The following is a 144,179-nucleotide window of genomic DNA, read 5'->3' as shown; positions in this document are numbered from 1 at the left end:
GCAGAGATAAGGCTTTTAGTCAAAGGTGACACATGGCATATATAATGCAACACAAATGAAGTACCAAATACCACATTGCAAACAAACATCACCAATGATAGTAATGTCACAAATATAATCATCTCCTAGTCTCATAGAACCTATGGATAGATATAAAACCAAGCATACTACAAGACCACATGAAAGAAAGCCTGCGACTTAAGCAATCAACATTGAGAGAAAGAGGACCGACTCAACTAGACATCAAGTGAGGAAGCATCCAAAATGTACTCATCAAAACTGTACTCTAATTGTCTCCTCAATATTGATAGTAGAATTTGTGATGCTATGATTATCAAAAGTCTTAGCATCATCCTACGCTTTTCCCTTGCTTTTATCTAGTCTATCCTAGCACATTTTATGGCAATGTGGCCAAATATGACCTTGTTTCTTGCAATAAGGACATGTAAGAGATGACTTGGGTACATGGGATTTACTCTGACCTTACCCTACCCATGAGACCTAGAATTTGACTTACCTTGTTGTGTGTATTTGCCATGATAGTAATTACCATATTTGCTATCATTATGGCCTCTATTAGTAAGTGCATGAGAGGTGTGGGCTACATCAATATTCTTTCTATTTACTTCCTTAGTATAAGTAAGCCACCCTCTACATCTTTGAGCATAAAACCATATACAAAAGCATAATAAGTATGGAAATACAGAATGTATTCCAAGACTCAAGGAGAGTGACAAGCAAAAACATAGCCTTGACATTTTTCTCAAAGGTAATCCCCTATGAAGTAAGTTGACTAGAAATGGAATGAAACTCATTCAAGTGAGTGGACATATGTGTGGCTTCCTTCATATGAAGATACATGAGTTTCTTAAGCTAATATAGTTGTGAAACAAGCCTTTGTTTATCATAGAGACCACATATTTTCTCCCATAACTCCCAAGCACCACTCTTGTCTCAATGATATTAAAATAAACCTACTTTGGTAGAGATAAGATAATGGTGGACTTGCATAACTTGCCAAGATCAGCCCAAACCTCTGCATCAAACTCTTTGGGCTTTATACATTTTCATTTTAGTTGTCTATTTTTCTTCTTTTGAACCAAAAATTATCATATCTCGATCTTCCAATAATTGAAGTTGTTGCCACCCAACCTGTCTATGTTGAAATAGGCATTATTCCCATAAGTAGATGTCATTAATTGCAAAGAAAAGAGTGAATGGGCTACTATAATAATAGTAAATCAACCCAAAATTGAATGCAAGAAGTGGGCCATAATAGAATGTATGGTTGTTTGCAAAATAAATGCATTAGAATGCTCAAACCAAGTGTCTATTCTCAAATAATAGACTCAAAACTAAATGTTAGCATTTCCATCCATAAAACTATAGCAAAAGAGTTGTAATAACTATAGGTAAAAATCCAAAACAACAAGCTCTCATTGCCAAGGAAATTCGGGTAGCAATCAAGATATGTAATGCAACTAGCAATATTGTTAACCCTAGGAAGAAAAAGAAGTAAAATATGGATGCAATGGAAGAAGTAGGATGGAGAATAAGCAAGGCACAAGGGCGGCCTCAAAAATCAAGTCAAAGGCAAAAAAATCATTTTTAAATGCAAGGCGCCCTAAAAACTGTTGTAAAAGAGCACCAGGCTCCCTCCTATGCAAAATGTAAAAGGTAGGCGGCATAGACTAAAGAATAGGGCAAGTAGAATGGAAATGGAAAAGAGGACCTTGCCAAAATGGCCAGTCATGTGAAAAAGGGATAGGTGCCCAAGATCAGACCCAATTACTCTGGATAAAGGAAAGGGTGCTGACTCAAGCCAAGAGCTAATAGAGATGAAGATGGAGCTAGCTAGATTACAAAAAGATGATGAGATGACCAACACACACTCACGTCCAATGCATGTGTTGTGGTGGAAACCACCTGCCGAGTGTGAGGACCCTAAGTCCCAACCTTGCGCCAATTGTGGTAGGTTCTCGGCCACGATGCTATGCATTACAGATTTCCCAGGAGACTCTTGTACTCACAATCATACAATCAACCTTACCTAGAGAATAGGTCGCCAAACTTCTTCAGAAGGGGAGCCCCATTGGTTCTCCTAGCACCCAATGATGCTAAGCCAACCATTCCTAGGATGGAGATAAACCCTACGGGCATACCTAGACCACTTGGACCCTACGTGACCCATCCATCGAGTGACACTCCAATCTACTACATGGAGGAGCCGAACTATGAAGAGCCTTACGTGCACCCTTACATCTCGTATGATGAAGAGGGCAAAGCAGTCCTTATGGACTATTGACCAGTACTGGTGGTAGCGTTAGTTAGAGGAAAAAGTAGAGGCTTTGGAGGGCAGACCCAAGAGCCAGTTGGACTTGCTCTCATCCAAGACATGTCTCTTTGTGCTACCTTGAAAGGGAGCAAGAAAATCGATACAAGGCTAATTTGAGATGCACACTGAATGCAGAATCACACATCTCTTTGTTGATTGCCCTAGATGGAGGCCATCCTCTAATTTGGCAAATAATCCATCAACCCATTGGGGTTTTTCAGTGTTGAGACACTGGACGGGGAGGCCACGCCTATCCCATTGCATGTCATGACTTGTGCACATACCAAGTAGGCTGGCATATCATTGCTAGGGTCTATCAACTTAGACATAGCCTCAATCAGAAAGAAAAGCTGCAAAAGAAGAAAGAAGCAACCAGGCGCAAAGGTCACGCTGAAAATAGAGAGTGCTACAACACTGCCTGAAAGTGACAAACGTAGAAATAGAAACGTTAGCTCCAAGGACGACTGAGAAGGGAAGTGCAAAGGTCGCAGAGTACCCCAACCTGTAGCGCTAACTTGAAGCCATAAAAAAAGTGAAGGAGTGGGTGAAAGAAGCCCAAGAATACTTAAAAGATGTTGAGCCCATATTAGAAGACGAGATTGATGTTCTCTCAAGCATAAGCATGCCAATGTCGCCTCCATGACCAACATCGAGAGATGCAACTGCACCATAAGCAATGTTGCTTAGACAAGGCTTAAACGCTACAGGCTAGTGGATCAATCAAGGCCACTGGCTAGGAAATGCAAGGATAGGAGAGCAGCAAAGCAGCTAGCAACCTCCTCGACACTCTAGTGATCACCCTGGTGACTCTAAGCCTAGGAGATCTGCTTAGGCAGCATCGAACACAGTGGCAAGAGTTGAAACAGTGGATTGAAGGGTTAATAGAGCAAGCTGCCGTGCTGACTTACACAAGAACAACATAGAAACGCAAATACCGAGTCTAATGCTGCACTTAGTGCCAAAATCCTTACATGTCAATGCTTTTTGGGAGGGCACTCAAATGCACGCTGTCTTGTCGAGGCGATACCACAAGGAAAGGAATTGTAGACATGGTGGTAGGTGAATTGGGTAGTCAGCCTTCAACAACCCCCAAGAAAACACCACAGGATAAAGACCGAAGATCCTCCCTCAACAAAACCCACGAGATAGCACCACTCAACACATGATCAAATATTTCTAATCACTCACTCCTCACTGAGACTTCAACTCAATACTTAAGCAATTTAAACCTTCAAGCTTCGAATTACCATTTTTAGAGAGAATCTGATGTTGAAACAACCATGGCAGAGACTATGACAACACGAGCTTTTAGATTCGCCCAACTCCTATTTTTTAGGGATGGCAACCCCACGCAATAAACTACCCACAAAGCATGCTTGCCTCAATTAGTGCAAAATCAATTGTAGATCCTTTTTGTTCCTCTTTTCTCAAAGCACACATAAATACAAACCAAATACACAGCTAACCAAAGCTTTATTTCAATTCCAATACAGTTGCTACAAGCATTTCACTATTGTAGACATTCCATTATTGCAATAAAATAGAGTTTACACTAATATAGCAATGAATAGTCATGATGAATTTCATGGGAAACCAAGTTGGTGATGTAGATGCTGCTGAATTCACATGTTTCTTCATAGAGCACATAAATTGCCTCATAGAGCACTATACAGAACGGTTCATAACTTTCTAACTAGATCTCGAATCACCAAGGTTCAAAAAGGAAAGTTGTATCTCTCTTTCCAATTTAGAACTCTCTAGAAAAACTTAGAGCCAAATTCTTTGATTTGCTGTCCTCAAATAGCTCTGCACAACCTGCAGTGCTAGATTTATTGCTGCTCTATATAGCAAACACAACTTCTCTGTTTCAATAATACAAACTTGCAAATGGAGAGACACTTTCTTTGATTTCAGATTGTCATTTCAGCATACCAGTAGATACATATCAACATATCTTGCATTGATGAAGAGTTGCGGGAGCTTCAAACTTTATAAACTCTGATTCATCATTTTCCTGGCTGCAAATCCTTCAAACTTCCACTAACTTGAGTTGGTGCATTCAACATCTGCCCATAATACATATTCTCTACCACATACCCAATTTTAGAAGTAGAGATCCTTTACTTATATTCTTCTCTGCTAACAGGAAGCCTCACGCAACAACTAATATACATCACTCTCAACCCGATGAAGAACAACCCTCTGCTATCTTTCACTCATAACCATACCTCAAAATAGATCTGCATACTCTCTGCCCCATGCAATAGTAGAAGAAAACAAGACAAAAAGAAGACTCTTATTACCATCATTTGAAAACTGAGAACTTGTATCAGCCCATTAACTTCAATAGCTCTGCTATCATGCTCCATGGCTTTGATAGCTTCAGCTTCACAATCTCTTTCTTCTAAAAAGTTATTCTTCTCCTTTTGAGCGTTAAATTTCTCCTTCCCTTCAGGCTGCAAGATTCTTCTCTTCCTCCCTCCCTCCCTCCCTCCCTCCCTCCCTCCCTCCCTCCCTCCCTCTCTCTCTCTCTCTCTCTCTCTCTCTCTCTCTCTCTCTCTCTCTCTCTCTCTCTCTCTCTCTCTCTCATGCTAATTCTCTCTTGTATCGAACCCGGACCTCATTCATAAGGCAGTGGTTTATGTGGTGGAATTCATAATGATAGGTCTACTAAGCAAGCCAGAGATTCCCCTATCCTTGTTGTGCCTTGAATTTGTGATGTGGAGAAGATGGGCTAAGGGGTTAGAGATGGAGCCAATTGATCGAGGCCATTGGACATCCCAACTCAAGGACTCCTATTTATAGTGCTCAATGTATGTGCCTAGGTAAGGGTGGAGCTTTTGCTCTCTTTAGTTGCTTATGTTTTTGCATTTCTCTATTTTTCTTTTTCTCTCTATTTTCTTTGAGGCTACTCCTTGACAAGTGATCATAGGGTTTAAGCATGGCAAGTTGTGCTCTCATTAGGTAACTTTTGTTGTTAATTGAATTTGTACAGGAGATTATGGGAGGAAAGAGTGAGAGAAACAAGTGAATCAACTCTCTACATATCTTCCAACAACTTCAGGCCATCTATATATTGGCAAAATTGCCGATAAGGAATGAGCTATCCATGGCAACTTGGTCAACCCGAATTCAAAGAATAGTAGTGTCATTGATCCTCATACTTAATTGACCTTTATCAAACTAGAGGTATGAGTAGGTGAAGGTAGTTGTAGGTATTAGGAAGTTGGGTCTAAACAATTTGTGAAAGTCTTGACAATGGCAAAAAATAGTTGTACCATGTCCCCTTGACTAGAACAAGTAAGTTGATGCAAGGTCCCTACCATTTATGCTCAAAATATTTGGAAAGTTGAATCTCCAATGTCTATCAAGGTGGAATGAAGCATCATGCTACCTTGGGAAAGGAAAGCACATAAGATCCCCTCTCTCCTTTGTTGTAATCTTGCAAAAGGCAAACCATGCATGGTTATTAGTGTCTAGAATATTTCTTCTCCATGTTGATTGAACTTTGTATGCTTCCTTTATCCTAAGTGTGTATTTAGATCTCCAAGCTTCATTATCCTTGGTTGATGTGACAAATGCTTCTTTATTAATTTGGTTGAATCATCTCCCATATATATTCTTCATGATTCTATCAATCCTGGAAGTGAAAAGCCCTATCTTGAGGTCTTGGGGGATCATGATATCAAAGATGATGGGAATATTGGCCCCAAATTATGTAGTTTCAAATTCCCTAGTTGGCATTCAAATTATTATAACTCATCAAACTCTAGCATCTCTAAGGGTGTCTCATGAGGCACACGCTAGATTGAAGATGTGAAAACTTTAAGCATGTGTCTAACAACCTTTGGGTTAGGTTGTGGAAATTCTTCACTAAGATCCTCACCAGTGTGCTCTTTACTCCTGGAACCTATCTTCTTAATCAAGGTTCCACTGGTCATCAAACATTAAGAGTGGTGAAGCCATTGTAGGTTGTTCTAATGTCTCTTTAGGTCCTTATTCTACTTCTTATGGGCTTTCACTATAACTTAATGGTCCTCTTGATATTGTGACATAGCCCATGGCCTTGGATCTCCTGATCGATATATCTAGTATCTCTATAAGTTTTAATGATTTTTTTTTGACACATTCTATCTATGGTTTGGTTGTTATAATGCAGAAATTATACCAAAGAGCTACTCTAGCTTTTGCTAGCTTCCATTGTAAGCTCTCTACATCATCCCCAATATTTATAGCTTTTAAATACATGTCCCATTAAATGAACATGAAGTGGGTTGTGATCACCTCTCTTGTTCCTTCAATTGTTCTATTTTTAGAGTCAATCAATTGAGATCTAAGATTAGCATTTTGATTAATATCTTCATATTCTCTTATGTTTTCTTGGCTTAGCTTTCAAAAATTTGGTTGAATATAGCAAGGACTCCCACATGATCTCTAGTAAACCCTTGAAAACTAATAACAACTCCTCTTGAGAGTGCTATAGGTGAAGTAAGCTTGTGGTAAGCTTGGCAATCTCAACTTTCTTCTAAGATAGCTATTCTTGAAGTCTAGTATATTATCCATCAAGTGATAGTTGCTTTATTTATTATTCCTTCAATCGGCTAAGTTCTTCTTGTTGACTTTGATCTATATGCTCTTACTCCTACAAGTTGTCTTTCACAGAATTGATTTCCTAAGTTGCCTCAAGAATCTCTCTACTAGCTACTTTATTTTTATTTGCTTGATGTAGTGCTTCCTCCTTATCTAGTAACCTTTGCATCTCTTACCTTTCTTTAACCACTTTGTCTTTATCTTTTTGTAGTTTCTCATAGAGCTAATCTAGAACAATGATAGAACCTTCAATTCTTGGAACTTTGGTGTATCTACTAGTCTTAATGCTATTGTCAAATGGTCTTTTAACAATGAAGACTATAGTTATGTCTTTACTAGATCTTTTCTCTATACTTTCAATCTTTTTAGTTAGTTGATTGAGAATTATGGCTTGGCCCTATGATAGGAAATCCATGATCTCCTAAGATAGAATGCCAAGTGGATGGTATTACCTCAAGGACCTTCTCCTTTCCTTTTCTTGCACTGTTTGTGGTTCTTCTTGGGTCTTTTGTAACCATTCACATTATCACTATAAAGAGTCTTTTTCTCTTCTCATCTATTCTTCAAAAAATAGTCTAGTAGTCCTTCATAGTCCTCTATAAATGTTTGAATATCCATAGTCATATTGGAGTGATTGACCCGTGATTGCTCCTCTTGCAATAGGCAAAACTTGCTTGGCACAACCAACACAAAGAGTTGAGTACATTCCAGCTCTTTTTAGTTTTAAGCTTAGGCAGCTTCTTGTTCTCTACCTAACTTCTCTAATGCTACCCTCAATTCTCCTTCTTTTTCCCTATATATATTGTCTAGCTTCTTTCCTATGCTTTTTGTCTTGTCTTACGCTTTCTTCTTAATTTATTCCTTCCTTTTGGCCTTAATTATTCTCTTCCTTTTTTCATCCTCCATTTTCTTCCTAAGCAACTTATTCCTTCTCTTTGTTTTAAGTTATTCTAAAGAGATTGTCATTTGTTCCTCTCCAAGGTAAGGTCTTTTTTATATAGGGGATGCATTGTGAGGATTGTTAAGTTCCTTATAGATTATTTGTGTTTAAAGAGCTACAATAGAACTATTGTAGTAACTTTATTATTTGCCCCCTTCCTTTCTCTGATATGCACTCTTAGTGTTACCTAGGTATTCTTATAGCCTTGCAATCACATCATGCAGTTTTTTATCCAAAAACTATTTAGTCTTTTCTCAATCATCATTCTAGACAATATGTCCTACACATGGCTTTTAAGAATATCAAAGGAATCCTAGTCCTTTCATGTGACTATATTCTAGCATATGCTAGAGAGTAAGCCAAAAAAGCGTGGCACTTCTTAGTGTTGCAAGGTACCATGTATGTTTGCACATTAGTTTTCTTGTGTCAAGTGGTTTTTGTTACATATTTATTTATATACCAGTTAAAAGTGGCTTTTTATTTATGCACAAAAAGAATGGATTGTATAAAATACTGATTCGATTAGCTTGAGGGATTAACCAATCATAGAAGTTTGAATTCTATCAGAGGGTTGCATATACATCTAACATGTGCGAAGCATTAGACACGAGTGAAATATAAACGTAACATCCAAAATCATGTCTACTTGTCCCATTATACTAGCTATGTGTACCTCTTCTAGCATTTTGTTGAGCTGAGGATGCTATATTAATTTTCATTTTTAAGGAAAGTTTTGGATAATGGCCAACACTCTAAGAGCAACGGATGCCACATATGTCAGATCACACTAAGAAGCCTTTATGGCTCTTGTTTGCTAAACATTTATCAATATTTGACTTGGGCAATTAGATCACAAATGGTGTGCTATTTCTATTCAAACGGGCTCCATCGCTCATCATTGTCTTTTCATTCTAATTGCTTATCCATGCTTTTAACATAGAGTCTTGTAGTATACAAAGGGATTAACCTCATGCCATTTTGGGATACAACTCGCAAAAGTTTGTTCAAATTTTTATAGCGGTGATCAAAGATGTGTTGTTATTCTTCCCACATCATTGCCATACTTATTAAGACATTTTACTTTTCAGGGAGCACTTAGATGTTGGATTGCGCAAAAGACACATGCAAGAATAAGTAATGTGTCTTCAATTTTTGTAAGCCACGTTATGAAGGTTTCATCTTGTTCTTTGGCCATTCATTTTGCCATTTCCACAAATGATCATTTGATCAACTCAAGCTTTTGTCCTATGGAGGCTTTGGTGGTGAGATAAAATGTTTATATTGGAATCCTCAATTAAGCTTGCCAACTAACTTTGAGAATCTAATTTCATGGAATCACTCAACTTGTTCAATGTATATTAGTTTTTTGATAGTCATGGAGGACTATTGTGGTGGATTTGTGACTTTGTTGGAAGTAAAAGTTTGTGCTTTACCTTCCTTAGGAGGATTGCATGTTTTTTGCAACTAGTTTTACCTCTTCTTTGGAAATGTGGCTAGTATTTTTTTGGGATCCATTTCAAATAGGCTATTGCTATTGTGTTTCTTATTTGTAGTTTGGTGTGGATGCCTTTTCTATTTTACTTTTACTGGCCATGGTGGTTATAGACCCTATTTAGAGGCTCAAGGGTGTTCCATAAGTACACAATCATAGGCTTTTTAGCTACTAATTGCAAGCATGCGTGTCTCTATTTTGATTCTATTGTAATCCTAGCATGGCTTGTCATGGCTTATATTTAGTATACAATTATGCTTCACATAAGCTTAGTGAAGCCCAATATAGCTTACCCTAAGTGTTGCCAAGCCTAGTAGGGCTTTTCCCACACTTAGCATAGGCAAGCATAGCCAATCGTAGTGGTGATACTTAGCCTTAGCTTAATGAAGACTAGCCTAACATGGATTTCCTTGCCCACACTTAACATAGGCAAGTTTAGATTAGCTCCATTCTCCTTCTACTTTGCAAGGCCCTTCATGTTTTGCCATTGTCTCACCCATCAACCATTTATATCAGGGATAGTGGTATTAGTGATGAGGCTATGTATCCCTTAACCCTTTTGGTAATTTTAGAAGGGAATTCTTAGGATATCAATGATTTATTTAGGAATGCATATTCTCTAAGGTATTTTACCTTCTATACTAGCTTTATTCCCTCTTCTTTGAGCCACCTTTCCTTGCTAGTAGCATGCCTATCCCATGCTAGTCTATCTCTAATGTTTTAATTTGGTAAGATTTCTCTCTAGTTCCATCAATGGCTCATAACTATCATATTTTGGTTGAATTAGGGACATGCTCATCCATTCCCAATTGGATACATCTTGTGTGACTTGTTTGAGTTCTCTTCACTCCCATTCAGTTGATACAACTATCCCTAGTAGTAGGTTTTCATCTAGAGAGGGGGTGATGCTTCTTGGTTGAACTTCATCAACAGATGTCATTGACATGCACATGGTCCAATCTTCTCCATGTTTGGCCACAACTAGGATTTTAGAGGTGGTGCTAGCAGACATGGTTTATTCTAGTAGGCTTTAGTGGCGATCTCAAGATTTTTCAACGTGGATTCTAATGGGCTCAAATGATGGATGAACTAGATTGGATGATCTAGGTAACTAGATCCATATTTTCTGACATATTAGCCTTAAGCATGTCATAGGACTTGGGGACCCATTATAGTATGAAGCTAACTTTTCATTTGTACCTATGATGAAAAGTTTTTGGCCTTGTGGAATTTATAGATGTGGTAATTTTTCATTTCTTAGTGGCATAATTTGAAGCAATTGCCTTGTCAAACAATGGTGACTTTAGGTAACCACTTAGAGCTCCCTTGCCTTTTTCTTTTGAAATAATCTAACTAAAAGTTTTCTTTATATTTTTTTCCTCGAGTAGTTTCTTGAGCACTTTCTTACCCCTATCTATAGAGATTGTGATCGATCACATAATGCAATTCAATTGCCCTTCGCTTGAGGATATGCAATGTCTCCTTTACTAAAAGAAGTAATAACTTTGATATTAAGAAAGCTAACATGTGTTCTTTATCCATCAAGCACTTAGCTATCTACTTGAAGTTTCTTCCTAGCAAGATTTCTTTCCCAACATCTTCTTGGTGTGGAATTACAAAGAGTATGAATGGTATTCTTTGAGTTTCCACTATTAAAAAATATTTTAAACTCCCTAAGGGAGAGCATAGTTTTTCCCCATATAGATTGGATCTTGACTTTGTTTGCAAAATCTTAGGTTGTCCAATTTCAATTCATGCATTGTAAGTTAGAATGTTGAAATTGGAGCTTTCATCTATCAAAGAATCTAAGATATTCTCTCTTTTTGCAATCAATTTGACCCTAAGTTATATCATTAGCTAGTGCTGTGAGGTTCTCTCTCGAAGGCCAAAATAAACAAGGATAGGATAGTGTTACATAGGTAGGCTGTGCGATAAAAGGAATAATTTTGTGCCTTTTGGAAGGCTATATTTGGATGCTTTAGCAACTAGATTTATTATGCTTGATAAGAGAGAATTCCAAGGTTTTCTCCCATGTCTAATATGCATTTTCTTGGATCTATGGATATTTCTAGAAGGAATTCTAGGTTTTTGGCTTGGCACAAGGACTTGATTGAGTATTGAGGTTGTAGCTTTAATATCTTGGCAAAAGAAGTAGGTGTATCATCATGAAGTTGTTTGTGATAACATGGAAGTTCAAACAAATGTCATGTCCATGTGGCCAATTTTGACCGCGAGGAGCTTTATTGCCTCATGTAAACTCTTCTTGATCGATGTGGTACTAAATTGATAACCTAGGTTGAAAACTTTGGGATGCACCTTAGTTGAAGCACATGTGGACATGGGAAGCAAGGTGGCTTGCCCATATGATGGTTTGGCAATGTGGTGAGGTGGCATGGCTAGCCCAAAATAGTGTAGATGGTAACATGGAAAGCAAGTTGATCAAAGAAGAAGCTTAGATTACTTTTGGGAAAAGAATGTAGGATGGTGATGCTAAAAAAAATGGCTAGCCACACAAGAAGGCCTGAAGCTATCTACAAATATCTATAGAAGGAGTTATGGGTTTTTGGCTTGGCACAAGGACCACAATGGAGTATTGAGGCTGGAGCTTTAACATCTTAACAATAGAATTAGGTGTATAATCATGGAGGTGTTTGTGATAGCATGTAAATCCAAATATCATGTCTATGTGATTGCTTTTGACTATAGGAACCTTAGTTGCTCAATGTAAACTTTTGTTGACCAATACCACACTAGGTTGATGACCTATGTAACAACCTTGGGGTGCACCTTAGTTTGGTGCACATGGACACAAGAAGCAAGGTGGTCTTGTCCATATGCTAATTTGGTGATGTGATTATGTGGCATGGATACCTTGGATTTACCATGGATGGTGGCATGGAAAGCGAGTTGGTGGAAAAGCAAATTGGGTTACTTTTTAGAAAAGAAATCAAGATGATGATGCTACTTAAAATGATGACAAGCTACACAAGAAAGGAACTAATGATAATGTCGATGGTCTAGTGAACACAAATCTAGGCACAAAAAGCAAAGACATGGAGTTGAAGTCCTACTTTACTAAGGCTAACTATGGCCTTAAAGAGAAAGAGTGGGAAAAGGATAAGGAAAACTTTATCAAAGGCTAAAGGAAGCATGGTGTTTATGGTTCCACCCAAGGGCACATAAGGACGAGCAATGACTTGGGGTGGGGGATAACAAAGTTGAGGTGTGGCTCATGAATGCATTAGAGGCAACCATGAAGAGAAGAGAGAGAGAGCTTTTTGTAGAGATGGTGGAGATGTACTTAGAGAAAGGCTAAACAGTTGTGTTGGTGCTTGAAGGAAGGAAGATTGTAAAGATGTGGAGCTAAAGAATGTTGTATGTTCTTGTATCAAAGGGTTAGTTATACTTGTGGTGGTGTGGAGGTGGCTCATGGAGTTGATTCTTGCAAGTTGGAAGTGTCTTAGAGTTGAGACCTCTCCAAAGGTGGTTTGAGGGATTCTAGTCACTCGCTTTGCTTAGATTGAAGAAGAATGTGATGCCAATGCTCTTGGTGTGTAAGCCTAGGGTTGTGAGCTTGATTTTATTGCATGAAAAACTAAAATTTGAAGGTTGCATTATGTTAAATGTGAAGAGTTGCTTTATATTCATTGTGCCTAAAGAGAAGAATTCGCCAAAGAATTACCCTCCTAGAGTTGTAGATATCAATTTCGTTAAAGAGTAAGTTCCAACATGGACACGACCTTATATACCACATTCCACTAATCATGGCAATAAAGGTTGTGATGTTGTATCAATTTTACTTTTTAAATTTGAGGTGTTGGCATTTTTGTGTTGAGTTGGAGTTTATGTTGGGTGATTGGTTCTTGGATGGTGTTTCATATTTCTTTCCTTTTTAGTCTCACACCCTTTTGGTACCCTCGCTTAGGAGCTTTCTTAAGATCTCAATGCGATGAAGTTTAGTATGTTCTTTGGAACCAAAGATGAGGATGTTGTGCATTTGTTGAAGTCTTCAAAGTACTGTGTGTTGAAGTCCCTCTAAAAGGAAATCCTTTAATGATAGATAAGATGGAGAATATCTCCAAAGAGCCATGAGATCTAAGATTTCATGTCATGGAGGAATCTTAGAGGAGAGTAGCATGGATATCATGGAGTTGCAAGGATTATGGTAAAGATATAAGGCAACTAGGAGTAAGTTTGAATAGAGATCATGATAAATTATAATGAAATGGGCTATTTGAGCCCTAAATGCCCATATTTTCCCAAAAAAGGAGACATGTATCCAATGCATTGGAAGCTCTCAAATAGAAGAAATGACGATGACATAGAGATATTGGACATTGATTTTGAATATAAAGTATCTACTATTGTCTTAGAGGAATGAAAAACTATTCTTATGATCACATTAGAAGAGGAGGAGGACAGGGATGGTAGGGCATAAGAGATTAATGAGTTATTAAGAACAATGTCCCCTTGAACTTGGGCTTTGATGGAGACAAACCTTAGTCTAGAATTGACAAAAGAGGAGAAAAAGGCCTACAAATGTATGGTTTGTGTGTATCTTGACTTGTTCATGTTCTCTAGTCATATGTATAGCACCCCTTACTATCCTCAATGTAATGAATGGTACGATTGAAAGATTCAATAGGGAGCTTATGAGACTATCAAGATGATTGTGGAGAAGAAGAAGAGTTGGGATCTAAAGTTGCCAAGTGCCTTGTGGACTTATAAGATATTGGTGAAAAGTGGTACTAATTCTTCATCATTCCAATTGGTGTTTGGGAAAGTGGCTCTTCTGTCAGTTGAAGTTCAAGTTTATTCATTGGAGTGAGCTATTTATGAGGATGTACAATGGAAATGGGGATGATTATAAAGAGAGACTATAGCAACTACAAGCAATGCAATTGGACAAGAGTTTAGCCTTGGAACATTATGAGAAATTGTAAGAAAAACATTGTAAAATGAGGAATTAGGGATATAAGGACAAGGGGATAAGAGAAGGTAGTTTGGTGATGAGATACAACAACAAATAAGACCCTACTTCCCAATAAGAATTCCAAGTAAGATGGGAGAGACCATTCAAACTTGTGAGGAGTTATGGTAATGATACCTATCCATTGGCAAAGTTGGATGGAAAATTACATAAAGAGGAGTGAATGGATACAAATTCAAAAAGCACGAATCTTAAATAATGACAATGGTGAAAGACTATTAGATAAAGGAAGAAATTGTAAGCCAACCTTCTTTGTACAAGGAGGAAGGTTCTTTTCATCACCCAGTAAGGCTTTGCCCCAATGGACATGAATGTTCTATTGGATTGGGAGTAGCTAATTATGTGAGGCTTTTTAAAGAAGGCCAAACTAGACTAAGTATGGGTTGATGTCACATGGGTGGGCTATAAAAAGCAATGAAAGGACTCGACTTGTGGCTTTTGGCATGATAAATTTGAATGGATTTCGCAACTGTACTTCATGTGCTTTAGCACGAGAGACTTCCAAGGTTTTCTTACATGAGTAGAAGGATTTTCCTTGGAGATACCTATTAGAAGTAACCCTAGATTTTTGGCTTGCTGTAAGAACCATGATTAGGTATTCAGGTTGGAGCTTTAATATTTTGGCAATAGAAGCGAGTGTATCATCATGGAGTTGTTTATGATACCATATCATGGAAGGATGAATATCATACCTATGTGATTACTTTTGACTAAGGGAGCTTAATAGCTTGATGTAAACCCTTTGTGACCAAGGTACTAAGTTGATGACCTAGGTTGATAGCTTTGAGGTGCACCATACATCTAATAACATATCGCTTAGTGTATTGAGGGTGAATGGTTGGATTTTGCATGCTTGAGTTGGGACATGGTGTTGAGGGCTGAAATGACTTGATTTTCTGGTTGATTTTTTATGGATTTTATATCATGTTTAGTTATTTTCAAAGTGTTTGAGAGTGTTTTGGATGAGGTTGATTAGGTTTTGGAAGCTCATGATGTTTTATAGTGAAGATATGATGGTCTGACATGTTTTGGTAATGTCTTGTTAGTGTTTGATTGGTTTTGTTTGAGTTTATTGACCTTTTGTTTCGCATTGTTTTCCTTCTGTATGGAGGGTTGGAATAATGATTGATGAAGTTTGAGAGTGTTTGGAAGCTTATTGATTGATTCTTGATGGTTTTGAGTGATTTAATTTGAGCTAAGGACTTTTTGATGCCTTGTGTTAACCCTCTATTGATCGTCTATAGAGCCTTTGTCTCTATTATGTTCTATTCTATATGCCTTTGTAAGAGTGATATGGGATACAAGTGTAGCTTGAAAAAGTTTTCCAATCATGGGAAGAGATGAATATAAGTTCAAATTAGCTCAAAGAAGTGGAAGAAGTAGCTACTAAAGACTTGAAGTAAAGACTAAAGTGATAGTGACAGTAGTGAGCTATAAAGAGACACTATAGTGGCTCTAGTGACCTTTCATATCAAATATACATCTTGGGAGGGGTATCCACAACCAACGAGGGGTTATGGATGATTATTCTTAATTATATCATAGTACTATTGAGAAAGAGCATGTGTGAGAGAGAAAGAGAGTGAGAGAGTTAAATTTATGAAAAATAATGTATCTATGAGTGAGGGATTGTGAGAGAAAGCTATGGAACCCTTGAAAAAGAATACTATGTGATGATTTCCATTCAAACTGGTATCTTCTCTTGTGTCTTTGTGGTTTCTTAGTGAATTCTATGAAGAATATGAAGAGTATAATTGATTTTGTTCAAGTTAAAGCCTTGGGAGAATTGTTTCTATGAAGTTGCATCATAAAGATTTCTTGTTCCTTGTGCTCTTTTCCTTGTTGTGGTCATACCAAATATGAAAAAGATATTTGTTGATGATACAATATAGATATTCTTATAGTAGATTCTCCGTTTTCTTGGTGTTCCTCTTGGGACTCCATGTTTTTGGTGCATAGCTAAGAAAAATTTCCATCAACAAGCATTATAAGAGGCTGAAAATGAAGGTAATGGCATTGTCAAGAGGAGAAGAATTCAATGGATACTTGCAAAATTTTTTCTACCACTGAATTAATTGGAGATTCTCATTGCCAAAGCTACTTTCTACAAGAAGTTCATCCCACAATGGCAAAAACATATTACCATCATGATGCAAGCTCTATGTGGTGGATTATTTCCTCTCTCTCTATTGAAGCAACATAGATGTGTATCTTGGTGGCAAGTTGTTTGGGAACAAATCGAAGTGCAGAAATAAAGAGAATGATCGTCCATGGGAGATTTAGCATTCATTGAGAAGTTTCCAGACATCATCAAGTGTGAAATTATGAAGAAGCTTCAAGAGTCATGGTTAGTGGAGGTTCACGAGAATAGGATAGAAAAGAGTTGAAATTTGTTCATGGATGCTTAACAACAGGATATGTGGGACACATGGTGCACTGACAATCTCCTATTTGTCCAATTAGCAACCCACTGAAAGCTAGTAGACAGAGTGTTCTTCATAACATACATTGTTGAAACCATCAAAAACTAGCATTACTATGATTATGGCACCACAACGACGCTTAGAAGAATGAGTTTTGATACCTTCAGACTTGAATACCTTCCCCTCTGTAGTGGACTGAAAGTTGAATTTAGAGACATTGAAAAGAAGGAAGTAGAGGAAATTTTGGTCAGGGAGTCCTCTAGAGACTGAAGTCCTTTTGATTTTGCTCTTGGGAGTACATACAAACTGGGTAGAGCTAACTCTGTGATGAATGATGCAATTAAGAGGCAAGCACTAGAATGAGTCTAGAGGTACATGAGAAGAGAGAAGGCAAAAATCAAAGCCAAGAACAAGCTAGCCATAAAAGCCTCCTTTGATGCCCTAGCAGCACTCTTTACATAAGTGCTCGTAGCGACTCAAGGTCTCCTTCCTAGTCAAATCCATCCTAGAAATATTGATGATAGGCTAGCAAATGTAATCCTATTGCCCATCTTTAAGAGAGAGTACAATGAAGATCTAGATCTTCATGTAGCAAAGTTCATGGTAGCATGTGTAGCTAACAATGCTAGAACCCTCGAGCATTGGTTGGCAATATTCCATGTCACTTTCAAAGGCGTGGCGTTTCAATGATATGAAAGATAAGCAACATGAACTTTTGGCACATGGGACGTTGGCCTTCCTCACTAAATTCAGGCGTGAAGGTTTTGAAAAGCGGATGCGAGAGGAGTTGATGAACCTAAGTCGAACGGGTGGAAGCCTATGTCTCATGAATGGAATTCATACTAAAAAGATGGACCAATCATCATTTAGATGAAGGCATCCAAAAGGGAGTTTTCTTAGAGGCCTACAACCAAAAGTTCGCACGTTTGTGGAACTGAGAAGACCAATCAACTTGCAAGCTATAGTGGAAGGTTTAAGGCTGTATGATGAAGTCAAGCCAAGGTTGTCAATGACCTCAGAAAGAGGAGTCCTACCTTCTCCCATGCCAGAAATGGCATACCCATCAAATGCAATCCTAGGGACAATTCCCTAACCTTACCCTTAAATGCAAACAGTGATGTAGTATAGTGCACCAAATCCACACTAGTTGCAGACAATGGTATCCCAAATGATAGTTCAACCACAACAACAATAGCCTCAAACAATTCCCCCAATTGGCGACTCAACAACAGTGGAACCCTACCAACTGAAACCAACAATCTCAAGTCTCAACAAGAGCTTTGAATCAAAACTAGAATAGAGGAGCCTCTAGATCAACCCAACCAGTGGATGCAAAGATTACAAAGGCTTCCCAAAACCCTATTGCAAGTACTCCAGGAGGTGAAAATTTGAAGGACTACCTATCCAATTCAGTTCCAAGCATAAAGAAGGAGTTTATGGACATGATCACAGAACAACTACAGACACTGAAAATGAATATAACCAACATATCCACTCTTGAGGGAGTGGAAAAGACGTGATGCAGTCTAATACATGGTGTGAAAAGTGCCATCAAGCGGGATATTTAGCCGTTGAATGTACCCAAAAACCAACCATTCCTTAAGCCTTTTGTTCATACTATTTGAGGAAGAACCATATAGAGGATATTTGCTCTTTGAAGGAGATGCATGAAAGAATAAAGAAAGATGAAGAAGCAAGATTCAACTTGTTAGAGTCCAAAATGACAATGCAAGACATTGGACCAAAGTCTAGAAAGTTCGGTCCTAATTTCGGCCCAAGGAGGTTTCCCTCTCAAAGTTACAAGGACGGCAGTTTGGTGATGGCTAGATATCAAAGGTCAAGTATTACATATGTGGAGAAAAGGGACATATATCACCAAACTGTCCAAACCCTAGAAGGTTTATAGATTATAAACCCTTATGTAGTAAATGCAAAGGAGAAGGCCACACTGCAAAAGACTATCCAAGTCTAGCTCCTATAAAAGCTACTCCTGAGACTCAACAAAAAACTCAATAACTTGCTTCCACTTTGGTGGAATTAGAAGTTGCTGCAATAATGCGTGCTAAAGAAAGGAGAACATGCAGTTCCAAAAGAGAACACTCCCTCTGCTAAATCAGTGAAGTTTAATCTTCCCAAGGAGAAACAGAATAGTGCAAAGCATAACAATGTAGTACACAGCACTATAAAGCCATAGAGAGCTATATAGATAGTTGTAGAAACAGGACTAGAGGTCTAGGAGATAGAGGATGACAAAGTACCTCCTAAAGAAGAAGAGGTGCAGATGTTACCACTCCTAGAAGAAAAAGGGAAGATAAAAGTGGATGTTGCCCCATTCCCTAGCTAATTGGAAAAGCCCGATCCAATCGAAGAATATGAATTAGTTAAAGACCTAGACACCTTCAAACCTAACCTAACATTCCGATAGTTGCTGATGTTGTCTCCTAACTATTGAAAGAAATTCAAAAGCATACTGATAAGAAGAAGAGGCCTAAGGATTTCTCCTTCAATAGCAACTAAGCCTAACAAAGCCCCAGGACTTGTGAAAGAGGTGGATGTGGCTAACGCCTTCTTGGATCTTGGCACCCCAAAGATTTGTATATGGATTGAAAGATGTTTTATACTAGATGCATTGATTAATGAAAGTTCATTAGTAAACGTAATGATGGATGTGACAATGAAAGATCTAGGCTTGCAAGGAATGCATCCTCCTATATAGTGGCTTATCACACTGGTAGACCAAGGTAGAATTGAGCCTTTGGGTATTCTCCCATACATGAAGACAACCCTCGCAAGAAGAGATTATTGGCTGACATATCTGGTGGTCAAACCAAATTCCTACAAAACATCATACCCTTTGCTGTTGGGAAGACCATGGGTTTTTGAAGCAACGGCACAGACAAATTGGTTCAAAGAAACCCTAACCCTAGGCAGCGGACCCAACAAAGTGGTGTTGAAGTTTTATGGATCACAAAAAGGCAATGGATCCACTTCCATTGAAGTTGTAATAGACTCCTCCGACAAAGAAACACATGGCACATCAGGAGATCAAGAGATTATCAAACAAATCTTTCCTAAGAAAACACAGGCATAGTCCCTGATAGTGGGCACTGTAAGCCAACTGTCGAAAGAAGCAAAGTCTTTCTCAATGGATGAATACCTCCTGCCCGAACCCAAATTGATTTATGAAGTCACCACTGACAGCGAGATAAAAGCATGGATATATTGTTCTTCCTATTACATGGCCATAGCAGAGCTAGAGGCAGATGTGGAGATAGAGACAGACGTAGAAGCAGAAGTAGAGGACATAACAAACATGTTCTTCTCTTACAGAGCCCCCATAGAGGTAAATATAGAGTCTGAAAAGGACAAAGAAGACAGAGAAGAAGAAGACTATGAAAGCGAGCTAGTAGAATCTATCCTACTCGCAAAAGGCATAGATAAGGAAGAAGTTTTAGAAGCTACAAAAGTGGAAGATTTCCTATTATTAGACAAAATGACTACAGTACCATTTGGACTGGCTAATGAATCACATCAGATGCAAAACCTCTATAAGAAATGGATTAAGCAGAATAAGCCTTTCTTCAACAATGGCTCTTATCACCCAAGGTTACCCTTCTCAAGAGAAGACCATGACGATGCACCTTGCCAATAACCACTAGTCTAACAGCTCAAAATAGAACTCAGAAAGTTCATGTTATATGATGTTCTTGGATGCATCCTTGGAAGACGAGTTTTCAAGCCAAGAGGTAATTCATCCTCAAACCAATTTTGAAACAACCCTAATACCCTTTCAACTTCCCAAGGAGCAAGCTAAATCTCCACTAAAAGAGGACGTGAGTTCCAATGGAGCATCAAAAGAGGAGACTACTCCCTTAAAGGAGTTAGATTTGTATCCAAAAGTGATCCATGGGACCTTCATTCGTGAAGTGGAAGGTGAAAAGTAATCAATGTTCATGGATGCAAATGGTACCAAACGTCACCTGATCAATCGTCTAGAAGAAGAACTATCGGTCATGCATAACCTACTGAAGGGGAACTTGGATGTGTTTACATCGTCATATAAAGGTTTGAAGGGTATTGGTCTTAGAGTATGTTAACATCACATTGACCTAGAGCCTGATGCCAAGCCTGTGAGGCAAAGATAGAGGCATATGAATCCAAATTACTCTGCCCTAGTGAAAGTTGAACTATTGAAGCTCCTTGAGGTTGAGTATATCTATCCAGTGGTCAATAGTGAATGGGTTTCGCCCATCGTGGTAGTACCCAAGAATAATGGAAAGCTACGAATATGTATGGACTTTCAAAATTTGAATTCCAAGACCAAGAAGGATCATTTTCCTATTTTTTTCACAGATCAATTATTGGACACAGTGGCATGCCGTGATCTTTATTCTCTCTTGGATGGATTTAGTGGATATAATCAAGTCCAAATCGCAAAAGGATATCAATTCAAAACAACCTTCACAACAAAATGGAGAACCTATGCTTATAAAGTGATGTCATTTGGGCTCTATAATGCTCTTACGACCTTCCAATGAGTGATAATGCCCGCATTCCAAAACCATCTGCATGATTTCATTGAGGTGTACCTAGATGACTTCTATGTCTATAGCCTAATTCGTGAGCATTGGGGACACATAGAGCAGTGCTTTGATAGATGTCGAGAGTGTGAGATCTCTCTCAACCCTGACAAATGCGTCTTTGGAGTCTCTTCAAGAGTTCTTATGGGCCACATTGTCTATGCATAAGGGATAGCAACATACCTTACCAAGATTAAGAAGATTGTAGCTTTAACAATGCCAACCAACCTCAAAAAATTGAGGGAATTCCTTGGCCATGTGAGCTATTACAGAAGATTCATTGCACACTTTGCGGCAAAGGCAGCCCCCCTACATAAGCTCCTCAGAAAATATGCAAAGTTTACATAGACCATTGATTATGACAAGACATTCAACACGAAGAAGCAGTGCCTTATTGAAGCACCTGTCCTGCCTCCTATTTGAATGAAGGGGTTCCATGTGCACATTAATACATCAGTGGAAGGCCTAAGTGTACTCTTATGCCAAAAAGGCTCCTCAAAGTTGGATCAACCTATATATCATGCAAGCCGAAAGGTAACCGACAAAGAAAGAAACTACACCATGATGCAGCTTGAGTGCTTGGCAATGGTGTTTACCTTGGAGAAGTTTTGACACTACTTGCTATTGACACGCTTCAAATTCCACATGGATCATGAGGCCTTGTCCTTCTTGATGAACAAAGAAAATGTGAAGAAAAGAATGATGAGATGGCTCCTTCTATTTCAAGAGTTCAACTTTGAAGTGGTTACCAAACCCGGTCGCTCCCATGTCATGGGGCCAATCATTTGTCGCAAATCCCTCAACAATGAAGAAGAGCAGGATGATCCGGACCTCCCTGATACTTTCCTTTTTCTAGTCAAAACTATTACCCCATGGTTCACAAACATAGCCAACCTCTTGGTAACTTAACAATATCCCCCTAGTATTTCTAGCCGTGAGAAGAAGAAGTTGTTGGAATCAACCCCTTATACCTTGTTAGGCGATGCTCTATACAAGAAAGGCAAGGATGAATTACTGCACAGATGTGCTGCAGGAGATGAGATTGGAATAGTGCTAAAAGCATGCCACGACGAGCCCTGTGGTGAACACTTTGTAGAAGAAGTAACAACTAGAAAGGCCTTGCTCATTGGATATTGGTGGCCAACCCTCATAAGGATACCTATGACTACTACAAACATTGTGATGCTTGTCAACGAATGGGAAAGCCTACCAAATCTAGCGCCATGCTACTGCAACCCATCCTTCCCCTAAAATGGTTTGAGAAGTGGGGAATTAACTTCACTGGTCCCATCAATCTGCCAACCAGAAGGAAACAAAATAGATACATCTTGATCTGTATAAACTATGTTACAAAGTGGTGTGAAGCCAAAGCTCTAAAGCTGGATGATGACAACAGCATAGTCCTGTTTCTATATAAGAATATTATCACCCTTTTTGGCAGTCCCCTAGAGCTCGTAAGTGATAGAGGTATGCACTTTCTTAACAAGATGATGGAAGAATTAACAAAGCTGTACAAGATTCGCCATCGTAAGTCCACACCTACTACCCCAGAGCCAACGGCCAAATTGAAGTTACCAATTGCATTCTTTGGTCGATTCTGACAAGGACGCCGCATATTATCATGATTGGATTGATCAACTTACAAAGGCCCTTTGAGCATACAGAACTTCCCATAAGGCTACTACAGGACAAACCCCTTTCCAGTTGGTGTATGGTACAGAAGTTGTCTTCCTTGTTGAGTTAGAGCTACCCTCTTTGCACGTGGCTATCAAAGAACGCTTCGGAATGACAAGTCCTTACAATGCCATCGCTTGCACTTAGAATGTCTAGATGAGACTCGCATGATGGCCCTACAATGCATGGAGGCCACACAAGCTCTCAAAAAGGCCCATCATGACACCTTTATCAAGCAGAAGGAGTTTAAGGAAGGTGACTTAGTCTTAGCCTATGATTCCCAATTTGACAAGTTTCCAGGCAAGCTTCAACAATGATGGATGGGCCCCTATAAGGTACTTGCCGTCAACCCTAATGGCTCTATTCAAGTACTTACAGTCGATGCTTCTGATTATCCCTTCTTGATTAATGGCTATCGCCTCGAGATGTATTATCTTCCCTAGGGATCCTAACAATCACTGTCGATAGCTCCCTCACTTCTTGCACATCAATCAATATGGCTTTACCTATTGCTCTTGATAGCCCTCCTGTTGACCCTCATGAGGTGGCCTCGTTATGTTAACCCCTCACAGCCACCTTCCACCCCAATAGTGCTCCCTTTCCATCTGATCTAGCAGATGTGGCAAGGATGGTTCTAATACATGGTATTCCTTCCATTCTCCTCTTTCAAAAGAAGAAGAACAAAAAGGAAAAAAATAAACATATATCAGTCATGGAAAAAAAGGACTTCGATCCCTGTCATGCCGACCTATTCTTTGAGAAAAGGTGGAAACACCCTCAGGAGTAGAAAAAAAATAAAGGAAATTTTTTTAAAAAATCAAAACTGTTATAAGAGAAAAGGAAGAAATTCCCTATTATAATAGGCCTCGTTTCAAGAAAAGGTGGCACGCAACCTTGGACGGGTAGCTAGCTATGAAAAAGGTGGTAACACCCCGCAGTCCCAGACAATTAAATTACTAGCAGAACTCTTTCAAAAGTAATTCCAAAGCTGCCTCCCTTGATACGTTGAATCCTGAAACCGCATCAATGCTTCTAATTCATATATCAGATGATGTTTCCAACATGCAATTCAAGTACCAAACTTGTTGGCAATCTCTCTGGGTATGCCTCTTCATCAGCCAATCCAAGTGACATCATCAATCTGACGAAGTCGATCTTCATTGACAAACCTGGAGTAAAGTGAGCTTTTATCCTAATCGAATGGAGATGTGAGTATGGGCTACCCTTTGTATTCATTAACAAAGCGTGAGACATAGGGTAGGGTGAGTGACCAATCCTCGCCCTTTATATCCAATAGAGAGGTGAGATGTGTGAATGGTGTTGCATGCACGGGATGGGCCTCTCAATGCACAAAGCACAAATTGTTCCTCTGCATAGCATTACAAGGCTCCCTGGCCTTCCTCCTTGCACTGTATGCCGACACATGGTAGGATGTACTATTGCACCATCTATTGCGCATAAGACATACAACCTTTGCACATGTGGCAGTGAGGATTTAATCAATGGGATGTGAGGAACTCAGTTGTCCTTTTGTAATCCTTAACAAAGTATGAGACAAAGGGGGGGATGAGCATGATTAATTTCCCCTTCATATCATCAACTGAGAGGTGAGGATTGAGGGACGTTCCGACACTTGGAGACATGTATGTTCTCATTTCCCTATGCATACACAAGATGGGCCTCCTCCCACCACCACTAGATACCTCATTTCCCTATGCACACACAAGATGGGCCTCCTCCCACCACCACTAGATACCTCATTCTGTTTGACACACTATACGATGAGGCTCCCTGGCCTTCCTTCTTACACCTATGCCAAATGGGTTGGGATATGCACTAATATATCATCAACTATGCACATTGGCATATTCTCTCCAAACCATTCCTTTTGTCAATTTCTCAATCGGGTGTGAGCTATGAGTTTACATAATTATTCTTCGAGTGATGTGAGTCATGGGGTGAGTGACTTCTATCATTGTAACATGAGTGATGATCGAGATTGAGTATCGTATACTTTGCCACCATATCCTAACCAACGCTTCATCAACAAAGCTATCTCAACGATCTCATGATACAGCCTTGACCTATACCTTCTACTTGACATTTTTCCATTTTATTGCCCATCATTCCGTCGTACAATTTTTTCATTATTAATTTTTCATATTTTCATGTATTTTCGTGTGCATTTTTTACTCTTTTTCCATGTGAATTAAAGGGATGCAGGAGACGAGGGAGAGAAGAGCACACACAATGTAGGTGCTCTCAACAATGTTATGACTGCCTCATTGCACTTTCATATATATATATATATGAATAAAGAATATGAGCGGTCACTGTACACGGGTAGGCCCAAGGGCCTTTTACCCCAACAACCTCCCACTAAAAGGCCAATGGGCCAGGGAGTGAAAAAACAAAACAAAAGAAAAGAGACAGCGTGAGGAATCATGACATCTCACCCAATGTCCAATCTAAAAGCGAGCTGTGCAATAAGTGACGGGAACTGCCTCACAAGAAGAGTCAAGCATCCCTGAGTCCATGACATCCAGGAGATAAGTGATCCCATAGGTCTAGACAATAGAGCAATCCATGACTACTTCCCATGAAGCAAGCAACACAACTCATAAGTGCACGGCTGTAAAGCATCAGAGTGGCGCATAGCATCAACGCAACGCATAAAAGACAGTGGAGAGCATACGGACTCTCCAAGGTCAATCATCAAAAGAGGGCCAGCATCCTAGACACAAGTCAAATGGGGTCTCACGACAGTATGCAGCCTCATCAAAGCGGAAGACTAACGTACGGCTGTAGAATCAGCCATAAAATGCAATGAACACGCATCAAGAGGCATGAGAGGTGTCTGCGTCTCCTAAAAGACAGCATGACGACTACGTAGAATGTGCTAGGCATCTAAATCCCAAAACCTGTAAGCCGTAAAGTTTCCATCTCCATAACCAAGGAGTATGCATCTACATGACATAGGCTCATCTGGCATACTGATAGATGCATGGCAACCAAACATCCTCAAGTGATCATAGGAGGGTCTCATGCCACTCCATGCCTCATGCTGAGTAATAACATCCAAAGAGAAACACGACATCCGATTAACCAAGTAGACTGCCTTCATAAGGGCCTCAGCCCAAAAGCCATAAGACAACCTAGATGTGGTAAGCATAGAAGCAACCTTTGCCTGCAAAGTCAGGCACATGCCATGAGCAATCCTATAATACCGTGGGCATAAGAAATCAATGCCATATTGCTGACAAGAGATCCGTAAGCTGGGAGAGATAGTATGATTCTCATAATCCATTTGCAAGCATCTACACTTGCTACTACTAGTAGAATCCATAAACCTGTCAAGCGTAGTATCATCATCCTCAATCTGTACCAAAGGGTAAGCCCAAACACAGTGGGTAGCATGATCCATGAAGGTTACAAAATACGACGCTCCACCAAGTGACTGGGAAGGCATAGGTCCATATACTGCAACATGGACTAGATCTAGAGGAGCATGCCTCACACGATTGCCATAAGCCAAAGAGACTCTGCATGGACCATGAGTATAATGAGGGCAAGTAGCATGGTGAAGAGCAGGCAATAAGCCCATACTACATAAAGCATCCATCTCAGTATGTTGTACATGGCTAGGCGACAATGCCATAACAATGCATGTGGTATCTACGTAACTGCAACCATAGAATCTCCCACATGAGAGACATGCACTACATAATCACTGCCATATCTAGCACTCTGAGTAACCATGACGGATTTTCCATGATCCCCAAGAGAGACATAGTATATTGCACCATGCAACTGACTGACAGAGATCAGGCTCTTACTGAGCATAGGTATATGCAAGACATTACTGAGCATAAGAGAAGACCCATTTGGCAAAGCCAAGTGTATATCCCCGGTACCAATAACATGACAAGATGCCATACTGTCTAAAAGCCAATCAAACGTATAGGCCATATCACTAAGCAAGTAATCTGCAGGGTAACACGATGCCAGGAGTCTAGGCTCAGCTGCATCATCATGGGTAACTACATGCACCATACCACTATCAGCAGTGGTCTCACCTACTGTATCACTGACTCTGCTCTCATGTCTAGTGCTACGCAACCTTTTCTGCTCTCTAATCCACTTGAAGCATTTAAGCTTCACATGCCCTGTCTTTCCACAATGAAAGCAAACATAACTGTAAAACTTGTAGAAGAGGACAATTGCTCTGTAATAGCATGAGTAGGGATGTCCAATACATCCAAGGAGCTCAAAGAATCAGGGGAACTCTCATCAGAGAGAATGGGCTCATTAAGAGGACTGTCTGCATGACTAGAAGAACTGGAAGTCGTTATAGCATACTGCAAAGGGGACTCATCCAAACCAAAAGGGGAGAATACAAAGGCGTCAACCACAAATGCAAAAGCTCCCACACGGACAAGCCTAGCAAACAAAAGCATGACATATCCAACCACTGTAGCTTGTATCCATAAAAGCATAAGCATGCATCGGAGCCATAAATACAAAAGTATCCCCGAAACATAGGAGTATGCATAACTTTGCAGTGTCTCATACCAAGTATTGACATACATGTCCAGCCAAGAACGACAAGTGGCAAATAAACCTACAAGAATCAAGCTCAAATAAAAGCCCAAATATTTGTGTAAAAGCAACTAGGTAAGAGGCTCTATAAAATACATAGCAGTAGACCATGTGCATACATGGGTGGCCATAAAGATCAACTGCTCCCTGATATACATGGGGGATAGCAGTCCAAATAGCATAGATGCCATACAACAAAGAAGCAGGACGACCTTAACTGTAAATCCCAAGCACTATCCAAGTCCACTGATCAGTAAGTATCCCGCATATCAAATGCAAACGAGCAATCACAGCTCAATAGGCAACTGCCAAAACAAGGGAGCAGTTCACTTCTCAATACATGTAAGTGCATCCAAGTAATAGCCAAGATCCATAATTAGAGCATCAAATTCCATATAGCATCCAAGGTCGTAACAGAAAAAGCCAAGTTGTAACGGAAAAAGCCGAGTCAATGTCCAACTGCTCAAGGGAATGAATGTCGAGACAAGCTCAAGCAACTGCCATCCCACAGCCAAAGCATAAAGCATTCACCAAGACATCATAACCCGTAGTAGGTAGCCTAGGCATAAACCATGTCATAGATGAAATTCCAGTTGCAAAGAAGTGACAGTCAAACCTAAATCAAGCTCTAATCTTAGCTCAAAAGCATTCCGGAGCATAAACAAGATATGTAGCATAGTCCAAATACATCATGACATCATACCGAGTAGGTGGGAGCACCCCGTGACCGATAGGTATAACCCAACTGTAGCATAAATAACTTCAGCCCTGAATTTTCCAGTAGCATATAACCTCTGTAAACTGAGCAAATCAGTACTCAATCCAAGCTCAAATCCATAGGCAAAACGTAGCCATACATTCCCGTATGTATAGGCACCAATCGGGAATAATCAGGCATCGAATGCCAAGACCTGTAAGCATAAAATTGAAGTAGCAAGTGGCTGTCCTATTTTAGACAAATCTGGGACTATTCAAAACAGTCAATGGCTAAGCTAAATCAACTCCAAACGCATCTCACATAGAAGGCATAACATCCACAAGTGATTCGGTATCAATAGACATCAGTAGAAGCATCACATAAGCCATAGGCATACAAATACATGCTATCTCAGACCTAAAATCTGTTGCAAAATATTATGTCATCAGAATTTGGCAAATCCAACATCACCATCACGTTTGGAGCATGCCAAAACCCCAACTTAAACTCTTTCCTTGCCTGAATCGGGTTCCGAATGCCCGAGATATGACAAAAATAGTTATTTTTAAGCCATTTTTGCAAAAAGGAGCAAATAAAACATGAGCATGCTGTTGTACTTGAGGGGCCAAATCAAGGTAGGTAGGGGATAAGCAAGAGCCTAATGAAGGCCTACAATAGGCCTACACAAGCCTAGGACAAGTCCAAGCAAGAAGTGAAGAGAACAAGCTTCAATGATGGAAGTTATGGCTGCCTCTTCATGAAACCCTGTTGTTCATGTCAAAGAATGGTTGAGAACTAAGTGAGAAGCAAGCTCTCATACCTCATGTAGATGCTGGAGAAGGCCGGGAAGCGCTCGTGAAGGACCTGCTCTAATACCAGTTGAAAGGGATGCAGGAGACGCGGGAGAGAAAAGCACACACAATGTAGGTGCTATGAACAATGTTATGACAGCCTTATTGCACTTTCATACATATATGAATAAAGAATATGGGCGGTCACTGTACACGGGCAGGCCCAAGGGCCTTTTACCCCAACAATGAATCTACCTTAATCACCTCAAAATTCAATTGTGATTAAATATCTTATTTGGCTTGCTCTCTTGCACAATTTTTATTTTTATTTTCCATCCTATTATGGTCTACTATTTTTATTTTATTAAATTTTTAGTGAGTCTTCATGCTCCTTTTTCCTAGTTTTCCCATGTGAACATCCCTTAACGTCACTAGAACTGCATTCTGACCGAATAACCATGTCTCACAGGTTTTTCATGACATTTTAACTTTTTATAGTGCTCCATTCTGATGCACTGATTTTCTCATATTAATTTCTGACTATATTTTCGTTGGTATTTTGCCCTTTTTCCATGTGAATGCGCCCTACCACCCCTACAACTGTGTTCTACCTTAGGCATCATGTCTACCACTTTCATGTGGACATTTTTCATTTTACTTGTGATTTATTTCGATCCTCAATTCTTTCGTCTTAATTTTTATTCCCATCATGCAAATAGGCCTTTTCTCCCTATTAAAACTTTATTCTGGGTGGCAAGCTAGTCCACCATATCATCCAAAATATTTTTCCTTTTGACTATCCATCGTTTTGATCGACAAATTTGCTGGTATTCATTTCTATGTGTGTTTACCGACAGAAATTTTACATTTTCCCATGTGAACATCCTTAATTGTCCCTAGACCTCCCATTTCACTTTTCTGCCCTCTTTCTCTTATTCTTCAATATATTTTTCCTTTTTTTGGTTCGTCCATCCAGTGCTTGATTTATTTGTTATTAATTTTTATGTAATGTGTGTTTTCTCGTTTCACATGTTTTGCACAAACACCCACGTTTCAGGATTTTTCGTGCGTTGTTGCATCCATGCCGGCATCCTTTTCCTGCACGTATAACCCTTTTTTCGTGCCATACCAGTCATTGCAAATTCCCTTCCCCCCCCCCCCCCCCCCCCCCACCGGCACATTTATGCACAATGCAGAGGGGGGATTTTTCATTTTCACCTTAGAAAACCATAGTAAAAAATAAAAAAATAAAAAACAAAACCTAGACCATAACCCGCCGACCCTCAAGTCTCTTGCCCGTTCCTGTAAACCCCCCTCCACCACCATGTGGCTCCCCACCCATCCTACTACTTATCCCCCCACCCCCCCTCAAGTGATCCCCTGCCCATCTTACTACTACCCCCCCACCCAATTTCCACCCCTCCACGGTGGTCACCTGTTCACCACCTTGCTGATGCTAATTTGCTGCCCAGATCCCTTGCCTCGCCTCTACCCACACCAGCCCACTCCCTATTACCCACCCTCATGACCACCCCCTCCCATGGCCCTTACCCACCCATCACATCCCCCATGCTGCCCCGATCCCCTGCCCACCTAGAACACCTCGTCCACATGACCTACCCCCTACCCACACTATGATCCCCCTTTCCCCCTTTTCTTTTTACCCACAACAAATTTAAATTTTCAAGTACCATTTCAAAAAATAAAAATAAAAACACACCCCATCTGTATATATACATGTCCACACACACACACACACACACACACACACACACATACACATATATGTTTTTTTCAAAAAATAACCCACCCACCCACACCCTTTTCTTAAAGAACGAAAAAAAAAGAGACAAAAGGAAAATACAAAACCAATCCCCGATCCCCTTTCCCCCCTCCATTTTTTCCCCCCTTCTCTCGTCTCCTTTTTTCTTTTTCTTTTTTTTGTGCGTGATCGTCCCTTTTCCACTGCCTCGTGCGTGTGTCATCCCCTTAGGTCTTGTTCAGGTGCGGGGTTTTGGACCTCGTTGTGTGTGTCCCTGCTTACGGTTGTTTACTCACGAGGACGCGTATGCGATTTTTTACATGGGGTGGCGAGCTAGCTGTTGTTCATAGGCAACTGACATCCAATCCACTTTCTGGTACATTTTTTGAATTTTTAATCTTTTAAAATTAAAAAACACTAAAAACATGTTAAAATTTATAAAAACCCATACAAAACCATAAAGATTTCGTACAAATTTCAAATAAATATGGAAAACTTTTTTGAAATTATCGATACAATTTTACACTTTCTTTAAAAAAATGAATTTTTTTTTCAGTTGAAAATGGCAATACAAAATTAGAGAAATTTTAAAAACCTTCAATTTTAAGAAAAATTACCCAAATTTTCTTAAAAATCAAGAAAATTTCCCAAAATTTTGAGAAAATCATACTAACTTTCCTTTATATTTTTGGATCATTCACATGTGTTGAAATTATCAAAATTAATTGGGAACCAATCAATTGAATAATAAACATTTATTCAATGTATAAATTCTTAAAAATGTATTTTTCAACTCCAAAAAATGGCTTTAAATTTTTGATTTTTTTTGAAAAATCCATTGGACTTTTGCGCTTAACTTTCAACCTACATTGCTAAATGAACAAAAGAGAAAAAATATTAGTCACACATCCATATCAAAACCGATTAAGAAAGAAGACAAAAAATCATAGAAAAATCCTAAATCAACAAACAAACCAAAACACACATAGTCAAACAAAATTCAATATATTCCATGGACAAAATTGAATGACAACATGACCAAAAAATATATCACAATTTATTGAAATTATTTATTATGGTGTTTAGTTTGTTTAGCTTATACTAGCAAAAAATTTCAGCTCGTTAGATTTTCTTTTTGGATTCCCTTGTGGTTGCATCATCTCATTAGTGATTGCGCATTTAAACTGTACTTGCATCCACACCCTCCTCCAAGTACTCCGTTCCTTTCTTTATTTTCCTTTTTTCAAAACCATCATAAAATAATTATTAAAAACGAACCAATTGATCATATTTTCCACGCGTATTCGTGCTATACACACATTTTAATTAATTAAAAAGAACCAGTGATTTATGAAGCCCGCACTTCGTGCGTCAAACACAATTATTCATTTGTAATAAAATAATTCTGTCGTCACAAATGCATGCACCAAACAAAAAGTGCTCCACACACATTAATTTATAAAAATGAACTGGCATTTAGGGACCCAATGTTGAAACGCAGTTTGGGCACATTAATAAGCATCGTCAACTTAATAACTTTTTAAATGGATAAAATAAGCTGACGTTTTCTTATTAAGGTTTATCACCTAATAAAGCAACATTCACCCTTTGATAACTAACTTGTAAAATGAACCTACAATTAAATTCCCATTTCCCTTTACATTGCACGTTCCCCCTTTCAATTAAGTGTTATGTGGGGTGGATGTCGTTGCAGTCAATTGAAATCCTTATTGGTAGCCTTGGTTAGTTGAGTTTGGTCAATAGTCGATTTGAATTTTGGTTTGGTATTTTCATTGGTTATTTGCTTAGGATTCGAGATACAATGTGTATTTCTTTTTCTTTTCTACCTAATACAGGGATATTGGGTGCTTGTATATATGCATTGCATGAAGCTTTTGGTCGCATAAGTGCAGAGGTCATGCTGAATTTTTTCTAGGATGTGGATTGCTTGGGGTGGTCAGTTAGTTGGTCAAGTTTGTGAGAGTGTTTGTGGTCGATATCTTATCTCTTGTTATTTTGGTTGTTTTGCAAGCATTCTTTGTGATTGTTTGTGTGTGAGTGTGGTGTGTATAAACCATTTGAATGGGGTCTTGTATTGCTAGATTCGGATATTATCAGTAAGGCGGGCTTAGCCAAGTTTGTAACACTTTCATTGCCACTTACCCCGAAGGATACTGATATCCTCGATCAGGTTTTAGCCTCTTACAATGAGGTCTAGTCCTATTCGAGAAATAGTTATCCATTTAATGCCTAAAAGCTTGGTCCTTACCATATCAAGGAGATCCTTTTCCTACTACTTGATAATTGTTCTCGAAATGTGTGTGTGATTGTTATTTTGTTTTCTGATGGGATCATAGTGGTTGGAGATTCAACATTGTTTAAGAAGATATCTTTTTGAAGATTTGTGGTGATGATGATGTTGAATGGATAGCTCAAGATGCAAATATGTAAAACCTCTTATATCATTTAATAGTTTGTCATGCTTTTATCTCTCAAAGTTATGATAATGGATAAAGGTGTTTTCCTTTCGTTGTATTCTTTATTAGATACATGTTATAAGTTGGGGTCATGTTTTGATTGTGTTTCTTGAAGAAGCTAAAGAAGATCGAGATAAACTCTATTTCGAAATTCTATTCCATTTTTCCTAGGTCGTGATGACGCTCCCTAATTAAGTGTGGGGATATGTTGAGGGTTGAAATGACTTGTTTTTTTGTTGATTTTTATTATTTTTATGGATTGAATGGTTGATTTTTGATAGATTTTATATGATGTTAAGTTGCTTTGAAAGTGTTTTGGATGAGGTTGATTAAGTTTTGGAAGCTCATAATATTTTATAGTGGAGATATGATGTTCTGACATGTTTTGTTGATATCTTGTTAGTGTCTGATTGGTTCTGTTTGAGTCTATTGACCTTTCAGTTTTGCATTGTTTTCCTTTTGTATGGGGGATTGGAATAATGATTGATGAAGTTTGAGAGTGTTTGGAAGCTTATTGATTGATTCTTAATGGTTTTGAGTGATTTAAGTTGGGCTAAGGACTTTCTGATGCTTTCTGTTAACCCTTTGTTGACCGTCTATAGAGCCTCAACCTTTGTTTTGTTTTGTTCTGTATGCCTATGTAAGAGTGATATGGGATTAATGTGTACCTTGGGAAAGTTTTCCAATCATGAAATGCGATGAATATAAGTTCAAATTAGCTCAAAGAAGTGAAACAAGTAGCTGTTGAAGACTTGAAGTAAGATGAAGTGACAGTGACAGTAGTGAGCTATGAAGAGACACTATAGTGGCTCTAGCGACCTTTCATATCAGACATACCTCTTGGGAGGGGTATCCACGACCAAAGAGGAGTTGTGGATGATTATTATTAATTATCTCATAGTACTATTGAGAGAGAGCATGTATGAGAGAGAAAGAGAGTGAGAGATAGTCAAATTTATGAAAAATAATATATCTACGAGTAAGGGATTGTGAGAGAAAGCAATGGAACCTTTGAAGAAGAATACGATGTGATGATTTCCATTCAAAGTGGTGGATTCTCTTGTATCTTTGTGGTTTCTGTGAAGAATATGAAGAGTATAATTGATTTTGTTCAAGTTAAAGCTGGGGGAGAATTGTTTCTATGAAGTTGTGTGAAGATGTCTTATTCTTGGTGCTCTTTTCCTTGTTGTGGTCATACCAAATATGAAAAAGATATTTGTTGATGATACAAGATATATTTTCTTGCAGTAGATTCCCCATTTTCTTGGTGTTCCTCTTGGGGCTCCACATGGGGCTACACATTGTTAGCTTTGTTTTAGTACTTGAGTCACTTAGATAATTTGTTTGCTTGAAAAGTAATTTTGCACATGGCAATTTTTTCCAACTAGAGATCTTTGGTTGCAATCTTGACTTCACTATTCAAGAGGCTCGATTTAGGGGAATAGGATGTTCATTAGGTAAACTATGCCAAAACCCCCCTTTTTAGGCAAGGTTTTCTACTTTGATTTAGAAAATGTGTAAACTTGGAAAAGTAATATGGAACAGCTTGTTCGTGTCTCAAAACTTTAGGTGCCTACAATCCATCCTCCATGGGAGCAACATGTCTGCGAGATTCCATAATTAGAACAACTAAATCATTTGCTCAATGAGGTGATGATTTTAAGAAGATGAAATTTCATCATGTTGGTTTGTGAAGAGTTATTGCAAAAGCCAACGAAGGCTGGGAACCAAAGATGGTTGGTTTTTCTATTATTTAATGCGAAAGCTTGCTCGGCTTTTAAAACATGAAAGTCTCTACCACATGTAGTGCCACACACACACACACACACACATTCCCCTATTCAAAAGGGCATGAAGATAATCTTGAGGGTTAATCATGCAATTTTGTTCGGGAAGCTATCAAGTTAGATGCAAACTTGCCTTTGGGTTGGGCTATGCAACAATGGTTGATTTGTAAATGTTTTCAAGTCGATTTCTCCATAACAAACAATAGTGCATGTAAATAAACAGATAAAAGCTACACATTGAACACTTGACAAGCCTATATATGTACATATTTTAACACCAATTTTGCTCCATCTAAAATCAAATTTGGCACATTGTGAGTTGTTTATTGAGTTGGTTCATGCATAAGAAATTTGATTCATGTTCCATTGTGACAAACCACATTTTGTTTCCCGACACACACCATCTGCTTCTACCATTGCACAACTATGTGGTTGCACCCTTGCATGAGCTCGTGATGTTGCAAACCACTTCTACTATCTAGTATGGGATTGTGCCATGGGCATAGCATTTCATCATAGAAATTCATACATGAAATTTCATCTTGTGATAGCTTTATTTGTCGCTAGGATTGATGTGAAACTTTGTTTTGTGATGACTTTTTTGCTTGGAATCAAATTTGGCACATTGTGAGTTGTTTATTGAGTTGGTTCATGCATAAGAAATTTGATTCATGTTCCATTGTGACAAACCACATTTTGTTTCCCGACACACACCATCTGCTTCTACCATTGCACAACTATGTGGTTGCACCCTTGCATGAGCTCGTGATGTTGCAAACCACTTCTACTATCTAGTATGGGATTGTGCCATGGGCATAGCATTTCATCATAGAAATTCATACATGAAATTTCATCTTGTGATAGCTTTATTTGTCGCTAGGATTGATGTGAAACTTTGTTTTGTGATGACTTTTTTTGCTTGGATTCATGACCCTTATATGGGCACGCTCTTTACCTTAGAAGACACCTTTAAATATCCACACTTGTAGTCCTTGTAGACATAATGCTCATTGAGTACATGAAAAGGGAGCCCTAGAGCTCTTTAGAAATACCTCTTGCATGGCAATATATACTTATGGGCCAATTCAGAATTTCGTAGGAAGAGACAACAAAAAAGTTTGCCGAAGCAGAAGCAGAGATGGACAACTCAGACAACCTTGCGAGCCTCGTGGCGCAGGTGCAGGGCCTGTCCGGTTCTCCAGAGGACCTCGCGCACCTCCATTCCCTCCTCAAGCAATGCGAGGAGAACACGATCGCCAAGCAGCAAGCAAGCAGGTTGCATGCCGCTCTCGGCCAGCTCGACCCTGCCAGGCATTCCCTGGGCTACCTCTTCCTCTTGTAAGATGTCTTCCTTCGGTCTCTTTCCCTCTAGTTTGAAGATTTGTCATGACGTTTCGCATCGCAGAGCTCTTTCAATACAAGAGGATGGATTAACAGTAGCAGAGAAAGGTTTAATAGTAATGGATTGCGATGATGTTCTTGTAAAGGATCAAAGAGCGGTCATAGTGCAAGAAGCTGTAATGAGCCACGTTTGATTCAAAGAAGAACCGTGTGCTTTGCAGAGCTGTGCAGTGTCTAGATTCATATGCTGCCTCACATCATATCCACTTATGTAGAGTGGAAGAAGTTGCTGAGGCAGTTTGAAAATGGCAAGTATAAACTTGTAACAGATGCAAAGAGATTGATTGCACCTTTCGATGGCATCGAGGGAAAAATTAGCGAAGCCTTACATCCAAGCTCATAGATCCAACAAGCAATGTACGCTTGGAGTTGCTTAGACAATTCTTGGGCCAATTTGGTGTGAATTGGTTTGCAGCAGCTTGAGATTGGACTTGGCTGTGTATGGAGAACAAATAGGACTTGATGAGCAACACTTTGCAACCCTGGATTATGGATGTTTGAACTTGATGCTTAGGGTGTGACGAAGGAGGGATGTGAGTATGGTTTCAAGAAACGTTGCTTGTTATTTTTCTCTTCACTAGTTTGAATGCCAAGCATAATAAATATTCTCTTGCATTTCAAAGGGGTACAAGTACTTGCTACAAACCAGATGGAAAAATGCTTGGCAAATTCGATTTCCACTTGATAAAAAAGAGTGGATACACCAAAGATATTGGATCGTTCTTTTAATTAGCTTTGGTGTTACTTTTCCACCTCTTTTTGACTTTGAACATAGTTGGCAATTTTCTTTTATGTTGTGGAACTTGTTTTTGCCAAAAATCAATATACCAGTGACATCATAAACTAAAAGTTATAGATCAGGATCCTCTTGTGGAGAAATGGTGGAGGATTTTGGGAGGAACACATAAAACACAAAGACAAAGGATTCAGAAACTGAGAGAATGAATGAAATGAATCCTCATCATTTACAATGGTGATACAATAGAGGCTCAAGCTTTTGTGTCTTGTGGACCGGCATTGAGGTTAGTAGAGATGAATTGATGCCACTGATCAAAGATCCAAGATAATTGCACTTTTTCGATGGACCATGCAATAGCATTTGTGAAGGGATTTGCAATGTGAAATTGGGCAGATAAGTATCAATGATAAAGATGAGGCCTTCTTTGGATGAAGACAATTGCAATTTGAATAGGTGGGTAGTTGTAGGAAGACTAAAAGGATGAGAAGAAGTCAAAGTTGAAGTAACCACATTGTGGGAAAGGCACTCATCTGGAGGAGAGATATTGGCAAAAGTATCCTCATCTAACGCCAAGTAGCAAGGATGGTGATTAGGACTTAAACGCTACAACAATGACTATCACGGTTCATTGAGTACGTCTTTGTTCATTTATTCAAGGTCAACGACTCCGCACTTACTTCTTTCACATAGGAGAAGCCATGGCTTGTGGATAACAGTGCTTCATTCCATTTGACATATTGTTAGGATTGGCTCTAGGACCTGTGTTCCAAGGGGGATATAGCCACCTTTGGCAACAATTCTTTCATGCAAGTTTGGTGCAGGAATCCCTTCTACGAGACCGCTAGTACTCTTTTTCCAAAGTCTATTATCTTGTTGATTTGGGATTTAATCTCTTTTTTGTTCCATGATAACCTAGTGTTGAAACACAAAACACCCGAAATTGCTGAAACATGAAATGCCTTGAGTGAAATGGTTGACTAAAACATGATTTTTGAACACACACACACACACACACACACACACACACACACACACATATATATATATATATGTGGAGGGATTTTGCACACTTTGTATTTACAGGATACCATTTTTATTGATCTTTGGACCCAAAAAAAGACATTATTTGTTGACATGAAAGGATTTGCATGGTATAAATGTATGAGTTGGAACTCATTGTCTATAAAGAAAACTTACTCACATGTATTATTCAACAGTTTCACTTTGCATTTTGCTTGAAACTTGTCAAAAGTTGAAACATTTTGGGGTGGAACACAATGTTTGGATGAAATGTTTCGTAGTTACCTTGAGATTCTCTTCATGGTTTGACACACTAGGGACTCGCATAGTCCTCACCCAAGATATAGTCGTTGTTGAAGATGTATTTACATGTGCTATGCTTTGGATAGATACTCAAGGGTGAGCTTTACAAGGTCACTGCCCTTTGCGGCATGCCCTCTACATGAGTTTAGGCTATTTTGGTAGACGTGTTATGGGCACTTGAATTTTGATTCCATTCAATAGGTGTCTCAAAAGAAGTTGATTTTGTGGGGGGAGTGGTTTGAGCTAAAAATGCATTACAAACTAATTAGCTCTTTACAACAACCCCAAAACATATAAATGATCAAAAGTATATTTCTTTATTTTTGTTTGTGTTTTTGTGTTTTGGATTTTACATTTTGTATTTAGGGTTTGCATTTGTCGTGTTTTAGTTGTGTTCATACATTTTGTGTTTTCTCTATGTTAACCCTAGTATATCTTCACATGGTATTAGAGTTGGTATTCTTATAAAGAGTATCTTGTGGCTATCGTGGAGAGCTTGGTTTTGTGCGAGATCCACGAACAACTTGTATGTGATTCATGATGGCTTGGACGATTCTATCTTTTGATCCTTTGATGCTTTCTCTAGCTATTCCTTCAAAATGGAGGCCCTAAGGAGACATTATGGTCTTGATTTGGTGAACAATGCTCCCTCTACTAACCTTTCTTGTAGGGATCACTCCACTAAGGCCCAACATTTTTTCGTCTCATATTTCTTCACAAGGCGCATATCAATCGGAGCACTCTTCTTATGAGACTAATCATCTCTCAGTTGAGGAAAGACTATCCACTTGGGACACTATTGAAAGTTCAAACTTTTCACAATCAAGTCCAGTGGCAAGCTTGTATAATCCGTTTTTGTTTGAGTTTGAATTTGTCTATATTGCTGTTTTTATTATGTAGGAACCAACTATAAGTCATCATGAAGGCCCAGATTGGTATCGGTATGGTTCTGAAGAAAATTGTGTTTAAATTCAAAGGTGTTCCACAAGGTAATCCTTCAACCTCTATTTCATTTGAGTATGAATTTAGTGCTTCCCAACCACCTTTACATTTCCCATCCTTTCCTCCCACATTTGCTTCACATTTAGATTCCTCTTCTTTCAATCTAGATCCTTACTTTAGACCTATAACATCAAAGTTTTAGGCCATCACTAGACACTCAAAAGTATACCACTTTGCACCCTAGTACATTGTTAGTGAGAATGCCACCCTTTTGAACATTGTCCCTTACACACACCTGCAAGTGTGTTACTCTTTGTCCTCTGGTCTTGTTGTGTGGGAAATCCCTCTCCCGCGTACTGTATTGCTCTCCTTGGTTGCTCAAATGCATGGATACCCATCTTGAGGTGATGAGTCACCTTCTTGAAGAAAACAAGGAGTGGAAAGGAATCACCTCCACCTTTAGACCCAATCTCGCCTTTCTTGATTGACCCTAAAGAGGGACCACATTCCAATGCTGATGGTCAACCTTCTTCTTTGAAAAAGGGGAGTGGTACATTCACATCCTCATAAAGACCCTTCTAGCACTTCCTACCTTAAAAGAATAGGTATTGTACATTTTGTTAGCAAGTTGGCCATGCAGGTGACAATTGTGGCTCAAAGGCCAAGGGTCTTAGACCCATACCTAAAATCGCCTCATCCCCAACTAAGGGTTTTCTACACACACCAAAGCTGAATCCTATCCCTATTCCTTAGCCCCTTTTGGTAGTGGTAGTTCCACTCCAAGGATGCTGAGAGGGGGTCTTCCCTAGGGAGGTAGCACAACTTCTCTACCCCTTGGTATATGTGTCCCCCCCCCAATTTGTGCCTCATACTGTAAAACTGCTCCCGATCTGCTCTTGAGCATGGTATGATTGCATAATCTACCCTAAACTTCCCTTTACATGCTTGTGTCTGGAGGTGACCAAATCTCTAACACGTCCTCTCAGATCTTCGACGAGGCATAGAGCTAAGGGATCTAGAACGTTGACAAAGAATGACTTAAGGAAGTGACTTGGTAAACAAATCAATGAGATTGTCCTCAATCTTTTAGTACTCCATATCAATGGTCCCATTCAAGATCTTCTCATCAATGAAGTGATATTGGATCTCTATGTGCTTCATCCTAGCATGGAATATGGGATTCTATGCCAAGGCTATGCAATTCTCATTGTTGCATAGAAATGTAATGGTCCTTGTTTGTGAACGACCAACTCCTCCAACTACTTTCAAAGCTAAATTGTCTCACAAGTGGTAGAACGAGCTGCCTAGTACTTAGCCTCCAGAGATGAAAGGGCAATTGTAGATTGCTTCTTGTTGCTCAAGAAATCACACTTATACTTAGAAGAAAGCAATAGTCTATTGTTGATTGCCAATAATCAACATCACTAGCCAGCCCAATTTGAATTAGTTCAACCTCGTAACACCGAGGCCAAACCACTTGCACTAGCTGAATAAAATTGTTAGAAGAGAAAAAGACACAGGGGAATAATGAAAAACATAAGATCAATGAAAGAGACAATGTGCAAGATGTAATCAGGAATAGAAATCCACTATAACAAGAGTGCATTGGTTGAGTGCTAGCTCACATACTTCATAAGCGCCCTCTCTCCACACCAAGAATCTGTAAGTATGTGAATGGATTAACGGACTATGGCTACACTCCCTCCTCTAATAGATAAAAATAAAGGAGTTCTACTACAAAATAGGCTATTCACTTACCAATTAAAGATTAAAGAGAGTGCCCATAAATTAGATCATGGGTGTCTGTGAACGTGTGATATCACTACTCCAACACCTTGTCTTAGAGCATAGGTGAACAAGCAATAAACAAGAATACCCAGAATGTGACATGGATACTTTAGCAACGTACACTTTGTTGGATTTGCCTTGGTAAGAAAGCACCTTAAAGAAGTCCAAATGCCATATCTCTCTCTGAAAGAAAAGGAGTCAAGCTAGTCACCGTGTACCTCTTGTAGTCATACAAGCTCCATGGATAGCTCATCGTGACACTGAGATTCCTCCACTAGAGTATAAACATACCCTTTGGGTCCCCTCATGCGAGACCTTATGAACACATCATGCCACTCGTCCTAGCGTGAACTTGGCGTTGGATACATTAGTCCAAGGCTTGGATTGCTAGAAGGCGTGAACTTGACAACACACATCAAATCCACCAATAACAAAAGAGCATGCATGGTGTCTCTCCACCCTCACACTTGCCCCTTTTGGCTAGGAGCATGTAAGGGTGAATATGGATAATGCAAGATCTACATGCATGGATAATGCAAGAACATTCTCCTATCACACAAAATCAACAAGCCTGAGCATATATCAATTAAGAAGCCTTAACAAGGCTTAACGCTTGATACCATGTTAGAAGAGAAAAACATGCAGTAGAATATGTAGGAATCGATTAGACATGGAGATAGAGGGAGACTGTCGTATGCGCAGTGAGAGACAGAGAGAGTGAGCAAAAGCAAGCAGTGTGGAGTGTGAGCACGTTTTTTTGATACAATGATGAGTGTACCACTTTAGGTTTTAGATAGATATATATATGAAAGTACAATGTGCAAAGGGTGTGTTCACACCCATGCACATATAAAAGGCACGATGGCCCTTTATTCCCAACAACCTCCCACCTAAAGGCAATGTACCTTAAGAGGAGAAAAGAATCGGCTAAGTCTAGATATGTACAAAGCTGAAATAAATATATCTATCCAACTCCCATCGGCAATGAGCAAACTGCTCTGTTGGAAGACCCTTGGTGAGAAGGTCTACAGGATTATCATTTGTATGCACTTTGACAAGCTCAATGCTCTTGCTGTCAAGTACATCTCTAATGAAGTGGTACTTCAACTGTATGTGCTTTGTCTTTGCATAAAAGACATGATTTCGTGCTAGGATGATAGCACTTTGACTATCACAATGGAGAATAGGTAACTCTGTGATGCCAAGCTCTCCCACCAGACGTGAAAGCCATAAAGCTTTCTTGCATGCCTCAGTGGCAGCCACATGCTCTGCCTCTGTAGTAGACAATGCAACACACTTTTGTAGCTTGGAGATCCAAGAGACTGCTCCTCCTGTGAAAGTAAACATATACCCAAAAGTGGACTTCCTACAGTCCGCATGACCAGCATAGTCTACATCTATAAAGCCAACAACAGATGCCTTCTGCTTTCCAAAGCAGATGCACAACTCCTTTGTGCCTTTGAGGTATCTCATAATACCTTTCACTGCATCCCAATGCTTCTTGCCAGGGGTTGCCATGTATCTGCTAACTACTCCCACTGCAAAGGCAATGTCAGGACGTATAGCAACTATAGCATACATCAAACTGCGAACAGTTGAAGGATATGGTATCTTGGCCATTTCAGCCTTCTCATCATCAGATGTAGGGCTGTCCTTTGCACTAAGTTTCATATATGGAGGCAATGGAACCCCAATTGTTTTCCCCTCCTCCATATTGAAACGCTGTAAAACTTTGGAGATATACTCTTGCTGAGATAGATAGAGTAAGCCTTTCGATCTATCTTTGAGTATTCGCATGCCAAGAATGTGGTTTGTATCACCAAGATCTTTCATGTCAAAGCTGCCATGAATACTTTGCTTCAATGAGTCCAAGGCATGAGTATCCTTGCCAGCAATCAGCATGTCATCAACATACAAAACCAAGATAATCAGGCTGCCATCTGTTGCCTTCTTGGTGTACAAGCAGTGATCTACTTGACTTCTATGAAAGCCTTGGGATTGCATGAATGTATCAAACTTATGATACCATTCTCTTGGTGCTCGTTTCAGCCCATACAAACTCCTTTTGAGCTTACATACCATTTTTTCCTTCCCTTGTTCAACAAACCCTTCAGGCTGCTGCATATATATGTCTTTATGCAGATCACCATGTAAAAACACAGTCTTTACATCCATCTGTATGAGCTTCATATCCTCAACTGCAACCAAGCCCAAAATGGTTCTCAATGTAGTCATCTTGACTACAGGAGAGAAAATCTCATCAAAGTCAATTCCATGCTCCTGCTTGTACCCTTTTGCAACCAATCTTGCTTCATACTTTGGTGAGGAACTAAAAGTGACCTTCATCTTGTAAGCCCATTTGCATGGAAGGGTTTTCTGCCCTTTAGGCAATTGCACCAAGTCCCAAGTGCCATTTTTTTCAAGAGATTCCATCTCTGATAGCATGGCTTTATACCATTTCTTGTTGTCCTGTCTGTCCATTGCTTCCTTGAAGCAAGACGGTTCACCACAGTCTGTCAACATGACATAATCAGCCACATTAATTGCACCAGGAACAAACCTGTCAGGTTGTCTAGTAGCCCTAGATGATCTCCTAATCCAATGGTCATTGTTTGCTGGATGTTCTTGCAAATTTCCATTTTCAGCAGGACAAATTTCCGTTTTCAGTGTGTTGTCTTGGCATTTCAGCCTGCAAATCAGCATTAACAGCTTGCTGTCCTAGCTGTTCCTGCACATGTAATGGCTCATTTTCATGGGCAATAGCTGGCTGATAATTTCTAGCATCATTTCCTGCATTTACAGGTTCATTTACAGCAGGCACATTTTGTTGTCCAAAAGGTATTTCTTCCCGGAATACAACCCTACGGACCTCCTTAGTCTTTTCGGGTTGTTTGTGCATGTGATCTTCTCGAAAGATAATGTCATTGCTGCGTACTACTTTCCTTTTCTCGGGATCCCACAATTTATACCCCCTTTCACCCTCGTCACCATATCCTAGGAAAATGCATTTACATGACTTTGGTTCAAGTTTGCTGCGTTTTTCTTTACGAATGTGCACAAAAGCCTCGTAGCCAAACACTTTCAGTTGAGCATATGAAGGTGGCTTGCTCGACCACGTTTCTTCAGGAACTCCCCCCCCCTCTCGAAAGACTTGTTTGGTGACCAATTAATCAAGTGAATGGCTGTCATAACAGTCTCTATCCAAAAACCATGGGGTAATGCAGCATGAGACAGCATCGTACGGACTTTATCTTGTATGGTCCGATTCATACGCTCTGCAACTTCATTTTGGGACGGATTATGAGGGGCAGTGAGCTCCCTCTTTATCCCTTTGCTGGCACAAAATGCGTGAAAGGCCTCGGACACATATTCCCCACCATTGTCAAAGCGAAGATACTTAAGTGTCTTATCTGTTTGATTTTCAGCCAATGCCAAGAAATTTTTAAACTTATCAAGCACTTCATCCTTGCTACGAATAGGGTAAACCCATACCTTCCGTGTAGCATCATTGACAAAGGTGGCAAAATATTTATTTTCCCCTAAAGATAATCTTGGCATTTGACATACATCCGAATGTACTAACTCTAGAGGAGAAGATTTCAAAGAAAGAGATTTTTTGTGTGACATCTGTGTATGTTTGCCATAAATGCAATGTCACAATGCTCAAAATCAGCATAATGAAGACAAGGCAAGTAACCCAAACGAGAAAGCACTTTCATTCCTGTTTGACTCATGTGTCTCAACCGGCCATGCCACAAAGAAACGCTTGGCTACTCGGTCATGGCAACAACATAGTCACGCACACTAGATACATGAAGTGGATACAAAGTATCACTCTTGCAACCTCTGGCAATAACCCTAGATCCCTTATAGATCTTTCATTTTCCATCACCAAAGGTGGTATGAAAACCATTATCATCTAGTTGCCCTGTGCTAATCAAGCTCTTCTTGAGTTGAGGTACATGCCGTACATGTTGAAGTGTAAAGACAGAGCCATGCTGAAACTGTAACTGCACATTGCCAATACCTGCAATCTCACATGGATAGTTGTCCCCAAGATAGACAACACCATATCGACCCCCTGTATAGGCGGAAAACCACTCACGATGAGGGGTGACATGAAAGGAAGCACCTGAATCAAGAATCCAGGTATGCATGTCATCATCTGTATTTGCAAGTAAAGCATGTGTACCAAAATGTGAAGAGACAAAGAGTATATCACTCCCACTGTCACTGTCATGAGTGACTACATTCACCTCTTCAATTTTTACACTACTCTTCTTAGGCTGACTATTCTTCTTCTCATCCTTGCTATCATCTGTCTTCTTGCCTTTTCCTTTCTCTTTCTTCCACTTGTAGCAGTCACGTTTAAAGTGACCCTTGTTGCCACAATGATGGCATTCAACATCTTTGCCACGTGATTTACTGCGTCCCTTGCCATCATATTTGTCTTTTTGCTGTGATTTGCCCCTAGTATGCAAAGCACTGGAAGACTTACTGGATGCATTGTTCTGCCGATTCGTCTCTTCCATAAGTAGAGCACTCTCTACATTAGCATACAAAAGGATCACATTAGAATTACTCATAGCAGTCCTGAATGTATTCCAACTCTCTGGTAGAGTGCAAAGCAAGAAAGTAGCCTTAAATTCCTCATCAATCATGAACTTCAAGGCAACTAGGTGGCTGAAAATGGAGTTAAACTCACTCAAGTGAGTAGACATAGTTGTACCTTCTTTCGTACGCAAATCCATAAGCTTTTTCAGCCAATACACTTTGCTTGCAGCACTCTTCTGTGCATATAGTTCTTCCAGTCTAGTCCATATAGCATATGTAGAATCCAAACCTTCAATGTTGAAGAGCAAGGCATCAGAAATCGATAGCTCTATGGTTAAGCGTGTAAGCTCATTCAACTCATCCCAATCGTCCTGATCCATGTCCGCAAGCCTTGCCCCTTTGGTTTTGATCAGCTTTGCTTGCTTCTTTTGTAACGGGATATCGTAGCACTGTTTTTGCTACACTGCAAAATTATGTGCGCCTTCAAGCTTCTTTATGTGCATCAAAGTACTGCTGTCATTGCTGCCAACCATGATTTTCAGCCCAAACGTGACAAAAAAAAAAACCCAGTAAATGCAGGCCCAAACTGCCACCCAAGTGACCAAGGTACAAACAAGTACCAATCAGCCATAAATGACCACATAGAAGTACAGATTTCAGATCTGTAATTATGTTTTCAGAAGCACCAAACCAAGTGCTACAGCATTATCCAAGTGATTACAGCTGTTCCAAGGGCATGCGCATCACATTACATGAGAAATCCCAAAATTTTAGCTGCAATTTCTGTTGTACATGTACCCATGGGCATAAAATTTGACACGAATGGTCAAAAGCCCCAAAATTTTGTGCTCAAAGCGTCAAACACACATCTGCATTTCCTTTGTCATACATAGGACTGTCCAATTTTGCCAAAATAAAGCAATTTCAGCAAACCCCCAAATTTTACCAAGTGTTGATGTCCAAATTGCGCGGAATTTAACTTGCATGTACATAAAATGACCAAATGCTGCACAAATTTTGCCCAAACTGCAAAAACCCCAAGTTGCACGGGGCCCTATGTGCATCAATGTCGAGAAATTGGGTAAATTTCAGCCCAATTTGCACATGTACATTAAAAGCCCCAAATGTCGGGGACAAAATGTCACAAATTTCTGAAATTTTTGAGACAGATTTGCTTGTCTTGCATCAAATTCCCCAAATTTGGAAAAAGCCCTAAATTTTGTGGGTCAAATGTTAAGAAATTTCACTTAGATGAGAAAAATTTCAAAATTTTGGCGAAATCCCTAATTCAAATGCACACAATGTCTGCAATTCCGACGCAGATGACTCAATTTTTCAAAAAACAGTGCTCAGTCTGGCAAAGCCCCAACTTTCTGGGCCAAAATTGCATAAATTTGACATTTTGTGCTTGTACACGCGAACCCCCCTGTTAGGCCAAGGAAAATTCAAGAAGAATTTTGAAATTTGTGACCCCATTGACATGTGGGGCGGGTCACGTGACCTGCTTGCGTCACGGCTCCTGCCCAACCGCCGTCCTGTGACGTCACGCGCTGACGCCTAGTCGCTGGCGTGGTGTGTTTGGTGTCCGCGTGCCCTCTCGACTGCTACTCGACCCGCTAGCGCCTGGTCGTGGCTCCCTGCAGACGTCGCGCCCACTGGTCCACGCACGTCACGGTGTCGCTTGCTGGACCACTCTAGTCAATTGTCACTTGCAATCGCTGTTAGCTGCTGCACCAGTCGACTGCCTCAGGCCTGCACTTGTCGATTGTCTCTCCAGCACACAAGCTTGCATGCGACTCTCCTGCTCGCCTTTGAGCTGTCTCTTGCTAGCTCTGGTCTTCTACCTCAGCCTGATGATCGTCTGCAGCACCATACGCTTTTATACCAATTTGTAGGAATTGATTAGGCATGGAGTAAGAGGCAGACTGTCATATGCGCAGTGAGAGATAGAGAGAGTGAGCGAAAGCAAGCAATGTGGAGTGTGAGCACGTTTTTTTGGTACAATGACGAGTGTACCACTTTAGGTTTTAGATAGATATATATATGAAAGTACAATGTGCTAAGGGTATGTTCACACTCGTGCACATATAAAAGGCACGATGGCCCTTTATTCCCAACAGAATAATGAAAGACACGATCAATGAAAGAGACGATGCACAAGATGTAACTAGAAATAGGAATCCACCATGACAAGAGTACAATGGTTGAGCACTAGCTCATACACTCCACAAGCTCTCTCTTTTTCCACACCAAGAATTTGGAAGTACATGAACGGAGTAATAGACTATGGTCACACTCCCTCCTTTAATAGATAAAAATAAAGGAGTCCTACCACAAAATAAGCTATCCAATTAGCAAATAAATAATAGAGTGCCCATAAATTAGGTCATACTTGCTTTTGAACTTGTGATATGATCACTTCTAACATAAACAAGCCTGGATTGGGGGTCCCCCTTAGGAACCGTAGTAGCTGTAAGGTAGCTTGCCAATGAACCTTCTTATGTTGACACGTAAAACTTGCAAGTAGACCAATTGAAAGCACAAATCAATCCAAGTATTCAAAAGCCAAATCAATGACCCAATCAACTGTCTATAGTAGGAGGCATCCACCAATGGGAAAGTTGTATGAAGATTAACCTTCCAATTTGGATCCATGGGATTAGAAATGGTTCGATACTTCTGTATTTCAAAGATGGTCAAGAGCTCCTACGCATACCGCTACTAGGAGAGAAAGGTCCTCTTAGTTTTCCATATCTCATGACTAGGAAGAAATGAAGAAGCCCCATGTTTGTCATCTCAAACTTCTCATGGAGATCTTCCTTAGTCTGCTTGACCATCCGGGCACGGTCACTTGTGAGAATGAGATTGTCCATATAAAGCACAAACACTGTGTGTCCTCCAGCTAATGTGTGGACACACATATTTGGATTGGAGGTAGATCTTAGATACCCCGACTTGTCTCAAAGGAATGAGTTTTTCTCATTCCAAGCACAAGGAGCTTGCTTGAGAGGCCATAAAGGGCCTTCTTTAACATGTATATCTTATCATCTTAGGCAGAAAAGCTAAGCTCGCTTTGCATAGATCCATTCATGAATGTGGACTTGATATCTAATTAGTAAACTGGCCATCTTCTATGCTTGGCAAAAGCAAGTAATGGTGGCCATACAAACTATGGGGGCACAGGTTTCGTGGAAGTGAACACTTGGTTGTTGTGCAAAGCCTTTGACAACCAATCTTGCCTTGTGCTTATCAAGTGTACTATCACTAAGATACTTGGGTCTTAAAGACTAACTTGACTCTAATCATCTTTTGATGATGGACTAAGGCACAAGGTACCATTCCACTCAATGGACTCCTACTTTGCTTCTTGGCCTTTTGCGAATGATCAGATTGTAACACCCCCTTTAATTATGCCGGCTCCCTATCTTGCATGGCATGGGTCATCAAGCCATAGTTAGTGCAGATAAGCTTGGTGAAGTTGGTTTCTTTGAGATTGACTCGGGTCATCTTGTGGTAGCTTCCACTCTTCGAGAAGCCTCTTAATCCTTACACATGGCGGAGTGTCTCAGGAGACCAACACGGAGGAGATTGATACTTCCCTTATCGCTTTGCTTCTCCCAAAGTCTTTGGAACATCCACTAGCGGGGAAGTTGATGGAAAAGCAATCTCCTCATTAGTAGATGGAGCCTCAAAAGGCATAGGATCCACAGATAATGGTTGAGGTGCCCAAACTATCATTCAGATCTCCAAGAATAGGGTGCTTCTCACCCCCCCTTCTACAATTGGACACTCATCAAACCATACATCTTGGCTCATATAGACATCCCATGAGATGGGATCATAAATCCGGTGCCCCTGTGACTAAGAGCTGTAGCCAATGGACACCTATCTTTTGGAAGCCAGCTCGAACTTATCCCTTTGCTTCTTGGGGATGTGAAGTTTGCATCACACCTAAATACCTTGAAATAAGAAATATTTGATTTTCATCCAAAATATGCATAAAAAAGAGTCATATGAGCAATGGCAAATGTGGGTAACCAATTTAGGATGTGAATTGTGGTGGCCATTGCTTCAGTCTATATACATTGAGGTGTTGTTGATACTCCATCATAGTTCGAGCCATCTCAATCACACTCTTGTTTTTCCGCTGTAATATGCCATTCTTCTAAGGAGTGTTGATATTAGCCTACTCTTGATGAATCGCTCGATTAGCACAAAAGTGAAAATGCTTCTAACTTCAGCTCCAAGAAATACGCCCATGTCATCTTGCTAAAATCATCAACAATTAGCATACAATACAAACTCCCCTTAAGGGACTCCATCCACATCAGCCCACATAAGTCCATCGAAACAAGCTCCAAGGGCTCCTTAGGCCTATGTGAAGCGTTGTTGGGAATATCATCTCTATGTTGCTTGTTACAAATGCAAGATACACATGGCGGGTGGCTCATCCCAATCTTTGGCAAGCCATACACAAGCTGACCATGAGCTATCTTCCAAAGGTACTCATAGTTGACTTGAACCCAAGCATGCCATAGCTTAGTCTGAGTTTGAGAGGAAAGAAGAAGAGAAGAAAAGGCATATGAAGTCCCCATCTTGTAGACTCCATTTTCCTTATGACTTGCATGAAGAACTTGTTGAGACACTCCATCAAGAACGCGAAAAGGGTCCTCTTGAGTCCTTTGTAGTCTTCTCCTTCTTGGTATCCTTCTTGTCCTTGTTGGGGGTAATCCTTCTTTCAACGACTTATCTTACCACAAATGTGGCAAGTAGACACACCTTGGCTTTATCTTGCTTGGATTTCTTTTCTTTGTTGTTGTTGTTTCCCTTCTGTTGGAAGATTGACTTGTCAACGCCTCTAACTTGGGAGTGTTCTAACCTTCGAGTTATTCCTCTTGGTCCAAGACCATTGGAACCAACTCCTCCCACTTAAGGGTTTCTGTCGTCCCTGAAGTAATCAAGGTGGAATAAAATGCACTAAATCGGAGTGGTAATTGTGAAAGAAGCATTATTGCCATGTCCTTTGAGGTAATCACCTTCCTTGTGTTCCAGATCTACATTTGCAATTGTCGAAATTAATTACATGCTACCCCATAGAAGAAGACTTGTGGGGACTCAAAATCCGCATTTGAACCTCTAGAGGCACGTGCTTCATAACGGTCATCCAATTGTACATTTGATCCAACTCTAGCCATATATCTCTTGAGCCATAGTCAAGTACTGGATCTGATTAATAACAACTAGAGTGCAAGAGAGAAAGAGGAAAGAGCAGATGCGGGCATTTATTTTATCCCAATGTGCCTCTATCTTGAGCAACTCAGCTTTATCATTTGTAGAAAGCTTGAAGGCATCATGGGTTGTAGTATGGTCTATAGACTTGGTCACAAGCTTTGCTAAATCATAGGACTCCAGGACGGCAAGCATCATTACCTGCAAGATGTAGTAATTCTCCCCATTGAGCTTCTAATTTGAAGGAAGAGCTGGTCACATATGGACCTTATGGTCCATAATAGCTTGAAACTCTGTGTTGATCTCGGAAGACATTGCCACTTGAATAACCTGCGCAAAAACAAGGGCAGTCCCCCTCCTCTGACTTCGCACATGGTGCATGCCGGGGGTTCCTTTGCTCATCCCTAATGATTTTCAACTACCGGAGGCAATGAAAACTCAAAATCTACTCCAGAAGACTGTGAATGCAGCTTTTTCTCCTTCACCAACAACAAAAACCTGCAAAAAACAGCAACGTCACTCCTTTCTTGCACTTCACTTGTTTGTCTTAGCCTCCAACTGCTGAAAACACTAACTTTTGTTGTGAAGAAATCTCCCATTCAGGTCCTGTCTACAATCAATCAGCCCTTCTACATTGTCTTGATACCATGCCAGAGTGCAACAAATGTGGAAGCATATGGACAAGACAAAGACAATGAACATGAGAGAAGAGGGAGAGAGAAAAGAGACCATAGAATGGAGAAATCTGCAGTAAATGAATGCTGAAATGAAGAAGGCAGATGTAGAAATGGGCTGTCGAAGTATCTCCTTGAGCTGATCTCTCTCGCCACCTGAAACAAATAAATGACCAGGTTGGGCAGCTAAATTTGGCTGACTGGGCCAAAATGGCTGACTGCATCAGTGATCTGCAATAGACATGCCATATGGCACTGCCGCTTGTCCACTACCTGTCCGACCTGCTTGGAATAAGGTGGCCACTCCCGGTGAATGCTGAAAATGCCCAAATTGACAGGAAATGTGTAACTGTGCCTAAGAGAACTAACTGTACCACTGTAGCCTGACAATGCCAGTCCAAGCGATGACTAAATCTCTAACACAATGTACACTGTATAATCTTGTACATGTTTCATCTCTTACCCCACACTAGTACACATTACAGTTATACCTTTATTCACCAGGTTTAGGCTTTATCTACAAAGGTAGTGCGCAATCATACTTTTCGAGAGTCACTTAAGGGCATAGCGTATTGGCAAGGGTCATTGGGAGACATTGCAGGATCATCGAGTGCAAAAGCAACCCCTCAAAGTGCTGTCAGGGATTCTTGTTAGCTTGGCCTGTTTTTACTAAGGAGCATGGCCAGATTGCATTTTCATTAGTGCCCACATCCCTTTCTGCCCTCCTCTTGATGTTTCAGAGACTCACCATAAAGCACCCAACCAAGTGTTCTAGTTTTGTATCGCTTGCTCATATTTTGTACTTCTTTGAATGCCTTACAAGCTATTCTTGATTTGCATCCCAACTAACATAATGATAATTTCTCTGAAATAAAACCTCTACTCATGCATTGGTAGAAAAAATAAATGTCCATATCCCAAAGAGAAGATAAAAAGGAAAGAATGATAAAGCAAATTGCACATGATGTAATTTTAAGGATGGCTCACATTTTGGTGATATAGCCCAATGACCTAGGTAAAAACTTCTAGAGGAGGAGTTTTAGTGTGTTGTTGTTGGCCTTGCGGTCCATTATCATGGAGCTGCATCTGATATTAGTAATGAGGGCTCCGATTGTGTAAGAAGGTGATCACCTCTTGTTCATGCACTTAGGCTCACTTTGTATTCTCTTTCATCTTCCTTTGAGAGAGCGAATAAGTTGTAGTTATTGTTGCTTATATAAAGGCACCCTCTTGTACACTATGACAAGTTCCTCTTTTTTGCTTATTTTGCTTTCTTCCATGTTAGTGTCTAAATGCGATTTTCCAATTTTGCTTGTATTCTTATATACTCCATTGCTCTCTAGGTGAAGTGCGTAATCCAGTTTGATTGGTATTCTCATTGTTCATTCACTTAATTCTTAATCTCCTCTTGCATCGAAACTCCACCACAATTCTCAATGTTCACAAGTTAATCCACCATCAGCAATCAATGCAAGTATGAATATCTGTTTGTTGTTTACAGGTGGTCAGAATGGTAGCAATAATGAGTGATTTCTTTGAATGCTATTATTTTGTTTTCTATAGTAAATTAAAGATGACAGGCTTATGTACCAACAACTGATAATTTTGGGTTTTGCTTCGACTGACTTTTTCTTGGATGGATATTTCAAACTCACTTTGAATGTCAGTGTAATTATTTACATCTTTATGTCCTTTATTTATTGAACAGGGAGGCTCAGCTGGGAGGTTTCATCTCGAAAGAGCAAGGCGAAGTCTTTTTAAGCATGCTGATTGATTTCATCAATATTTGTGATGTGGACCAGATTCGGCTTGCTCCTGAGAAATGTATTTACTTTTCTCCCTCGTATTTTGTGCAAATTCCAGTCACTTGAATTTGGCTTGCTCTATGTAATCATTCCAGGATCTAACCTCTAGTGTATGGGCTATATCATTTGTTATGGAAACACATGTTAAGAGATTCACTGTACATGAGTCCACATTGTCTTATCGTCCTCAATTGTGGCAATAGTAGGCATGAGTAGATATTTCAGTGTGAGAAACCTGCAAATGCTTATTTTTATTTGCATCCTATCAGTATGTCTGGTATAAACTGTATTTGCACTCCACTGGGTTCGTTGATTAGATTTGAACAATCGACAAACCTTGGACTATCCATTGAAGAGAATCTGGAACTAGTGGGGACCAAACTTTGGAGACTTCTTTTTTATTAAATGGTACATTCTTAGAAGTTTCCAGTGCTTCCATGCCCAAGACAAGTGATCTGCTGCATTGGAAGAGATTAACTCAAAGAGTAAGTTCATTCTAGGTTCATGGATTAGTCTCAAGCACTTAGCGAATTCTGTTGTAAGAGTGGGATGGATTTTCAGTTCTTTAAGGTGTAACTTTGGCATGGCTTGCTGATGCTTTAAAGCTGATAAGATACTAGGACTTTAGCTTCTTGAAGACCTAAAGTATCGCATGCAAGCTTCTACCAGATTAGAGTGGAATGAAGAACTGTTGTGTACAAAGTCCTCATCTGAACACAAGTTTAGAGTCTTTTGTCTTGTGAGAAGTTTTACTCCATTTCCAGGTCAAGTTGGGAGAATAATAAGTTGTTTTGTGTAGTTAGATTTAAAAGTCTGGTTTCTGGTTCAATTATTGTGTCAAACTAGATTCCTATACAAGATGGAAATACAGTTTATTTAGAAATTGCACAATGTATCTCTTTTTGTATCTAGTCATGCAGAAACTGACATTTTCTCTTGGCCTATATTTTTGTTTTGTTTTTCCTTTTTGGGCGGGGTGTGTGTGTTTGTTTATCAATGGCAGTCAACGCAGTGTGCAGGAAGGTGAAAGAACTGGCAATGCAGTTACATTTTCCAATGCGAGCCATCCTTCCATTACAAACAGCAATACACAAGCTTCAACCATCTCCAGAATACCTGACTCCTTTGCACGCAGATTTCTTTTTAGTCTGTCTCGTTGCTAAATGCTACAAATCTGCCCTCAGCATCTTGGAACAAGAAATTTATGAAATTGACCAGAGAAAGACTGGTCTGATTCCAAGGGATTTCTTATTGTATTGCTATTATGGGTATGTACCAGTGCCTTCTGAAGTGTAATACGTGTTTGCTTAAATGATTGGATTTTCTTGGATGTCAATTTTCAACATTGTAAAAGGCCATCCCAACAAGTCAACTCTCATTGTAGGGGAATGCTATATGTGGGGTCGAAGCAGTTTGGCAAGGCCCTGGAGTTCTTTCAACATGTAATTTTCTTGTCCTGTGTTGATCATTGTTCACATAAAGAGATTTAAGAAAAATTTAAATTGATGTTGTAAGTTTGTGGAAAGATTTTGATGGCTGAGCAGTTTTCGCAAATGCAAAAGTTTGCATGGCTACAGTCCATCTGTATTTCTGGTCAAAAACAGGTTGTCCATGACAAGACAGAGTACATTTGGAGAGGCTAAATGTGTACATTTGGAGAGGCTAAATGATACCAAGTACCTCAGGCATAGGAAGCTGTTTGCGCTTGCTCCAAGGTATGGTGAAAACCTTGGCAGCATTGGGATGCCATAATCTGTTTGCTTTTGAGACTTCATCTTTTGTATCTGCAGCTAGAATGCTCGAAAATAGGGAAAGCGACCTATTCCCAAATGCACATTTGAAGACTGCTCTTGGGAATTGGTATCAGAAACTTGACTTTGGATCCTGTTATTAGGTTGAAGTGTGGAGTTATTTGCTATTGTTTCAAGGTATGGTAAAGCCTGCAAACCTTGGCAGCTTAGAAATGGCACAAAGTGATGTATTTGCATTTGAGACTTAATGTTCTGTTTCTCCAGCTAGAACTGACACTTTCAATAGTTATGGAGAATGTAGAACAACTCTATTCAGGGATGTGACTCATTGTGTGGAACTTTGAGAGTTTGTGACTGCCCTTAATTGCCTTGGACATGCCCTTAATTACCTTGCAGATTAGGGGAATCTAGATTGTTCTTGATTATTTACTGATGTGGGCAAGTCATCACTCTATATTTTCTTTGGATAGCAATAATTTTCCTTGAAGGAGCCTTATCTGGTATGCATGGCTGGCCCCTGAGTCCTCATGGCAGCTAGCTGTTGAGGCTGACACTTCATGTTGGTATGCCTAGATGCCATCTTGGTTTGAACTACATGGCTTTAGCATGGACAGGCTATCACCCTTTCAATTCTCTCTGGTTGCACCATTCCCAAATTTGAACCACTTAGAGATTGGGAGGATCATTAGACAGGACCTTATTCAATTGGATACCAGGAGGACATAGCTAACGCCAGGGCAGGAGTTGTGGATGACATTTTATCAAGAGCATTTGCTGCACACTATAGATGATGGCTTTATTGTTTGCTTGAGACACATGGATGCCCACCTTTCTCATGGTATTAGATGTGCAAGTGGCCAGTTGTACACTTTCTTGCACCAGCTAGAAATTGAGATTGCTAGATAAACATCCATACTTCTTGAGGAATGCATATTCCAAATTTGCCAAAGACAGAGGAGCACTACATCTATTGTTGTTCAGCCCATTATATGAGTTTGAAGAGTGCTTCGATTGTTTGTTTAGCGATGGTTTTGGGCCATTGTTGAGAGTTGTGGATTACATTTGATAAGAGATGTCTAGGGCTCTTTCTCTTGGAGATACGAGGGATTAGAGAGACTCTCCACAGTGGTAAAGCACTAGTATCAAGATGGCCTATCTAGAGGCAGCTTATAGATTTTTGCATGAGGAGTACCCAAGCGACCTAAGAGCAGTCTTAGTTTGAATCTGGGAGAGTATTGAGGAGTTAGGAGTCCCCATTATGGCCCTAGTCTGCGTCTACTCAAGGGGTGTTGATTGATCGAGTAGTCTAGCTTGGCCAAGCCAAATGTTCTAGATCTTGAGTCTTGACCGAGGCATCAATAATACATTCATAGGATATGGGAGCATACAAGAGGCTATTGCTCAAGTTAGAGCCCCCTAAATTCTTCTCCACATGGGACGCGTTTGAGGCTTTGCAATGACAACCAATGAGGGCTTTGTTAGGAATCTTCATGGTATACCTAGGCCCCATCCATGTATTTTTTTGGGGTTTGCTTTTTAGCTTTTAGCTTTTACTTGCTGTTTCTTTCTTGGACAGATATATTATCTTATAGGTGATTTTATAGGTCAATTTGGTCTTTTGTAGATGAAAATAACTCATTTCATCTCTCTTTTTTTGTAATGAGTGGTTATATTATATCAAATGTTGAAAAGAGAACAAAAGTCAAATGAGGAAAGGGCACAAGGAAGTACAAAAGTCAGGGCAAAGTCATTGAAGAGAGTGCTGCACGCCAAGGTACTAAACCATCTCTGGTCAAGATATCAGCATGCTGAATAAGATCAAGCTACTAGTGAAGAAGTTTTGTAAGCTTCGCAACATGACTCTAGATGCGTGAGGTGGCACAAAAATTGTATGCATTGTAAGTGAGCCAAATATGCGATCAACCTAGAATCTGAGAAAGTGAAATAGAATCTTCATATGGGATTTACCATGATGTTTAGCCTTACTAAAGACTCAATCAAAAGGATGCATCCTAGTGCAAAAGTTTGGAAACCTTACCCCAAAGGTCACAGTGGCCACAAGGGACTTGAAGGACCCGTTTGATGGTGCAGAAAGACATCATTGTGCCTCTAGGCAAGAGAGTGGCATCAGCCATTGAAACCAATCCAAGGCAAGCCATATGATTAAACTCAAGTCTCTCCTTTGATTTGTCCTCCCAAGAAAGTAGAGGAGACTTCGCTAGAGTTTTCATTTGCAATGAGTTGGTAGCCAATTTGTCCTATGCTAGATGCCATTGGACCTTGCAAAGCACCATTTTCCATGAGCACTCCAAATGGTTGAGAAGAACTGAAGTAGATGTAGAGAATCCTCACATTAAGAACATGCCACGATGGACCTTGAATCTTCATATTACCATACCAAAGACCATGAACCTGTTAGCAGATTAGTCAGCTCATGGTTGAGTCTAGACTTGTGGGTCAGCAGGCTGGGCACAAAGACATTTTAGGCATTTTATTTGCCATTGTTTATTGTGGATTGGCATTATTTGCAGCCAGTCGGCCAGCATTTAATGCTGGCCGACTTGTCATATTTTAGGCATTTATTTTGACCTATTTATTGTCAGTCTCCCTCCTCCACATTCATTCATCACTGGACAGTTCTTGGAGAGAGGGAGCAGGTGCCGGTGCCTCCACAACCGGTGACTCACATTGTATCTGTACTGTCTCATGTCTTGGTATATGGATCCCATTTCCCGAGCATACATCTGAGTTCTCATCTGTATTGTGTTATCTCTTTCTTTTCTTTTGTCTTGTGTTCAGCAGTTTATTTCAGCACATGTTTATGCTTCCATTGCTACACCTCTTCTGACATGGTATCAGACTTTAGGATTTGTGTTTTTGTTGTGTTTTCTTGCTGATTTCAGGATTGTTTTCACTCTTACTGATTAGGCAGCTGTTGTTCCAACCAGGCGACCTGTTTTGCTTGCGTTTTTTGCTGATGTTAGCATCCATATAGCCTGCGCATCCGTTTCAGCTTGTGTTTTGATGTTTTAGCATCTCCTCTTGACTGGGCGCTTACATTATCAGGCCGTTTTTGCTGTTTTTGACAGTTTTTGATTGATTTTTAGACTTCTTACCGCAGCTTTTGTCTTATTTTGATCAGATTTTGGGTTCTACTGTATGTGAACTCTTGTTTTTTGCAGTTTGTGCTCGTGGTTTGGCTGTGTTGCCTCTCCAATTACCTTCTTTTCTCTACTTCTTTTCTAAATCCTCTACAGATGGCTGCTCCATGCACATCCACTGATGATATGTTACATGGAGAGTTCTGTGAGGCTCTTGTTGCTTCAGAGAGGGGTTCGGAGATGAAGAAGTCGAAGGCCCAGTGTTACCTTGTGGCAAGAAAGGTCATTTAAGGAAGGATTGCAAAGAGTTAGCAGCTTCCAGGAAGAAAAAGGAGCAGAAGACGAAGCGAGATGCAGACTCCTCCGACGAGTCATTATCTGTCTCCGATTTTGATTCTGATTCCGATCCTCCGGCCCAGGCAAAGTCCAATGCGCGGAAGGGATCCTCTTCTTTGGATCATGGGAAGGGCTTCGTGGCCCCTTTCCCAATTGCTTTCTAGTGGTGCCCCTCATGACTCTCTAGTGCTAGAGAGGGAGTGTGAGGGGGTGGTGAGATGGGGCAGCTGCGCCTCATCTATATTTCTATACAGATGCACAGGATCCAGAGCGGGACATCCCTAACACATCGACTAAAGCCTGACAGGTACAAATCTTGGAGCTAGGATTGACGTCTAGGTTCATGATGGGCTGGTTTCTTGACAGAGAGCGGGTGGCTTTTGTCTGGAGTTCACATGAGGGGACACTTTTGGCGGTCTGGCCAAAGACGGGGAATCCATGGTCATTTATGTGTTGCGGCATTGGTGATAGGATGGTCACATGTGCTACTTCAGCGGCATTGTTGACAGACATTGAGAGTTGCTAGGATCTTCTCTATCTTCAGGAGGTGGTACGATCGACATCAACATCAGGTTCTCTCCGAGGCACCTTGGTGGTGGCTTGCGCACCCACTACTTAGGTATCCATGGTTCTACTATGATGGACATTGTTGTGTGTACTATGATGTGACCTTATCATTGTATATTGTATTGTATCAGATCACCCATGATCTGAGAGAGGGTGTTAGTAGATTAGTCAGCTCATGGTTGAGTGTGGACTTGTGGTTCAGCAGGCTAGGCAGAGAGACATTTTAGGCATTTTATTTGCCATTGTTTATTGTGGATTGGCATTATTTGTAGTCAGTCGACCAACATTTAATATTGGTCGACCTATCATATTTCAGGCATTTATTTTGGCCTATTTATTGTCAGCCTCCCTCCTCCACATTCATTCATCATTGGACAATTCTTGGAGAGAGGGAGCAGGTGCCAGTGTCTCCACAGCCGGTGACTCACATTGTATCTGTACTGTCTTATGTCTTGGTATATCATGGATTCCATTTCCCGAGCATACATCTGAGTTTTCATCTGTATTGTGTTATCTCTTTCTTTTCTTTTGTCTTGTGTTTAACAGTTTATTTCAGCACATGTTTATGCTTCCATTGCTGCCCACTTCTGACAGAACCTCAAGAAAAAAACAAGCAATAAAAGTTTAGGGTTGTTGAAAGATGACTTGAGGATATCCATGATATACCAACACAGCAACACTGAAGGGATAGTCTAGATGCCTCACAATGTCTTGTTGTAGAACAACCACATCTTGCCACTCAAATCTAGCAAATTCGAGCAAGTAGAAGCAATAAGGGACGATTTGGTAGCATTAATATGTAGACTTGATGCATATCTAGACAATTCCCAAACATCCGAAGCTTTATGAAGGTTAGAAGTATCTACTTTTAGAACCATGAATGCATCATTAGCCATTACTTGGCCAAGAAAATGCTGGCGCAAAGGGAGAAAGAAACCAACTAGCTATCCTATACGAGTAAGATGTGACAACATAGAAAGAATGGGTTGAGAGCAAGTGCAAAAAGGAGAGGGCTTAGAGGGCAGCCGTATTGAACCAATTGTGTAAGGGGAAAGGAATGGGAGTTCACCATTTAGCACGATAGAGGATATAGTGCCTATATGGATGGTATAGATCAACTTGGATATACGAGGTGGGAAACCCATGGTTTGCATGAGATCCACAAGAAAAGACTATTCTAGGAAATCAAAGGCTTTTTCCAAATCCAACTGCACTAGAACCACCTCATGCTGTGTCTTGCATAACCTATATGGCCACATGCACGCTTAGGATATTATTCAAAATGTTTTTTCTTTAATAAAACTATATTATTGAGGATGCACTAGACTAGGTAGGTGTTTATTAAGGTGATTTGCTGATATCTTTGCAAAGATCTTATACGTATTGCCCATCAAGGAAATTGGTCTTGAAATGTGCAAGTTTCAAAGGGGAGGGAACTTTGGAAATCAACTTAATGGCTTGTTCTTTCCAAGATAAAGGCATGTTGCAAGAATCCCAAACTTGCTGTCACATAGCTGCTAGTGGTTTTGCTAAAAGAGATCCAAATAAATAATTTGTAATACCATCCTAGCCAAGGCTTTTATTATGAGGCAAATGCAACAAAGCTTCCATAACCTCACTGTCACAGATATTAGCCTCAAGGATACCTTGCATGTCATGTGGAACTTGATCTTTGATCCATGGTACAAAAGAGTGCATGGGCATGAGCAACTTGAGAAGAATATGCTTGCCACGAACCAAGAGATTCACAAAAGTAGTCTTGACATATACATACAATAGATTGGGTGTCGATGATCATGTGACCATGTGCATTTTGTAGCCTTGCGATATTCTCACATAGGAGATGCATGCAAAGCTTGTTGGGTATGGAGCTCGTGGTTGACCAATAGGCTATGGTGGATGGAACTCCATGGGGGAGAGAGAGAGAGAGAGAGAGAGAGAGAGAGAGAGAGAGAGAGAGAGAGAGAGAGAGAGAGAGAGAGAGAGAGAGAGAGAGAGAGAGAGAGAGAGAGAGAGAGAGAGAGGTCTTAGAGAGTGGAGAGGTCGTGATGCTGCTCCCGCTCCGTGCCGCCCTGCCATCGCTAGGTCTGGCGCGTCCTGCGGTCACGTTTACCTGCGCTGCCGCCGCCGCCTGAAACCCTACCTGTCGGCACCCCGCGTTCGCATCAGGCTCGTCGTCGTTCCTGTTCGCCAGCCGTTCGCGTGTCGTCACCACAATCGCGGGCTGCATCTCTGCCTACTTCGGCCAGTCGCCTCTACGCCCTGCGCTGCCAGCGGCATCACTGGTGTCGTCTTCCGGACGTCCTGCTCCTGGAGCCGTCGGGAGCAGTCGCCCTGCTCTTGGAGCCGCCAGCGTCTTCTGTTCCGGCCGCCCTGTCCACGCGCAGATGCCCTGTCACTGACGCCCTATTCTTGGTAGCATCCTCCTGACGCCCTGTTCCCGGACACTGCTGACGGACCCCTGCCCGGCATCCTAGCCTGTCCCGTCCTGCTGTGGAGACCGCCCGGCCTGTGTTTCGCCTGTCTGCCCTTGCACGGAGACATGTAAACCTCAGTTTTCATTAGCTCTCCTTGCTAAGTACACCCCTGGACAGCGCCTCTGTACAGAAAAAAAGGGAAAGCGAGAGAGCCGGCAAAACAGAGGGTCAGTCCTCCTTCGAGATCAAATCATCATATACGATGGCTGGTTTGGATCTGGACTTCATAGATCAAACAATGGCAGCATTGGGCCCGGAATCTGATGTGGAGGAACCTGAGGATATGGTTCCGTGCAACGAAGAGATGCCCCCTGGTCCCGACATCCAGCCTGCGGGTAAACGTACCAAGCATGCTTCGGAAGAGATAGGCGTTTCTCAGGATCGGTCCTATGCCCAGGTTGCTTCGGATTCGGTGGACTCTCAGGAAGTGGACTGGGAACACTTGTTGGAATTTGCAAACACTTTGCTTGGCGATTATGTACAACATAATTAGGAAGCCTTTTCTGACTCTGCACCTGAAGATGTGCTGGACGCCACCGTGGACCCAAAAACTGTCCTACGCTCCTTTTCGGTATTTTATGATCGCGCTGTGATACTTTTCTTCACTGGTCGAATCCCGTTGCTTTCCCGTATTCGCCAGTGGTTGCAACATCTGCTACAAGGGGACCGTGTTGAAGAGATTTTTGTTGGCTCCCGGGGTTTTTTTGAGGTCCTGTTGAAATCAGAGACGCACCGTGTTGCTCTCCTGTCTAAACTGCCTTTGTTTTTTGAACGCCGGTTGGTTCATGTGGTTCCATGGCGTCCAATGGCAGATTTTCAGCGTCTGCTGCAACGTGAATGCCCGGTCTGGGTCGAGGTGGAAAACTGTCCGGCTGTTTATTGGCCACTATTGAAGGATGCTATGGCCGTTGTGGGCACTGTTCTGGTCCCTCCCAGTCTCCGGGCTGTGAATCGCAACCGCTTGTGTATGCTATGGGACACTGCAAGAAAAAGGCCTGCCTGGTTACGCCTCAATTGCCTTGGCATGCACCCATTACACTTTCGTTTGAAATGGGGCAATTTTGCAGGGCATTGCTTCTCCTGTGGACAGTTGGGGCACTTTATGGCCGAGTGCCCGGAACAGCAACACACTTCCCATGATGGCCATGCTGTGCCGCCCATGGAGGAGATGGTGTGTGATGCCCCGTCGCTGGATGCTACCCATCAGCCCCAAGCTTTGGCCAAAGGTAAACAACAGGTTGCGGGTCTGGATTCTAGCGCCACTAATTGGGTGGAAGTACGTGCAAAAAAAGGCAACAGGGTTGTTGCGGCCATGGAGAACAATGTGCCTACTACATCACAAGATTCCATGCGTACATACATGCGAAGGAAGGAAATGCAGTCTTCTGAGCGCTCGGCTCCTGCTATGGTTTCCCCTGCCCCCCTTCATCAGCCCGCCAGGAAAATGTCTTCAGATCGTTCAAAGGGTCCCTCTGCTAAGCTGGCATTTGATACTAGAGGTAATGTCATTACCCCGTGGGACCATCGTTATCCCCGTTCCATCCCAAAGCCAGCAGATATGCCGTCTACTTCCAAATCTGGTCCGCAGAACTCTTTTGCAGTGTTGGCAGATTTCTTGGACGAGGGAGTCCTGGACATTCTTGCTGACAAAGTCAAATCGAGGCAAGCAGTGCCTCGTACCTAATTTTGTTTTGAGTATACATGAAAATCGCCACGTGGAATGTGCGTGGAATTTGTTCTCGGCACAAGCAACATGCTATGTGGACTGTGTTGCATGAAAATCAGTGGGATGTCCTGTGCGCTGTTGAGCACAAGAGTCACGATTAAGCCGGAAAAGTGGTAGATTGCCATGGCTTTAGATTGTTTTATGCTGGGTCACAGGCCATGCATTATTCGGGTGTGCTCATGATTGTCCGTGACAAATATCAGCCTGTTCTGATTAAAAATGATGTTCATGGCCATTTTTTGGTGATTGAAATTATATTCGAAGGGAAAATCTTATGGCTACTTGGCCTCTATGCTCCGAATGATTCCTTATCTCGTCGGGCGCTTTGGCAAACTTTGCAGACCTCCTTGTCACTTGGCAGACAGGGCTTCTTCATGGGGGATTTCAATATGTGTGTGGATTCCTCTCAGTCCACATCGGAGAATTCGGTGATGGATACGCCGGAAAGTCGTATGTGGCAGGCGTTGGCTCTTGATGTCCTTAAGCAAGATCTCTGGTCCTGGCTACACCCGTCCTCTACAGGGTTTACTTTCCATTCTGCCCAGTATGCAACAACATGGTCAAGATTGGATCGTATATATATCATGCAGAATGATGATTTTCTTCCTGAGCTGCTCGAAATAAAAGTATTACAGCAATATGCCCTGTCGGACCATTTCCCTCTGCAGCTTGAGCTGCTTGCACAACCCATTGCCCCGTTCAAGCAATTTATGGAGAGACTCCCTTTGCGTTTCAATTCGTCTTACCTGAAGCATGCCATCTTTCAGGGCTATATGCAGCAATTGATTGACAGATTTCTCTTCGACTTCTCTTCTCAAGGCACTGCGTCATTTGAACGATTGCTCTCTAATGTGCAGCGGGTTGCTCGGCAGTATGGGATCCACCATGCCTCTCTTTGTCGGCAGCGTCGCAAGGCAGCCGAGGACATGCTGGCTTTGGTTCGTTCTCTGCTGGTGGACACTCCGGATGATGCATTTCTGCTCGCACTGGCCATGCGAGTGGCGGATCTTATTAAAGAATTCCAATTGAAATCGTATCAGCAGGCCAAACTGCAACATCTGACAGAGACGTTGCAAGATAATGCATGTCAAACCCATAAGTTCTTTCGAGCTCTTCACGCCTCTCCTGCTCGGGAGAATATGACCAGATTCGAGGATGCAGAAGGTCACCTTATCATGGATCCGCAGACTATTGTGCATATGTGCAGGAATTATTTCCGTGACCTTCTCGGCACCACTTCTCCACCTTCAGATCAAATCACTCAGGCCCGTTCGGATTTTTATGACCTGGTCCGCAATCAGCTACCGCAGGACATGCAAGCTATTATGGAGTCCGATATTTGTGAGGCAGAGGTTATGGACGTCTTGTTACATTTGCCCAAGGATAAAAGCCCGGGTTGGGATGGTCTCACCAATGAGTTCTTTGAAGCTTTTGCTACCCAACTGGCGAAACCATTGCAGGCCTTGTTTCAGCAGGTGTGGCAAATCGGGATCATGCCTTCCTCATGGAAAGAAGGCCTTATTAAACTGCTTCCAAAAGTTCCTTCGCCATCTAGGTTGACACAGTGGCGCCCCATTTCCTTGATGGGTTCAATGTACAAAATCTTTTCCAAAATAATGGCGAATCGGCTTCATAAGCATCTCCCGGCCATTGTGCATCCTCTACAGTATGGTTTCATTAAGGGCCGAAATATTCTGCACAATGTATTGAACGCTCAACTAGCTATTGATTATGCAAGGCATTCTAACCAAGAGGTAGTACTGATTCAATTGGACCTGGAAAAGGCTTTTGACTATCTGGATTGGTCTTTCGTCGCTGAACTTATGTCGGCTATGGGCTTTGGTCCCCGGATGTCTCGTCTAATCTACACCATTAGCGCTGCGGCGTCTTCGCGAGTCATGCTGAACGGAGGTGTTACTGAGCCATTTGTACTTGCCCGCTCTGTCAGACAAGGATGCCCTTTGAGCCCGCTATTCTTTGCCCTCGCGACACATCCAGTTCTTTCCATGTTATCCCATATGGTAGCCTCTTCTCAGTTGGCCGGTCTGTCGCTTCCTTCAGGACAGCACTTCATTAGCCAATCCCTGGTGGATGATACTTTTATGATTTTGCGGGCGGACAAGGACAACCTCAAGCGCGCATTGGATGTTTGGGGCATCTTTGGTCAAGCCTCCGGCCTTCGCATCAATGCGCTCAAATTAGCCATTCTCAGCTGCACGGAGTCGGATTTGCAGTCTTTGGACTGGCAGGGTCTGGTTGTTCCTCGTGGCTCCATTGTCAGGCACCTTGGGTACCCTTTGGGTGTCGACGTTCCACCAAAGCAGCTTCTGCAGTGGATTTCTCAGAAAATGGTGGCTAAGTTTATGTATTGGAAATCTCAAGCCTGGCCCTTCCATATTCGTCTCAAAGTGGCCCAGACAATTATGTTGCCAATGCTGACATATTTTTTGCCATTGTTGCCCTGGACTACTACGACTCTCAATGCTCTTACTCAGTCTATTCACTTCATGCTATGGAAGAAGGACTCATTGCATGCAGGTATTTCCTGGATTTCTTGGTTGCATGCTGCATCCCTAAACGCATGGGTGGCGGAGCTATTTTAGATGCCCAAACTCACATGCAGGCTCTCCGTTGGTCTCTCTTCCGCGCCATGTACTCAGATCATCATCCATGGGTCGATATAGCCCGTTATTTCCTTGAGAGCCATGGGCTTCTACATGGCAATACCCAAATCTGGACTTCTTGGTGGCATGTTCTTAATGCTGATTCGAGGTTCTCCAGTTCTTCTTCGTTGCTGCTCAATCATTTGGTATGTTCCTGGAAACGGGTCCTTCTAAAGGCTCAGTGGCATCCAGCGGAGGATCGCTTGGCTACGAATTCTTTTCAATTGGAATTATTGGCAGTCTCGCGTTTACTTGCATGGGAAGGCAAAAATGAGCTTAGACCACAATTCAACCGGATGGCTCGTTTGGGCTTGTCTTCGGTCGTGGATGCCACCCTTGCTAGTCGCAATGTGCTTATATCTTTTCGTACAGCTAGGAGGCTTTACAGGATTCCGCGGGGATATAGGCCTTTATGGGAACAGCTTTTGCGGATGCTCCAGAGCAGACAACCCTTTCCTGCCCTTGCTTCAGATCATCCCTGGCAGGATTGGGACCTACAAGGCCGGCTGCCTTTAAGCAAAGGTTCTGCTAATCAAGTTTATCATATTCTGATCAAAGATCAACAATGGTTAGTTACCAAAGCCAATGCTTTATGGGGCTTACGAAAATCCCGGTCCTGGTGGAGGGCAACTGTGATGGAGGGCTAGTTGAACAAGACCCCCTTCAAATGTAAAGTATTTCTTTGGAGAGTGATGATTGGTGGTCTTCCGCTTGCGTCGGCTCTTTCCAAGCGACGAATCTCCAATGGCAACTGTTTCTTTTGCACCACTGCGGTGGAATCAGCCCGCCACAGATTTATTTCTTGCCCTGTTGCAAAAAAAGTCTGGTTCTTTTTGTCGGCTATTTGGCAAGGAGTGGTTGGATTCACCCTGCGCCCCTTTGATTGGGTTTTCGGGCAGCCCAAATACCCCACTCCTGCACAGCCACATATGAAACTCATGTATCATTTTCTTCGATATTGGGGCTGTTGGCATAACTGGACCATTAGGAATGCTTTTCTTTTTGACTCCGCCTATAATTTTCAGCGACATATTGCGAGGCTTAAGGGCCTTTTGTATTGGCAGTTGGATCTTCTCCGGCATTCTGATTTGCTCTCTAGGGAGGACTTCCGTCCCTGGCTTATGGCAATTTCATCTGCCCCCTTGCCATAGCTTTGTAACTTGTAGCACTTAGCCCCTCTTCACATGATGGCCTGGATTGGCGTCATGTATCTTGTAATCAAGTTATCTTGTACTTTTTTTCGTAATTAATACAATTACCTTTTACGAAAAAAAAGAAAAAAGAAGAAAAAAAAAAAAGAGAGAGAGGTCTTACATGTACATACAAATTGAAAGATAGAAATGATAGTTGAGATAAGTGAGATGAAAGTACAGTGATAAGGCTTGAACATATAGGCTAAGCTATGTAGCTAATCCTTTGACCCTTATTTGCTAAGTGGAGTAAAAGGTTTTCACACCTAAACACACTCTTTTACACATAATAATGTGTGTTCACACGTGGGGATAAATAATGCTAACAAACCCCCCTTCGGGTCATGGGTGATTGAACCTGTGATATGAAACATACATAAAAGGAAAAGGGAAGGTCTTATCTTGAAGACGTTGTGTCTAGTCCCATGCAACGATTTTGGAAAAAAAAAAACATAAGTGAGAGAGGTGCAACGTGAGGATGACATGGTCTACTGAGAAGCTGAAAAACTTGAAATAGGACACGATTTGGAGATATGTGTGCATGGCTCGGAGGCATTGAGCACATGATCAAAGGCCAAATATATGGGTATAGCATTTGGGATCAACTCAGATGTCACGCAAGAAATGGTTACAATCTCTCCTAAAATATAGCTTCTTTGTGAATTGGAAGGAACAAAAATAAAAAGAAATAGAACTCATTTTGGATGAAATTTTGGGCACAGGACATTCCAACCACAATTTTATATTTTATATTTTAAAGTTTAATGTCTTTTTGATTTTTAAATAAAAAATCAAGTGTGCGGAGGGACCCGCTCGGATCATGGATCAAAGGGCATCAACACAGAGCCCATGAGATGGCCTCTATATCCCAATATACCTAATTGATAGTAGGAGTAGCAGTAGGATCTCCTTGAGAGCTAGAAGTGGCAGTAAAACCACCTCAAGTAGAAGCACTAGCACCTGTGGGTGCATTAGGGCCTCTTGTTCGTACCTTCGATCCCATGACAATTCCCCAAAAGCCTTTTGTAACTAATGCATGCTTCATCATGTATGACTAATTGGAATAGTCGATACCATCCAACTTGTCATCAGTAGAAAGCATCCCAAACAACTCATTTTGACTATTTTCCATCTTTGCACATACTGAACACACTACTCAAAGTTGACAGTGAATGGACAAGGGAGCTGCCATCCCAACCCCTATATGCAAAAAAAAAGGCTATATTGGAAAATGAGATGAAAAAGAGCTTACACCAATGCAAATGTTGATGTAGATGCTGGTTGGGCATTTACATGCAGAAATATCAGGGCAGCAAGCGGAAATTTGTCGAAATCCCCAAATTTTGCATGAAATGCTGGTGAAATTACTGAATTTGCACAAATTCATGAATATTCATGCAATGGAAGGTGAACCTAGCAAAAGCCCCAAATTTTGTGATGGAAATTTTAAGAAATTGCAAGAATTGGGCTGGTTGGTAAGAAACCCAGAAATTTTTGGTGTCAGGCGTGTCAAATTGAAAATTTCTTTGGAATTCATGATGAGATGGTTAAGACAACCCGAAAATCGCAGAAATTTTTGAAAACCCGCAAATTCAAAAACTAGGGTTTCTGCACTTTTAGGTTTTCTCAGATTTTCTGCGCAGCTGAAATTGGTAGAAGTGGGTAAAGACATGCAAGACGGAATCACATAAATTTTAGAAAACCCCCAAATTCAGAAATTAGGGTTTTTTGTGTTTTTTTCAGATCTGCAAAAAATGGCGGCTGGGCTGAGAGAGGCTGTGGGGGGGGGAGTGTGTGGAGGAGTGTGCATGCAGGTTTGAGAGAGGCAGCAGGTAGGGCTGACAGAGATTGTGTGTGGGGTTGTGTGTAGGGTTGCACGTGGAATTGTGTGCAGGCTGTATAGAAAGGGGGCGTGCGTGCAGTCTACACAATGAGAGGGGGTGCAACAGAGAATGGGCTAAGATGGCTGTGGACAGCAATGTTGTGAGGGACTCCAGGTATTGGAGCTGGCGATGGAACTGATGCAGTAATGGCATCAAGTCGGCAGCACAATGGCTCTGATATTGCTATTGGAACTTGGATTGAATGGACAACTCAATAGACAAGAAGTGGAGTAGAGAGAGAGTGAGAGTAGATGCACAAAGAAGCATGCAAGAGTACCTTCACTAAAATGAATCACAAGAATGAATACAAGGTACAACCCTAAGGATATGTAGACCTACACACTGAAGTGTGTCACACGGGGAAAAATCCCTCCCACACGAGGGTGAAAAGTGCCCATGGCGAGGGTGTGTTTATTGCTGAATGATGCAGAGGAAAATACAAGGTGTATTTAATAGAAACAACAATAACTTATACATTGCCAATGTCTTCAACTACATAAGAGACATTGTTTGCACACATGGAGACAAATGGAGGGTCGAGAACTGATTTTATAGGTTTTCTGTTTTGAAAAACAACAGTACAAGAAGAGGAAAATCAAGGGTTTTGATTAGGAAAAAGAGACGAAGAGAGAGAGGAAGATGGTCATAACATAATTTGGGACCCTAATTGCCCAAGAGCATGTTTTGACACCCTCAAACTGAAATGCTTTAACAACTTTGAAAAGTGTTTCAAGATTGTCTTGTTTTCAAGGTTTTTGTTTTAAGCTTAGTTTTGCTGTTTGAGGGAGAGACCTTGAACTTTGCCCATCCATGTTTTCATTTGGAGGATAACCAATGTGTTTTAGTTTGTCAGCTTTTATTTCTAGGTATTCCATTAAAAATGGATTACTATATAGACAAGGCAAAGTATGTATGCCCGATGATAAGGATATTTGCACAAAAATTTTGTATGAGTGTCATGATGTGCTGAGTACAAGGCATCTTGGTATTCACTAGAGTTTAGCATAGGTTACTCCATATTTCTTTTGGCCGTACTTGACGAGTTTGGTAGTCTTACATGTGTGAGTGTTCATGACATTGGCTGAATAAAGCTGAACATCACAAACAAAACTGAGTTGTTACATTTTGCATAAATTCTTAACAAAACATGGAGCAATATCTCCATTTTCTTTGGAGTACCTTGTACAAATTGTGGTCATGATGCAATTTGGCTTGTGGCCAATTGACCGACGAAAATGGCAAGATTTATTTTGATGAAGATGATCATTAAAAACCACGAATTGGCTAGTCTCTTTGTCAAGCATTTGTGTAAACTTTATGGTTTCCTTGAAGTAAGAGTCAGAGGCTCAGATCCTAAGTTCATTTTGGCAAATGGTCATTCAAAAGTTGGAGACCCGATTGTCCATGTTGTCCTTGGAGCATCTTGAAACCAATGGACGAACTAAGAGGACGAATCAAACTTTGGAAGATATGTTGCATGCATATATATCTCTTAGACAATATGATTGGGAGTGTTATCTTCCATAGATTGAGTTGGCTTATAACAATACTAAGCATTCAACTATTGATTAGAGCAAGTTTATGCTGATGTATGGTTATGGCTTGAAATGACTAATTGCCCTTGAGCTTAAGGGAATTAAAATGCATTCAATGGTTTACTTTTCACATGATATGCAAGAAATATTGACGATTGTGAAGAAAAGCATAAAAGCATCTAGGATAGTGGAACATTTTATGCTAACGAGAACCACACTCCTCTAGCCCTCCGAGAGGGCATGTGGGTTTATCTTAAAAGTCCCAAAAGACTCTAGAGTTCGATTCAATAATTGCAAGCAAGTCCTATAAGCTATCTTTGAGATATTGTTGCCCATTCTGGATTACCAAGAAGATAACTAGCGTACCTTATGAGTTGAATTTGCCTTTGGATATCCAAGTTCACCCAGTGTTCCACACGAGTCATTTGAAAGAATGATGGGGGCAAGGTGAATTGATATTCTCGATTGAAAAAGTCCTGCGTGACATTAATGTGACATTAAAGTGATATTTAATGTGACATTAAGGTCACAAACATTGAATGTGACATTAAAGTGACATTTAATGTGACATTAAGGTAAATCAAGGGGAACATGCACGAGGATGACCGTCCGGGCTCGTGGGCGCCCGAATGGGGTTTAGGGGAGCCTAGAACTAAAGAGAGTCCAAGAATAGTAGGACTCACCAAGGTTTGACGGCTGGCAATCGGATCACGATGGTCTGGCCAGCAATATACTAGGCAAGGCTGGGAGGTGAAAGAATCACTCGTGCTCATTTATCCGGACGGCTTTCTTTGGCTTTTATGGTATTCTTCAGAGTCATCAGTCATTTCCTATGCCCAGAATGGAAGATCTTTTTGATCAATTACAAGGGGCAAAATTCTTCACAAAGATAGATTTAAGATCAGGTTATCACCAAGTAAGAATTAAGGTACAAGATGCTCCCAAGACAGCATTTCGTACTAGATACGTGCATTATGATTTTTTGGTGATGCCTTTTGGCCTCACTAATGCACCAGCTACCTTTATGAAGCTGATGAATAGTGTTTTACGGCCCTATCTAGGACATTTTGTAGTAGTCTTCTTGGATGATATCTTGATCTTTAGTAAATCAAGAGAAGAACATTTGGAACACTTACGATTAGTATTCCAATTGTTAAGAACACATTCCCTTTATGCGAAGAAAACTAAATGTGAATTTTTTGCAGAAGAGGTCAAATATTTGGGGCATATTATCTCGAAAGAGGGAATCAACATGGATCCAGAAAAAGTAAGAGCAATTATTGAATGGCCATCTCCAAGGAACCTGGAAGAGCTGCAGATCTTCCTAGGTTTATCTAGATTTTATCGTAGATTCATTCGAGATTATGCCAAAATAGCTATTCCAATGACAGACCAACTTAAAGGGAAAGGAAAGAGCTTTAATTGGGGAATAGACCAAAATGAAAGTTTTCAAAAACTTAAGGTAGCTATTGCTACAGCTCTAGTATTATTAATTGTGGATCCCAATAAACCATTTGTGGTTGAAGCTGATGCCAGTGATAAGGCGATAGGCGCGGTCTTATTACAGGAAGGTCGACCAGCTGCTTTTGAAAGTAAGAAATTAGACCATGCAAAACAAAATTATTCTTTTTATGAGAGGGAGCTGTATGCAATAGTACATGCAATGAAGAAATGAAGGCACTATCTGTACGGTGCCAAACTTTTGATTTTATCGGATCATGAAAGTATTAAGTGGCTTAATGATCAACCGGATTTACACGGGCGTAAAGCCAGATGGGCCGAACTCCTCCAATAGTTCGACTATGAGATAAGATATAGAAAAGGAAAGTATAATATAGTAGTTGATGCACTCAGCAGAATGCCCATCATTAATGAATTGAGTTTTACTCAGTTCACTTCCAACTTGCTTGAATCCTTAAAAGAGAAATGTCAGGTTGATCCGGCATATTTCAACATATGGGAAGCAATAAAAAATAGGGATGCAAATGAAAGTGCTTCTACTGAGGAAGGAATATTTGACGATATTCAACAAGGAAATGGAGCATCAGGGGTTGCTCAAACCGGATTTAAGTGGAAGAATTTTACCATTGATAATGGTTATTTACTCTACAAAGGTAGGGTATGTGTCCCGAAAGATACAGAAATAAGGCGCCAGATACTTTTTGAGTGTCATGATACCCCTAGCGCGGGACATCCAGGAGTTAATAAGACTTATAGTCTTATTAAAAGGCAGTTCTATCGGCTTGGAATGAATAAGGACGTCCTTGACTATGTGATCAAATATAATAAATGCCAGGTTAATAAAGCTGAAAGATTGAAAATGGGAGGACTTCTCCATCCACTAGAGATTCCTTCGGGAAAATGGGAGAGTATCTCCATGGACTTTATTGTTGCTTTATCCAGAACACAGAGGGGGCACGACTCTGTGTGGGTGATTGTGGATAGGTTAACAAAAATGGCTAGGTTCATTCCAACTTCAACTGATGTTAAAACACCAGAATTGGCTAGATTGTTCGTAGAGAACATATACCGATTGTATGGCCTTCCGGCAAATATAGTTTTTGATCGGGATAGAAAAATTGATAGCCAATTTTGGCGTGCGGTATTTAGGAAATTGGATACTAAACTTAGCATGAGCAGGCGGATCACCCGCAAACTGATGGGCAAACTGAAAGGGTTAACCAAATCCTTGAAGATATGCTTAGGGCATATGTAAGTAAAAGGCAAACTAATTGGGAAGAGTATCTACCGATAGCACAGTTTGCATATAATAGTGCCAAGCACTCTTCCACTGGATATAGTCCATTTATGTTAATGTATGGGTTTCAACCCAAAGCTCCTTTTGCAGTAGGACTGCATAAGGAAAAGGTTCAGGCAGCCAAAGACTTTTTGGAGGATATGAATAGTATTTTAAAATTTGCTCAAGAAAATATTAAAAAGGCTCAAAATCGAGCTAGAGCATATGCAGATCCTCACCGAAGAGACATCTCCTTTGAAGAAGGAGAATTGGTCTATCTTAAGGTGCCTGAACAAACTAAAACTATAAAAAAGGGACAATGTCCAAAGCTTTCACCGAGGTATTGTGGTCCTTTCATAATACTTAAAAAGGTGGAAGAATGGGCTTACAAGCTCCAACTACCTGCTGGTAGTAAAATACATCCAGTTTTTCATGTAAGTAAATTAAGGAAGAAGTTCGGTGATTTGGATAATCTAATCTTAAATGATGATATTGAGGAGCTATTAAATGACCAATCTAATCCACATGAACCATAAATAATATTAAATGTTGGTAATAGACGAACAAGGAATACTATTTATCAAGAATGTTTGGTTAGGTGGAAAGATTGTTCAGAAGAAAGCTCAACATGGGAGTGAGTAAGTACTTTAAAGAAAAGGTTTCCCAATTTACAGTTAGACCTTCCAAGTATCGTTTTCAAGGATGAAATCGATTCTTAAGGGGAAGGAAATGTGACATTAATGTGACATTAAAGTGATATTTAATGTGACATTAAGGTCACAAACATTGAATGTGACATTAAGGTAAATCAAGGGGAACATGCACGAGGATGACCGTCCAGGCTCGTGGGCGCCCGAACGGGGTTTAGGGGAGCCTAGAACTAAAGAGAGTCCAAGAATAGTAGGACTCACCAAGGTTTGACGGCTGGCAATCGGATCACGATGGTCTGGCCAGCAATATACTAGGCAAGGCTGGGAGGTGAAAGAATCACTCGTGCTCATTCATCCGGATGGCTTTCTCTGGCTTTTATGGTCTTCTTCAGAGTCATCTGTCATCCTGTGACTCTAGGATTTTACTCATTACATTACACTTGAACATGCATTGGTTCTTGACTATAGGAGTAAATGATCTTGTTGGACTATTTATCTGGAGTATTTGGTCAAGTGGAAGAGCTGCTTGGAAATGAAGGCAACTTGGCAGTTGGCACTCTCATTGAAGGGTCGTTTTCTTGACTTCGTTCCTAAGGATATTGGCCAAGTACAACAATCATTAATAAGGGGAGAGTGTTACATCCTTGGATATTGAGATTGGCGCTAGTAGCATTGGTCAAAGCGGTCATTAAAGTAACCTAGTGCAAATGCACTAGGGACATGTTAGTGATAGGCCATCTTAGTTGTATCTATAGGACTCAGGTGTTGGATGTAAAGTGCCTTCGTCTCCGTGTAAATAGTCTTACGGGTGTGAACACACCCTTAATGTACCTTAATATATAAATACATTCTTTTATTCTTTGTGTACCATCACGAACTGGTACACCTATCTCTGCGTTCACACACACACATACTCTCTCTCTCTCTCTCTCTCTCTCTCTCTCTCTCTCTCTCTCTCAGCTCTACAGCTTGCGCCTCGATCTCGCACTCCATTGCGCACTCTCTCCCCTTCAAATTGGTATCAGAGCATTGGTAATGGTGTTCGCGCTTTCCAAGAAGTGCGAATCAGGTTTGCAAAAGAGAAGAAGCTTGCGTTTGTACAGTTGTTGACGGCTGAGGTGACACGTAACAGGCGTCAGGTCTAGGACAGCAGCAAGCGTGATGGCAGTGGACTTTATGTCCAACGTGATGGCATTAGATGACTAGACCGTAGTATGCAACAGGCAACGTCTGATGGGGGAACCAGCGTGGCAATGTGCAATAACGGCTGCAGTGAGTCATCGTGGCTTGCGACGCGTCAACAGATGGCGACGGGGGTTCCAGGTCATGTGACGTGACTACCGTTAGATAGGCAGCCGGTGGGGTTTGAGGTCACGCGACGTGACTGGTTGGTCAACAGACCTCGTCATGTCATTTTTTAAAAGTCACAAATTCTTTTTTTCTTCAAAATTCTCTTTGAATTTCCCCTTGGCTTGATGGGGGTTCACGTGCACAAGCACGGAGTTCAGATTTGTGCATATTTATGCCCAGAAATTTGGGGCTTTTCAAATTGAGTGTTGTTCATGCAAAATTGAGACATCTGTGTTAGAAATTGCAGACATTGTGCGCTTTTGGATTGGGGATTTTGCCAAATTTACTGAAACTTCTCAATATTGGACCCATAAAATTTGGGGCTTTCGCTGTATTGGTGAAATTTTGTTCAGCTGAGTTAGATTGGCTGACATTCACGAACACTTTGACCCGGAAATTTTGGGGATTTTGCAAAATTTTGTGAAATTTTGCTTAATTTGCCAGTTTTATGTTTTCGGGAACATGTATTAATGCAATTGGGGCAGATTTGATAGTGAAAATTTGGGGCTTTTGCTGAAATCTATGGATTTTGGCAAAGTTAATGCGTGAAATGCACTTTGGGAATATTGTTGAGGCAATCTTGTGGCTATAAGTAGAGTGATTTCAGCATTTTTATCTCCCGCTTGTGTGATTTTGGAGAAATTGCAGAGATTTCTTGGTGTTTGGGGTATCAGAAGTTGATACGAGCACATACGTATGCAGTACATATGTTGGACAGCTCCCATTGAGTTGATGTATTGCTGGTTATTCATGTTGCAGCAGTCTTAGTGATCATTTGCAGATTTGGGATTGTTGCAGATGTATTTTGGTGATATTGCTGAAGTGGGAGTTACCTTACAGTGATGTATGCATTCAATGTATGCTGAAATTGCAGTCATACTGCTGAAAGTCATTCGTTCTACTGCTGTACACATACCTGGACTGATTCTTGCTATTATTTGCTGAAAAATTTAGGCTGAAATCAGCTTATTTTTGCTGTCATAAATTGCAGCATTGAATTTCTGGTGTATTGCTGAAAAATGGCTGCAAATGCTTCTAGCAGCAGTGACACTAAATCCCTCTTTGAAATCAAGAGGTTTGATGGCACTGGCTTTGACTTGTGGAAGGATAGGATGCAAGGCATTTTGTTTCTCAAGGGCTTTGAAGATGCTCTCTTGGAGACTAAGCTTGCAGCTATGACATATGTGGATTGGGCTAGATTTAATAAGAAGGCCATTGCATACATTAAGATGGCAGTGTCTGATGATGTACTTACAGACATCAAGCGTCTTGATACATGTTATGCTATATGAAAAAAGCTTAAGGACACTTATGAAAATACAACTCCTGTGAATCAAGTGCATCTTATGCGTAAACTTGTGAACATGGAGTTGGATGAGTCTAAGCTAGTATCTTAGCATTTGAGTGCTTTCATAGGGGTTTTGAGTTAGTTGCAGGACTTTGGTTTGGCAGCTCTTTCGATGATAAATTGAAAGCTATTTTCTTATTGATGACTTTTCTTGACAGCTGGGAATCTTTGGTTGTGTCACTTAGCAACAACCTTGCTTTGACTTTTGATGGTGTTAGAGGTTCAAGCCTTAATGAAGAAATCAGAAGAAAGTCTAGTGGTGAAAGCAGTGGCTCAGCTTACCTTGTAAGAGGCAAGTCGGAAAAGAGGGGTAATGTAGCTAGTAAAGGGAAAAGCAGAAGCAAAAGCAAGGCAAACAACATGATGTCACATGCTATCAGTGTGGGCGGAAAGGGCATAAAAAGCGCGATTGCCGGTACTTCAAGAAATAGCAAGAAAGAAAGAAACAGTAGGGGAAAAAAAGAAAGGATGATAAGAAAGATGATGATAGCTCTTCCTCAAAAGAAGTTGCAAAGGCAAATGTTGCATCTGGTGTGGTGATTGAAGAGCTTCCTGACACTGAAGGGATACTTGTTGTAGCCTCATGTAATGGTGCAGATATTATGGCAGCAGCAGGTGATATGCACATCACCAAAAAGGAGGTAATTGATGCCTTACTTTCAGCCCATGATGGGCTGTCACAATCATGGATAGTGGACAGCGGTGCCTCTTTTCATGTTACCCCCTCTTTGCAGTCTTTTTTGAATACACTGCAGGGCTCCTAGGCAAGGTTTACTTGGGTAATAACTATGCACGTGAGATAGAGGGTATTGGCACCATTCACTTGGCTCTTGAAAATGGCCAAGAGCTGATTTTACAAGATGTTAGATTTGTACCTGACATAAAGAAAAGTCTACTATCAGTTGGACAGCTTGATGCTAAAGGGTATTTTACTACCTTTGGTGGTGGATCTTGGAAGGACCATAAGGGCTCTATGCTGATTGTTAAAGGTAACAAAAGGGGGACTTTATATTACTTGCATTGTAAAGCTGCAAGTATTACCTGGCAAGTTCTTGGCTATGGCTGAAGTCCATTCACAGATGGAGCTTTGGCACAAAAGATTTGGTCATATGAGCCGAAAAGGCCTTCAGGTTCTCTCCTCTTTAGGGAGATTTGATATAAAAGGTTCTGGTCTCGAAATTTTTTAATGATTGCTTATATGGAAAACATTTGAAGTCTTCTTATTACTCTGGTGTCATTAAGAAGTCTAATGCTCTTGACTTAGTACACTTTGATGTGTGTACTATGCTTGTTAATTCGTATGGGGATGCATGCTACTTTGTTGCTTTCATTGATGATTTCAGTAGAAAGTCATGGGTGTATGTACTTAAAAGCAAAAAGGAAGTGTTGGATGCTTTTAAAAAGTTTCATGCTTTTGTTACCACATTGAAAGAACTTAAGTTGAAAGCTATAAGAATAGATAATGGGGGTGAGTATGTCTCAAATGAATTTAACAAGTTTTGTGAGATGCATGGCATTAAGACGGAGTTGATAGCCCCTTATAATCCTGTATCAAGTGGTGTGGCTGAAAGATTTAATCGTACACTTTGTAAGAAAGTCAGATGCATGCTCTCCACATCTAATCTCCCTTAGCAGTTTTGGGGAGAGGCTCTTAAAATTGTAGTTCATGTATGCAATCACTCTCCCAATCGTGCATTGGAAAATGGCATTCTTGAAGAGGTTTGGTTTGGCAAATCTGCTTATATGACCATTTGCGTGTCTTTGGTTGTGATGCCTTTGTGCATGTACGTGTAGAATAGAGGACCAAACTAGACATGAAATCCATCAAGGGCATCTTCATGGGATATGGAGATGAGGGAGAGATGGGTTATAGAGTTTGGCTTCCTCAGGGCAGGAAGATAGTATGCAACTGAGACATAGTATTTAACGAGGGTTAGCTGAAAGTTTTGCCCCTTTCGATGCTGAAAATGAGCAACAACCTATTGTGCTACAGCCAGAAGATCATGGACAGCAAATAGATGCACAGGATGAAATAAGATAGCAAGTAGAACATGTTGAAAACAAATTACAGTAGCAAGAAAATGCTGAAAATCAGCCACCTGGTGATGGTGTGCACATTCCTTAGGATGTAGGTCCACTGCCTGATAATACAAATCATTGGGTAAGAAGGTCTACACATGTCAGAAGGCAACAACAGAGGTTTCAACCATCTTTGGATTGCATTTTGTTGATTGATGAGGGTGAGCCTTTGACATTTAAAGAGGTATAGTCATGTGAAAACAAGAGAAAGTGGGAGCTTGCTATCCAAGAGGAGATGAAGTCTCTATATGCTAATAACACATGGAAGCTTGTACCTTTACCCAAGGATAGGAAAGCTATTCCTAATAAATGGGTTCACAAAGTGAAATGTATTGATGGGAAGCCCAAGTACAAGGCACGGTTGGTTGCTAAGGGCTATACATAGAAGGAAGGCATAGACTTCCAAGAGGCCTTTTCACCAGCGGTGAAGATGACTACGCTCCATGTTTTGTTTGCTCTCATTGCATCTTTGGATCTATAGTTGTATCAGATGGATGTAAAGAGTGGTTTTCTTCATGGTGACTTGGATGAAGAGCTGAACATGAAGTAGGCAGAAGGATTTGCTATTCTAGGAAAAGAGCATTTGGTTTGTAAACTGAAACATAGCCTATATGGGCTGAAACAAGCCCCTAGACAATAGTACAAAAAATTTGATACCTTTACACTTAACCATGGATTTAAACACAGTCATGCAGATCATTGCTTATACACTAAAAAGGCTGATGATGGAAGCCTTATTGTGTTGGTTTTATATGTGGATGACATGCTGATTGCATGACAGCATAAGAGTACTTTGAATGCTCTTAAAAGGCAGCTGAGTTTAGCCTTCTGATGAAAGATTTGGGGGCAGTTGAACACATTTTGGGCATGCGCATTAAAAGAGATAGAGGGCAGCATTTGTTGTTTCTCTCACAAGACAAGTACATAAGCAAAGTACTTGACATGTTTAATATGGCTGATGCTTAGTCTCTTGGTGTGCCTTTACCGCCACATACACAGCTTAGCAAATTTGATTGCCCTAAGGATAATGCAGTTGCTAGTGCCATGAAGGGCATACCTTATGCATCAACTTGTAGATCTTTGATGTATGCCATTATGCCATGGTTGCAACTCGCCCTGACATTTTTCATGAAGTGGGATTTGTTAGTAGATTTATGTCTAACCTTGGCACGCCACATTGGGAAGTAGTGAACTGTATCTTCAGATACTTGAAAGGTACACAAGAAAAGTGTATATGCTATGGAAAGGGTATACTAGAGTTGCAGGGATTTTGTGATTCAGACATGGTAGGAGATCTTGACACTAGGAAATCTAACAGTGGGTATGTTTTTACTTTGGTTGGTGGGGCTATCACTTGGTGTTCAAGATTGCAGAAAATTGTGGCATTGAGTACTACAGAGGCTGAATATATTTCAGCCACAGAAGCTTCTAAAGAAGCTATTTGGCTTGGCCGTCTGGACAAGGATTTTGGTTTTTCTTCACGTACTCCAGTGCTTTGTTGTGATAGCTAGAGTGCAATATGTCTGGCTAAGAATGCCATGTTCCATGCACGTACCAAACACATAGATGTTCGGTATCACTTTATTCGATAGGTCTTGGATGATGGTCTTTTCACATTGACTAAGGTCAAAACTCAAGATAACCCTGCAGATGTTCTCACTAAGTGTCTTGCAAAGGCTCAGCATGAGCATTGCATTCGTTTAGTGGGCGTTGGTTAGCTTAAAGGTAGCACTTTGGGCCTTTAAGTGGGAGGTTGTTGGGTGTAAAGTCCCTTCGTCTCCGTGTAAATAGTCTTATGGGTGTGAACATACCCTTAATGTACTCCAACATATAAATACATTCTTTTATTCTCTGTGTACCATCACGAACTAGTACACCTATCTTTGCGTTCACCCTCTCTTAACTCTCACCATTGTTTGATTACCACCCTTGAACTCTTGGCCCATAGGCTGACACGTCCATACATTGGGATAGTGGTGTAGGACACTAGCTCTTGGGACGTGGTCGGAACCTAATATGTTACTAGCTCTCAGGCTTGGGGGTGAATAGTGAGTCCAATGTCCATACCCTTTATGTTCTTCGTAGTGGGTATGGCTTGTGTCATATCGTGTGTCCAAATTGGATCCTAGGGGGATGTTTCTTCCTCTTCCACCTTTGATATAACTTGCACGTGAGTTACAACTCAAGCTATACTCACGTAGAATCCAATATATTGGACTGGACATAAGTCTCACCTCCCAACTGCAATAAACTGACTCGTCCCCATCTCTTGAGCTCATGGATTAGCAACATTTTAGATCACGCTGGTGTAACGAGGGTTGGTGTTCCCTACCACTAGCCCAATCTATCCTGGTGTGGAAACACAGTGCCCTACAAGCTATAGTGAAGTGTGATGATCATACAAGATGTGCACAAATGAACTCTTGTGTCTTTTTTGTAGGGCTTTTAAGGGCGTATTCATACCTAGTTGCTAAGTGACCCAAGGTTGTAATTGATGCTGCAGGCACCCATCTTGATGTCCAAGGAATTTGCAAGGATGTAACAATGATGGCTCAAGTAGTGTTTGGGTAATGGATTAACATTATGGAGGATTTAAAAAGCTTCTTTTCATGTGGGAAGGCACATGGAAGGTAGCCTTTATGGATGAGCCAAAAACAGATTAAAGCAATTCAAATCAACACCTAGATTGGATATGGAAAAACAAGAGTGCATAAGTGGATGGTTACTTATAGTCATGTAGTTTGTACATATTTTTTGATGTCCTATGTAGCAGCTATAAGAAAGAAACTCATATGAGTTGGTGCTAAACTTGTTAAAGACCATAAAATGTTACTATGATGATTCTAAGATCTTGCCATGAAAAAGTAGAAGGATAAACATTGAGTTCTGATTAAAAGAACATTATCTATGTGGTTATGTAGAACATTATTGATTGTTTGTTCTTTTCTTCTGATGCAGGCAATTACTGCACCAGCAACTGTTCTAAATGCCATTACAGTTGAAGCTTACAAGAAGTATATCCTCGTTTCTTTAATTCAAAATGGACAGGTTGGTTTTCAAGTTGTGTGTTGCTTTCAACTCTACATTTATTTGTACATGACCTTACTTCCATAACTTCTCCACAAGCAAGGTTACTAGGTTCTTATCCTAGATTTGTTAGTTGATTAGAAACGAACTCACTCATCAGGTGCACATCTTTTGAGTTCACATCCATGGTCCTACATGCATTTATGTGGAACCTGTGGGCCAGGCGCATGCACCATGGTACCATTGTTTTATCTACAGTAAGTGGTGGGACATTGTTTTTTTCCCAAGAAAAGAAATTTCTTTTAATAGCACCTTGGCGAATAAGCTGAGGTAAAATATAAAGCACAAGGAAATCTGTGAAGAGTAACTAAGTAGACTGCAAATACAATGGTTGTGTGAACAACCAAACTGGTGGGCTGTAACGCCAAACCATATGAGGGACAATATGGAAGAAAGTGCTTGAATCCCATGTCCAAAGAAAAGGCGCTCTTCTCTTCCTCATCCTCTCAGAGCTGCCCTGCATCCTCTCTCATCTCTTGTGGAGTGTGTGAATGATCTCTGTCCAAATTCTTGATAGTCTCTCCGTTGTCGATACATCCAGAAGGTCAATAATGTGGCTGCATCTTGCAGTCCAAATATACCAGGCAATCAACTCCCATCTGTGGAAGTGTCCCCAAGTCCACTAGGCTTCTGAGTAATCTGGAGTGAGAATCCTACTCAGATGCTGTTCAATAATGAGAAAAGAGTAGCTGCCTTGGACATCCTCATAGCCACATGCTGGGCCTCTATCTGTAACCCATGCTACAGCCCCCCAGGTGGCCACCATGGTCTCTGCTGTGCCGTGAAATACCAACTTGAGGGTTCTCCTCCAAACCTCATGGGTTCTAGGGCAGTCCCATAGGGAATGTCTCTGTGTCTAAGCTGGATCAAATTCAGTCCGATAGGCCAATGAAAGAACTTCTTTCAAGATGAATCAAATTCAATATCTTTCTGCAGATGTGTGTGTCCACCTCTTGGTTGTGAACCTCTGCTAGAGTCTATCAACGACAATTGCAGCTCGGGCACAATCTTTGTCCATCAGTCCTTTGTGTATTACAGCATTGTTCTACCTAGGCACACCAAATGAAGATGAGGGCTTCTTACATGTGCCCTTTGCCTTCACAGATCTGCCCACGAACGTTCCACTTTCTGTCCAGTAGTCCACATGGCATACCAGCTGCAGGCAACATGATTTTTGCATTTTGTGGCTACTTTCCCAGGCTAGTGGACTTCTTTTGGGCAGGCCAGCAGACCTGGGCCAATAGAGTAGACAGAAGGCTGGAACTTTTTCAGATGGGCAGCCTTTTATAGCATTTATGGCATCTTTTCTGCTGCAATCAGCTAGTTGAGGTCACTTAGGCTATATTTTCTCTTTTTGCTTTTTCATCACATGCTTTTCCTCTTTCTGCTCATCATGATCATACTTCTGTCTCAGTGCCCTCACTCATCCTGCGCATACTTGGCACTTGTGCAGGGGCCCAGTCGGTGGGCTTGAGCGTTGTATGCAATCTTGGTTTCTTCATCACTGATTCAACTTTGTGTTCTATGTTCTCCTCTTTGTGTTTTCTCTTTCTTGCACAGCTGCACTGTTGCTTCAGGATGTGCGCTCTCATGGTATTGTTGCCAAGTGTGTAGAGTCTATGAAAGATTGCTGCATTTCTTTGTCTTGCTGTCTCTTCCCCCTTTTTGCCTCCTTCAGCCCCCATGTGCGTCCTTCACATGTGGGCTCCCACAAAACGCATGAAACCGGCCTTTGGATGACCAAAGGCCAGTAAACCACATCTTAGCAAACACTTATTTCAGCTTAACAGTGAATTCAGCAAGAAAACTCCACGCACAATTGGAGCTAGAGTGCACTTGCACCACATATTGACACTAATTAGTCCCAAAGCTTGGTACCCGTTTTGGTATTTCTTTAGATTATTGAAATATACTGGAAATTGGTTACAAATGACTGTATTTCAACAATTTCTTGTGAAAAAACCGATCCACAAGTCCATCTCCCAAAAGATAAGGTTATTTGAGATTTAAACAAATTCTCTATCTTATTTTGTAAAACAGAACTAGGTTTTAAGTTGCTTTTAGAATAGAGTAATGTATTTTTCTCATACCGTACCTTAAAAAATCTTAAGGTACGATTTAGTATTGTATTCTATCATACCGTATTGTATCATACTTTTCGTATCTAACAACTATGCTCGTGATGAAATAGTGAGAATGTCACTTTCTTTGTGACAAAATTGCCTAGAAAGTGCACTAGGCTTGAGATTGTGAAGAAAAAGAAAGAATCTCAATCCATAGTGCTGTCATAATGTGTTTTTTTGATATTTAACTAAAAAACAACAGCATATCTTGCTATGTATGGAGTTATGAGGTAGCCCAATAAAATCCCCATACCAAGAGAAGAAGAATTCATTGTTATCTATACTCCATCTATGCTGTAAGCTCATTTCATGGTTGAAATCTGCATTTCTCTACAACAAGAAAGATAAGAGTGCTTGTCTTCAAACTTGGGTTGCTCCAAATGAGAGAGAAGAAGCCCCAAATAGCTAAGATAAGCTTTCCAAATGAGTAACTAGTTGCTTTTTAATCATTTTACATTTTTGATTAAGGGCTAATTAATGACCTAGTCACTATCATAATTGAGTTTCTCAGTGGACAAAACTTTAAATTAGGGTCTACTTAATAAGAGGCAAAACTCTTAATGTAACTCAATTCTAAGATGTAAATTTTCAATTTAATGTAAGTTTCACGTTGCACCTTTTTTTTTTAGCCATGACCATGTATCACATGGCTATACACTTGTCCGCTGCATGCCCCAGTGTCAAATCCTTTATTGCCGGTGCAATGATCACCATGCCAAGAGCTAGGGGTACTATAATTGAAGTTCATTTTAATTAAAATTCTTTGTGAAGTTTAATTAAATTATTAAGTTCATAAGTTCATTTCTCATTCTAGTGATATATGTCTCTTTTGAAACATCGTAAGCGAGCCTGATTGCACATAGTTAAGATCCAATACGTGATACTAAATGACCAATACATGTTTTTTAACAACCAAGTATTTTGCCAACATTGCATGCGTTGTTAATGTATAATTGTTTATATACGTTTCCAAATAACCAAGCACACCGCTGTTACTCCATGTTATGCCAATGTATAATTATCCATACATGTTTCAATCTAACAAAGGACATTGTTATTACACCATGCTTTGACAATGCACATTAAAAAAAAAAAAGATGGTTATATTAAAGTGTAGAAAAGACCAAATCAGCATGTAAGACCATAATGTTATATCTAAAAATTCAAGAAAATTTTCATGTCCCAAAATAGTCGACATTTAATGCTATGACTATCTAAATAGAAAATAAGCAGTGAATTATACATAGCTGATGAGTACAAAATGATGTGTGAGCTAGATATAGTGTGAAATAGCTCAACAAGTACTCTCATTTCAGGATATCTCTCATGGGCCTGTCTAGTATAGAGAGGTTGAAGCAGCGAGGTAGGGTCCCTCTATGATGGTGTAGTATCCTCTGTATTTACACAGAGAGAGAGAGAGAGAGAGAGAGAGAGAGAGAGAGAGAGAGAGAGCTCCCTTGTAGTATGTTCCTAGAGTTGCATCAGTCCTAATAGTGCTCTCTGTGTTGCCGTGTCGTGCACACCACGAGCTATTTGTCCACATTCTCTTGCTTCACATGCTTGGAGAAAAACAGGACCTAGGGTAACCTATGCAAGCTACATAATTTTGTATAGGTTGAGTAGGCTTGTTCTCATTGTTGGTAGGTTCTGTGTGTGGATTGTATAGACTAGATCAAGACATTGAACTACGAGAGAGGACCTGCAGATTTGTAGTACTTCCCATGAAACCCATTTTGTATTTTGTGTGGCTTAAGGAGGAGATAGAAAAGGGAATACCATGCAATTAATCTGATCTACAGCAGATGTGTGAGTTAAACATTGCTTTATGGACCAGATGATGGACGCTTTGGGACCTGATTTGGATGTTGAGGAAGGGAAAGAAATGGTTCCCTATACTAAGATGGTGGGCCCTTGTTCGGAGGTTCCGCTTGCTCGTGATGCACAACCACCTATTAGACACATCAAACATGTCTTTGATGCTTTGATGGAAGTGAAGTGCTATAAGTTGATCATCAAATGTGCCCATATGCATAGGTCATGTTCGTCCCCATTGAGGAATCTTAGGACTTGGATTGGGAACACCTATTGGAACTTGCCAATACTTTGCTGGATGATTATGGTCAACACAACCATAAAGAATTCTCTGATTAGGATTGGGATGATGTTTTATTTGCAAGCATTGATACCAAGATAATGTTACGTTCTTTCTTGGCATTTTATAAAAGAGTGGTCATCCTCTTCTTTATGGGCAAGATCTAGGTGCTTTCATGCATCCACCAATGGCCTAATTCAATGCTATTGGGTAACCGTGTGGAGGAAATTTATATGGGAGCACGAGGCTTTTACAAAGTAATACTGAAATCAACAATACTTTGTGACAACCTTTTGATAAAGATGCCATTGTTCTTTGATTGAGACCTTGTTCATGTGGTACTATGGAGATTGATGACTGACTTTCAATGTCTACTCCAATAGTATGCCCAATTTGGGGGAAGTGGAGGCTTGCCGTGTTGTATTTTGGCTTTTAAAGGAAGCTTGAGTAGCTATTGGCACAATCTTGGTGCCTCCCAGCTAATGTGCCACAAATTGTAACGGCATGGGTATGCTATGGGATAGTACTTGCAAGTGGTCTAACTGGTTAGGGCTAAATATCTTGGAATGCCATCTTTGCATTTTCATTTGAAATGGGGCACCTTTGTCGGCCATTGTTCTTCTTGTGGGGAGCTGGGGCATTTTATGGATGAATGCCTAAAGAAAAAGATAACTTTAGAGGCGGGAATTCCACTAGTTGTTTAGGAACATCTCATGGTTGAAGGCCTTCAAGATGAGAGGCTTGAGCATTCATAAATATAGATAGGGGGAAAAAGCCTATGTAGTCTCAGGATCAACCAAAATAGGATTGGATGGATGTTCGCTCTAGAAGAAGCAAAAAGACTAATGTGGACATCTCAACTTCTAAGTCTAGGCATTGCCCAAGACTCCTTACGTACCTACATGTAGTTTAAGGATAAGGAGTCCATGGTGTGTACATTTGCTGACATGGTCTCTTCTGTCCCATAGAATGCTTTTGTTGTGAAAACCCTTGTGGATTGTTTTAAGGATCCTCCAGCCACACTTGCCTTTGACACATGTGGTAAGGTGATCACTCCATGGGATCATCGTTATCCTAGGTCTTTTCCAAAGAAGGGTAATGATCCCTCTATCTCTAGAGCAACAAGTCAATGTTTGAACTCATTTATAGTATTGGCAAATTTCTTAGATGAGGGAACTCTTTAGAAAAAGTTAAATCAAGCATAGTAAGAGGGGATGGCCATTTTCTAGCTTCGTGTCCCCATACCATCCCAATTGGGTCCCTATGTTAGAGCCCCTTCTCATGGTAATAGGGGATGGCAATTCTTGCCCCCATCCACTTTCTGTCCTTGTTTCCCAAACCTGTCCCATAATACTATGAAATCAAGGCATAAGCAGCCTCGGCCTTGATTTTGTTCCTGATTACATATGAAAGTTGCTACTTGTCATGTGTGCATCATTTGCGCATGCAATGAGCAACATGATGTGTGGCATATCTTGCACAAAAATCAATAGGATGTCTTGTGTACCCTTGAACACAAAAGTAATAGTGAAGTAGGAAAGATTGTGGATTGTCATGGTTTTCATCTATTTTATATTATTTTGATGTGCCCATGGTGTTTTATGAGAGATTTCAGCCAGCCCTTGTGAAAAATGATGTGCATGGCTGCCTTGTGGTGGTCGAAATTGTGCTTGTTGATGAGGAGGTCTTGTGGTTGGATGGTCCCTATGCTCCAAACGATCCCTTGTCTAGGCATGATCTATGGGGTCAATTGACATCTCTAACACACGGTAGATTGGGGTTGTTGATGGGAGATTTCAATGTGCGTGGATTCATTGCAATCTATATTGGGCATTCGTTGATGGATGCTTTTGAGAATCGGGACTGGCAAGAGTTTGCGTTGAATGTTCTTAAACTAGACCTTTGGTCTTGGTTGTATCCATTAGATCCGGGATTCATCTATCATTTGATGCAGTATGCGCCTACATGGTCGATTGTATGTATGTCATCCATGATGATGCCTTTTTGTCAAAGATCGATATGTAAGTCCTACAACGATATATCTTATTAGTTAATTTTCCTTTGTAGTTCGAGATGCTTGCATAGCGTGTTGGCTTTTTGCACAATTCTTGGAAAGGCTTTACTTGTGCTTCAATTCTTCTTACTTGAAACACCTTGTTTTTAATGGTTACATGGGATCATTCCTCGATTGCTTCTTGTCAAACTTTTTTTTCAGGAGACCACCACTCCTTTGAGCAATTGATTAGTTATTACTAATGTGTAGAGGGTTGCTTGGCAATATGGCATTTACCATGCATCCCTTTGCAGATAGTGCTTATAGGTGCTAGAGAAACTATTGGCCTTGGTTTGTTTATTACTTCTCAAGCCACTGGATGATGCATTTTGCCTCCATTGGGTGCGAGATTGGTCAACCTTATTCAGTTGTTCCAGTTGAGTTATCTTTGATTGAAAGGTTGCAAGATGCCTCTTGTCAGACATACAAATTCTTTCAAGGTTTGCATCCTTCTCCTACTCGGGAGAATATGGTTGACTCTAGCATTCGGAGGGTTATGTGGTGACCGATCTATAGACCATTGTTCAAATGTGCTGAACTTATTGTTTGGATCTTCTTGGCTTGGCTTAGACCACCTCTACACAAATCTTGGATGCTCGTGCGGCTTTTCGTCATTTGGTTAGGGATCAAGTTCTACTAGACATCCATGTTGCGTTGGAAAGCGACATCCTTCCACTATTATAAATCTTTGTTGGTTCTTAAGTAATTCTTATTGCTGTGGTTCGTGCTACTCGCAATTATGTTGTGGGTATGATGCATGACCAAGTGAAACATGAATGGGAAGATTTTATGGAGGCCGATATGTTTGAGTTGGAGCTGTTGTTTCATTTGCTTTGCAGGAAAATCCCTGGTTGGGATGACTTGCCTAATGAATTATTCTTGACATTGTTGGATCAACTTAAGGACCCATTGGCCTGTTTTTGTCAGCAAGTTTGGCGGTCAGGTTGTATGCCCTTAGATTTGAAGATTGCAGTGCTTTGCTTGCTAGCAAAGTTTTCCTTGCTTCAAAGTTTAAAGTAGCGAGGCCCATTTTTGTTATGGGATGCCTATACAAAATTTTCTCCAAGATCATCGGGAATAGACTGCAAAAGGTTTTCTTGCAATAGATTCACATGTGGCAGTATGATTTCATCAAGGGATATAACATCATGCACAATATTCTCAATGTACAATTAGGGATTCATTGTACAAAAGTCTCTGACCAATAGTTTGTTATGATTCAAGTGGATATGAAAAGGCTTTTGATTATGTTAGCTAGTCATTTCTTCAACACTCATTGTTTGCCATGGGTTTTGGGCCTTGAATGTTATCTCTTATTGATGCTATTGGCATTGATACAGTGGTGCGTATTGGGCTTAATGGAGGAGTGATTGACGAAATCGCTCTTAGTCGCTCGCTTCACTAGGGGTGCCCTCTTAGTTCCCTTGCTTTTTGCTTTGATGACACATCCAATGCTCCCTTTGCTGGATAAGTTGGCTATTGATGGTGAGATCGTTGGATTGACTCTTCCCACTAGAGAGAAACTTTTGGTTCAGTCCCTTGTTGATGACTCCTTTATGTTCCTTCAAGGACAAATCTACTTTAATCAATTGTACAAAGAGGGGTTTGAATAATTTGGGGTGGTAGGGGGGCATGGTTGCCTAGAAACTCATTTCATAAGGTTAGGAAACTTGTTTCATACTCGGGCATTTCAAAAACCTATGAAATGTTTATTTAAAATTTTCCAAAAAGCCTTAGCTTAAAAAATGTATTTAAACGTTTGTAATCAACATTTATCATGGATTCATTTGACACATGGACATAGACATTGACATTGTTTGCAAGAATGAGGAGTTGTCTATAATGCATGCATATATTGATGGCTTCTTCTATAATTAAAGCTGATATTGTCATGGACAATGGATCTTATTACATAATATCAATCATACTCTATACACAAAGTCTCATGATAGTTCTCTTCCATCTCGAATGAAACTCTTTTCTAATGTTTTAGGAAACTCATATGAAATGCGTGAAACCTGTTTCATACCTCGTGTTTTTGAAACCCTGGATAACTATGCAAGGTGGTGTGATTCTTCAAGGTGAGATAACTCAACACCTGGGTTATCCCATAGGGATAGATGTGGAGTCTCATGCTTTGCTCGATTAAATGTCTTCCCGCGTACATGATAAGTTTATATATTCGAAGTCTCAAGGTTGGCCTTTGGATGTGCAATTAAAAGTAGCCTAAACAGTCATGATCGTCATGATTTCATATTTTTTGCCATTGCTTCCATGCACACAAAGTTGTTGAATGAGATGATGGAGCTTATCTGCTACATGCTCTAGAAAAATCAAGAAAATCGAATGGGCCAAATGTGGGTATTTTGGCAGTATGTTTTTATGTCAAAATGGTTGGGTGATGTTGCCTTATTGGATGTTAAAATCCACATGATGGCTTTTGAGGTTTACTCTTTCATAGGCTTTTTGTGTTCAGCATCACCCTTGGACGGATATTGTGAGGTTTTTAATGGGGGATATTGATATTTTCCACGGGCCATGTAGTCATCCAATCCCTTGGATGAGAGGATTGAAGAAAAAAGGTGTAGTTTGGTCCATCAGGTGGTGCTAGTAGATGGACCTTGCCCCTCCTTGACTTATGAACCACAAAGATCCCCACCTCTAGAGGTAGTGGGAACTCTCCGCACTTCGCAACTCTCAAGTAGGACCATGGGCCACTGCGGAAGAACTCCTATGGCAAAGGTGTACTTGTCTTGGGGAAAGTGTGACGGGTGGCAGGGGCAGATGAGCTGGTGGCTCTGTAGGAGGGGGAAGATTGTTGGTGCGAGGAGGATGTAGGCGTGTGTGGCTCATCACTTCCTGTGGGAGGAGGGGGGTTGGGTTTGGGGGGGATCACTTGAACCGGAGGCGGATGAAGGGGGTGCTCGGTAGGGGGGGTGGTGGGGTAAAAGAGGATCGAGGGATGGTGGGATGGATGGAGGTGCGTGGTGGGTGTTTGGGGAGGGGGGGTTTGTGGCCCTGGAAAAGGGGGGCTGTGGGCCAGGGTCAGTGGGGGGGGGGGTGGGTGTGGGGGCTGTGGGATCTTAGGTGAGGTAGTTTGTGGCGTGGGTGATAGATGTGGGGGGCTGTGGTCCTATCGGGTGGGGTGGGCAGGGGGGTGCTTTGCCGAGGGGGCGTCGCTTGCCCACCTGCTCCCTGTTGTTGAGGCTGGGACTGAGGAGCTGGCTATGCCCCCCCTATCGTCTCCCTCTTTGTCGTCTTTGGACCCGTGTGAAGCCATCAATGTCCACCTGTGGGCCTGTTGGCGGAGCCGCCTTGGCTCTAAAACGTATACAAACTGCTGCTTGATGCCCAAAGTCATGGCAACGCAGGCACTGCCATTGTTGCCCAGTCACAATGACCTGCTGCCTAAAGGAGTGACCTCTTGCTTCAATCTCCAAGAACTTTGGTATACTCTTTGTCTTTCACGACTACTTGTACCTTTGGGACTCCTGCAGCTGTCACTGCATCTGCGAAGGAGGTAGTAAGAACTGTGTTGAAGAGCTGTCCAAAGTCCTCCACTAACTGGTGGTACTCTACTACCAACCCAGGGAAAAGTAAGGTGATTGGATGTCTGAGAAATCTGTTATGGAGGGCAAATGTCTCCATTGTGAAGCCGCTATACCAGGGAATCATGTGAATGACCCCCTTTGTGGAGGCATAGGGTGCACTCTCCACCAGCTCACGAGCTGCATCCGTAGAGGTGAGTCGAACCATGAAGATCTCTTGGCCCATGAGGATTGCCTCTGCGATCTACGTTGTGCCAATGCGCAGCGTGGAGTGGAGCCAGTCCTGCAGTTGGGCCCTCGATGGGGAGTGTCCAACGGCTTGACCAAAGATCGCAGTTTCTTTCAACTCTAGCTTTGTGGCACAGACAGCTAAGAGTTGTTCCTCAGAGAGGATGATGCGCAAGGTGTTTGAGTGGGGGGCACTCGCAAAATGTGCCGGCGTCTGACCAGAGGTTTCCATTGCGCGTCCTTGCTGAGAACCTATCTATCACGCTGCAATGCTACCGAAGGGGGGGAGTTGTTGCAAGGGGAGGGAGCAACTAGGGGGGGATTGCTGTTTTTTTAAATTTTTAATTTTTTAAAAAAGGCAAAGGTGACCGGTAGGGGGTGGGGGGACGGGCACAAGCGGAGATGATGGCCAGGGGGCGGGGGCATAGGCAAATGCGGATCAAGGGGCGGGGGCGGAGGCCACAGGCAAGATGATGACCAAGGGGCGGGGCGATGGGCAGGGCAGGGCGGGCGATAGGGCAGGGCGGGCGACAGGCGGGGTGATAGTAGGCAGGGTGACGGGCCCTAGGCAGGGGAGGGGGGGGCACTGGCGAAGGCGACGAGTAGGGCTGGTAAGGGCGTGAGGGAGTAGTCGGGAGGCTGGAGTAGCAGGCGATGCGACAGCAAGGAGTTTTTCTGTGCCAACATGTGAGTCACTTTCAGAATTACACGGACCAATTTCTTGTTGCCAAAATAAATGTTATGAAAGTCACTTATATGCTCTCTCTTTTTTTACAAAAATTAATTACGAAAAAAGTACAAATTACAAGATTACAAGATGTAGGATGGCTCTAGCCCATCGTGCATAAACTTAGCTCTCTTTTATAGAAGGTCAGATGACTAAAAGAGTACAAAAGTCATGGCAAAGAAGCAACATAGATTGTTGTATGCCAAGGGATCAAGTCTTCCTTGGAAAGGAGATTAGTGTGCTAAATAACGTGTGTTTGCACCCTGGACATAGAATAAAAGCATTTTGAGTTGTGCAATTGTGCCAACAGCCCCAAAAACGGACGAATGGAAAGAGAATCCTGATAAGTGGTTGTGTTGGAGTTAGGGTATTTGGGACAAACAAAGACCCAATCAAAGGGGTGTAGTGACGTGCCAACCACAACCCTCTTATGTAGTACCACCACCCCCCTCCCCCCCAATCCCCGTCTTGCCCCGCGCTCGCCGTGACTGTCAGGGATGCATGGCCTATGAGACAAACACCTTAGAGATATGGATGAAAATATGGAACTGCAATGGCTCATTACGGACATACCCATGGGAGGATGGAGGATCATGAGCTGATTTTGATCATAGAGACACACCAAAGCCCCGAGAGGGGACTACCTAGAGTATAGGGATATGTATGGGGGAGTCCACATACAGGAGCTACATGAGACATCAAGGCACCACTCCAGGATCAGAAGTGGTGTTGCTGATCAAGCATGAGCTACAGGATAGAGTCCACATCATGGCATGAGATCCCAACGTATGTTACGAGTGGATGAGATTAGAGATCTACTATGGCCAGATGCTATATATTGCCCTCTGCTACTTTTCCTCACGGGGGTTGAGATATGCAATCAGGGAGCTTGAGTAGCAAGATGGAGAGGGAGATGGAGGAGGAGAGTCCCCCTTCAGAGACTTATCAAATGAGATTGTACACTAACAAGGAGAGGTTTTCTTGGTAGGAAATTGTAATGCCAAGATGCAGAGCAAACGGTGTGACACATGTGATTTCAAGGATCCATGAAGGATCTAGGTGATGGATATAGAGGAGGCAAACACATGCAGGATATCCGTTGATATTAGAGGAGATAGTACTTGCTATGGTCAATACCTACTAGAGTGTAGGATTGCAACACCATCTCATTATTTACAATAGGATGAAGAAGTGGCTTGGATCCAAAGTATTGGCTTGCTTCCAACCCACTGGTTTCAACACAGTAAACTATATACCAGGTTCCATTGAGACGATGGAACTAGCTAGATCCTTCACCATCCCCCCCTAGTCCAATCAGAGCAGATCACACCTACGTCTGTCCCTTACCCTATCCTCCTTCCCACACCAATGTGTTCCGGCCACTGCCCGTACCCCATTCACCATTTTCTATTTCAGGTACGAGCTAGTTGACATATACAACCATCACATATATGATGGGTTCACACAGTTTGAGCATACTACCCCCCTAGGGACAGTCACCTGCCAGCTCACCTGCATCCTCCACTTGGCTGCTCTCTAGAGCTTCCCACACTCCACACACACTAGCAGACCCACCTGATGTGGAACGATGCCTCAAAATACGTGGTACGATGATGAGTGTAGGAAGCTACACAGAAACCTCTGAATTCATAAAGGACACCCGAGGTAGATGAAAACCTTGACTTTTCATAAATGACAGGCATATGAGGAGGCACACTATTGGGATCTTTACCATTTATTTATGAGCAAAGATTTAGACACCAGATGGCATAGACTGTAGGAGCCATGTCGCCCCACACCCATCAGTGATGCAAAGACATGGCACTTGTATGCAGAGGGACTATATGATGTACCACACAACCCACTGATTCCCCACCCACCGGAGCCCTGCCCACCACATCCACATTCTTCACACATGATATGGTGAGGAGAGCGATAAGAGTGTCTACAGCATGGATGTACACAGGTATGCAGGTTGATCACTTTATTTGTGCAGTGGACATTTTAGCTCCTCTGCTTATGTCTAGTGATGATCAGCATTGTACAATGGTTTTGACTCATAGGCTGATTTTGGTCTTAGAGGATTCTCTCTCTCTCTCTCTCTCTCTCTCTCTCTCTCTCTGTGTGTGTGTGTGTGTGTGTGTCGTGCACGCTCGCAGTTGAAGCATTGGCTCCGCATGTGCACTCGCACAGCTGCATTTTCACTAGCAGATGTGCTTAGTATTGGTGCAACATACCTTTAGTAGCCTTGGCACTCGCTCAAGCTTTTACCAAGAACCTATGTATGAGAGGGATGGTTGTCATCCCAGGAACTAAGTGACCTGTCAGAAGAAGCCTGACTTGCCAGATTAAAAAGTGGATCTTAAGTGTGGAACCATGGATTATTATTGCATGCATGTGATCATTCTGAACAGATCATTCCTATTTATAAAATTGCAAGGGTAATAATGTGGAGAATGCAGTGCATTGTGAAGCTCAAGTCTTACCAAGTACATGTAATATGTCTCAGTAGTGAGATGCTACCTTTGTTGAGGGCATACTCTGAGCCTGTGCAACTGCAACTAAGGATAGCTGCAGCAATGGGTAGAATGTGTTTACACTCTGTAGTCAGTTCATCTTTTCATTCCTGGATTGTGAATGAGCCGATACACACTGTTCACAAATCTAATAAGAGTTTGTGTGCTTGTAAACACCAGTTAATTGAGCACATACATAATTTACAGTTGATTGGCTAGCAATATGTCAGCTCACTGGATCAAATGTTCATCAGCTGCTTTTTTAAAAATGTTTTGCAACTTAAAGGTGAAGAACATGTGAAAAAAGTAAAATTTGAGCCTTCATTCCCTACTAGATATCCAAACCAGCATGCATTCTTTGGAGCATTTGGAATGAAATAAAGTTAAGACATTTTTCCCTGGACTTGAACATTGTTGCAGGTTCCTGCTTTTCCCAAGTACACACCATCAATATCTCAAAGGTATCTCAAATCTTGTGCTCAGGTATGGCAGCAACCATGTTTGTTGTATGTATTTTCAGCTAATATAGACCTACTGGGTTATAATTACTGATGAAATTGGGGCCACAGTTTAAACAGGCTTGTATTACTAGGTTTCTTAAATTGAAAGAGCTGGGTCAGATAAGATCATTTATTTGTTTTCTTCCTTTTTCTGTTTTTGGGTTGGTTGGGGGGGGGGATGGTGAAATCAAGTTACAGGATTATCTTGAGCTTGGGAATGCATTCAAGAGCAGGAATATGGGTGATTTGAAACACCGGGTAGCCTCACATGAGGAGCTGTTCAAAAAGGCAAGTTTATGATAACCTATTCAAGAATTTTGTGTGGCTTTCAAAACCTTGATGTTTCTGCAGCAATAACCACATGTTTTGCTACAAGCAAATTTTTTTTGATACTACCATGCACAAACAACTTTCTAATAGCTGTAGACCTTTTCCTAGTTGTTAAATCCTTTAAGATTGACCACTCTTGCTTTTCTGTTAAAATACTTAGAATTGTTGATTCGTAAATCTGTTGGTGGTGATTCTAAGGGGCAGTTTTCTAGATAAGACCAGGAGAAAAAGGAGTAAAACACATTGATATCTAAAAGCAAAATGTTTGTATCACATGTTGGGTGTTGAAAACTGGGAATGACCTTCAGCTCTCATGTGCACAAGATTCCATTGGTTAGTAGTAACAGAACTTCTAACTCTAAATTACAAATTAATCACATGAACAGTAAATTAATGGGAACAAGATATTGGGATTGTTGTGCCTCACCCTGTTCTCTAATATCTACTAAGCATTGTTGGATGTGAAGACTAGTAATGCATGGAGTAGAGTAGGTGGTTCTAGCCTGTAAAATGATGGTTCATTGTATGGCTGAGTCTATGTGGTGGAAGATTTCAACTCTCTGCCTTTTAAACTTTTCTACTTCTCTTTCCAACTTTCCATGTTCAAACCACCCCGTTCCCCCAACCAAAAAGGAGAGAGAAAAAAACCCCAGCCCCTGCCGCTCTGTGCACTTTGCACACCTTGCTCCCCTTCTTCCTTTTCTTTTGGTGGATCCAATCGTAGTAGTGAATCATGACTTCCCTACATGGTTACAAGAAGAAAGAATAGATGTCTGATCCCAAGCTGACCACTCTACTAAGGAAGCTTCTCATGAAAGGTCAGAAGAGAAGGAGATGCCATATGGGTAATCTTGGTTCTCTCCATCCTCTGAGAGTCACCTTGTGGCTTCCCCAACGGTCCCTCATCCGAGGAGTGGATGCTTTCCATTCTCAGCTGTCATCTTGTTCTTTTGGATTTTTTTCTCTTACTGTTAGAAAGAATATGTTTATGGGGCTTCTAGGTTGATGTGTATATGCATCAGGACTGATGTGGCACCGTCACTTACTCTCTAGGCACTAGCCAGGCCCCTCTACACTCAAAGAACACACCCTCTCGGCCTCACTGCTAGGAGCGTTTAAGGGATACACTACCCTAACTTCTATCGTAAATTTCACGTTTGTTTTGGATTGTAATCCAATGGTTAAGCCTTCCCCACACTCCTTAGAGGGAGTCCCTACACACATCGTTGTAAAACACCACATAAGCACAGAAAAAAAGCATGTACGTTACAAACTCTTGTTTTCAAACGTTCCAGGAGATATATATATTTTTCTCACTAAATAGTCCCTAAGGAATCCGATAATCTAAACCTACAACTTAGGATGTCTCACATACTCAACGTAGGTCATATGCATGAATACAATTGCAATGCATCCAATAATGATACCATGAATTGCATGCAATGCAATTGTGTATGAACCAGAGTGCTCAATCATTTTATCATTTAGAAATCAGCACTGTGAGGTGCAAAGACATTTCTTTCAATGATTTTAATCTACACGTAATGTTGCATTGGTGAGGGTCAGCAACGAGCATTCTCGTGCTACTAAACCCTCTTAAACTTAAACCATAAACATCCTATATGCCATGCATCAGCAAAATATCAGAATTCAAAATCTTATCAGCAATTAGCCAGCCTAAAAGCCCCTTCTTCTCCCTACTGCTTAGGTTATGCATGCGTTGATAGGTATAGGAAGTATTTTTAATGTGTTTTTCTTTATAAAAGCGATAGAGACTCCACTTCAACACTAACACAAGGCTGAAGTGAGACTCATTCCTCATGCTCCAGCCATGTCACATATCCATATACATAAATCTTATTTTTTCTTATTTTTCGAATGTAAAAAACTTATTATTTATTATTTATTTATTTATGCATAAAATATGATATTTTTTAATTTTTTGGTGTGGATTGATCATGTGTATTAAGAATTAGTTTCATATCATTTTTTATTCCACACGAACCCTATAAACAACACAAAAAGCTCAAAATTGATCATTTTTCTTAAAACCTCATAGTCACGGGTTTTGCGGGTTTATGTATAAATTATTATGTGATGAATTTTCTTATTTGCTTCAGCATCTCTGATAGATTACACAATTAATAACCAAAGACAACCATTTTTAAACAATTTCAACAAAAAACTATCATAAAACAAGTAGAACGATTGCTTACGCATTAAAACACGCTTTTTGAGACTCGTATTTCAAGGTTGGGAGGTCGTTGATACTCTTTCTTGGCCGTTGATATACTTTCATAGCCTAGTCTAGGATCCTTTGCGCTCCAGCACAATTACTCCATCAACATCTTTAATTAAACCCCATTTCCTTCTCTCATAGAATCAAGTATTTGAACGGGCAGTAAGAGGAGAGAGGAGAGAGAAAGTCTAAGAAATCAAAATTTCATTTCCTTGATTACATTTCACAGGCTTATAGTTAAAATCTTACTTTTGGTACGTAGATTAGGCTTCTATCTCTCTTTCTCTTGATCAGGGTGCCTTAAAAAGGCAGAAATCCATAAAAAAATGGAGCATAAAATAAAAAACGCCTCCTCCTGTCAGATAAGAATTTGCATTTTTTTTCATTTATATTTTATTTTATGTTATTTATTAAATGTCCACTTTGAAAAAACCACTTTCACACTGCTCCATGAGGATTTTCGACTTGTTTGGAGGGGCAAACAGACTCGAAATTGTGATCCAACTAAACGGTTGGCTCCGTGACATCGAAATTTATAAACCTTGACTCTTGGATCACATAACTGCTGTAGAGCGTTAAACCTTGGGAGGATTAAATGGGGGGGTCAAATGACCTCCGATCGACAAATAGAGACTTGTGTTGGATTCTTGGTGTTGAAATCCACTTAGGAAAACTCTAGCTCAACTATCCGCCACTATTTAATTTTGCATGAAAATTTGGTTCTTGACGCCTCCCGGCTACTTTTTTGCTCCAAAAATGGGCTCAAATGCTTAAAAAACGGATCCCAAAATCCAGTGCTCAGTGGCGACCATGGGATCGAGCGATTTAGCCTATGGAATCCCATGAACTGATCTGCATAGACATAACCACTAAAAGTATGAATCTGTGACAAGAAAGAGACAACACATATCACAGTTGTCGCCTTTCTTGTTGATAAAAATCACGGCATGAAATTCACGAGGGAGAAGCTAAGCAGTATCTGATCAAGAGGTTAAAACTCAGTTGTCAACGAATTGCTCCAATATAGCCTAGCTAAAAAGAACTATCAAAGAGATCGTATTAAGTGGTCGTTTGACCTACGTACCCAATCAAGGATACTAGAATCAAGAGCTTCCACTAGGCAAGGACTCGTATAGTCTAATTTTATTTATTTATTATTTTTTTCTTTTCTATTTAGCTTTCTTTTCCTTTAAAACTTGATACTTAGGCATATAAAAAGGAGGAAGCTGAGTGTAGTGACCCAAGGAGAACAGAGCATCGACTTGGAGTCCTGTCGTGGCACCCAAGAATCTACCAAGCCCTCGCAAGGCGATACTTAATTCTTTTTCAATGCTCACTTTTATTTTCACTCCAATCTTCCTTTTTCTTTTCTTTTATGGCAAGATGTCACCCCAAGGAAGGGCAAGGCATCGGCCCCGGGCTTGATTCGTCCTTAGGAACCTACTAGGCCTTTACAAGGCGATAAACAATTGCTCTAGGATTTTTTTCCTTTTTATTTCAGCTTTTATATGCTAGGGGTTAGAACCCCTTTTTACACACCTTTGTATATTGGTTTTTCTTAAGATATTTCTTTCTTGATCATATAGTTTTGTGTGAGCTTCCCTAGTTGCCTCACCACTAATAAAAGCTCCTAGAAATAGCTGCCTAGGAGGCTAGCAAGATAGGGTCACTTAGAACTCCTCAAAACAGCTCTTTTAATACTAGACAATGGCTTCACAGGAGGTGGCCAATTGCTTGAACCTCCTCCCCAGACATACCTAACTAAACCTTGGGACTTCATGCCATGACTTGTCGGTCCCCAATAAAATAAAATAAAACTCCCAAAAATACATATATATAAGTATCTTAATGGGAAAAGCTTAGAAAGGCGATGCCATCGCCCAGATTGGCCATCAGAAGCTCCCACGCAACAAAGGCTTTCTCCAAGCACTCCGTTGAACCTGTTTGGTACAACACTAAAACAAAAACCAATTAAAAGCACCCGCACTAAACAATCACAGGGTCCTCTTGGCCTAACGAGATATAACATTTCACAACAAACGAACTGGTCCTCTTGGCCTAAAGAGATATAACATTCCACATCTAAAACTCGGCCCTCTTGGCCTAAAGGAATATAGCAATGTAACTCATAGAAAACCCTCCTTGGACTAACATTGATAGACAATGAGACGCTCCATCCCAAGGAGAAATTTGGACTCCAAGCCCTAAAGTAAATACATTAAATTGTGATCCATAGCTCCTGCATAGATAGCAAGAGGCGTACGCATAAAGTGTTGTTTGACCAACCTATGGATCCAAGATAATAACGGCAAATGGGTCTCAGATACTCTTTGCATCACCCATACTAACCATCGCTTGCCATATAGAGCATTTTCTAATAAAAGTCCCCATAACCGACTGAATCCTATCTCGTCATCAATAAATATATCCAAACTAGGATCACATTTGAAAAAGAGATTTTCTTCGTATACATAGTTGGCTAATGAATTAGCAAACTGATTCCAATGTTGTGGAATTAGCTGACAAGACACTCTCAAAGTCATTGATCAGGTTTATGGCAGCATGATAGTACATATGAAGAATAGGGCTCCGTACTCTGTACATTCCATTCAGTTGGTTTAAAACCAAACGAGAATCCCCTTTTACTAACAATTGGCGAATACCGCTCTTCTTTGCAATGTTCAATCCCATAATCAAAGCTTTGTACTCTGCCATATTATTAGTAAAGCTTGCCCCAAGGTAGACAACTAATTTCATCATGATTCTACGTCGGAGATTCCTAATAACCACGCCTATACTCCCTTTCTTGTTGGGACCCTTGGATGCTCCATCAAAGTATAATGTATACGTCCATGATGGGTTCACACATCTAGCCATTGCCACCTCTACTCGTAATTATGATAATCAAAATTTAGCATGTTTAGAGGATGTGCCGAAGGCTCCATCCCACCTTTTTCATTGAATATAACAAGGATACTTGTCATAATTTGTAAGCAATGATGACAAAAGACTTTGATTTCCTAAACAAATGATCCATTCTCTTGTTCCAGGTAAGAAATTAGGTGCCCCATCAACCAATGTTTTCTCTTGCAGGTTCGAGATCAGCCAAGCATGGACTTGCAAGGCATAATTCTCATTAATGCATTTAGAAATAATAAGGTTAATCTTATTAAGATTAATCTTATTTTTAATCTCCACTCCTTGTAGATCGGCTAGTAATGCTGTTGACTTATTTTTTCCTATTCTGACTATTTTGTAGGAACCATCCCACTTAGGCTCTAGTTTTCTTGGAAACAGCTTTCTATGTGCATTATAGTATAAAACTAATTGCTCTTTCTTAAAAGTATATTTCTTTGCTTTTAAATCATGCAACTGCTTCATCCAATGCTTAGCCACTTCGAGGTGTAATAGACTCTGCAATTTTAGCTCATCTAGGTGTGTTAAAGTTGTAAAGCGCTCAAAGAGTGCATCTTCGTCCCGCAAAGAATGGTTAATTGCAAATCTTATGGTCAATAACTCAATCTCTAGGGGTAATACGCACTCCTCCCCATAAACTAACTTGAATGGGGTGTGGCTTGTGGCTTGTTTAAACATCGTGCTATATGCCCACAATGTCACATATAACTTCTCATTCCAGTCTTGTTTTTTCTCCGATACTATCTTTGACAGAATACCCACAAGCTATTTATTGGTACTTTCAACGTGTCCATTCACCTGCGGGTTATAAGGAGTTGTCTTATTGTGCTTAATTTGCCATGTTTCAGTCACCTTATTTAGAAAATGGGTTTCACGGTCCAATACTAATTCCTTTGGTGAACCAAATCGGCAAATAATCTACTCAAGCAGGAAGCTAGCAGTCTCCTTTGCATCGTCTTTCTTCGTCGCTCGTGCTTTTGACCACTTCATAAAATAGTCAGTTGCCACTATGATATATCTCTTCTGTGTAGAAGACAACGGGGTAATAGGACCCACAAAATCGATGCTCCACTTTTCGAATGGTAGTATAGCCATAATAGGAGTCAGTGGGCATTTCCTTTTCGCCCTACTGTCATGTCTTTGGTATATATCACATCTCTTGATATACTAAAATGAATCTTGGAAAATGGACGGCTACCAATATCTAGCTCTTTAAGCTTTTTGTGTAGTCAACCACCTAGCAAAGTGTCCTCCACAAGCAAAGTCATAGCACTCTTCCAAGATAAGTGGAACCTCGTCAGGCGTAACGCATCGACAATAAACATCATCAACCCCCTACTGATATAGTATTCTTGCAACCAAGGCAAATTTCAAAGCCTGCAGTCTAATTTTCCTCTTCTCTGATTTTGATAAAGTGGCTCCAATCTCTCCTGTGGATAAATAGTGCGTTATAGTAGCATACCAGGATGGAAGCCGGATCAATTTTTAATAGTCCCTCAATATCACTAACTTCAACCAAGATTTCCTTTGGTTCTCCGAAATCCATAAGACATTCAACAATGCCTTACAACTTTGGTGGCTTACTTTTAATTTCATAATGAAACTCTTGTAAAGTAATTAGTCATTTCGCTAGGCGATCAGGCGGCTGTAACTTGTTTAGCAACAATCTAAGTCCTTCCACCTTTGTATAAAATACTACCTTTTCATAGAGAATATAGTGCCTAAACTTTTTGGTCGCAAATACCATCCCAAGGTACAATATCTCCATGTATGTGTAATTAAGTTGAGATATTCCCAATTTACAACTAGCAAATGCTATTGGATGATACCATTTATCCTTCGAGATCTGGGCTAAACAACAGCTAATGCTATGCATTGTGGCTATTGAAAATATATAAAAAACCTCACCTCTTTTGGGTGCTTTCAGGACTGGTGCTTTTGCTAATTCCTACTTTATATCCTCGAAGGATACTTAACAAGGATCACTCCAAACAAACAGATAGTTAAAAGATAATAGATTCGTCAATGGCAACGTTCTTTCTGCAGTGCATTAGTAAATCGTCGATAATATCTCACTGATGACAGAAAGCTATGCACTTCTTTAGAAGTATGTGGTGGACTCATAGCGACAATAACCTTTATCTTTTCAGGTTTGGTCGCAATACCAGTTGAACTAACCTCATGACCCAATAGTAGTCCATAGGGCACTCCAAAGATGCACTTTCTCGGGTTAAGAGCAATGCAAAATTGTTTGCAATGCTCAAAACACTTCTTTAAAATAATCAGCATTATTTTCCTTATGGTGGCTGCCCTCTGATCGTTGATAAAGATTTTTAGCTCCTTGGGGGAAATATCACCAAAAGTCTTATCAACTGTACGATGCCAAGAACCCGGCGCATTGCATAGTTCAAATGCCATCACATGATATGCAAAGGTACCAAATACAATAATAAATGTCGTTTTCAGCTTATCTTTCTCTGCAACAGCTATTTGGTTATATCCAGTAAAGTAGTCCATAAATGAATAGACATCCCTATCCGTTAACTGATCTAAAATCTGATCAATGATTGGCAATGGATAGTAATCTTTAACCGTTTGTTTATTGAACTCCCTATAATCTACACAAAGCTGGATTTGATTGTTATTCTTTTTCCTAATGACCACTGGGGAACACCATTGTGTATGTTGTGTAGGAAATATCAAGCCAGTCTTACGCAATTTTTGTAACTTCTCCAATAGTTCGTCCCTAGGCTCAAAAGGTATATGTCTCACTTTTCTGTTGCATAGGACGGTTACATTTCTTCAAAGGAATAGTATGCACAACCAAACTGGGGAGAATACCCCTCAGCTCGTTATAACTCCAAGCAAAGATGTTGCGGAATTCTTGGATCAGGGACACAGTCCCTCCTCTCTTCAAGATTGAGCATAGCCCCTAATTTAATAGGTCGTGGATCATTCAACGTTCCGAGATCTAGCTCAATCACATTCGCGTCTCTTATTTTATCTTGAGCTTCAATCGGCTCATTTAGCGTCACTTGGTATATATCCTCTGTAGTGGACCCCTCTTTTGATTCATTGCTTGATGAAGTCTCACTGCCAGATGGTTCCTCTAATGTATCTAATTTTGACGAGGATAAATGAGCTCTCTTACTTTGAGAAGACTCGGGATATGTATCTACTACCACACAACTGGCACCTTTGCCAAAAATCAAATGACTAGTAGGTATATTCACTTGACAACAGTCGGATCGCAAGATCCATGGTCTTTCTAACAATACTTGATAGCTTGGCGGTCGTGCAAACCGAATAACCCTAAAGTTTACAGTGCATTCCACACTTGCAATAGTCGCATGGTTTTTAGTAATGTAATCTTTAGGTTGTCTTAAACTGTCATCAATCATTTAAAGAATTGTGGGGGCATGCTTTTAGATTTCTAATCCCAGCCTTTCCATCAATTCCGAACTCATGATTTTGATGGAGGATCTTGTGTCTACAATAGCATGATCCACTAATAATACATGAACATACGTTGCTACCCTTGGGCAATGATTTTCAAGATGCTCAAACCAATCCTCTCCCATACGAGCTATTGCTAAGGGCTCAACGATATACCCAATGCAAAGAATATTTTTAAATTCTTTACGCACTCTGGAGATAACTTGATCAATTGCAGGAGGTTCACATTAGGCTTTATGTCTCAAAGAGAACTCGCTAAATCAAACTCATGATAATTAGCAATGGTTCTCTTCTCTTGCTAGACCATTTTCTCCTTTGGCCTTTGAATTGGCTTTGGTGTCTCCTTTTTGGCTTTTACCTTTTTCTTTGGCAACTCGTTTAGAGGGTCAGCTTTGCCATTAGCAGCTTTTAGAGGACCGACTTCTACATTAGGGTTAAGGACTTGTGTTCCTTTATCATCCTATTTAGGGTTTGCCTTAGTAGGTTTTACATTATCCCTATTGCCTTCTTTAGCCTTTTGGCCTCTTGTAATGGCTCGCAAATTAGAAGCTTCAATGTTGTTAACACTCACAACTTCAATAAGGGTGACACCACTACCACTAGGCAACTCTTCTACAATAGCTTTCTCTCTTTGTAATATTTGCTTTGATCCATCATCCTGTTGGAGATTATTCCCTTGTGCTCGATGATTGACTTGATCTGGTTGTCTACTCCCCTGTTGCAGAGAACTAATCTTACTCTAACAAGTACTGGCTAGATGGCCGGACTTCTCTCACATATGTCACATGTAACATTAGGGCAATTCCTAGGAAAATGTTGGCCACCACACCATTTACAATTGAATCTTGAGGTGCATCCTCTTCAAGGCGTCGATCCCTATCGAATTCTGTTGTTTTAAAAGAAAATTGACATCAACAGCTATTTGCCTATATTATTTGGTGATCATGTTGATATTGTGCTTCATCATATCCTTAAGTTCGCCAAGGACATTCGATGCACTAGACTCATAGCTAGGATCATCTACGTGCTGTTCCATTGGTCTAACCACTTGATTATGGGTTGGCTATTGCTGATTAATTGGAACTACATTAGGATTTATCATTTGACTTCCATTATTTAGTGAAACCATCTAACTAGCCATTGGTATGGTCACATTGGGAGGAGCTGATAGCAAGGTTACATATTATATTATGCTTTCTCTCCCATTCGAGTTAGTCATAGCTATCCCTTGACTTCCATTGGTCAATGCTAAATTATTTTCAAGAACTAGACCCGCATTAAGATTGGTTCTAGAGGCATAGGCCGCTTATAGTCAAGATTCTACTTCCTCTGCTCGTCTAATAGCAGTGTCTATATTCGGCAAGGTGACACTACTCAATTGCACTTGAATATTGAAGTCCAAATCATGCAAAAAGTATTGCAGTTGGCAGTTGCTAGGATAGGGATAGAGGCTTGCAATTTGGGAAAGACCTCTTTTAACTTCTTAGCATATGCTCGGATATTCTCATGTGGCTCTTGATGTGTCACATTTATTATATGTAGCGAATATGGACCACCCCTTTAAGGGGTACATTTCCTTCGAAAGGCTATGTAAAATAAATCAATAGTGGTTATGGTTTTGGCCTCTAGGGTGTGATACCATACTGCAGCTTTTCCTTTGAGAGTCGTATTAAAGAACGTCATTAAATGTCCTTCATCCTGGATATGACAGTTAAACATCAACTTTTGCAACTCCCTAATGTGGAGCTCCGCATCCTCCTCCACTAATCCATTTAAAGATGGGTAGGGAGAAACCTAAGGTTAGCAAATCCATCGTTCCAACAGGAATTGCGATAGGTTGCACCATAATGACGATTGGATTTGCAATAGGATTTGATGAAGGTGGGCTTACAACCACACTTGATGTAGGTTGACTTACTGGGGGAAGGGGAGTACTAGAGCTTCCTCCTTCCAATGGACTACTTGTGGCTCGAGAACCACTACATCCACTCCCTCGTAGGAATATTGGACTACTATGTTGAGGGGAATACCTCCTCAAGATCTCGGCATGTTGCCTAGCTCTTTCTTGCTTTTGGATTTCAACTAGACGGTGTTTATCAGTAAACAATGAATCAATCTCAGTGTCCTTTAGCATAAACTGGCTAAATGGTCCCTGGACAACCAAGATTCCAGGACTTCCACTTATAAGCGGCTCTCGGCAAATGCACCACCCGTCAGGACCCAAAATGAGCTTGACACTGACTCTCTAGGCACTAGCCGAGCATCTCTACACTCAAAGAACATACCCTCTCGGCCTCGTTGCCAGGAGCGTCTAAGGGACACATTGCCCTAACTTTTGTTGTAAATTTCACGTTTGTTTTGGATTGTAATCCAACGATTAAGCCTTCCCCATACTCCTCAGAGGGAGTCCCTACACATATCGTTGTAAAACACCAGGTAAGGACAAACAGAGGAGGCACCTCTTGGTTGAATGCCGCAGCCCCATTGTGGCTCTCCTACACCTCAGGGATTAGCCCCTCGATATGCCGCTAACACAAATAGCACGTACGTCATAAACTTCACTCTTGTTTTCAAACGTTCCAGGAGATATATTTTTCTCACTAAATAGTACCTAAGGAAACCGATCGTCTAAACCTACAGCTTAGAATATCTCACATACTCAACGTAGGTCATATGTATGAATACAATTGCAATGCATCCAGTAATGATACCATGAATTGCGTGTAATGCAATTGTGTATGAACCACAGTGCTCAATCATTTTATCATTTAAAAATTAGGATTATGAGGTGCAAATACATTTCTTTCAATGATTTTAATCGATACGTAATGTTGTGTTGCTAAGGGTTAGCACCGAGCATTCTCGTGCTACTAGACCCTCTTAAACCTCCTATGTGTCACGTATCAGCAAAAGATCAGAATTCAAAATCTTATCAGCGATTAGTCACCCTCAAAACCCCTCCTTCCTATCGCTTAGGTTATACATGTATTGATAGGTGTAGGAAGTATTTTTTATGTGTGTGTTTTTTTAAAATAAAAGCGATAGAGACTTCACTTTAACACAAAGACAAGGTTGAACTGAAGGTTGAACTGAGGCTCATCGCTCATGCTCAAGCCATGTTACACATCCACACACATAAATCTTATTTTTCCTTATTTTTTCGAATGCAAAAAACTTATATATTTTTTATTTTTTCTATTTTTTATTTATTTATGCATAAATATGATATTTTTTGATTTTTTGGTTTGGATTGTTAATGTGTATTGAGAAATAATTTTATATCATTTTAATTCCACACGAACCTCATGAACACCACAAAAAGCCCAAAATTGACCATTTTTCTTTAAATAGTGTAGTCGCGGGTTTTGCGTTTTTTGTAGAAATTATTATGTGATTGAGTTTTCTTATTTTTTTCAGCATCTTTGATAAATTATAGCATTAACAACAAAGCCAACCATTCCCAAGCAATTTCAACCAAAATCTATCATAAAACAAGTAGAATGATCGCTTACGTATAAAAACACGCTTTTTGAGACTCGTATTTCAAGGTTGGGAGGCCGTTGATGCTCTTTCTTGGCCACTGACCCTTTTTCACATCCCAATTACGATCCTTTGCGCTCCAGCACTATCACTCTATCAATATCTTTAATCAACCCCCCCCCCCCCCCCCCCCCCCCCCCCCCCCCCCCCCCTCATAGAATCAAGCATGTGAATGGGCAGCAAGAGAAGAGAGAAGAGAGGAGAGAGAAAGTCTAAGAAATCGGAGTTTCATTTTTTTGATTACATTTCACATGCTTACAGTCAAAATCTTGCTGTTGGCATGTAGATTAGGCTTCCATCTCTCTCTCTCTTGATCAGGTGTATTGAAGAGGCACAAATTCATCCAGAAACGGGGCGCAAAACAGAAAACGCCCCCTTCTCTTGTCGGCAAGAATTTACATGTTTTTTTCATTTACATTTCATTTCATGTCATTTATCAAATGTCCACTTTGAAAAAACCACTTTCCCATTGCTCCATGAGGGTTTATGACCTATTTGGAGGGGCAAACAGGACTTTAAATTGCGATGCAATTGGACGGTTGGCTCTGTGATGTTAAAATCTATAAATCTTGACTCCGTCGAGCACTTTCGGGCTTCCGAATCACATAGTTGCTTTAGAGTGCTAAACCTTGTAGGGATTAAATTGGGGGTCAAACAACCTTCGATAGATGAACGGAGACTTGCGTTGGATTTTTGGCGTCGAAATCCACTTAGGAAAAATTTAGCTCAACCATCCTCCACCGTTCAATTTTGCATGAAAATTTGGTCCTTGACGCCTCCTGGCCACTTTTCCGTTCCAAGAATAGGCTCAAACGCTTTAAAATGGGTCCCAAAATCTAGCTCTCATGCACCTCTACCTAGGATTTTTCCTAGGTGTCTCGAGAAACCCTAGATTACAATTACGAGAAATTCAGGGAATGTTGAAGCCTCTTAGCATCTGGAAAGATAAAAAATAATGACCTTGAAAATTGTAATGCCCCTTAAAAAATCAGTAGGTCCTCAAAATAGAAGGACTATCCATGGGAGGGCAGCCATCAGCAGTAAAAAAATCGCAAGGTTTCAAGAGTTCGAAATTGTGACCGGTTCTCATCGAAGGCAACAGAGAGTTCATGGGCAGGATGGAGGATTGAAGAGACTCTTGTCCACCCTGCTAGGCATCTCATGACTGAGCGGTGTGAACTAATTGGAATTCATATAGCCTGTACTCATTGACTGCCTGATGGCTGTTATCTATCTTAGGTTTGGAAGTGAAGCTGGCAGGGTAGGTGGAGGTGAGGTGTTTGGTTATGAGTGGAGACATAATGGCTCTTGCAACATTAGTGGTTTGGAGTAGCAGCTCAATGACTTGAGCATGGGTTCTGGCTCAAGAACTTGAGCATGATGGTATTCTACATAGAAATCTCTGTTAGTAATAAAAGGCGCAATCTAATCTACAGCACAAGTTCTTATCATGGACCTTTGAGAGTTGTTTTCATATCTTATAATGGTCAATTAAACACCGTTGCATTTTGTAGTGTAGGTCTGCTTCTTAGCTCAGCCATCAAAAGTAAATCTCCATTCAGTTGTGTTATTACTTCCAAAGGTGGAATTCGTTTTGCATGCCACATGAAGCATCATTTATAAAGTTTTTCTTTCAGCTGAGAGAATGGCATTATCCAAGCATTTAAAGAGCCTATATTCTTTGTAGAGGGCCCTTCAACTGGTGTAGATAGTAGAGTCTTGACAAAGGCAAGCATTATAAACATGTTTACATCTTGAAAAGCCAAGGGTGCATGCACTTTCATCTTTTAAATGATCAAGGATGCCATCACATCTAGGTTAGGCTAAGCGATGTGGTTTCCACGGAGCTGATTTTGACCATTGATTTCATCAATTTCTTTTTTGTAAAATAAAATGTGGCTAATTACATCACTCAGAAAACTGAAAACTTAAAAGAGCTCAACAATTGAGATTCCACTACATAGGATCCCGTGTAGTCTACTAAACCACAACTCTAACTGTTGGTTGCTGTAACAGAAGGTTTGATTGGAAATATAGAGACTTTAATGTCTAAATTCAATGTGGGTAGTCGACAGTTAGCCTAAACTCTTTCATGGTTGAATTTCAAAAGAGTCTGAATCCTTTTAGGATGGTGGTGTCCAGGCATTAAACCCGACTATTGACGGTAGGCAAAAGGACATTTGATGTCGCAACCTAATGTGGACATCAGACATTTGGCGTAAACCCCTACATGGATAGTGGACAAAAAAAAGAATGTGTAAATCCAGCAATGGGAGTAGGCTAAGTAAAGATGAAACTCCAGTTGGGGTTATTTCTCATATTTGACCAAGAAAGGCAGTCCAATTACCAGAAAGTCCTATTTTTGAAAGGCGCTAGATGGCAGGCATGTGACATTGCATGCTACAGCGGTGTAAACACAGCAATGATATGAAACATAGTCACCATGCTCACTGACTCTATTATACCCAAATGTGTGGCTTCTGTCAGTGCTTACACGTCACCATGCATGAGCACATGTCTACCTATTCAGGTAGGCTAGCCAAAACACTTTGGTGAAGTTAGAAGACACACTTAGCTATCTCACTGCCCACCCTATAAAGGTTCACCCAAAAGGCTGAATGTGTGGTGTGTTGGTCCTTATTACCATGCATGAGCATGCCTACCTCTTTAGGTGGGCAGCTTTAGTGAATTACCATGCATGAGCATGCCTACCTACTTAGGTGGGCAGCTTTAGTGAAGTCAAAGTCTAAAGAAGTCAACTGCCTCCACTCATTTTGGCTCCTAGTGATTACAAGATCCTCCATGTAGAAGATATTCAAAGTCACCAATCCAACCTCCACTTGCTAGCAAGGTTTGGTGCATATTGTGAAGAAGATGAAGCAAACTCTTTGGTTGAAGGATTCCACATCAAGGAAGGAAAAATGATTCCATTCCCTTGGCCAGGCACATGCAAGTCCTATTCTACTCCCTTCAGAACAGTCCATAGTCTTTGGTGTTGGCAGTTGAACAATGCAGCTAGCAATTCAGTTGGCTATGTCTGTCCTCAGAACAATCAATCATCCCCTAGCTGAATCATGAAGAGTGTTGGCCTGGCAGAATAGCCTCCTAAATGTGGCAGCTGCCAGCACAAAAACATGCTTGATGCCAGCCATGCAGCTTCATATTGCAAGCAGGTTTTGAGCATGGTGTGCTGAAGCTCCTCAACGCATTCCTTCACATTGGCATGTCTAGGGTGAAGGATTGGGAGTTCCTTGAGGAGAGACAGGCCGGTCTGCCATGCTGGGTACTGTGGGTGTTAACTAGGCTTAGTGTGAAGCTGCCTGCCAAACAATGGGATGGATATGCATCTTAGATGTGAAATGATCTGCACTTGGCTCAAAGTCAGGTTCCCATGCACAGATGTCAGAAGTTGCTGTACAAACATGCTTCAATGTCCTAAAAGGGTATCACAATCTTTGACAAGCTGAGTTCTGGTGTTGGCTTTAATTGAATGTATGTAGACATTGCTCATATTATGTTTGACTTGAATCTGCACTGTTTATGCATTGCACTTGACTGTACTTTTTTTTCCTAATTGCGGTTTTGAGTTTGCAAGCATCTTTAGTCATTGACAAAAGGAAATGACTTTGCTGTTTCATCATCGGGCATTTAACAGTTCCTGCTTGTGATGTGATTTTCTCGTTGTTTTTCAGAATCCTGGGTTTTATACATGAGCACTTTTTTGGTGCAGGATAGCAATCTGGGCTTGGCAAAGCAAGTGATTTCTTCTTTATACAAGCGGAATATACAGCGATTAACACAAACTTTTGTGACTCTTTCTCTTCAAGATATTGCTGATTCCGTTCAACTAGAAAGCCCAAAGGAAGCAGAGTTATACATCCTGCGTATGGTATGTGTCGTTTGTGTGAGCTTGTTTATTCAACACTGTAAATGTAGAAGGGGGACTGTATGAGAAGCAAATTTGTTGTGTTATTGATGGCAGATCCAGGATGGAGAAATTTTTGCTACTATCAATCAAAAGGATGGTATGGTGTGTTTCCAAGAAGATCCGGAGCAATATAAGACAACAGAGATGGCCCAAAAATTGGATTCAACAATTCGACAGTAAGAAGTTTTCATGAGCAAAACACAAACATGAGAAGGTAGTGGTGTCCTGTGGTTTTAACTCCCTGAGCTGTCTTGCATACCCACAGAATTATGTCCTTGGAGAAGAAGGTTACCATGATGGATGAGCAAATATCCTGTGACCATGCCTATCTTAGCAGGGTTCGTACCATGTTTATGAGATGATGTCCAGCTGTTAAACAACGGTGTCTTAGTTTTTTTTTAGTCTTCTTGTATTCAAGGAACTATGTATTGCTGCCTGACAGTGTTAGGGATTGCAGGTGGGTAAGGATCGTGCACGATATGACCTGGAGGATTATGACCTTGTTCCCCAGAAAATGTTCCAAAACATGTGAAGTGTGGTAGAACGAGGATTCATCGCATGATGTCATGTGTGCATATCCAGATTCAATCAACATAAACAAATTAGAGTTCTGAAATTCTACAAAAGCCCACCTTCCATTTTACGCTTACAGGTGTTGTGAGATTATGATCAATAGGGTGATGAAGTCTGGACAGAGCTCCACTGTATGACTAAATTTATAGCATGGTGATTTTTGCTGAGATATTGGGAACAGGAAATCAAAGTAATGAACATAATCAAAGATGGGTCTCCATGGTGGAGCTCTTGTAAGGCGCACAATTTAACAGGCTGGAAAAGTATTGAGCCAAGTAGTGTTGATCTGTTCAATGGAAGATCACTAAATATAGTGTCCTTTAATAAAAAAAAGACCCACAAATGTTTTGAGACCATGTCAATTTCAGTGCCATATGTAGTTTTTTGCATTCTCTCTATTTTCATTTGCTGATACCTAGTGCACCTCTAACATGGCTATATTTTCAGCATTTCTCCATATCCATGGATATTTTCCAGGCTTTTAATGTAGTTATAAGAAATTGTTATTAGATTATTTCAGGTCAGACCTAATATTTTCTTAGTGTAGGTCGCTAGTTCACTGAAAGTCCTATTTATAGGACAACTCGCCAGGGTGGAACTCAGTTACAGTCATCAATAAGTCTTCTGTATCCAGTCTTCTACTGAACTTACAAATTCGGTAAAACTCTAAAGCTCACCAATGATCATGCTCAAACTTTTTGCTAAACCCTCCATACTTCCATGGGTACACGTAAGTGGAGGGTGGAAGGTTATTCACACTCATCTGGTTACTCTTGCACTAAGGATGCATCTTCAAGTGGAAATGGTGGCTACCCAAATATGCAAAACCTGTGACAATCAATCCCAATGGGAAAGGCTTTGTTTCCTTGCTGGTCTTCAACGCTTTTAGTCCTTTCGTCCTTGAAAAGAAGTCCAAGGGAAGAGCAAATAAATTTGGAGTGTGAAAGGAGGTTTTCCCCAATCTAGCTATACTAGAGTCCAGTTGAAGGGGAAAGAGAGAATAAGAAATCCACAACCAAACTTGTTCGAGTGCGATGGGATGCTAACAAAGGAATGGATTTACTGAATGTCATTGAAGTGGGTGGAGATCCTAGAACTCCCCCAAAGCCGAAAAGCAATCAAAGCAACGGTCACATGTTTTAATTTACAGAATTAACATGAGGAACTATGATTTTAAAGCTCCGATGGAAGTACTAGCAAGGGGTAGCTCGCCTTGGATGTTGAAGTTCCTCCACGTTCCAAAGTTGGCTCTTGGAAAGAACATAAGGGGGTTTGTATTGATAGGGTTCTACCAATGTGAGAACTTAATGTTTTAGATAGCTCAAGCTGTCATCTCGAGAAAACTAACCAAACAATTAGGAAAAATGGTCAATGAAGGTAGATAGTGTAGTACTTGCCCTTCTCGGAGAAATAGCACATCTAATAGTGTTTTAACGAGCATCATAATTTAGGAGATTGAAGGGGTTTTATTAACTTAGTGCAAGGTATTCACAATCCCCAAGATAGTGGTACAAGAAAGGATTCCAAATTATGTGAATTGTAATGCTTAAAATTTGGGAGTAAACATTTGACTTTTGTAAAGTGCTTATAAACTACAAAGCTAATCATAAAGGTAGTGGGCAATGGAATCCATAAGACAATACTACAGATGTACCCTACAAACCATACGAGTGGCACATGTGACCAATACTACTCGTTGAGAAACCTATTCATTAGGTTTATTTCATTACTTTAGTTCCTATTTTGGTTTCCATTTAAAACCTCAAAAAGGCTTAATTTTTATCGTTAGTTGTAGTGTTTAGGTGCCACCTAAGAGAGCTGGGTCACCACCCAAGAGACTTCAGTGGGCACCTACTTGAGAGAGTTGGAGCACCACTCCAAATAGTTCGTTCCTATAAACACGTCAAGGACTCCACTTGTTTGAGACTCCACACATTCATTCATCTTGACGTGTAAGTCATTCTCTTCCACATTCTTCTCCTCTCCAGCCTCCGCATTGCTTCTCACACTTGCAAGGACATTGCAACGTGTGGCTCGTGCTTCCCTAACGTTAGGTGCCATGTTTCTCTTGCAGATCGTGTTTTGGTTGCAATCTTCATCATCCAGTTGTCGATCATTCCTTGGTGACCTCTCTCCTGTGTGTTGGCGTTAGTCTTTCGGCTATGCTTTGTAGTCTAGATGCATCTTGCTCCCTTCTGTCATCCCCCATCACCCATTGTTAGTGTTGGGGTTGTGTTTTGCATTCTTCACCCTTAGTGACTTCGGCAATGGTGGTGAGCTCTTGATTTTCTTCAAATTTGGTATATATTGCATATACCCAATCCATAAAATCTAGAGGTAATGACAAAAGAGATTGCACAATGTTTGATTAGACACCGCATTCTTCGTGTAATTGATTCTTGTGCTGGCAATTACCTAATTATTGTATGGGTGGAGGGATGTTTAATAACATGCTTCCATTGATACTTTTAGGGCTTATAGAATTTGCATGTTGAGTTTACACGTCGTCCATTTTAGATGCATTATCTTTTTCCAATTTTGAGTCAATTGAGCATGAAAAAAGGATAGCCAACTATTTTTCCTTCAAATAAATAGAAAACAGCCTCACAATGGTACACTTATCTTCGAAGGACAAAGATGACATTTAGGCGCATGGTAGGAAGCATTAATAACCAAGGATGCTTCTTCTTCCATAAATTCAACACAATGAAGCTTGTCTTGCTAGTAGGCGATAATGGATTGATGTTAAGACCACCATGTAGCTTTGGAGAGCTCAACTTATTCACTACTAGTAGTCTTTCGCTTTTCTTCTATGATGTTGTTTTTTAACATGTCTCAATAACCTTGACATGAATGCATTAAGATCCATAGTTTCTCCTTATGATATGGAAAAGAAATAATTGTAACTAAACCACGAACATAAGTCGCACTATTTAGAGATGAGCACGTAGAGGCTATGCAGACAACTTCCAATAGTCAACACTCAATAAATATTGCCCACTCTATTTTTTTCTTAGCTAACTCTTATTGGTCCAAAGGATCCTCCAAATGATTCCTAAGGGAATTTCACCAATACAATTGTTCTCAATCATGAAAAACATGAAAACCAAGCTCTCTTTCAAAGATCTATAACATTATTCTAGAGCCATACCTTGTCAATCATGAAAAGCAATCAAAAAATCCCGAATAAGCCCTTGAAGAACTCAACCATAAGACTATCCCAATGGAGTGATTTCCATTTGCCCAGGTAGTACAATGCAACTTCCAACTCAACCATAGAAAAAAGGATCTTTTAGCGCCAAGGAATTTATTGGATCTAAAATTGTGTGAGCATGTCACAACAATTCCACTCTAGCCATCGCATGGTACTTCCCTTTGATTTGATGTAGGCTTCTATAAATTCTTTGGATGAATATGATTCATCTAAAATTGTTTTTCTAAATTTTTTGTAACGGACTATTTTGCAAGTTTACAATCATCACTTTTTATATGATAGTATGTTGCATGAATGATAACGTATTGTTTGGTATCCTCTAGTTCTCAAAAAATATGAATTGCTTGCCATCAGTACATGATTCACCATCATTCTTTCTTCATGATGAGCCAATGCCCATAGTTATGATTTACTATTTGCATATGTTGTAAGCAAATATCCACATTCTCATAAACTTGATCATGCAGTGGAAGGATTACTTCTTGGATTATTTGATTGAATGCATCATGCTCATCACTTCTAGATCCTATCCTCAAAGTATGCTCTAGTTTTCTCTCTCTCAAGGTTGAGGCATGCATAGTACTAGTAAAACATATATGTGGCATAATCCTTCACAATCTCAACCATGATAGCCTTGATTTGTCATTTCAAAACATCCATAACGCATAAGACCTCTCCTAGGTATCTAGATGAGCAATAAACAACACAATCATTAAAGTATCACAAACACAAAAAGCTGAGCCTCTCTCAGCTTTCACAACCACATATGTGAACCTAACATAGTCCTTGTTGCAATACGTTATAGTTGAGGGTTAAAGCATGTACATGTCGTAGTCTAAAAACCATAAATAACACACACAACCCTAAATATATAGTAGCACACACTGATCGCTTGACCCACAACCTCAAACATAGTCCAATACACTTGTGAATTGCTCAAATGCCTCATTAATATGGTAGGTAGAAGATGCTTGATTTTGAGATGCAAATCAATATACCCATTCATTTCTCAGCTGATATGTCCCTAAATATTCTTGGTAATTAGCTGACGTGCTTTATGATGATGTACTCATTGACGTTTGTGATTGTTCTGAGTATTTTGGTGTGCTCTTTGACATATTCAGACAATTCTAGTTTGTTTTGGCTATGTATAAGAAAACAAATGTAGGGATTCTAGTATATTCTTTGATGTGTTCCATATGGGGCTGAAAAATTCCTATCAAACACAACTTTGACAACACCATTTCATTTGTAGGCTCAAAATAGAAGATAGTAGCTTACTTCAAGATGAAATATACGTCAAATAGAGCTAAAGCTTTTGTTCTACCCTCCCTTCTCATTAGGCCATGCATGCTCAAATAAATGAGTTGTTGACTCACTAGCCGTAACTAGCTTGGGTGGTTAGTTAAGGTGGAGAAAAGTAAGTTCGACAACTCACTGCACCAATACCTGTTTCCATTACAAACTTTTGGAATTTCTTGTGACATGTAGAAGTTGGGACCTACCACACCTCCCTCTAGAATAGTATTCCACATCATCATGACATGGAATGGACCTTTCATGGGAGGGCTTGCATGCCAAAAGGATTGGTATTGTAGGCATGGAGAATTGTTGTTTGCATTTGGTTGATAATGTGGGTCTAGAGATGCTTTATCCTGGAAGTACTTTGTGGTATCCCAAGAAGTTATTGGAAATCCTTGCATAGACATCATCATCATCTATGTATGTAATGGTTAGGGGAGACACGATCCAAAGGGGTGTGGTCTATGAATTGTACATCATAGCGAATGCGAAGGATGTTGGCAATGGAAGATCTGCAGCCTCTATCGTGGATTGCCAACAAAGGTGGTGGAAGCAGCTCTGTGTGTCCGCCCTTGGAGAGTGGCATCGTCTGTGTAAAGTGGAGGCTCTGCGTGTCTAGGGTGGCGCAAATGCTACATCATCATCGCCCATGAATGGTGCTGGGATAGGAGGAGGAAAGAGGCCTGAGAGGCCTGTGGGGTGGCTGCGCCTCTGCTGCATGTGGGGATTGGACAGCAGGAGAGATGTTGCATGGATTCTACGCAGAGAGGGACCATAGCTTGGATGGTTACTGTGCTATTTTGAGCTATCCCTGCAACTACTTTTCTATCTTTTTCTTAGGTGACCCCCTCTTTGAATGATCTTGCTGCTTCTGGCCACTTGATAAAAATTGCATAATCATTTTTCTTTCATTTCGAGAGCAACTTTCTTCATTGTATGTGTGTAGTTGTCCTTGTATAAGAGGTAAGTTGTAGCTCTCACTTATTTTTCATCTATGTATAGTCCAACCCACCTATGCACCCATTGCATACATTGTGTGCACTAATCCTTGATCATAATTCCTCTTAAATCTTGTCTGTGCTATAGCTACATTCTTTGCTATAGTTACCCTCATCAAAGCTTGAGAGTGTTGCAACTGTAGAAACCATTTTGGGGCATCTCTGGATCTAGGCTCGATCATTAGGGTTGGAATATTTGCTCATAATTTAGGCTCTCTTCCACATAAAGCTTGAAGTGCACTAATCCTAGTAGATGCTTGAAATATGCTCCTATAAGCATGCAAAACATATAGAAGAAATGAATCCGAATAATCGCATAGAGGATTAATGTACATGGATATCATCAGCTTCATGGTTTGATTCAACCTTTCACATAAGCCATTGGTCTGTAGATGATATGGTGAGGTAAACTTTTGCTTGATCCCAGGTGTAGAACAAATGACTTGCATGACTTTTGAAACAAAATTTCTCCATTGATGTGACAAAATTGAATCTGGGCATCCATGCCTTGCAAATCCCTCTTCCAAGAAGAATCTTGTTGTAATAGTTGCAGTAGCCTTTGACACAACCCTTGCTTTACACCACTTAGTTTAATATTATGTGATAATCAGAATGAACTTGTTCTCATTCTTTGATTCTTGCAATGGGCCTACTACACCCCAAGCAATGAGCTCAAAGGGATGAGTAATAGAAATAGGCTCTAACAATCTAGTATAAATGTGATATCAACTTGTGAAATTGATCCCCACCTTTGAGCTACTCATGTTTGATAATGAAATGGACACAACCTTTGACACTATGCTGATGGAAAATACTTACTCAGCGATGGATGGGAGCGGTGACTTGAATCGTGAAATTCCACCACCCTACAAGTCTAACATGTCTAAGAAAAAACTCTCGATCCATTTCATGCATAAACACCTTAAAAATATTGCACCAGATAACGAGTGAAAACTCAAGAGCTAGAAAAAGCCATAGACTCTCCCCACACAATTTACAGTACAAGAAAGGAGATCGAGTCACTGTTTGGATCAGTGCAAAGAGGCCAAGGGATCCCAACAAACCAATTGAGGACCTGACAAAGATGAAGGAGATAAACCTTGTTGAGCCAAGGGAAACCCCTAAACCAATTTTTGACACTTAGGATCTTAGTGCATAAGGTGAAGGATGCCTTATTGATCTACTTAAAGAGTATCGTGACATGTTTGCCTAAAATTACTTGGACCTCAAGGACATACCATCCCAAGTACATGCACATGTTATCCCTCTAAAGCCAAATGCCAAGCTTATAAAAAAATGGCACCACCCTATGAATCCTCGCTATGCACACTATGTTTGAGAAGAGCCAGAAAAGTTAAAGAAGGCAAGATTCATGTATGAGATTGAGCGCACGGACTAGATATCAACCATCGTTGTGATACTCAAGAAAAATGATAATATTTGAGTACATGGACCAGGTATCACCCTTCGTAGGGATACTTTAAAAAAATGGTAAGATTCAAGTGTGTGCTAACTGCAAAAAGGTCAATGCTATGATGAAGCAAGATCAATAGCCGCTACCATATATGGATCATATGATTGAATGAGTGGTAGGCTTATAATCAGGTTTAAGCTGAACCCTAGATGATGCCTTTGCCACCAAATGGGGAGTCTTCGTCTACACTGTCATGCAATTTGGCTTGGCTAATACATCGTCCACTTTCTCATCTCTCATGTGTACTAGTTTTAAGGATATATGGAGACGATGCCTCAAGGTATTCATTGATAATCTATGTGTCCACTCTAGTTGGAAGAAGAATATCAAAAAGCCTTGATCAGTCTTCAAAAGATATTGACAGTAGCAACTCTCCTTGAATCCCTTCAAGTGCCAATTCTAGGTTCAATTCTAAAGTTAAAGAAGGCATCATTTTGAGCCATGTGGTAACTAGAAATGGTATTGCAATGGGAACTACTAAGATCAATGGATTTTCCACCACCACCACTTACAACATAATAATTCAATGATTACTTAGTTTTTTATGAATATCAACGATGCTTTGTGCTAAACTATGTTGAGAATGGACATATGAATACTAAGCTTCATATGAAGTGTTGAAGAAGGCTCAAATGACCATACTGATTCCATGAAGCCTTGGATTGGATGACATGCTTCCATGTGCATACAAACGCTTCCGAAATTGCAATTGGAGCCATGCTATGACAATTGGTGAGCATAAAATGGACTTTCCTATGTGTTGTCTTACCAACAAACTACTCACTAAAGTAGAGAAAAACTATGCGATGATTCAAGAAGTTTCACCACTTTTTTTTGGTTGGCTTTCCTAAGACCATCAAGCACTCCTCTATTTGGTAGAAAAGGCCACATGCTATAGGTTGCATTTCTAGATGGCTTTTACTTTTGCTAGATTTTGACTTTTCTATGGTCATATGCAAAGGAAAGCAACATTTTATTGCCAATCATATGTCTCATATCACCAACACAATGAGAAAGCAATTGAGAATGATGACAATAATCTCCTCGATGCCCATTTGTTTCACATTTAGGAGGAAACCCAACTCTTTAAGTTCTTCCTTTCAATCCACTGGGCAAAGAACATCTCTCGAATCTTAGAAAATATCTTGCTAAAGAGACCTATTAAAAAGTCACGATTCACTAGTCTCCTAATTGAGACCCAACCCTATTAGATAATTACTGATCAACTATATCAAGTAGGGTAGGATGGTCTTCTTCATATATGTGTATGTGAGTACAAAATCAAGTAGATGCCGTAAGAAGCACATGAGGAGATTGCAAGAGGACACTTTGATACAAATGCGACAACAAGAATGATTCTACACTCCCAATTGTGGTGGCCTACTCTTTTCAAAGATGCATTCCATTTTTTCAAATACTCTAATGAGAAAACTTCGAATAAAAAAAGATAAAGTGGAACTCTCCCTTGTAATCACCCACCAACCCTTCGAGAAGTGGAGAATAGACTTTATGGATTCCATCATCATGTATGCCTAGTACTTCCAAGATCACTACATTATCGTGGCTGTTAACTACACGACTAAGTAGGTAGAGGCATGGGAGTAAGTCATCTCATGATTTGTTTGCCCCATTGAAATTGTTAGTAAAACCAAGAAACCCATTTCTTAAATGATGTCATCACATCCAGTCCACATTCCTAAGTCCTACGTTGTTGCAAGTCTAGTTCTTACTACCCTCAAGCAAAAAACCAAGTAGAACTAATAGGATTCTTGTTAGTGTCTTGATAAAAACCACCTCAGCTTCCTAATTGGACTTGGATCATATGTTCAGAGCTACACTTTGGGCTTATTGTAGAGCTTACAAGATAGCCATTGTTGGGTATCACTCACGCCTATGCTCACAGAGGAGTGTCGGTGATCCTCAGTAGGACACTGGGGCACTTTTTACTCTTCTTATGATAGGTGTCTCCCCCCAGATTTATTCCCTTTATTTTATGTGCCTATGTTACATAGTTTTGGACACTTATAGTGTTTCACACACTTTGGGTGTGAACACCATCTTACAACCCTAAGGTTTAAGGGTTGTACTTTGTACTTGCACCTTACACTTGAGGTTATTGCATTGGGTGTGGAGTTCTCACACTCTACACTGTCTACTTCATTCTTAGCTTAGCTTTAATCTCTACATGTTCTCACAGTTGGTATGAGAGCCGAGTTCAACTTAGTCTTCTCTCTCTGCTCGAACCTGGCCAACTGCTTGCTACCACCACCAGCTAACGTGTGCATCAAAAGTCGTCACTTCAGGAGGAGCTATTGTGCTCCAGGAGTCCCCGCCAGCTGCCCCACCTGCAGTCTGCGCCACCCACATCACCCCTTCAGCTAGAACTGCCCAGATTCCGCCAGCCAGCCGCCTGCCATCCGCTCGCCTGCACTAGAAACGCCAAGGATGCAGCCCCAAAGTCAACGCCGCCTACCTATAGTTAGCGCTGCTACCTGTGAGCCAGAGCCCATTGTCAACCACCAGCGCAGCTCTGCTCCTGCGCCTTCCTACGCTCGCCTGCCAGGTCTGCTCCCACTACCAGCCCGATTGTCTCTTGCACTACCAGCCTGACTATCTCCTGCACCACCAGCCTTCAGTATAGGCCATCGCCTCCAGCATAGGACGCCGCCACCACCCAGGCCTCTACATTGCCTCCAGTTGCTACCTATCAGCTCAGAATCGAAGGTACAAGTTTTTTAAATTAGTTTTAAATTCAAACTCACTTCTGGGAAGGGGCTTTTACCCATGCAGACACGATTATTGCAGAGATTTCTTGGCAAATCCGTCAAGAATTTTGGGGCTTTTGGGTATCGAGCAGACATTGGTACATGTAGTACAATTTCAGTCTGAAATAGATTGATTTTGAGCATTTTGGGGCAAGAAATTTTGAGGCTTTAGTTTCTATAGTGTTGCTAAGCATTTATTCCACCTTGGACTACGTGCATTACAAATAGTTTTGATAGAGTGTGCTTCAATTTTCTAATTACAACAAATCAATTGCTATAATTTCTTGAAATTCTTAGATTTCTAGGTTGGTCTAGCTTTGGGACATTGTTGTTTTGCTCTCTGATCAATATTGTTTATCATGGCAAATCAGGGAGGTGATGTATTTACTTACATATCCAAGGAGGATCGGTTGGATAGTAACAACTATTCACTTTGGTCCTTCATGATGAAAAATGTGCTGATAGCAAAAAATCTTTGGGATAATGTGAGTGGTGAAGAAGTGAGGCCTGGAGTTGTGGCTCCAGCTACTCCTTCTTTAGGAGGATGTGGACAACGGGTACATTGTGGCCAAGTTACCCATTGTCCACATCCTCCTATTAGAGGTATTCGAGAGATTGGCAAGTTTGTACATTGTGTCAACAATGCATCATACCCTATTAGAGGTATTGGGGAGATTGTGCCCACAGCCATTGATGGCTCTATTCTCTACCTATAGGATACCTTGTTTATGCCATGTATAAAGAAAAGTTTGTTATCTATTTCTTCTTTGGCACACTGTGGTTTGCAAGTCACCTTTGATGATGATAGATGCATGGTGAGAAATAAGGAACACATGAATTTGGTCTTGACTGGAACTCAATGTCATGGGTTATATGAGTTGGATGCTCTTTCAGTTGATCAGTCGGCCTATTTAGTATCCACTCTTACTCTTGTTATGTTACAGGCAGAGTTATGGCATACTCGCATGGGGCATGTAAACTATGGTAGCTTAATGCTTTTGTAGCGTATACAGATGCTTGATGGATTACCTCTCATGGAGAGACCTCTTGAGCATTTATGTGAGAGATGTATTTTGGAAAAAATGCATCGGTTTTTGTTTCCCCGTGATGTTACTTTTAGAGCCATTGTCAGGTTACAGATTGTGCACTCAGATGTATGTGGCCCTATGCAGACAAAGTCATTGGGTGGCTGTTACTATTTTATCACTTTTATTGATGACTTTACTCACTTCTGTTGGATCTATTCTTTAGTGAAAAAGTCAGAAGTGTATGATACATTTTTGGCTTTTCTAGCACTTGCTGAAAATCAATTTGGATGCAGGGTGAAGACTCTTTGTTCGGACAGAGGGGGGAAATACGTGTCCTCTATGCTGAATTCGTTTTTGAAGTAGAAAGGCATTGTTCATTAGTACCATACTGCTTATACTCCACAACAGAATGGGGTTGCAGAAAGGAAAAATGGGTCACTCATGGAGATGACCATATATATTCTGAAACCAAAGATCTTGCCACATAGTTTTTGGATGGAAGCAATTATGTGTGCTTGCCATGTTTTGAATAGATGCCTCACTAAAGCATTAAAGAATATTACGCCTTTTGATGCTTGGAATAGATGGAAACCTTATGTTGGGCACTTTCATACTTTTGGGTGTTGTGCATATGTACACATTCCCAAGGTACTTAGAAAAAAGTTGGTTAACAAGGTTGTCAAATGCATTTTTGTGGGAGATAGTAGTGAGAGCAAAGGATATAGGTTATAAGATCCTGCCTCGAAAAAGGTATTTGTCAGTAGGGATGTGATTTTCGATGAAAAATTAGAATTATCCCTTGCTATTTTTGACATATATCATGGTGCTAATGATGTATTTGAAGAGCTACTACCCATTTGATTTGGTGATATAGCCAGCAAGTGAACATAATGTTCGATCAGCTGCTCCATTGGAGAATGCAAAAAATCAGCCTATGGTTGATCTAAATATTCAACAAGGTGCTAAATTTGAAATTCAATAAGAGCTTATACACAGTTAGGAGGCTAGACAAATGCCTAGATGGTATTTATAGACCATGAAAGATAGTCATTTGGATGCTCTCATGACTGGTTGTAGTAGAAGGCAAGCTTGTATGCATGATGGTGTAGATACCATGGAGTTTATTATGGCAGCACACACAACTGATGATGAGGAGCCTAAATGTTTTGAGGATGGACAACATAGTGTGCATTGGATGGCAACAAATTGCAAGCAGAGTTCGATTCCATAATAAAGAATCAAATATGGAATTTAATATATTTGCCTTTTGGGAAGAAAGCCATTAGAACAAAATAGGTCTATAAGCTGAAAAGGAATGCAGATGAATCCATTGACAAATATAAAGCCAAGCTTGTAGCCAAGGGCTATACATAGAAGAAAGGCATTGACTATGAGAAGACATTTGCTCCTATCTCCTGCATGACTACCATTAGGATGGACTGTGTATCAGCTAGATATATGGATGGACTGTGTATCAGCTAGATATAAAGACTGCATTTTTACATGGGAAACTTCATGAAGAAGTGTATGTACAACAACCCATTGGTTTTGCAGTTGAGGGATTCGAACACTTGGTTTGTAAGCTGAAAAAGGCTTTATATGGCTCGAAACAAGCTCCTTGAGCTTGATATGCAAAGATTGATACCTTTCTACTTAGCCAAGGGTTCATAAACAGCTCATCAGAGTCTACTCTTTATGTATGTAAAGAGGGGGGATCCATGCTGATCATTTGTCTATATGTTGATGACCTTTTTCTTATAGGAACACATGTTGATCAGATTTCAGGATTCAAAAAAAAATTAAAGCAACACTTTTGAGATGTCAGATTTGGGGTCTTTGCACTATTACTTGGACATTCGGTTCATTCATGATGCTAGATGCATTGGTTTGTCACAATCAAGATACATTGGTAAACTTCTTGAGAGGTTTGGCTAATAGGATTACAAGCCAGTTGGTACACTAATGAAACTTGGACTGAAGTTGTCATTGCATGATGGCATTGACTTGTTTGATATCCACACATATGCTCCAACAGTTTGATGCCTTATCTACCTATGCAACACTAGGTGAGACATATAGTTTGTAGTTTGAGCCCTGAGCAGATATATGCATCAGCCACATATGTCACATTGGCAAGCTGTCAAGCGTGTTTTTCGTTATTTGCAAGGTACTAGGACTCTTGGATTGCTTTATGCCAAGGGGAGACCATTATGCTTACATGCTTACAGTGATTGTGATTGGGCTGGTGATTATGATTCTCATCACTCCATTAGTGGCAATTGTTTCTTTCTTGGCTCATCTTGAATTTCTTAGCCTAGCAAGATACAATCCAGTGTTGCCACATCGTCATGTGAAGCTGAATACAAGGCAGCCTTCACTACCACAGTTGAATGTGTATGGCTTAGACGATTACTAGCTAATCTGGATGTATCTATCTCACGGAGCCTACTCCTTTGTTTACTAACAGCCAGAGTGCCATTGTAGTGGCATGGAACCCAATGTTTCATGCATGCATGAAACACATTGAGATCCATTATCACTTTGTCAGACAGAGGCTAGATGCTCGATATATCAGTCTTGTCTATTGTCTTACCACTAGTAATGTGGCAGACATCTTCACCAAAGCTCTTTCTTGTGACAAATTTGAAGCATTTTGCAATGCTTTAAATTTGATCTCCTTTGGTGGATAACCCTTGTATTTTGATCACTCTTCACTCCAGGGGGATTTGTTGGTTTCACTCACGCCTACACTCACAAAGGAGTGTTCGTGATCCTCAGTAGGACACAGGGACACTTTTTACTCTCCGCATGAGAGGTTTTTTCCCCCAAATTGATTCCCTTTATTTTATGTACCTATGCTATAGAGTTTTGGGCACTTATCATGTTTCACACACTTCGGATGTGAACATTCTCTTACAACCCTAAGGTTTAAGGGTTGCACTTTGTACTTGCACCTTACACTTGAGATTATTGCATTGGGTGTTGAGCTCTACACTATACACTGTCTACTCCACTCTCAATTGAGCTTCGATCTCTACCTGTTCTCACAACCATGGGCTAAATACCCTTCACCTAACTTACGAGATTGATGTGGTTATGCTAGTTGAGTTTCTTATTCCTATTATTCACATCATTGTGCATTGTATCGTGCTTAATTATTGAGAAAGTGCAATGAAAGGCCTAGTTCAATAAGTACATTAAGTAACAATCATTTGAGAAAGGTGACCTAGTGTTGCTATACTCAATCGAAGGCCATAAAAACTTAAGCTTCAAGGCCTCGAACCCTATCATGTGTGCACTATTATCAAGACAAGAAATGTAGAGTTAGAAACCTTGGGTGGGCACAACATTGGTCATTTTAATGCCAACCACATAAAATGCTACTACCATCTAAGGCACTATTTATACAAGCTACCCATGAAGGACCTTGACATTACCATCTTATCCATCATGGTTACTGACTAATCCTAGTATGAACAAATGGGGCAATGTGTAGAAGGTGGATCTGTGACTAGATCTATGATGAAGCTTCAAAGATGTCAATGGAGATGCAGGTTTAGAGAGAGAGACAGAGTCACGTTAGGAATAAAGGGTAATGTACCTGACCACCACTGGGCCTGGCCACGCGGCATTTAGTTTATCCGCTATATACCTATCCAAAAAACCAAAAAAGGTACACTTTTGTACCCACACATTGTGCCATTGTCTCTCTCTCTCTCTCCTACATAGCATCTACCATTGAAGCTCCATTCTCTCTTTGATTTGCACACTTCAAACTGGTATCAGAGCTCAGGATTTGGGAGCAAGAGCTTATGCAATAGGGGAGCAATGGTTGGCTTGAAAGCTTGTAGCTATGACAGCTCTTCATTGAGGTCCGTCTTGATCTCATTTGCTTTGTCATCTATCAGGGCACCTCTAAAACTCATCAAGGTAGAGTTGGGGCATTATTGAGTGTGTCTTGAGCTCTTTTGGAAGAGCACCTCAAGCTGGGAACATGATAAGCCACGACTCTTTTCTTCTTATGAAGCATAAGCATTACCATTGCCTCTAAGCTTCAAGATGGAGTTTGGGAGGGTCATTTGGGACCCTCAACATTTGCATTGAATCATTGTAGCCTTCCAGCCCTCCCAACCAGCCCAACACCATCATGTCAGCACATCCATGAGTTTGTCTCAATTCTAGATAGATTGACCACATGTCACTATTTTTCTCATAACTTGAGCTAGGAAACTCGGATTCAAAAACACTTTTTATGAAAGGGAAGATTGCTTTAAGCTCTACAACTTTATGGAGAGCTTGTGAGCTGATTTGGAGTGCATGTATGTCTAAAATTGAAAACAAGGAGGCTGTTTTTTGAGGAATATGTATACAAATCCTGACTACATGCAAATTAACCCATTATCTTGATCATTTCCTTCATCATTGGCAACACCAGGACCATCATTGGATCCTTGAGAACTCACTCTTGAGCTTGGCATTTGATTCGACCTTGGCATTGGCATTAGGAGTGTTTTACTCAGTTTCTTGGACTATTCATAACAATTTATAGGGCAGCATTGACAGTTCATGCATATGCTTGAATATCATTGGTTGTTTGATGCTTATACATGCCCAAATGGATGCCTACTTCTCATGGGATGTTATGCCTACCATTTGGTATTGATTTGGAGCCAACTTTAGCACTATCATTGCTCACTTTGATAGTGAATTCACTGTTGTGGCAAGGGCTGAATGCAATTTTGTTAGTGAATGACATGCCTATTAGTTGCAGGCACTATCTTGGGTACTCAAAGTGATGTCTACATGCTTATCTTGGATTTCATATACTTGGGAATAATTTTGGGGATGCTTTGAGCTTGGGATAGATTGTCTTGGTTGGAAAATTATAGTTTGCAAGTACCATAACAGAGAGAGTATTTTGGATAGTTGGATGGTTCCCATTGAGGTCCTTATGTACTAATTTGGTACTGGTATTGTTGACATATGCTTGGACATTGGGTGCACATGCTTTATGCCTCATTTTTAGGCTAAAACAAATCAGTCTATGCAAGTATTTTGGTGATGTTTACAGTGAATAATAAATCTTGCTGGCTAGTTTACTTCTCTTCTTGGTCACTTTTTTTTAAATAGATTTGGCTTGTCTTCTTGTCATTTGAGCTGCAATTATGGCTAGCAACAGCGACAGTAGTCATCTTATGCACATCAAGAAGCTTAAAGGGGCACATAACTTTGCAATTTGGCAAAAGCAATACTACAATGTTTTGGTGCAAAAGAAACAGTTGAAGGCTATCAAGTTGAAAGGAGCATGACTAGCGGATATAGAGTAAGAGGATTGGGATGAGCTAAATGAGCTGGCTCGTTCGACCATTGATCTTTCACTTTTCAATGCTTTGCTATTCAATATAGAAGGGCTCAAATCTACCTATTCCATTTGGAAGCGACTGGAGGAATTGTATGCTTAGAAGAATACTACAAGTAAATATTATTGATTGAAGAAATTGATGGATTTATGCATGAAGGAGGAGACATCCATGTCTAACAGCCCATTGGTTTTGCAGTTGAGGGATTCGAACACTTGGTTTGTAAGCTGAAAAATGCTTTATATGGCTCGAAACAAGCTCCTCGAGCTTGGTATGCAAATATTGATACCTTTTTACTCATCCAAGGGTTCATAAACAGCTCATCAGAGTCTACTCTTTATGTATGTAAAGAGGGGGGATCCATGCTGATCATTTGTCTATATATTGATGACCTTTTTCTTACAGGGACACATGTTGATCAGATTTCAGCATTTTAAAAAAATTATAGCAAACTTTTGAGATGTCAGATTTGGGGTCTTTGCACTATTACTTGGGCATTTAGTTCATTCATGATGCTAGATGCATTGGTTTGTCACAGTCAAGATACATTGGTAAACTTCTTGAGAGGTTTGGCTTATAGGATTATAAGCTAGTTGGTACACCAATGGAACCTGGACTGAAGTTGTCATTGCATGATGACATTGACTGTTTTGATGTCCACACATATGCTCCAATAGTTGGATGCCTTATCTACCTATGCAACACTAGGCCAGACATACAGTTTGCAGTTTCAGCCCTGAGTAGATACATGCATCAGCCACATATGTCACATTGGCAAGCTGTCAAGTGTGTTTTTCGTTACTTGCAAGGTACTAGGACTCTTGGACTGCTTTATGCCAAGGGGGGACCATTGCGCTTACATGCTTACAGAGATTGTGATTAGGGTGGTGATTATGATTCTCATCACTCCATTAGTGGCAATTGTTTCTCTCTTGGCTTATCTTGCATTTCTTGGCTTAGCAAGACACAATCCACTGTTGCCACATCGTCATGTGAAACTGAATTCAAGGCAACTTTCACTACCATAGTTGAATGTATACGGCTTAGACGATTACAATCTAATATGGATGTATCTGTCTTAAGGAGCCTAGTCCTTTGTTCACTGACAGTCAAAGTGCCATTGCAGTGGCACGAAACCCAATGTCTCATGCATGCATGAAACACATTGAGATCCATTATCACTTTGTCAGAGAGAGGCTGCATGCTGGATATATCGGTCTTGTCTATTGTCCTACTACTAGTAATGTGGTAGACATCTTCACCAAAGCTCTTCCTTGTAACAAATTTAAAGCATTATGCAATGCTTTAAATTTGATCTCTTTTGGTGAATAACCCTTGTATTTTGATCACTCTTCACTCCAGGGGGATTTGTTGGTTTCACTCATGCCTACACTCACAAAGGAGTGTCGGTAGGACATTGGGACACTTTTCACTCTCTGCACGACAGGTTTATTCTCCCAAATTTATTCCCTTTATTTTATGTGCCTATGTTACACAATTTTGGGCACTTATCGTGTTTCACACACTTTGGATGTGAAAATTCTCTTACAACCCTAAGGTTTAAGGGTTGCACTTTGTACTTGCACCTTTATGCTTGAGATTATTGCATTGGGTGTCAAGCTCTCACAGTGTACACTGTCTACTCCACTCTCAACTGAGCTTCGATCTCTACCTGTTCTCACAACCATGGGCTAAATACCCTTCACCTAACTTACGAGATTGATGTGGTCATGCTAGTTGAGTTTCTTATTCCTAGTGTTCACATCATTGTGCATCGTGCCCTACTTAATTATTGAGAAAGTGCAATGAAAGGCCTAGTTCAATAAGTACATTAAGTAACAATCATTTGAGAAAGGTGACCTAGTGCTGCTATACTCAATCAAAGGCCATAAAAACATAAGCTTCAAGGCCTCGAACCCTATCATGTGTGCGCTATTATCAAGACAAGAAATGTAGAGTTAGAAACTTTTGGTGGGCACAACATTGGTCATTTTAATGCCAACCACATAAAATGTTACTACCATCTAAGGCACTATTTATACAAGCTACCCATGAAGGACCTTGACATTACCATCTCATCCATCATGGTTACTTACTAATCCTAGTATGAACAAATGGAGCAATGTGTAGAAGGTGGATGTGTGACGAAGCTTCGAAGATATGTCAATGGAGATGCAGACTTAGAGAGAGAGACAGAGTCACGTTAGGAATAAAGGGTAATGTACTTGACCACTGGGCCTGGCTACTTAGCATTGTAGTCTATGCACTATATACCTATCCAGAAAACCAAAAGAGGTACACTATTGTACCCACACACTATGTCATTCTCTCTCTCTCTCTCTCTCTCTCTCTCTCTCTCTCTCTCTCTCTCTCTCTCTCTCTCTCTCTCTCTCTCTCTCTCTCTCTCTCTCTCTCCCCCCCTACATAGCATCTACCATTGAAGCTCCATTCTCTGTTTGATTTGCACACTTCAAACTAGTATCAAAGCTCGGGATTCAGGAGCAAGAGCTGTGCAACAGGGGAGAAACAGTTGGCTTGAAAGCTCGCAGCTATGGCAGCTCTTCATTGAGGTTTGTCTTGATCTCATTTGCTTTGGCATCTATCAAGGAACCTTTGCAACTCATTAGGGTAGAGTTGGGGCATTATTGAGTGTGTCTTGAGGGGCATTATTGAGTGTGTCTTGAGCTCTTTTGGAAGAGCACCTCAAGCTAGAAACATGACAGCCATGTCTCTTTGCTTCTTATGAAGCATAAGCATTACCATTGCCTCTAAGCTTCAAGATGGAGCTTGGGAGGGTCATTTGGGACCCCCCACATTAGCATTGAGTCATTGTAGCCTTCCAGCCCTCCCAACTAGCCTGGCACCATCATGTCAGCACAGCCATCAGTCTGTCTTAGTTCTGGACAGATTGACCACAAGTCACTATTTTGCTCATAACTTGAGCTAGAAAATTCGGATTCAAAAACTTTTTTTATGAAAGGGAAGCTTGCTTTAAGCTCTACAATTTATAGAGAGTTTGTGATCTGATTTGGAGTGTATGTATGTCTAAAATTGAAAACAAAGAGGCTATTTTTTAAGGAAAATGTATACAAATCTTGACTATATGCAAATTAGCCCATTATCTTGATCATCTCCTTCATCATTGGCAAATCCAGGACCATCATTGGATACTCTTGATCTTGGCATTTGATTTGAGCTTTGCATTGGCATTGGGAGTGTTTTACTCAGTTTATTGGACGGTTCATAATAGTTTATAGGGCAGCATTGACGGTTCATGCATATGCTTGAATAGCATTGGTTGTTTGATGCTTATACATGCCCAAATGGATGCCTACTTGTCATGGGATGTTATGCCTACCATTTGGTATTAATTTGGAGCTAACTTTGGCACTATTATTGCTCACTTTGATAGTGAATTCACTGTTGTAATAACAGGGGTTGAATGCAATTTTGTTAGTGAATGGCATGCCTATTGGTTGCAGGCACTATCTCGGGTACTCAAAGTGATGTCTAGATGCTTATCTTCAGTACCATAATAGAGAGAGTATTTTGGATAGTTGGATGGTTTCCATTGAGGTCCTTATGTACTAATTTGGTATTGGTATTGTTGACATATACTTGGACATTGGGTGCATATGCTTTATGCCTCATTTTTAGGCTAAAACAAATCAGTCTATGCAAGTATTTTGGTAATGTTTACAATGAATAATAGATCTTGCTAGCCATTTTACTTCTATTCTTGGTCACTTTTTTTAAAATATAGATTTGGCTTGCCTTCTTGTCATTTGAGCTGCAATTATGGCTAGCAGCAGCAATAGTAGTCATCTTATGCACATCAAGAAGCTTGAAGGGGCACATAGCTTTGCAATTTGGCAAAAGCAATACTACAATGTCTTGGTGCAAAAGAAACAAATGAAGCCTATCAAGTTGAAAGGAGCATGACCAGTGGACATAGAGTAAGAGGATTGGGATGAGTTGAATGAGCTAGCTCGTTTGACCATTGATCTTTCACTTTTCAATGCTTTGTTGTTCAATATAGAAGGGCTCGATTCTGCCTATGCCATTTGGAAGTGCCTGGAGGAATTTTATGCTCAGAAGAATGCTGCAAGTAAAGTCTATTGACCAAAGAAATTGACGGATTTATGCATGAAGGAGGAGACATCCATGTCTATACACCTCAATGAGTTTAATTCCATTTTCAACCAGTTGGTTGCCTTGAAGTTCAATATCAATGATGAGTTCAAGGCTACTTTTCTGTTATGTACTCTACCTAAAAGCTAGGATACTTTCAGGATAGCCATGAGCAACTCAAATGCTATGCTGTTGTACTCTAATGTAGAGAGTTCTCTACTTATGGAAGAGATGAATCAGTAGAGCGATGCATCTAACAAGTCATCTGGTGCTTTGCATACTAGAGGCAGGTCTCAGCAGAGGGGAAATCTGAAAGCAAAGAACACAATAAATCTCATGGGAAAGATGTGGACTGCCACCATTGTGGCAAGAAATGACACTTTAAGTGGGAATGCTTTAAGTGGAAGAAAGAGAAAGGAAAGAGTAAGAATATTGATGATAGCAAGGATGAGAAGAAGGATGGTCAGCCAGCTAAAAAGAGTAGTGTCAAGATTGAAGAAGTGAATGTAGTTAGCCATAAGAGGGACAGTGGTCATGATGTACTCCTTGTCTCTTCTTGCTTGAGTGCACATGCCTTGGTAGCAAATACGGATAATTACATGCATACCTAGATCTTGGATGTAGGGGGCTCATTTCATGTCAGTCCTCAGCGTGAGTGATTCTTAGACTACACTAGGGGTAGACATGGTGTTGTCCACTTGGGGGATAACTATGCATGTGACATTGTAGGCATTGGCTATGCAGCTACAGTTTCAACACGGATCTATCTTTACTCTTTAGAATGTACGGCACGTGCCCTAGCTCAAGAAGAGCTTGATCAGTACTGGGTGGCTAGATAATGATGGTTTTCATACCACCTTTGGTGATGGGAAATGGAAGATCTGTAAGGGATCTAGGGTTATTGCAATAGGATCAAAGAGTGATACTTTGTATTCCCTACATGTATCTAGTGTGCATGAGCATGTTGTTACCGTGACCGAGTAGCCAAGTGTTTCCTTGTGGTATGGTCGGTTGGGACACATGAGTCAGATTGGAATGAAAGTACTTGTTTGGGTTATTTGCCTTGTCTTTGATATGATGATTATTGTGTTTATGGTAAATATGCACAAAATTCACATAAAAAGTCTCTTTCATTGAAATCTTTGCCTTTAGAGTTATACATTTAGATGTATGTCAGATGCTAGGGTTATCTCTAGGGGAAAAGAAATACTTTGTCACCTTTGTCAATGATGCCATACAGAAAGTCTGAGTGTATCCTATTGGTAGTAAGATTGAGGTTCTTGACCAATTTAAGAAATTCCAAGCATTGGTTGAGAACATGAGTGGTAAGACACTTAAGTGTCTTCACTGTAACAATGGTGGGGAATATGTGTCCAAAGCCTTTCAGGACTTTTGTGACAGCAAAGGGATAAAGAGGGAGCTCACTGTCCCTCATAATCCACCCTAGAATGGAGTTGCAGAGTGCATGAATCGAACCATTCAAGATAAGGTCCGTACTATGCTGTCTCATGCTGCATTACCCCATGGTTTTTGGGAAGAGGCTATTATGATAGCCATTCAATTGATTAATCGATCACCGAACAAGTCCTTGGGAGAGTGAGAGTCCCTCCTCAAGAAGAGTGGTCGGGAAAGCCACCTTCATTTCTCATATGAGAGTATTTGACTGCGAGACCATTGTGCATGTCCGTAGGAGGAACATAGAAAACTTCACCAAAGTCCTATAAATGCATTTTCCTAGGATATGGTGATGAGGGTGAAATGGGATACATGTTATGGGATCCAAAGAAAAGGAAAATAGTATGCAGCAATGATGTAATCTTCCGTGAAGATCACATGCATAAGTAGCCCGAAAAGACAAAGGAGGTCAGAAGGGTTGTTTTCAGGGAGAAGATATACCTATTGGACAATAGATTGTGCCTTGCAGATAACAGTGAATAGAGCCGTCACGCTTCAAGGAAGCAATATCTAGACAGGACAACAAGAAGTGGTTCAAAGCTATGCTATCAGAGATGGAATCTCTTGAAAAGAATGGTACTTGGAATTTTATGCATCTGCCTAAAGTGCAAAAGATTCTTCCATGCAAGTGGGTTTATAAGAAGAGAGTCACCTCTGATTCCTTGCCAAAGTACAAAAGCACGACTGGTTGCAAAGGGGTACAAGTAGGAATATTGGATTGACTTTGATGAGATCTTCTCTCTTGTAGTGAAGATGACTACTTTAAGAATCATCTCGAGCTTGGTTGCAGCCGAGGATATGGAACTCATCTAGATGGATGTAAAGACTACATTCTTACATGGTGATCTGCATGAGCACATATATATGTAGCAGCCTGAGGGTTTTATGGCAAAGGGCAAAGAGAAGATGGTATGTAAACTCAAGAGGAGTTTGTATGGGCTGAAACAGGCACCTCAAGAATGGTATCACAAGTTTGATACATTCATACAGTCTCATGAATTTCATAGGAATCAAGTAGATCACTGCTTATATACCAAGAAGGCAGGAGATGGTAGCCTGATTATCTTGGTCTTGTATGTGAATGACATGCTAATGCTGGTAGGGATATTCATGCCTTGGACTCTCTAAAGCAAAATCTACATGGAAGCTTTGATGTGAAGGATCTTGGTGATGCAAATCATATTCTTGGGATGAGGATACGCAGGGATAGATCAAAGGGGCTTCTCTATCTATCCCAACAAGAGTATGTATCGAAGATTTTGCAGCGTTCCAATATGGAGGGGGGAAAGCGATTGGGATTCCATTCCCTCTATGTGTGAAACTTAGTGCAAAGTACAACCCTACATCTGATGATGAGAAGGTTGAAATGGCCAAGATTTTGCATGCTTTTGCTTTTGGCAGGTTGATATATGCTATGGTTGCTACACGTCCTGACATTGCCTTTGTAGTGGGAGTGGTTAGCATGTACATGGCAAACCTTGGCAAGAGGCATTGGGAATCGTTGAAATGTATTATGAGATACCTCAAAGGCACAAAGGATTTGTGCATCTGCTTTGATAAACAGAAGGCATCTATCATTGACTTTAGGGATGCAGACTATGATGGATATGTGGACTACATGAAGTCCACCTCAAGGTATATATTTACCTTCATGGGGGGATCGGTCTCTTGGATATCCAGGTTGCAAAAGTGTGTTGCACTGTCTACTACAGAGGCAAAGTATATGGCTACTACTGAGGCATGCAAAGATGCCTTATGGCTATCACGTTTGATTGTTGATCTTGGTATTACTACCGAGGTTCTTGTCCTCCATTATGATAGTTAGAGTGCTATCATATTAGCATAGAACCATGTCTTTCATGCAAAGAAAAAGCACATACAGGTGAAGTATCATTTCATCAAGGAGGTACTTGACAGCAAGAGCATTGAGCTGGTAAAGCTACACACTGATGATAACCCTGCAGACCTTCTTAGGAAGGGTCTTCCAACAAAGTGGTTTGCCCATTGCCGACAAATGATGGGGATTGGATAGGTAGTCTCTTCAACTTTGTACATACTTAGACTTATCTGATTCTTTTTTCTGTACCTTTGGGCACATTGATTTAGGGGGAAGGTTGTTGGGAATAAAGGGCAATGTACTTGACCACCGAGCTTGCCCACCCAGCATTGTACTCTATGTACTATGTATCTATCTAGAAAACTAAAAGAGGTACACTATTGTACCGACACATTGTGTCATTCTCTCTCTCTCTCTCTCTCTCTCTCTCTCTCTCTCTCTCTCTCTCTCTCTCTCTCTCTCTCTCTCTCTCTCTCTCTCTCTCTCTCTCCCCTGTATAGCATCCACCATTGAAGCTCCATTCTCTCTTCAATCCCCACAATTCAAGTCATAGTCATTTTGTGGGTACTAGAATGTGTACTACTTATACAATTTTCAGATAGATATATTGTACATTGTATAATGTCCCATAAAGGAACACTCACACCCAGTGTGGGTGCAGGCATGGTGGCTCTTTATTTTCAACAATCTCCCACCTAAAGGCAACGTGCTTGAAGGTAGTGAAAGAAGCAACTAATTATAAGTATGTACAAAGCTGAAAACCTATACCTATCCAACTCCCATCATCTAGGTGGCAATGAGCAAACCGCTTTGCTGGAAGACACTTCATGAGAAGGTCTGCAGGATTATCATCAATATGTACCTTAACAAGCTTAATGCTCTTGTTTTTAATTACATCTATAATGAAATGATACTTTACTTGTATGTGTTTTGTTTTTGCATGAAAGACAATATTTTGTGCTAACATGGTAGCATTCTGGCTATCACAATGGAGAATAGGAACCTCTGTAATGCCAAGCTCTCCCACTAGATGTGAGAAACATAAAGCCTCCTTGCATGCCTCAGTGGTGGCAGCCACATACTTTGCCTCTGTAGTAGACAATGCAACACACTTTTGTAGCCTGGATATTCATGAGACTGCTTTCCCTGTGAAGGTGAATACATACCTTGAAGTAGACTTCTTGTAGTCTGAATGACCAGCATAGTCTGCATCCATAAATCCAACCACATATGCCTTTTGTTTCCCAAAGTAGATGCACAAATCCTTTGTGCCCTTAAGGTATGTCATGATACCCTTTACTACTTCCCAATGCTTCTTGCCAAGGTGTGCCATGATACCCTTCACTACTTTCCAATGCTTCTTGCCAAGGTGTGCCATGTACCTACTAACCACTCCCACCATAAATGCAATGTGGGGACATGTAGCAACCATAGCATACATCAAGCTGCCAACAGTCGAAGCATACTGAATCTTGGTCATTTCATCCTTTTCATCATCAAATGTAGGACTACCCTCTACATTAAGTTTCACATATGGAGACAATGGAACACCAATTGCTTCCCTCCTCCATATTGAAATGTTGCAAAATCTTGGATACATACTCCTATTGTGATAGATAGAGAAGACCCTTTGACCTGTCCCTAAGTATCTACATTTCAAGAATATGATTTGCCTCACCAAGATCCTTCATGTCAAAACTATTATGTAGGCTTTTCTTTAGGGTGTCCAAGGCATGAACATCCCTAATTGCAATTAACATGTCATCCACATACAAAACTAAGAGAATCAAGTTGCCATATGCTGCCTTCTTGGTGTATAAAAAGCAGTGATCCACTTGACTCTTGTTATAGCCTTGAGACTACATGAATGTTTCAAACTTGTGATACCATTGTCAAGGTGTCAGTTTCAGCCCGTACGAACTCATTTTGAGTTTAAATACCCTTTTCTCTTTTCCCTTTGCCACAAAACCCTCTAGCTATTGTATATAGATGTCCCCATGTAGATCACCATGTAAGAATGTAATCTTTAAATCCATGTGCATAAGTTCCATATCCTTAGATGCAACCAAGCCCAAGGTGGTCTACAAAGTAGTCATTTTGACTATAGGAGAAAAGATTTCATCAAAATCAACTCCATGTTGGTGCTTATACCCCTTTGCAACAAGCCATGCTTTGTACTTTGGCGAAGAACGAGAAGGGACTTTCATCTTATAAACCCATTTGCATAGTAGTTTCTTCAACCCTTTAGGCAAATGCATCAAGTCCCAAGTACCATTCTTTTCAAGAGATTCCATCTCTAACAGCATAGACTTATGCCATTTCTTGTTGTCCTTCATGTCCATTGTTTCCTTGAAGCATGATGGTTCACCACAATCACTCAACATGACATAATTTGTAGCATACTAAGCACCAACAACAAACCTATCTAGCTGCATTGAAGGTGGGATTGACCTACAGAGCAAAGGTTCCACATTTGTTGGCCGTTGGGCATGCAAATTTGCATTTACAGCTTGCTATCCTGAAATTTCAGCATGCTGTCCTACTAGTTTTGGCTATCCTAATTGCGTGTTATATTGTTGAGATTGTGGGACATCATGGGAAATTGCTTTGCTGATCATTTTCAGCATTATTCCTTTCATTTTCAAGGCCATTTATAGTAAGTATTTGATGCTGTCCATGGGCATTCTCTGTTGTCCAATTAGTACATCTTCTCGAAATACAACCCTTCTGACCTTCTCTATCTTTTTGGGCTATCTGTGCATGTGATCTTCCCAAAAGATAACATCAATACTGTGTACTACTTTTCTTTAATCAAATCCCATAATTGATATTCCGTTTCACCCTCTTCACCATATCCTAGGAAAATGCATTTATAAGACTTTGGCTTAAGTTTGCTACATTCTTTCTTACGGATATGCACAAATGCCTCGCAGCCAAATACTCTCAGATAAGCATATGAAGGTGGCTTGCCTGACTACACTTCCTGAGGGACTCCTCTCCCGCCCCCCCCCCCCCCCCCCCAAGACTTGTTTGGTGAACTAATTAATCAAATGAATGGTTGTCATAATAACCTCTACCCAAAAACCATGGGGTAATTTACTATGAGACAACATAATCCAAACTTTATCCTAAATGGTCCGATTCGTATGCTCTACAACTCCATTTTGGGGCAAATTATGAGGGCCATTGAGCTCCCTCTTTATCCCTTTATTGTCACAAAAGTTTTGAAAGAATTTAGACACATATTCCCCACCATTATCAGAGCAAAGACTCTTGAGTGTCTTACATATCATATTTTCAACCAATGCCAAGAATTTCTTGAATTTATTCAAAGCCTCGTTCTCCGTATGATGGATAGGATACACCCATACTTTGCATGTATCATCATCAAAAAAGTAATAAAGTACTTATTTCCCCTAAAGACAATCCCAACATTTGATATACATCTGAATGTACCAACTCTAAAGAAGAAGGTTTCAATAAAAGAGACTTCTTATGTGATGTTTTAGCATGTTTACCATAGATACAATGATCACAACGATCAAAATCATCATACCTCAAACACAAAAAATAATCCAAATGAGAAATTACTTTCATTCCACTTTGACTCATCTGTCCCAACTGGTCATGCCACAAGGAAACACTCAGCTACTCGGTAATGGCAACAACATGGTCACACACACTAGATACATGCAATGGATAGAGGGTATCTCTCTTAGAACCATGAGCAAATGTCCTAGATCCATTACATATCTTCCATTTTACATCTCCAAAAGTAGTGTGATACTCTTTGTCATCTAGCTACCCCCTGTGCTTATCAAGCTCTTCTTGACCTAGGGTACATGCCTCACATGATGGAGGGTAAACACTAGACCATGCTGAAATTTCAGTTGCACACTACCAATGCCTGCAATATCACATGCATAGTTGTCCCCCAAGTGGACAACAACATGTCTGCCACCATTGTAGACAGAGAACCACTCATGATGGGGTATGACATGAAAAGAAGCACCTGAATCCAAGATCTAAGTATGCATGTCATCATTGGAATCTACTACCAATGAGTATGCACTAAAGCAAGAAGAGACAAAGAGTATATCACTACTGCCACTTTCACTCTCATGGCTAACCACATTGACTTCCTCTATCTTGACATTGCTCTTCTTTGCAGGCTGGCTACCCTTCTTCTCATCCTTGTCATCATCATTCTTCTTACCCTTGCCTTTCTCTTTCTTCCACTTATAGCATTCCTGCTTAAAGTGTCATTTCTTGCCACGATGATTACACTCAACATCCTTTCCACACGAGATTTATTGTATCCTTAGTGTTAGATTTTCCCTTTTGTTAAGACCTACCTCTAGTATGCAATGCATTGGGTGGATGACTTGTTTGCTGCATCATTCTGTCAATTTAGTTCTTCCATAAGCAAAGAGCTTTCCACATTAGAGTACATAAGCATCACATTTGAGTTACTCATAGCTATCCTAAATGTATTCCAACTTTTAAGCAAAGTGCATAGCAAGAAAGTGGCCATGAACTCATTGCCAATATTAAACTTCAAAGAAATCAATTGGCTGAAAATCGAGTTGAACTCATTGAGATCATACATGGCCGTACCTTCCCTCATGTGAAGGTCCATCAACTTCTTTAGCCAATAAACCTTGTTAGCATCATTCTTTTGAGCATATAATTCCTTAAGTCTAGTCCACATAGCATAAGTAGAGTCGAGCTTCTCTATGTTGAATAAACAAAGAGTTTGCAAATTGACACTTCAATAGTTGAGCATGCAAGCTCATCAAGCTATCCCAACCCTCTTTCTCAATGTCTATTGGTCGTACCCCCTTTGTCTTGATAGGCTTCACCTATTTCTTCTACACCAAGTCATTGTAGCCCTAGTTTTACCATATGGAAAAGCTATGTGCACCCTCAAGCTTCTTGATATGCAATAGGTTACTGCTATCACTGCTGTCAGCCATGATTGTAACCTAAAATGATAGGAAATGTTACCAAAGAAAAGCCTGAACTATCACAAAATTGACCAAGAAGAGATGCAAAATCCAAGTAGGAAGATGTTTCCAAGTTCTTGTGTTTAGTACTGATTATTGATCATGTTCCCGCATAGTCAAGACATTTCAGATCACTGGCACACATGAAAGCATCACCAAATAGCATCCAATTGCTCTAGGCCTAAACTATCTATAGATGATACTTGTTGTTCCCAGTATACAACATCAAAAAATGTATGCATAAACTGATCTATTTTCAACTCAAAAGAGAGGCACGAAAGCATGTGCAATCACTACTCAAGCATATACTACCAAATTGGTACTAGAGAGTTTCATCGAAAGCATACAACCCAACCAAAATCACTTACAGGTATGGTACCTACTGCAATCAATTTTCCATAGCCAATACAATGTTTCAAGCTCCAAATCAAGCTTAAGACATCCCCAAAGTCAGCTCCAAATGATTGGCATTCATGGTGTACATATACATTGCATTACTAGCACTCGAGAGATAGCCTGAAAGAAATAGGTATAGCGTAAATCTCTATAAATGCATTCAACCATGCTGTTGTAGTAGACAAAACTCTGTGTAAACTGAGTAAAATCCTTTCTAAAATTAGGCCAAAAGCACCTTAGATCCAAGGCATATCATCTCCCAATGTGTTTGCATCATATAGCACATGTTAGCATCCAGCAGGCATAATCATTGATCAATGTCAATTCAAAACAAGGGCTGCTTATGTATTACAGATAATGTTTGCAATTGGAGGACTCCAAACACCAATGCCAAGGCTTGATATCAGTGTTAGAGTGTGTAGCGAATATCCAAGCCAATGCCAATGGGTTTTCAAAGCCCAAATGACCAACTACAACTTACATATGGCTATCAAGAATCCAAGAAGAAGAGCTTGTAAGTAGGCAGAACTAGTGTGATGCTGCACTACTAGCTTACAGAGTGCCAATGCTACAAAAAGAGAGCTTTTAGAGCTCTAATAAACCACCAAGAACCTCCTCAAGAATCATTGAAGCACGGTATTGACCATAGAGTTTCCAATCTCCAATGGTGAGAGGTATGTAGCAACTCCCCTTTTGTGTGTGCTCAAATGCTCTTCAAAATGAGCTCAAGATTGACTCAAAAATGTTCTGATGAACCTCCAATGCTTCCCTGATGAGTGCCAAGAAAGGAGAGATCAAGACAAACCTCCAAGAATGAGATATGGTTGCCAAGAGTTGGATTTGCAAGCTTGTTAATTGCTGACCGAGTCAAAATGTTAGAAGCTCCTTCACTAAGAACTTGGATTTGATACCAAATTTTTGGGAAGACAGATCTCTAGTAGAGCTTCAAAGATGTGTCAATGGAGATGCAGGTTTAGAGAGAGAGACACAGACAATTTGTGGGTACTAGAATGTGTACCATTTATACGAATTTCAGATATTGGATAATGCTCCATAAAGGGACATTCACATGAGTGTGGGTGCAAGCACGGTGGCCCTTTATTCCCAACACAATGTGTGCAATGCAACAATCAACCTTTAACTAGCCTTGTTCCTAGAAACTTTAATGTTAGGGCAATGTGACTACTTGTAGCTTGGGATTGGAGGATGATCTCATAATCCTAGTACTTCACCTCCACATTTGGTTGACTATAACTGCAAATGTTGCCACTAATGCGCTCATTGATGGAGGTGTTGACTTCAATACTCTTTCTTACTGGTGTTGGATAAAATTGGTTCAACTGTTACTATAGCCTAGTGATGCCAAAGTGCATCCCTATAAAGGCCAACCATATTCACTACGCTGGGAATATGTAGTCTAAAATTGACAGTGGTGAAAATGGTGATTCTGATCTTCTTCTACATTCTACTGAATAGAGAAGGGGTTTGCTACACTACCCATTCAAATTCCTCATGGATGACAACATCAAATACATTGATAAATGCATCCACTTGAAGTTTACTGGTGCATGGGTCATCACCACATTTGGTCTCAAGGAAGGATTTAACTCTATGGCCCGCACCAATAACTTTCACCCCACCACCCCAAGAAAACGTTTCTATAATTGATGCAACTCTTCTCTTGTAGCTTCTAACCACTCAAGCTCAGAATCCATAACATGTGAGTATCAACACCCCATTGTCTCAAATCCAATGGAGGCCCAAGTCCCAATCTCAACAAGATCCAAATCTACTCAGACCACTATCCAATACTCAAATCCAATGGATGCCCAAGTCCTAATCTCAAATAGAACCCAAATATACTCAAACCACTACCCACTACTCAATTCCAATGCACACCAAAGGCCCAATATTAAAGAAGATCCAAATCTACTTAGACCACTATTCATTTTCAACAAACATGCTTTAAATGTTACTTTCATCATCAGAAGCCATGTGTGACATCTCAATGGTACCCAAGGCTCTCCTATGCACCCAAGGGTACTATCAAAGTTGTAAATACCCAAGGCTCTCCTATACACCCAAGGGTACTATCAAGTCTATAAATACATTTGATTTACTAAGCAAACCATCCCCATGTGATCATTCATTTGGATTCATTAACTTTTTCTACACTAGCCCACACAAATGCTCAAAACAAGGAACCACAACAATAGCAACCCTGTGCCATTGCTTTATTTAAAGGAAAATCATAGGAAGAATGAGCCAATCTAGTCTTTCCTTCCAAGCCACAAAGCATATCGCACCACTAGACACCACATAGGGCATCCACCACTATTGACCCCCACAAGGACCCTAGGCCCATCATAGTT

General features: G+C 40.6%; 1 protein-coding gene across 2 annotated transcripts; it reads left to right on the top strand.

Annotated features, from left to right (window-relative positions):
- Positions 1 to 36,165: 36,165 nt before the first annotated feature.
- Positions 36,166 to 113,213, top strand: COP13 (Proteasome component (PCI) domain protein). Of its 2 annotated transcripts, none has more exons than XM_087667604.1 (11): positions 36,166 to 36,475; positions 53,496 to 53,611; positions 54,596 to 54,860; positions 54,977 to 55,034; positions 81,944 to 82,033; positions 95,780 to 95,842; positions 96,052 to 96,147; positions 112,071 to 112,229; positions 112,323 to 112,444; positions 112,534 to 112,606; positions 112,726 to 113,213. In XM_087667604.1, the coding sequence occupies exons 1-11, from the start codon at positions 36,276 to 36,278 to the stop codon at positions 112,798 to 112,800; spliced, it is 1,317 nt and encodes a 438-aa protein (XP_087523730.1). In that variant the 5' UTR covers positions 36,166 to 36,275; the 3' UTR covers positions 112,801 to 113,213. The 2 variants fall into 2 exon arrangements, with proteins under 2 accessions (XP_087523730.1, XP_087523731.1); XM_087667605.1 differs by having other exon boundaries at positions 36,167 to 36,475; positions 96,058 to 96,147.
- The last annotated feature ends 30,966 nt before the right edge of the window (positions 113,214 to 144,179 follow it).

Source organism: Lygodium microphyllum, chromosome 26 (genome assembly GCF_053477565.2).
Source record: "Lygodium microphyllum isolate KBCC chromosome 26, Lygodium_microphyllum_v1.1.10, whole genome shotgun sequence".
Taxonomy (NCBI): domain Eukaryota; kingdom Viridiplantae; phylum Streptophyta; class Polypodiopsida; order Schizaeales; family Lygodiaceae; genus Lygodium; species Lygodium microphyllum.
Note: the sequence above shows the minus strand (reverse complement) of the source record. Positions and strands in the feature narration are given on the sequence as shown.

Coding starts and splice junctions, on each gene's coding strand:
- COP13 (XM_087667604.1), top strand. CDS start 36,276: ATGGACAACTCAGACAACCTTGCGAGCCTCGTGGCGCAGGTGCAGGGC. Junction 55,035..81,943: donor CCCTGGAGTTCTTTCAACAT/GTAATTTTCTTG, acceptor CTTCTGATGCAG/GCAATTACTGCACCAGCAAC. Junction 112,445..112,533: donor TTGGATTCAACAATTCGACA/GTAAGAAGTTTT, acceptor GCATACCCACAG/AATTATGTCCTTGGAGAAGA.